We start from the raw sequence: 138,850 nt of genomic DNA on the forward strand, positions 1-138,850 counted from the left end.
CACAGCAAATATCTATGTAACCACTATTTATTAACAAGTTAATCTTGAGCAGGGTGTAATTCCAGCTACTCCAGAAACAGGCAGAAGGACCATGACTTTGAGGACAACCTGAATAACATAGTGAGAGTCCGTCTCAAAGAGGAAAAAAAAAATCTTGTCTTTTCTAGCCAGATTTGTCATAAACCTCATGGATGTATATATGGCTCAGTGTCTTAACTATATTGTTCTTAATTAGTGTGCCTTTATACCAAGCCTTCATATTAGATATGGCAAGTCTTCCCAACTTGATTTTCAAGGGATTTTGGTATTTCTAGGTCCTTTATACATTGATATACATTTCAGGATCAGTTTGTCAAATTCGATGGGAAACTCTTTTTTTTTTTTTTTTTTTTTTTTTGAGATTTTAGTTGGGATTCCACTGAATCTCCAGGACACTATGGGAAAAATTAACATTGTCAGGAGACTGAGGCAGGAAAATAGCAAGTTTTAGGCCAAACTTATGAAGACTCTGTCTCAATTTAGAAAAAAAAATGGCTGGGATGCAGCTCAGTGGTAGAGAACCCTGAGTGTAGTCCCCTGTACTGGAAAAAAAATCGATATTGTGTTGATGTCAATTTTTGTTTCAGTACTAAGGATTGAAACCAGGGGCACTCTAGCACTAGTTGTATCCCTGCCCTTTTTATTTTTTATTAATATTGAATATTTCAATCATTAAACATTGTTTCTTCATTTTTAGGTCCCCTTTAGCATTTGATATTTGATCCTTTTTCCCATAGAGATATTGCACATATACTATGTTTTTTCTATGTACTTCAAATTTCAAATACTATTGGAAAATGATACCATTTTTCTTATTTTAGTTTCTGACTATATGGTATAGGTATCTATTTGGTAAATATTTAATCTGTTGTCTTTTCTGCCGCCAGGTTCCGACCCACAAATGTCCCATTTGCACCCCTTTTTCACCCTCCCATCCAACATTGCTATTGCCCCGCCCAGTGACCTTAATCTCTCCAAAGCTGGGGGAGGAGAGGGGGGCTGTGTGCAGATGGACCTTCAATCTCCAGAGGAGGATGTCGGAATCTGAAGTTGGAAAAGGTGAGAGGAGCTGACTACCCTTGCAGACCCTTGGAGCAAGCCTGAGCTATGCTCTACCCTCACCCCTCTGACCCACCAACTGCCAACCTGAACCCTATCCCTGGAAACCTCTGGGGGGACCAAAACCATGTTTCCCTATTCCCATCCCAGCAGGCCCTAAATACAACCTCTTCACCACCTGAGCCCAGACCCTCAGCCTGACCCAGATGCTGCCCCTTGGCCTCCCAGCCCCATTCCATAGCTTTATTTCCCAAATTAAATCCAGCCTCAATCCTCACCCTGACCCCTGTTCTAGAGCCCACTCAACTCTACCTGCAAATCCAGCCCCAAACTGAATCCTAACACAAACCTTATTAACCAAAATGCAAACCCATTAGAATGCAAACCCCACTCTGGTTGTAGACCCCCTATGAACTCTGAAGCCACCTAACCTCAACTGCAACCCCTAGATGCCAGTACTGTTAGTGAGTATAATCTATGACTTTACAGAAAGTGTGTAGATCTTTAAAAAAAAAAAGACTAAACAAATATAGAGCAAGAATACACATCTGACGGTGGGTGCTAAACTTCAAGAGCTCTGGAGTCAGACTGCCTGGGTTTGACTCCTGATTCTGCAGCTTCATTAAGTCACTTAACCTCTTTCCCTTTATTCCCTCTTCTGCAAAATGGAATGATACTACACCTCAGGCATTCTTCTGAATGCTGAACTCATTTAACCCTCAGGCCACCTGTACAATGCAGGTACCCTTATTATCATCCCATTATACAGATAAGAAAATTGAGGTCAGAGGGATTATCTTATTTGCCCAAGGCAGTACATAGCTACCAAATGGTAGAGTCAGGATTTAAACTCAGACTGCTTATTTCCTCCAAAGCTGGGGATTTTAACCAGGCCTACTTACTACCCCTCAGAGGCTGAAATAGGGCCATGGCAATTGAAAATGACCTTAGCTGAAAACTCAAACCCTGATCAAACCTCATCTTCGACCCTAACCCTGATCCCAATTCTAATTCAAACTCATTCAAATATCCAGTCCTAACCCTAAATGTCCGCCAAACTCCACTCCTGTATTTAAACCTAACCCCAACCTGATCCAAGATCTACAACTCAAATTTAACTTTAAATTTGCCTCCAGCTTTAAACTGAAGCCCACCTCATGACAATTTAAAGTCTCTCCTCAGTTAAACCCTACTTCACTTGGAAGCCTTCCCCTGTAAATTCTCACTCTACCTCCAATCTTAATCCCAACACTAATTCTTACCCACAATACTTAACTTGAGTACCCCCAACTCTCTAATTTTACATGTCCTCTCCTTTCTTCAAACAAAGGGATGGGATCATGTAGGAGGTGTCTATAATTGTCCGAATTATAGACTCTACCCCTCTACACTTCCCTGACTCTCTCTACACAGATACCACCCCAGACCCCAGTCCAGCCAATGGGACAGGCCCTGGTCCCGATTGGGGGATTTGCCCTGGACCTCCAGTCGTAGAAGGTGATACCGGTGGGGCTTCGGGCCTGGGTACCCCTAGGCGAAAGGCCCAGCACAACAAGCACAAGACAGTGGCAGTGGCCAGTGCCCAGCGGTCACCCCGTGCGCTATTCTGCCTCACCCTGGCCAATCCCCTTAGGCGGTCCTGCATCAGCATTGTGGAGTGGAAGTATCCTGGAAGGACAGGCATAAGGCTTAGAGGTAAGGGTCACCAGGGTACCAAGAGTCAAGCATCGAATCAGATGGGGAACTGAGGAGGGTCAAGGTCATCAAGGATCAAGGTCAAGAACTAGATTGGGGGGACTCCTCCATAAAGGTAATAGTGACCACGGGTCAAGAGTCTAGGACTGCTGAGTGTGGTGGTGCATGCCTATAATCCCAGCAGCTCAGGAGGATGAGGCCCTAAGCAACTCAGTGAGACCCTGTCTCTAAATAAAATACAAACTAGAAATGGGGATGTGGCTCAGTGGTCGAGTGCCCCTGAGTTCAATCCCAGGTACCCTCTACCTTTCAAACAGAGTCAAGGACTGAATCAAAGTAAGAGTTGGTATGATACAAGTTTCTGTGGGGCAGGGGGTCAAAGTCAAGATCTTAGTCAGAGCGGAGGAGGTTGAGAATGTCAACCAGACACCTTGAAGTCAAGAGTCAGCACTGGGTGGGAGAGCCCTAAAGGAGTGTGGGGATTCCAGTGCTGCTCTGTCTGTGTCCTTGACTGTGTCCACCTGAGGCCCTTTGACATCCTCATCCTGCTGACGATCTTTGCCAACTGCGTGGCCCTGGGAGTCTACATCCCCTTCCCTGAGGACGACTCCAACACTGCCAACCATAACCTGGTGAGGCCTGCCTTGCCCTGTCCCCAGCCAAATACAGCCCCGGGAGAGCCACACCTCAAGCCTTTGGGTCAGTTCTCTCCCCTCTCTGACTCACCCAGCCCCACCCTACGTGCGGGTTAAACATCCCTTCCCCCAAACCCATGTGGACAGGCCCCGCCCCCAAATAACTCCCCGACTTCCCACCCCGCCCCGGCTCCGCCCCCAGGAGCAGGTGGAATACGTATTTCTGGTGATTTTCACCGTGGAGACAGTGCTCAAGATTGTGGCCTATGGGCTGGTGCTCCACCCCAGCGCCTACATCCGCAATGGCTGGAACCTCCTGGACTTCATCATCGTCGTGGTCGGGTGCGCATCTGCTGCGGTGGGGGAGGCACCCCACCCTAGTTCGCATTCCTGACCCTAAGCCCTTTGAATTCCAGACTCGAGAAAGCGACTGATTCAGACCGCCCCTATTTGGCAGCTACAGTCGGATTTATTAACATATTTAAAACTCATGTGCATTACCATTTTTTAGGACTTGTGCTTTACTGGCGAGAAGGGAGGGGTGGAGGGGGCTTCCAAGATCTGACCCCCACCTCCCTGTCCCGTTCTTCCCATCAGGCTGTTCAGTGTGCTACTGGAGCAGGGATCCGGGCGGCCAGGCGAAGCCCCGCATACAAAGCCAGGAGGCTTTGATGTGAAGGCATTGAGGGCGTTTCGGGTGCTGCGGCCACTGAGACTGGTGTCTGGTGTCCCCAGTAAGTGGCACACCCCTCCGGGTTGAAGTTGGGGAGGTGGGGGTGGGGCTGGGCTAAACCCTCCTCTCCCTCCCCGCAGGCCTGCACATAGTGCTCAATTCAATCATGAAGGCGCTGGTGCCGCTGCTGCACATCGCACTGCTCGTGCTCTTCGTCATTATCATTTATGCCATCATCGGACTGGAGCTGTTTCTTGGACGCATGCACAAAACCTGCTACTTCCTGGGATCTGGTTAGCCTGCCCACCCCTCCTCGGACAGGACACGCTCCCTCCTTGGCTCTTAGGCCTTGTGTCTGGTTCTCACGGAAATCCAGTCAGATTCACCAGACTCCACCCCCCAGACTCAGGCTCCTTCCCCGGATAACCAAGCCACACCCCTATATATTTAAGACTGTGCCCTAAGTCTCTAACTCCAACCTCTCCCTTAGTAATAGCTGTGCCCCATCACAAGACTCCACCCACACACCAAAGCCCTGTCCCACAGTTAATATGTCATCTTCCACCACTGGCTCTAGGAGCTTAAGCCCTTTCATAGGGATCCAAGCCCAAGCCTTTGTTCGACTCTCTTCTCAAGAGGGTCTCCCAGATGTACCAGATGCCACATCCAGGCTCATGCCTCCTGGTTATTTATGAGTCCATATCACGAATTTACAGTCCAACTTTCCCAGTTCCCTGTTAGTGGGACACACAACTCCCCAGTGGTTCAGAATGCAGGAGCCCACAAAGCAAGGAGAGCAAGGGGTTGCTCTTGCCTAAGAAGAATCTAGAGCCCCTGAGTCTCAGGGACTCCAGAGTTTCCTGGTGAGCAGGTGGGCATGCTTCATAGTGACAAATTCCAGTCTTCCCGTAGATGTGGAAGCAGAAGAGGACCCGTCACCCTGTGCATCTTCAGGCTCTGGGCGTGCATGCACTCTGAACCAGACCGAGTGTCGAGGACGCTGGCCAGGGCCCAATGGTGGCATCACCAACTTTGACAACTTCTTCTTCGCCATGCTGACAGTCTTCCAATGCATCACCATGGAAGGCTGGACCGATGTCCTCTACTGGGTGAGGTGGACAGGAGGCACACAGCTCCAAGGCTGAACCTGCCCTTCCTCCCCAAGCTCAGATGGGTATGTCTGCATACCCTGAGGAAAGTATGCTCTCTTCACAGATGCAGGATGCTATGGGGCATGAGCTACCCTGGCTATACTTCGTGAGCCTGGTCATCTTTGGGTCCTTCTTCGTCCTCAACCTTGTGCTTGGTGTCCTGAGTGGGTGAGAGGCCTAAACATATTGCCCTTCTCCAACCCTTGACTCATTTATCATGCTGGCAAACTCTTAAGTGTCCTGCAAAACCCATCTGAAATGTTCCTTCATTCACTCAATCTTAAACATCTACTGTGTGGGAGGCATGTTATAGGAATGGAACAAGGCTTGAAAACCCCTGCCTTTCTGCATATTACATTCTGAAGGGCAGGGGCAGACAACAGCAAAATACATGATAAAGAAGTGTGTATACATTATATGTGCACACACACAACATATGCTATGGAAAGAAAATTATAGGAATAGGAAGATCTTGCAATTAGAAATAGAGACATCAGGACAGGCCTGGTAGAGAAGTTGTTATCTGAGTAAAAATGTGTGACAGATAAGGGAGTGGGCCATATGGCTATCTGAGGGAAGAGCATTCCAAACAACAGGAACAGCTAGTGCAAAAGCTAGAATATACTTGGCATATTGAGAGAACAGCTAGGAAGGAAATGTGGCTAGAATGGTGAACGCAAGGGGTCTGGGGGGCTTCCTCACCCTCTTCCCTCAGGGAGTTCTCCAAGGAGAGAGAGAAGGCAAAAGCACGAGGTGATTTCCAGAAGCTTCGGGAGAAGCAGCAGATGGAAGAGGACTTGCGGGGTTACCTGGATTGGATTACACAGGCTGAGGAGCTGGATCTCGAGGACCCCTCAGCAGATGGCAACTTTGGTTCTGTGGCTGAAGAGGGCCGGGCTGGCAATCGTAGGCAACTTCAATCTAGCTCATTCCCTGCTCCATTCATGCCTCAGATGTGGTCCACCCTCCTGAGATACAGTCCCAACCTGCAACTTTTCTAGGACCAGTCCTCAGTGCTGGTTGAGGATACAGAATCTAGACCCAGCCTCGGATATAGAGACTCCACATAATGCCCCCTCCCCCAGACATGGGCCTCACTCTGCCCCTAGACTGTCCACCCCAACTGTCCTCTCTATTCCCACAGGGCCACATCTGGCAGAGCTGACCAATAGGAGGCGTGGACGTCTGCGCTGGTTCAGTCATTCCACTCGCTCCACACACTCCACCAGCAGCCACGGTAAGGATCCAGCCATGCCGGGCTGGGGGCAGGGCCAGGACACGTGGGCTGGCAGAGGAGAGGTGGAACATAGGGTCTTTGGGTCCTGACTTATTTCTTTACTTTGCCCACAGCCAGCCTCCCAGCCAGTGACACTGGCTCAATGGCAGAAACCCCAGCTGATGAGGAGGAGGAAGAAGGAGCTCTGGCCAGCTGTGCACGCTGCCTGTAAGAGCCCCCAGCACTTGACCCTGACAGCCTGGTGCCCAGACTAGACCCTGACCTTAGTCCTTATGCTAGCCTCAAACCTTGACCTCTAGCCCCATCTGCTGACTCCCTGCCAGTCCTTTATGAATCAACTACCTCCTATCCCCCTCTTTTCCAGAAACAAGATCATGAAAACCAGCATCTGGTGAGTTGGGAAAAATGTGTAACTATCTGACCCCATGACTTGGAGACCTCCCAAGACCTCCCCTACCTCCAAGCCCTCCATGACCTCTGGGCTCCCGCATCAGCCCCCACCCCTGGGATAGGGAGGCTATCACAGCAGTGGGATCTTGACCTTCCCCCACCAGCCGCCGCTTTCGAAGAGCCAACCGGGGTCTCCGGGCACACTGCCGGAAGGCTGTGAAGTCCAATGCCTGCTACTGGGCTGTGCTGCTGCTCGTCTTCCTCAACACGCTGACGATCGCCTCAGAGCACCATGGCCAGCCTGTTTGGCTCACCCAGATCCAGGGTGCGCACCCAGCCTGCCAACTCTCTCCCCCCAGGTCCCTCCATCCCAGAAGTTCAAATCCAGAATTTTTTTTTTTGGTACCAGGAATTGAACCCATGGGTGATTTACCACTGAGCCTCATCCCCAGCCCCCCACCTTTTTTCTTTATCTTTATCTTTTTTTTCTTGAGACAAGGTCACACTAAGTTGCTTAGGACCTTGTTAATTTGCTGAGGCTGGCCTTGAACTCACAATCCTCCTGTACCTCAGCCTCCTGAGCTGCTGGGGTTCCAGGCTTGTGCCGCCATATCCAGCTCAAATTATGGGTCTCTAGGGAGCCTCAGACAGTGCCTTCCTGGCCAGATAAACACAGAAACCTTATCCTGTACCATTCTGCCTGTAGCTTACACTTACGTGATGCTTGCTGTGTGCACCAAGCTCTGTTCTCTTGACATATAGCAACTCTAACTCTCTTCACCACAACCTTGTACAAGTTAAGTTCTGAGGCACAGGGTACTAATCACCAGGGTACTGAAAGTCAAGCATCTAATCCATAAACTCAGCTAGTGAGTAGCAGAGCCGGGATTAGAACACAGGCAACCTGGCCCCAGAATCTTGGGTTGTTTTATTTTTCCAATATGGGGGATTGAATCCAGGCATGCCCTCCCACTGAGCTACACCCCCCAGCCCTTTTTATTTTATTTTGAGACAGTCTCTCACTATGTTGCCTTGGCTGCCCTTAAACTTGCAATCTTCCTGCCTCAGCCTCCTATGTAGCTGAGATTACAGGCATGCATTTCCACACTGGCAGAATCCAGAATCTTAATACCACACTGTGTGGACAAGTAAATCCCACTGTGCCTCTATTTCTCTACCCACAAAATAGAGATAATGATAGTATACACAGCCTAGAATTATAGGGATGATTAAATGAGTTAAAATAGAATGTTCTTAGAACATTGTGTGGCCCACATAAACTGAATGGCTGACTATAGATCCCACTTCTGTTTTTTTTTCCTCTACCAGGAATTAAATCTAAGGGTGCTTAACCACTGAGTAACATCCCCAGCCCTTTTTATTTATTTATTTATTTATTTTCATTTTTGGAGGGGTACCAGAAGATTGAACTCAGGGGCACTTGACCACTGAGCCATATCCCCAGCCCTATGTTGTATTTTATTTAGAGACAGGGTCTCACCAAGTTGCTTAACGACTCACTTTTTGCTGAGGCCGGCTTTGAACTCATAGTCTTCCTACCTCCACCTCCCAAGCCTCTGGGTTTACAGGCATGCACCACTGTGCTCAACTTTATTTCTTTATTTTGAGATCAGTTCTCATTAGGTTGCTTACAGTCTCACTAAGCTGCTGAGGCTGGCTTTGAACCTGCAGTCCTCCTGCCTCAGCCTCCCAAACAGCTGGCATTACAGGCATGTGCCATCACACCCAGTTTACAGATCCCATCCAACCCCAACTAAATGCTAGAGTTTGGGCTGAGGGTGTCGCTTAGTGGTAGAGCTACACATGTGCTTAGCATGCATGAACCCCTGGGGTTCATCCACAGTGCCAAAACAATACAAAAAAAAAAAATACTAAAGCCTGGGGTTGGAGGGTAGCATTTACCCAGCATGTCTGAAGCACTGAGCTCAATCCTCAGAACCACATAAAAATAGATAAAGTAATGGTATTGTGTCTATCTATAACTACTATTTTTAAAAAATTAGACAGGGCTGGGGTTGTGGCTCAGTGGCAGAGCAGTTGCCTCGCACGTGTGAGGCACTGGGTTCGATCCTCAGCACCATACAAAAATATAAATAAATAAAATAAAGATATTGTGTCCATCTATAACTAAAAAAAAATTTAAATTAGACAATTTAAAAAAATAGTTAACCTTAGGTGCTAGCACTACCCTTGAATTGGCATTTTCCTGCTCTTCACCCCAACCTTAGACTCCTCAAAAATCTCATCCCCAGCCTGCACCTGGCCTGATAGCAGCTAACCCAGGATGACTCTCCATATGTCTCTAAGGAATCCAGCCAGCCCAGTCACCATGTCTCTGTCCCCACAGAGTATGCCAACAAAGTTCTGCTCTGCCTGTTCACTGTGGAGATGCTTCTTAAGCTGTATGGTCTGGGCCCCTCTGTCTATGTTGCCTCCTTCTTCAACCGCTTTGACTGCTTTGTAGTCTGTGGGGGCATCCTGGAGACCACCTTGGTGGAAGTGGGTGCCATGCAGCCTCTCGGCATCTCAGTGCTTCGATGTGTGCGCCTCCTCAGGATCTTTAAGGTCACCAGGTATGTATATGGAGGAAGACTGGAGTCCCATACACAGCCCAGACAACTCACATCCCAACTGCAATGATAATCTCATCTGCATCACCATTTATTCAACAAACACCCATTAAGCACCTATCACATGCTGGGCACACTTCTGGTCCCTATGTACACACCAGGAATCAAAGTAGACCCAAGTCCCTGCCTTTATGGAGATTTGACTCCACTGGGAAGAGTATCCCTTTCATTCCTATCCCCTTCCTCAACCTCAATTCCCGTTCTAACATCATCTCCAAGTTCATTTCCAAAGTCAACTCCATATTCGTCCTCAAACTAAATTCCATCCCCACCCCATCCCGGACCATAACTCCATCTCTAACTCCAGCCCCCACCATTCATTGTTCATGGTGTGTTTACAACACTAACATCCACTACCAAAGCCAGCCCCATGTTCCAGCCCCAGCCCCATCATTAACCACCAAGTATAGTGCCATCCTCAATCTTCAAACAAAACCCCCACATCCCTAACCCCTAATCATCACCCTTTTCCCAAGTACAGACCCGTTCCCTGCCCTAGCCACAATCCCCTCCCCATCCCTTCTCCTGTCCCAACCCCCACCACAAGCTTATCCCCTGCTCCATCTCCAGTCCCAAATGTCCCCAGTCCCCTCCCCCATCCCAGTCCCAACCTGAAACCAAACATTAGCTTCACCAATCCCCACCTATATCTCCATCCCTACCTCATCTCCCATAGCAGCCCTAATGCCAACCCTAACCCCAAGCTCAGCTTTCCCCTCATTTCTTACTCTCGCCACACCCCAATTCCAAAATCATTTCCACCAAATGGCCCCAACGCATCCCAAGCTGGAGCCCCACCCTGGCTCCTGACTCTTGAGAAAACGTGGTATCCACCCTACCCCTTTCTATCTCTGCCACAGGCACTGGGCATCTCTGAGCAACCTGGTGGCATCCCTGCTCAATTCCATGAAATCTATTGCATCCTTACTGCTGCTCCTCTTCCTCTTTATCATCATCTTCTCCTTGCTTGGCATGCAGCTGTTTGGGGGCAAGTTCAACTTTGACCAGACCCAAACCAAGCGGAGCACCTTTGACACCTTCCCCCAGGCACTGCTCACTGTTTTTCAGGTGGGGCCAGGACACCTTAGGATAGGTGGGTTGGGGAAATCCTGGAGTTGGAGGGGGTCCCAAGAGCTTCATGGTGACATCCCACCCCCAGATTCTGACAGGTGAGGACTGGAACGTGGTCATGTATGATGGTATCATGGCGTATGGTGGCCCCTTCTTCCCAGGGATGCTGGTGTGTGTCTATTTCATCATCCTCTTCATCTGTGGCAACTGTATCCTGGAAGCTTTGGGGGCCTGGGCATTGGGGCCTGGGGCCTAGGGATAGATAGGGGTACCTGGGTGGTCTGTAGGTAGGCTGCTTCTCTGCCTTTGCAGCCTGAGCTCACACTAGACATCCTGTTGAATGTGTTTCTTGCCATTGCTGTGGATAACCTGGCCAGCGGGGATTCAGGCACTGCCACAGACAAGAGCAGGTGAGGTCTGGCTCCACCCCCAAGACAGCCACTCCCTGAGATGCCTGACTAGGAACCCCGCATACAACCAGTAACACTAGAGATGCCTCCTGTGTCCCTGGTAATCCTTACCTCCAGATGCAAACTGTCAGGGCTCATGCATTCTACATGCATTTATTAAGCACTTACTTTGTGCACAGCTCTGATGCAGATGCCACGGAGACAGCAGGGGTCAAGGTAGACAGAGTTCTTGCCTTTTAGGGAGCTGGCCTCCTAGTTGCAAGCAAAATACATGAATATGTAGTATAACTTGAGTATATATGAATAAGTAATAAAGAAAAAGAGCAGATGAAGGGATAAAGAGAAACCAAGATTGCTATTTTGGTTGGGATAGTCAAGGGAGGGCTCTAAGAGGTGGTGACATTTATACAAGGACCTGAATGAAGTGAGGGAGTAAGCTGTGCAAATATCTGGGGAAGGAGTATTAAGGCAAGGGAACAGCAAGTGCAAATGTTGTTAGCACTTTTAAAACAAAATACCAGGGCTGGGGCCATAGCTCAGTGGTTTAAAGCTTGCTTAGCTTATGTGGGGCCCTGGGTTCCATCCCCAGCACTGCAAACGAACAAACGAACCAACAAATAATCACCCACTGGTGGGCAGGGAGGAGAGTGGTAGGGGGTGAGGTCGAATGGTAAAGAGGAGAGAGGGGCCAGAGTGAGGGCATTCTGGGTCAAGGTAAGACTTTGGCCTTAGCTCTTGGTAATGGAAATATGGGAAGGCTACAAGCAGACAGGCTCCTTCTGGCTGCTGTGAGTACAGAATATGGGAGTTGAGCCTAATCAGGGAGGTTCTGGGGGATCCAAGAAAGGTCTGCTGTATTTGCAGTGACCCTCCCCAAACTTGTCTATTTGCTGCCATCCATGAGAGTCACCCCCTATTTCCTCACACAGGGAGAAGAGCAGTGAGGAGAGTGTCCCAAAAGAGAATGGAATATTGGTGAGTTAGAAGCCTGGGGTGCTGGCCACACCTCCCACTACCACCCATACGTGCCTGTGTGAGTGACTAACTGCCACCCTCTGCCTGTTTATTCCCTCTTTATCACATCTTATCCATGCCTCCTGTATCCATCCTCTGTTGTCCTCCCCACTATCACTGACTCTCAGCTTCCTGTCCCCAGGTGCCTGGTGGAGAAAATGAGGAACAGGAAGGTACAAAGACTGAAGAAGCAGGCAAGTAGGCAGTGGGACCTGGTGTGAGACCTTGGGGAAAGAGCCCAGGCACAGAGCTCCCAACTCCTGATGCTCTCCTCTCCAGGTAGTGGCCTTTTTCAAGATCATCCTGAAAGGAATGGATTTGGAGTGTGGGCAACAATATTTGGGAACATTGAGGTTAAAGAAAAGAAAAAGACCTTTTGTTTTACTGCAGAACTTCTCAGAGCCTTTTTTATAAAATACACACACACACACACACACACACACACACAAATGTTCACTCAATACACACTCACTGAGCCCCTGCCTTGTCCCACTAGACATACAGCAGTGAACAAAATGGACTAAGATCCCTTCCCTGCTGTGCGCAGTGGCACACACCTGTAATCCCAGTGGCTCAGGAGGCCAAGGCAGGAAGATCATGAGTTCAAAGCCAGCCTCAGCAATTTAGCAAGGCTCTAAGCAACTTAATGAGACCCTGTCTCTAAATAAATTACAAAAGAGATGTGGCTCAGTGGTTCAGTGCCCTGGAGTTCAATCCCTGGTACTAAAAAAAGTAAATAAATAATTTCCTGCAGAGTTGACATTCTGGCAGAGAAAATGGAAAAATCTTGCCATGGGACAAACACTGTTCCAGGCACTTTACATCAATTTTCTCAATGAATTTTCTCTTATGCTCTTTTTCCAAATGCCAGGCATGGAGGAGGAAGAGGAAGAGGATGAGGAAGAAGAAGAAGAAGAAGAAGAGGAAGCAGGTGCAGGGCATGAGGAACTCCTACAGGAAGTTGTACCCAAGGAGAAGGTGATGCCCATCCCAGAAGGCAGTGCATTCTTCTGCCTCAGCCAAACCAACCCGTGAGCACTGGGAGTGGCCCTGGGACTGGGGCAGGTGGTGAGCCATGGAGCTGTCAAAGCAGGGGTGGGACAAAGACGTACCTCTCAGGCTTTCCTGCCTGTTTCTGTGATCCTGGGTTCTGACCACAGCCCTTTTCCTGCTCCCCAGGCTGAGGAAGGCCTGTCACACCCTCATCCACCATCATATCTTCACCAATCTGATCCTGGTGTTCATCATCCTCAGCAGTGTGTCCCTGGCCGCCGAAGACCCCATCCGCGCCCACTCCTTCCGCAACCACGTGAGGCTCGGAGGGGCCTCCATATCTCGAGGTGGCAGGCGGAGGGAGGGGACTCTCCCAAGGGATGTCAGGGAGAAAAACTCTAATTGGCTGAGAATGAGGATTCATGGTGGCAGCTACAGCAGTGCCAGAAGTTACTATGTGTGCAACACATCTGAGGAAGGCCAGGCAGGGGATCAGTTTTTGACTGGGGTGAAGGGGAGCTGTGATCAGGGAAAGGAAGCAAGCCAAGGGCACTCATGTAAGCTGGGTTGAGGCAGAGGAGTTCGAATTTGAACCCTAGTCTGTCTGATGGCCAACCCTTTTGACTAGAAGTCTTGGTGATGATAATAATGATGGAGAGAAACAGGGGAGGGAGAACAAACTTGTTTTTTTTTTTTTTTGATACCCACTTAACCACTGAGCCACATCCTCAGCCCTATTTTGTATTTTATTTAGAGACAGAGTCTTGCTAAGTTGCTTAGGGCCTCACTAAGTTGCTGAGACTGGCTTTGAACTCGTGATCCTCCTGCCTCAGCCTCTTGAGCCGCTGGGATGACAGGGGTACACCACTGTGCCCAGCAGGAAGACAAAACTTACACATGATTCAGTGGCTCCCCCTCTTTCTCACTTCCCAGATTCTAGGGTACTTCGATTATGCCTTCACCTCCATTTTTACTGTGGAGATTTTACTAAAGGTGACTAATGGACCCCCAGCCATACCCTAAGTTACCCCAGCATCCTTCTTACCTGCTCTCTCAGCCCAGGTACTATGGTTCTAGCCAGCCTCTAGTCTTTTTTCCTACCCATCCCCACAAATGTACCTCTCTGGTCCCCGTCCCCTCATTCCCCCAACTATCTCCAGGTCTGACATCTAGCCCACTGTCCTCTGGTTCCCAGATGACAGTGTTTGGGGCCTTCTTGCACCGTGGCTCCTTCTGCCGTAGCTGGTTCAATCTGTTGGATCTACTGGTGGTCAGTGTGTCCCTCATCTCTTTTGGCATCCAGTAAGTGACACCTCCCCCTGCCTACCCCATTCCTTTCAGAGCCAGAGCCAGGCCCAGTTCAGGGCCTGAGGACTGCCCCTTTCCCAGCTCCAGTGCCATCTCCGTGGTGAAGATTCTGCGAGTACTCCGGGTACTGAGGCCCCTCCGAGCCATCAATAGGGCCAAGGGACTCAAGGTAAGCCCACCTTACCCAAACCCACAGGGCCCAGGCCCTTTCCCTGTCTCTGGAGCCAGGGACACTGATCAAGCTGACCATTTGCACTGATGCATAACTGTGCAGTCATAATCCTTGACTACTGATCATATGACCTGACCCATGTTCCTTACAAATGACCATGCATTCCTTAGCAGTGGCCGCATTTCTCTAGTTCAGGTCCCTGACATGTAGCCAAATATACCTGCCTGGCAGATATTCTTGATTGGTGCCCACACAGCCCTAGCCCACATCACTGTCTTTTCGCCGCATGTTTCTGGCCACATATCCCTGATTTGCAACCACATGTGCCTGTTCAAAGTCCCCGAGCTGCATCTATCACCAGAGTCCCCACCCCATGGTTACCGTGGCCTGCGGTATCCATCAGCCATATGCATGGGTGCCTGCAGCACGTGGTACAGTGTGTGTTTGTGGCCATCCGGACCATCGGGAACATCATGATTGTCACCACGCTCCTGCAATTCATGTTCGCCTGCATTGGTGTGCAGCTCTTCAAGGTGGGAGAAATGCTGGAGGGAGAATGGGCAGAAGTCAGGGCAGTGGGTGAAACACAAACCTGCTTGACAGATATTCTCTCTACAGGGAAAATTCTACAGTTGTACCGATGAGGCCAAACACACCCCCAAAGAATGCAAGTGAGTGTCTTCAGCCCTCCAGGGACCCCAGAACCTCTCCTGAAAGCCATAGAGGTCCCTAGACTTCACCAAGGTCTCTGAAACCCTAGAGCCTCCTCCTGAGAACTGTAAAGACTCCCAGAATTCCTTAAGACCTCCAAACCCCCCAAAACTCCTTAAGGCCCCAAGATACATTCCAAGAATTTGAGAGGCCCTTAGAGATCACCTAGTCCTCAGAGGCTGCCCCGTTTCCCCCCTCAAACCTCCATGTTCTCCAATGTCAGCTACATTTCATTACATCCCAGATCCTCTAGCAATCCCCATCCCTGCTGCAAGCCTCCAGCTTCCATCTGGAGACTCCTTTAGAAGATAGATTATAGGCCGAGCATGGTGCTGCGCACCTGTCATCCCAGTGACTCTGGAGGCTGAGGCAGGAGGATCGCAAGTTCAAAACAAGCCTCAGTATCTTAGTAAGGTCCTAAGCAACTCAGCAAGACCCTTTCTCAAATTTTTAAATAAAGGAGGAGGGCTGGGGGTGTGGCTCAGTGGTTAAGTACTGCTGGGTTCAATCCCTGATAGAGAGAGAAAGAGAGAGAGAGAGAGAAAGAGAGAGAGAGAGAAAATAGAGGGTGAAAGTGTAGGCTGCAAAGCCAGACATTCCTGGTTCAAACCCATGTCATGAGATCTGGGAATGTTTCTTAACCTTGATGAGTCCCTCTTAGCTCAATTGAAAAATGGAGATTTTTTTTAAATGTGGTTGTAGCTGGGTGTGGTGGCACATGCCTGTAATCCCAGCAGCTTGGAAGGCTAAGGCACGAGGATCACGAGTTCAAACCCAGCCTCAGCAACTTAGCGAGGCCCTAAGCAACTCTGTGAGACCTTGTCTCTAAATAAAATATTAAAAGAGCTGGGATGTGGCTCAGGGGTTGAGTGCCCCTGAGTAGTTCAATCCCTGATGCCGAAAAGAAAAGAAAGGGGAGGGGAGGGGAGGGGAGGGGAAGGGAGGGGAGGGGAGGGAAAAAAGAAAGTGTGCCATGGTATAAAGTTACTACACTAAAAACTCAGCATTGACAACCACGTTAGTGTTACTTTTCCCTGGCTGGTGATAGTGGGGTTGATAGAGCACCAACCATAGCCAGACCTGAGTTTTATTTTATTTTAAAAATATTTTTATTAGTAGTTGATGAACCTTTTTTTAGTCTATTTATATGTGGTGCTGAGAATCAAACCCAGTGTCTCACACATGCTAGGCAGGCGCTCTACCACTGGGCTACAACCCCAGCCCCCTGAATTTTATTTATTGACTTGCTTAATCCTGTGACAAGCCAGGAAATGGGTTCTGTTACTATCTTCATTCCATAAATGGGGAAAACAGAAGCACAGAGAGGTTCAATGTCCAGTCACCTATCCAGGAAATGGAAGAATAGGATTTGAACCCAGCCTGTCAAACTCTGCCAGTATGGCCTGCTGCCTCCATTCTAGAGACCCCACACCCTTTGCCACAGATCTCCAACCCTCCTCACCCACCTAGCCTGTCTGCAACATCCATCCACAGGGGCACCTTCCTGGTCTATCCTGATGGAGATGTGTCACGACCCCTGGTCCGGGAGCGGCTCTGGGTCAACAGCGATTTCAACTTTGACAATGTCCTCTCAGCCATGATGGCCCTGTTCACTGTTTCCACCTTTGAAGGCTGGCCTGCGTGAGAGGCGGGGCCCTAGGAATGGCTTGGGACTGGGCAGGGTTTTCTGGGGGATTTGATAGGGATCTCCTGGAAATGGTTGCAATAACTTGGGGATGTGATGAAAGTCTCTCAAGACTGGATAGGGTTTTAAAAATCATATTATTTATACAGAACAAATAATGGGCTTTATTTGGGGATGTTTGCACATGCATATAACAATCCTTTATCATTTCCACCCCTGTAACCTCCCTGACCCTCTCCTCCCCCAGCCCCCTGATCATCTTCCTCTTCTCTAATGCTCTCCCTGCTATTTTTATGTTGTCTTTTTTTTTCTAGATCTGGGTAAGGTTTTCTAAAGACTGGTGGTTGGTGGTTGTGTCCAAGGACTGGGGGTGGGGGGAGGCCTCCCAGAAGCTGGCTGCCAGTTCTTTGGGTACTTGGGTGAGGAGTCTCCAGGAACTGTGTAGAGATCTCTGATGGACTAAGTAGGAATCTAGAAGGGACTGGGTAGGAACTTACTAGAGGTCTGGGGAGATTGGAAAGAAGGTCACCAAGGAGGTGGAGCAGGAAATTCAGGGATTTCTAGGAAGCTGCACGGGTCTTTGGGTGTACTAACTGGAGATTTCTGGGGGGAATGGGGCAGGGGATTCCTGATAATGGGATTGGGGATTTAAAGATCTTTAGGGGCTTTGGGGGGAAGTTCTGGTGAGCTGCATGGATGTGTTCAGGTGGCTGGATAAGGGGATTTGGAGGTCTATGGGAATGTGGGGGGTGAGGGTCTTTGAAAGGATGAATGGGAATTTTTCCAAGGGCTGTATGGGAGTCTGTGGAATAAGGAATTTCAGAACTTTTGAGGTCCTGGTGGGGGTCTCTGAGAAGGTATAGTGGTCCCAAGGGATTAGGTTGGGGATTCAAGGACTTTTGGGTTGTCAGACAGGAGATTCACTTGTATCTGGGATAGGTGATCTTGGATCAGGTCTGAGGGGTCTAAGATACCTCCTCACCTTCCCCTGCCTCTACTCTCCTCTGGCTCCCACAGGCTGCTATATAAGGCCATCGATGCACATGCAGAAAACCGAGGCCCCATCTATAATTACCGAGTGGAGATCTCTGTGTTCTTCATTGTCTACATCATCATCATTGCGTTCTTCATGATGAACATCTTTGTGGGCTTTGTCATTATCACCTTCCGTGCCCAGGGCGAGCAGGAGTATCAAAACTGTGAACTGGACAAGAATCAGGTGACTTCTGATCCCGGACCCCCTACTGCTGACCACGAACCCCTCCCCCTTTGCCTTGGGACTCCTCCCCCATGCTCACTCGCGCTCTAAATTGGTTTGCAGCGCCAGTGTGTGGAGTACGCCCTCAAGGCCCAGCCACTCCGCAGATACATCCCCAAAAACCCACATCAGTATCGCGTGTGGGCTGCTGTGAATTCTGCTGCCTTTGAATACCTCATGTTCCTGCTCATCCTGCTCAACACAGTTGCCCTAGCCATGCAGGTCTGAATGCCCTATCCTGATCTATGCTAGGCACCTGCTTCTACCCCCTCCACACAATCCCCTGGGAAGCATTAGGAATATTTTAGGCCACAAATAACAAAAATCCTCCAACTGGCAGAGACCCAAGTTATCAAGACACTTGACATATTTCTTTAATCTAAGGCCAAAAATTATAAGTTGTATTCTGATTTCAAAGTTGTATGAATGTGAAAACAATGATTTATGGCCATTGTAAGTTGCCATTGGTTATAAAATACCAGTTTCAGAGATTCTAAAGAGAGTCAATGAAATATAGTAATTACCTCACATTATGAGAAGTATTGAGGTAGTTGTTTGCTTATTGTTGATCACAGTCCTAGACCCCATCTGTCTTTCTGCTTCACCATTCCTGGCAAGTGACTTTCATTCTCATGGTTGTTGCTTCATGGTCACAACACAGCTGCCATAGCTCCAGACATCAAAACCACATTCAAGGCAGGATAAAGGACTCTCCTTATTTGATCATTTTGATGGAGAGCAAGATATTTTTCACAGAAGCTTTCAACCAGCAGCAGATTTATGTTTATGTGTCAGCAGAACTGGCCTTGCCCATCTGCGAGAAAAGCTAGGAATCAAAGATTGGGCTTTCTAGTATCCATAATAGGAAGCAGACAGTGGAAGGGGTTTGGCCAACCCATATTGCTACCATGTCCCCAGACTCACTTTAGCCCAGATCAGGAACAATTTGGTTGGGAATGGGGATTCTTTGCCTTAGGCTCTTTCACCCACTGATTTTCTCCCCCAGCACTATGAGCAGACTGCTCCCTTCAACTATGCGATGGATATCCTCAACATGGTGTTCACTGGACTCTTCACTATCGAGATGGTGCTCAAAATCATCGCCTTCAAACCAAAGGTGCCCCTCAGCCCCAGAACCACCCCCAAGTGGGTGAATTCCTTGGGAAGGGACTGCATTCCAGAGCTCCCAGGGCCGGGGGGCGGGGGGGAGCAAGTAGGGAGTCATAGACTAGGTAGTGAGAGGCATCCAGGTGTTGACTCATCTTGTGGCCCAAGCCAGGCCCTGCTAGCTCAGAGAAGACAGAACATAGCTTTCCTCCTGTCTACAGCATTACTTTACTGACGCCTGGAACACATTTGATGCTCTTATTGTGGTGGGCAGTGTCGTGGACATCGCTGTCACTGAAGTCAATGTGAGGATTGGCCTTTGCATGAACCCACTCTCCCCCCAAAACCTTCCCCCACCTCCACCTCAGGGCCCTCCTTCACATGGGTAGGTGTCTCCCACTTATATTGTCACCACCTCTGGGGATTCAGCACTCCTGAATTTAGCTCTCTCTCTTAATGAGTTCATGTTGGACTCAGCCAAAGTCCCCCTCCACATGCTCCCTTAACCCATTTTGCAACCTCTCCACTGGCTCTATTATCTCCTAAAATGCCTTTCCTGTTATTTCTGTCACCTCTTTATTTGCCTCTACCTTCCTCTCCATTGGCTCCATCATGCCCATTGACTTTGCCTTTGGCTTCATCATCCCTTCTGATGGCTCCATGGGCTCCATTTCCTCAACCTACTTTGTCCTCTCCATCACTGGCTCATTCATGACTCTGTCATCACCAATGACTGCAACATGGGCTCCATCATCTCCTCCACCGGGAATTATATGACTCTATCACCTCAACTGATGATGCGGCTGGTTCCACATCTCCATCACTGGCTTCTTGAATGGGTCATCCATTGGTCCTCATCTCAATCATCTCCATGAAATACTGACTCCATCATGTCCTCTGTTGGCTCCAATGTCTCTCCTCTCCTCCTCATCCATTTGGGGTCAATGATCTCATCATCTCTGTCATCTCTGTTTTGGCCATATCTTCCTCCAGAATGGTGGCCATCTTGGTGAGGTAACCCCCCACCACCACAGGGACACTCTCCTTTTCTACCCTCTCCCTCCCTTTTTTACTAAGAGTCCTTAGAAACCCTAGCCCTAACCCTAACTCTGACCACTCTGGGGCCTAGTTTCTGAGGGTTTGGGGGCTGGGAGGATGAAGACATGAGACAGGGAAGTGGCTAGGGCTGGTATAAACTGGGCATCCCCATTCCCAGAGCTCTGAAGACAGCTCTCGCATCTCGATCACCTTCTTTCGCCTCTTCCGAGTCATGCGGCTGGTCAAGCTCCTCAGTAAGGGTGAAGGGATCCGCACATTGCTCTGGACATTCATCAAATCCTTCCAGGTATTCCCCAGTCCCCACCCCTTTAACCACGCCTCCACCCAACCCCTTTCCTCTCAGCTTGTCCCTTTATTACCCTTAGAACTCCAGCTCTCCAAAATTGCCATACTCACTTCCAACTTAACTGTTCCCAGCTTTCTAGCATTCTCCAGCTGTGCTCTCAATACCCAACATGCCCCTGGCCTCACTGACCTTACCCTACTCTATTTAATCCTATGTCCATATTTGGGAAACTCTGGTAGTCCTGAGCATTTTGAGGATGGACTACATCTCCCAGGAAACATGACTGGGGGCAGGGAGTGCATTCTGGAGTTTATAGCTCTCTGTCTAGACCTAAGCATCTATTCCGCCATCCCCACAGGCCTTGCCCTATGTGGCTCTTCTCATAGCAATGATATTCTTCATCTATGCAGTCATTGGCATGCAGGTATGTGGGGACCCTAGGGAGCATCCCTTTGGCACCTCTCTGCAGAAGGGGGACAATTGGGTAGGAATAGCCCCATAGTGGGGTGGGGGTGGAAAGATGGAAAAACTAGATCACCCTGGGTCAGTCTAGACATCTGTGAAATGAGATCAACAGACCCAAGGTCAGTCTACACATCTGTGAAATGGGGCCAACAGTGCTTGCTTGTCAGGATTATGAGAATCATTTGGGTATTGGAAGGTATGAACTGGGTGGGAACGTGTGAGGACATGGGCTTATCCCCCTAACATGGCCCCTGTGTGCCCACAGATGTTTGGCAAGGTGGCTCTTCAGGATGGCACGCAAATCAACCGAAACAACAACTTCCAGACATTTCCACAGGCTGTGCTGCTTCTGTTTAGGTGACATCTTCCCACTTCCCTGCCACCTTGGTCCCCACATCCTCTGTGGTCCTCAGAAACTTCCTGTGCTATGGAAATACTAGGGCAGCATGAGGCTCCATGTAGCCTGAGATGTTTTCTGGACATGATCTGAAGAGTCTATTAGAATATTCTAGTCGTAGCCATTCTTTTTTCTAGTAATAAGATGCACCTCCTTCTTAGTCTACAGTGCCCTCACCTGTAAGATGTAAAGATGACTGTCATCAATATGGCCTTGCTGGCCACTAAAACAATGAAATGCTCTCTGCCAGATGCAGCCCCTGGCGAGGAGTGGGTCATCTCCCCGCTCCCTAATTCCTCACAATGCTACTTGCCACAATTTCATGGCCTCTTCTCAGGATTCCATCCCTGTGTGACCCCTCAGGTGTGCCACTGGTGAGGCATGGCAGGAAATAATGCTTGCCAGCCTTCCTGGAAGTCGGTGTGACCCTGAGTCTGACTATGGCCCTGGCGAGGAGTTTACCTGTGGTAGCAATTTTGCCATAGCCTATTTTATCAGCTTCTTCATGCTCTGTGCCTTCCTGGTGAGAACCATTTCCCTGAAATCACCAGCACTGCCTTGGGGGCTGGCCCTAAGGGCCCAGAGATGTCCAAATTAGGTGGGCAACCCAGATCTTGAGAGGGCTGGCCTGACAGTAAGTTCAGCCTTGGGGACTTGTGACCTAGTGACAATATAAGATCACCCTAGCCTCCCACAATCCCCCCACAACCCTGACCTGCCCTTCACCTAACCTTCTTTGCTCAATGGCCCACAGATCATAAATCTCTTTGTGGCTGTGATTATGGACAACTTTGATTATCTAACCAGAGATTGGTCCATCCTGGGCCCTCATCATCTTGATGAATTCAAGAGGATCTGGTCTGAATATGACCCTGGGGCCAAGTATGCCTTCTAACCCCTTACCCAAAATCCTAGGGGACAGTGCAGTCCCCTCAATGGTCCCATAGTCCCAGAACCTTTGACTAATGCATCCCATTACCCAGTCAATAGATGCCCTGAGTTATCTACTGCCCCCGTCCTTTGCCCTTTCCAACTGACCCCCAGTTCTTCCCTAGAAAGCCTCGAGGTGTTGGGAGGGGGATGTAGTGATGAGCCAGTGGGGTCTTGACAAAGAGCTAGAGAGGGTATCACCAACCCAGGGGAACCTCCACAACTGTCCTAGGGGCCGCATCAAGCACCTGGATGTGGTTGCCCTGCTGAGACGCATCCAGCCCCCACTAGGATTTGGGAAGCTGTGCCCACATCGCGTGGCCTGCAAGGTCTGTGCACCTACCCACCCTCTCATGGCCTCTGGGAGGGCTGTCCATCACATGTGGGGATAGGGACCTGCCTTGGGTGGGGACATGTGTTGATGACATTCTCAAATGTTTCAGCCCCAGAGATTCATGCCTGAATACTTGGCATTTTCTCAGAGTGGGTTCTGTATCTCTGATGTTTGCAGAGACTTGTGGCAATGAACGTGCCCCTCAATTCAGATGGGACAGTGACATTCAATGCCACACTCTTTGCCCTGGTGCGGACATCCCTGAAGATCAAGACAGAAGGTGTGTGAGAGGTCAGGGGCAGGAGTGAGAGTCCCTGGGGAGGGTGCAGGGACCAAACTCATAGAGTGATGAACCCCACTTCAAACCTCAAAATGGGTGGCTCTAGCATCTCCAGGCCTAGTCCATCCCATCCAAGGGGGCCAGCACATAGCTATAGTCAAAGCTTCTGGAGCTACTCGAGAGGCTGAGACAGGAGGGCTGCAAATTCAAGGCCAGCCAGTACAACTAAGCAAGACCCTGTCTCAAAATAAAATTTTACAAAAGCTCTTGGGATGTAGCTCCAGAGATAGAACACTCCTGGGCTCAAGTCCCAGTATTGCAAAAAAAAAAAAAAAAAAAAAAAGGAGTTTCTGATGCCCCCCGCCTCCAACAGTGCTGAGCAGGTCTTCCCATTTACTCTGCCCCACATCTTCCTCCAATGCAGGGAACTTGGAGCAAGCCAACCAGGAGCTGCGGATGGTCATCAAAAAGATCTGGAAGCGGATAAAGCAGAAGCTATTGGATGAAATCATTCCCCCTCCAGATGGTGAGCTGTCCCCACTCCAGTTCCTTGAACTCAGACAACTGAATCATCAGAGGATTGCTTAAGTGTCCAGTGATTGCTTTCTACCATAAAACCAGCACTGGCCTGGGACAAGTGGGGGTCCTTGCTGGTGGATAAGAATTGGGGAGACAGTGGTGGGAGAGACAACCCTGTGTAACTTTATCCTTTCTTCCTTGTCTCCAGAGGAGGAAGTCACCGTGGGCAAGTTCTATGCCACATTCCTGATCCAAGATTATTTCCGCAAATTCCGGAGGAGGAAAGAAAAGGGGCTATTAGGAACTGAGGCCCCCTCCAGCACCTCCTCTGTCCTTCAGGTCTTCAGGGCAGGGTCTGCTGTGGCTGAGGCTGAGGCTCACCTCCCTCTTGTTCTCATGAAACCCATGTCACAGATGTGGAAACTGAGGCACTGTTCCCCACAGAGGGTCAAGGATGACTGAGAGCTCCTATTCACACACTCACTCCTCCATGGGAAGCAGGCTTGTGGAGGGGAAGTTTAGACCCTGAGCTTCCCACTTCCCTATTTTTCTACCCCACAGGCTGGTCTGAGGAGCCTACAGGACTTGGGTCCTGAGATCCGGCAGGCCCTCACATGTGACACAGATGAGGAAGGGGAGGAGGAGGAAGAGGGGCAGGAAGGAGAGGAAGAAGCTGAAAAGGACCCAGAAACATACAAAGTAAGAACTGCTTTTCATTCCCCCAGGAATTTTTCCCACATTTTTTATTGGTGTATTATACTTTGTACATAATGATGAAATTTGCTGTTACATGTTCGAACATGCATACAATATAACATTATAATTTGACCAATACCCTTCACCAGCATTTCCCCCTCCCTAGCTGTCTCCCTCCCCCTGGTCCCTTTCCTCTATTGATCTCCCTTTAATTTTCATCCCCCAGGAATTCTTGATCATATAATATTCCCCCAATCCCCTGATTGCCTTTGACACTTCTCTAGGAAAAAGCCCTCCAAAGGAGCCCCCTCCATGATGGAAAAATATTTATTCAGTACCTACCATTGGCTGTTGGAGGGCAGGACCCAGATTTGGCCCCTGGGAAGCCTATGAACCAGTGAGGGATACACACTATATGACCAACTGATTAAGCTATAACGTTGATGCAATATTTAGTCCTTTGACTCTCCACAGGCCCCCATGGAGTCCCAGCCCCCATCTCGTAGGAATTCCAGAATTTCCGTGTCTCTGCCTGTTGGAAGCAAAAACCCAGATTCACTTTCCCTTGGGCCCAGTGATGATGATGGGAGGGCTTCCAATTCCAGACAGCCCAGTGTGAACCCAGCTGGATCCCACAACCAAAGGTAAGGTCAAGTGTCTGGGAGAAAATGGTGAAGGAAGGCAGGGGTGCAGCATGAGGACTCAGAGACCTTTGAGTAGAAATCTGGAGAGGGTGGAGATGTTTCAAGAGCTCAGGTGGGAAGAGGGAATAACAAGAGAGTCATATGAGAAAGGCAACCAGCAGCTCTGGGGGCTAAGGCAGGAGGATCATGAGTTCAAATCCAGCCTTAGCAAAAGAGAAGTACTAAGCAAGTGAGACCCTGTGTCTAAATAAAATACAAAATAGGATTGGGGATGTGGCTCAGTGATGGAGTACCCCTGAATTCAATCCCTGGTACCCCCCTCAAAAAGAGAAAGGCAGTGTAAAGGTTTAATGCAAAAAAATCACTTGATGTGGAGCTAAATAGGTTTTAGTTCAAATCCTAACTCTGTCACTTGCTGAGTGACACCTTGGGCTAATCATTTCATTTAAAAAAAAAAACTGTATTGTATTTATTTCTTTTATGTGGTTCTGAGGATCAAATCCAGTGCCTTACATGTGCTAGGCAAGTGCTCTGCCACTGGGCTACCACCCTAGCCCCTAATCATTTCATTTTGGATCCTTAATTCCTCAATTCCAAAATGGTGATGATAACAGCATCTACTTCATAGGGGTAATGAAAGGATGAAATGAAGTCATACATGTCAAGTGCCCAGTTTTTACTTCCCCCAATATAATCCTGGCTCCTGTGTTGAACTTATCTCTTCAAGAGACCAACTTTGATTTTTTTTAAAAAAAAAATTGGGATCCTTCTAATGAGACAAATATGTATTAAAACGTAAGCCTGGGGGCTGGCATTGTGGCTCAGTGGTAGAGCGCTTGCCTAGCATGTATGAGGCACTGAGTTCGATCCTCAGCACCACAGAAAAATACAATAAAGATATTTTGTCCACCTAAAACTAAAAAATAAATATTTTTTAAAAAAGTAAACCTGTGTTCATGTTAAAATGAATAAGAGAGACCAATGCAGTGGTGCATGCCTGTAATCCCAGCAGCCTAGAAGGGTAAGGCAGGAGGATCACAAGTTCCAAGCCAGACTCAGCAACTTAGTCCTTTGACTCTCCACAGGCTCCCATGGAGTCCCAGCCCCCATCTCGTAGGAATTCCAGAATTTCCGTGTCTCTGCCTGTTGGAAGCAAAAACCCAGATTCACTTTCCCTTGGGCCCTAAGCAATTTAGTGAGACCCTGTCTCAAAATAAAAAGTAAAAAGAGCTGTGGATGTGGCTCAGTGGTTAAGCAACCCTGGGTTCAATCCTAGGTATCATAAATAAATAAATAAATAACATAAAATAAAATAAAAAGGGCTGGGGGTAAAGCACTCAGTTCTCAGTTGTAGAGCATTTGTCTAGCATGTACAAGATGCTGGATTCTATCCTTAGAATAATAATAATAATTAATTTTATGTTATATGAATTTTCATTTAAGTGTTAAGCCCAATATTTGTATAGAAGATGGGGCATGGTATAATAGTAGCCAAGGACTCAGACTGGGAGTATCTGGTCTACCAAATATGCCTCACTTTTCCCAGGAGAAGCTCTGGGATTTTCATGTTCACCATCCCAGAAGAAGGAAGTTCTCAGCCCAAGGAAACTAAAGAGCAAAACAAGCAAGTTGAGGAAGAGGAAATCCCTGACCGGTACACTGGCCATGTCACATTGGATGAGCCCATGAGCTGTGGGGGAGAGGGCAGGACTGTTGTTACTCCATCTCCAAGTTCCAGACATGGATTCACCTCCATCTCCCCCTTTTGCACAGGCTCTCTTATCTGGATGAGCAGAGAGAGGCTCCCCCGCACCCAGCCCTTTTGCCACCTCACCAACCCCAGAGATATGTAAATGGGCACAATGCACCACGCAGACGTCTGTTGCCCCCCACTCCTGCAGGTAACAGTGGGAATGGACTCTAGGGCCACCCCCAAGGTCCAGCAGAAGAGCAAGCCAGGGAAATAATGCCATTGTTCTTTACCCCCAGGCCGGAAGCCCTCCTTCACCATCCAGTGTCTGCAGCGCCAGGGCAGTTGTGAAGACTTACCCATCCCAGGCACCTATCATCGGGGGAGAAACTCAGGGCCCAGCAGGGCTCAGGTGAGGCAAGGGAGGGGGGTCCTGGGTCTGCAAGAGTGGGAGCAGCCTGGACTGAACTTATCAAATACCCTGCATGTCAGGACTTTCTGAAGAACAGGGCATACATGGAGGAATACACATAATTCTCACTGAACTTGTGAGGTGTGTAATACCACCCCCAGTTTACAGATAAGGAAACAGGCCCAGAGAAATGTATTCATCCAAGATCATATAGCTAGTAAGTGACAGAGATGATCTTATGCTCTGGCATAAACTCAATTCTGGGGCTGGAGATGTGGCTCAATGGTAGAACACTTGCCTAGCATGCTCAAGGCCCTGTCCCCCTGCCGTGGCACTGCAAATAAACACATAAATAATTTACACCCATTCATTTTGACTCCAGTTGTGTATTGGGGAGGAGGATAGCATTCACAGGAATGAGTCCTAGACCCTCATGGTCACCCATCTGCACCTCTGATATTTATTCTGGTCCAGGGTTCCTGGGCAACCCCTCCTCAGAGGGGTCGGCTCCTATATGCCCCACTGCTGTTGGTGGAGGAGGGTGCAGCAGGGGAGGGATACCTCGGCAAATCCAGCGGTCCACTGCGTACCTTTACCTGTCTGCATGTGCCTGGATCTCGCTCGGACCCCAGCCATGGCAAGAGAGGCAGTGCTGACAGTTTGGTGGAGGCTGTGAGTACAGAGGGGGTATAGGCAAGAGGCCTGGGGAAAGGGAGGTGGCGGAACCTGGAGGAGGGGGGGAAAGGGTCCCCAGGTTGCACTGTGCATGTTCTTCATAATGTACAACCACTGTCCCCCACTGACTTCCCTATATGTCCTCATGGGCACATCATATAATCCACACTGACCCCTCTGTATACACTGTCACACTGATCCCATCTATGTGCCCTCAGGTACTCATCTCTGAAGGCCTGGGCCTCTTTGCCCGAGACCCACGCTTTGTAGCCCTGGCCAAAAAGGAGATCGCAGATGCATGTCGCCTGACACTGGATGAAATGGACAGTGCTGCTAGTGACCTGTTAGCACAGGGGACCAGCTCACTGTATAGTGATGAGGAGTCCATCCTCTCCCGCTTTGATGAGGAGGACCTGGGAGATGAGATGGCCTGTGTCCATGCCCTCTGAATACTTACCCCTCCCCCACTGCTCAATAAACCTCCTGCCCTCCCCTCCCCAGAGGGAGACAGGCATGGACCACACACTGTTATACTTTGGTGTATTTTTTTCTGGGGGCCTGAAGCTGCCCAGAGGTCCCTATGCATCCATCCATCCCTGGTTCCAGCCCTGAGCCACTGCCCACACATGGGTATTTCCAGAAACCAGGACAGCTAGGCCTGATTATTCAGCGTCAGGGAAGGAGGGAGGAGGAGGAAGAAGAGACAGCAGCCAAAAAAAGCTGGAGACAGAGTGGAGGTGGTAGGGGAGGAGGAGGGCACTGGGTAGAAATTGAGGAAGGAGGGGAGAGAGGATGTGAGGGTTGGTGCCTGGCTATGGGGGTAGTGATTCTCAAGAGGTCAGTCAGGTCAAACTGAGGAAGGAAACACAGATAAGAAGGAAAGGATAAGGAAAGCCATAGGAGAGTCTTGCCATTGGTAAGGCCTGGAAGTTGGAGCTGGTCTGGTATGTGAGTGTCTTAGGCAGAGGGATCCTCTGATGGCATCAGAAATTCTAGAGAGGCTAAAATTGGTATCATGCTGTCTTCTGCCTCCCACCTTCTGCCCAAGAAAGAGAAGAAGACCTAAATTCATTGGTAGAAGATATAGATGACAGCAAGGGGTGGGGCTCCCATCTCCAGAGAACTCACTCAGGAGCCCCCTGGCCTTCTTCAAATCACATGAGAGTCACTCATTCTCTTCCCATACAGATCCCCAAGCTCCTTTTTTTCCTGCTTCTTGTTCCACCTGTACTCATTGCCCCAACTTTGGGGTGTCATTCATCCAGGGAAAGCTTATCAGGCATTAGCTATGTGCCAGGCACCATTCTGGGTTTCTCTCAGGGAACTATGAACTATGAACTGGCTCAAACACAAGACAATGCTACAGGTTGGGGCCACCATTGGGGAGGGTCTGACTTAGGGTCTCTTCATTCTCAGAGCAGTGGTTTTTCATTTGCATCATTTGTATCAATCACATCAGGATTGAAATTTGGAGGAAGCCAAAATTGGAGACTGGGATTCCAGAGAGTTATGCTAGGCCTTGAAACAAAGGCTTGAAGTGTTTGGACTGATGGGATAGCAAATCTTGGGCAATCCGTAGAGAGTGAAAGAAGACTGCTAAGGGATAAGTAGGAGAGACCACATCATGTACAGCCTTGAATGCTAGGACCCAAGATGTGGGATTTAGAGCATGTGGAACCATGGGAGGGACTTGAGTAAGGTAGTGACATAGTTAACATTGCATTTTAAATAGATGCTCTGATGGCTGTGCTGAAAACAGAAGGGAGGGGAAAGAGACTGGAGATGCTAAAATTGGCAGAAATGATGGTCGCCTTAGCTAAGGAAGGTGACAGAGGAGACAGCAAGAAGTGAATGGATTCCAGAGAAGTGAAAGAGATAAAATTAACCATTTCTTGTGCCCAGTGCTAAGAGCATTACAGTGAATATTGTGTTTAATCAGTACAACAACCCTATACACATCATTTTAAACCTTCTTCCTTGCCCAAGGTCAAAGAGGAATAAATATTAGAGATGGGATTCAAATTCAAGCGGCTGAATGTCAAATCCCATGCTCTTCACCCCTCCTGTACACTGCTTCCCTTCATAAGGCAACAACTAGGAAGCATCCATTACATATTTGTATGATTTATGTGTTTTAAAAATAAGGGGGGTGGGGTTGTGGCTCAGTGGTAGAGCACGTGCCTTGCATGTGAGGCACTAGGTTCGATCCTCAGCAGCACATCAAAATAAATAAAGTTACTGTGTCCATCTACAACTAAAAAATATTTTTTTAAAAAAGAATACATTTTGATGTTTCAAAATTCAAAAGCTACAAAGAGGATAAACTGAAAAGTTTCCTTTTCCTCTGGTGGCAGCCATTGTTATCAGGTATAATGATGTACTGCTTTATTAGCATTTAGCATTAGTAATTTTTATGTGCGCTCCTCTTAGCATGAGTGAGGTTGAACATCTTAAGCCCCAACTCTATTTCATCCACTCGATTTTGCAACATGGCAATAGTAGCATGGAAGGGTGGTCAAATTAAGAGAGTGCTTAATAAATAATAAATAGGAAGGAATAATAAGGAATAAATAGGAACTAAACTGCAGAGTTGGAGTAGGCAAGGATTTGACCAAGAGGAAGAGAAAAATGAGATGACAGGAGGGAGGAGCAGGTTTGTTTGGATGTACTTAAAATTCAGACTTTCAGAACCCTCAGGACCTTGAACTATGTTTAAACTGCAGAGACTCTGAGCACTGCCAATTACTAGCTGGGTGACCTTGTGCAAGTCACTTAGCCTCTCTGGGGACTCATTTTCCTCCTCTGTAAAAACACGGTTCATAGTCCCTCCTACCCAGGGATTAAATGAGTGAACATTTTAACAAACTCAGGAAAGGGCCTAGCAAAATATAATACTGTAGGAATGAGCGGTCCTCCTCACCCCAGTCCTCTAGCTGTCTTTTCAGAGAGAAAGAAGTTCCCAAAACGCTCTCCTGTCTCCAGCCTCCAGGATGGAATGGCGGCCGGTGAGACTGGGAAACGGCCTGTTGTGCGCAGGCGCGCGCGAAGGGAGATGCGAGGGGCGGGGCTGCCGCTGCCTGGGCTGTTCCAATGATCGCGCACCGCCCCCGCCGCGCCCCGCGCCCGCCCTTGCTAGCAGGCACCTCCCGCCCCCTGCATTGCTGATGCTGCTGCTGGCAGACATGGACGTGGTGAATCAGGTACGCGCTCCAGCACCGCGGACAGAACCCTCTGCTTCCAGGCCTCCGGACTCGGGTCGCTTTGACCCCCTGACTCTGAGAGGTGGTGGCCAGGGTCCTGGCAACAGAGACCCGTTCCCTGGTGCTGGGGCTGGGGGTCTGCGGCAGGCGAGGGGAGGACGAGGGAGGTAGAAAAAAGGAGTGCGCTCTTTGCCGCAGCGAGGGCCATCCTCATTGCCGCAGCGGAGGCCACCAAAATCCCTGATCATTACCGGCTACCTCGAAGGGAGCATGAGGAGGTCTTGGGGTTGGGGAAAAGAAAAGGGGGGAGGGGAGGGAAGAGTGGAAGGGAGACTCGGGGGGGCTGCGGATGAGCTAGGAAATATAGCGACAGAAGGTGTGGGGGTGGGGTGGGGGGAGGGCTGGCACCCACCCCTCCCAAACAGACTGCACCCCAGTAGATGACCACTCCTTTCCCCAGGGCAGACCTAGGCGGACGATCCGATTTTGCCTCTCCAAACCCCCCAATCTCTTCTCCCACAAGACTTATCCAGTGATGCCAGGTCCCAGCTCTCCCCCGCCTTAATCAGTCCAGACCCTCTCCGCCATCTCACTCTGGTTTACCACCTCAGAACCTCGCCCCCTCGCTAACCAATACCAACCCCTCCTCATCCTCATCTCCTCAGACCTCCCCCATCTGACTCACCTTTACTCCTGTGGACTGCTCCCCCACTTTAGACAACCCACCTCCCGCCCTATTATGACTCACCTTCACCACTCAAGAACCCCTCCCCCAACCCTAGTGAACCCCAACTCCTTCTTCACCTTCTTCACCGACCTTCTTCCCCATCTGATTCACCTTTAAGGATTTCACACCTACCTTCCCTAAGTGGTCCAGACTCCATCCCTGCCTTTCTCACCTATGAACTCTTCTGCCATCTGACCCACTATCACCTCAGAGCTCTCTCCACTAGACTTGAACCCTGAGGGTCTTTTCACAGAGACCCTGGTGCTCATACCTTCCCCAAGGTGTCACTTTTTCCTTCTCACTCCCTTTCCAAAAGCCTCCCCCTCCCAGAGGTCACGTGCCCTATCCTCAGGGGTCATCTGATAGCTTTTCCCCTTACCTTCCTGTCCATTTCCCCCAACCCCACCCGTCCCCACTCTCTCTCCTCAGCTGGTGGCTGGGGGTCAGTTCCGGGTGATCAAGGAGCCCCTTGGCTTCGTGAAGGTGCTGCAATGGGTGAGTGTGATCTGGGTCGTGAGGAACACTGAAGAGAGAGCCAGAGGTAGTGGGGGTCCAGAAGAACCAGGGAGGAGGAGGGGTGGGAGCCAACAAATGGATGGACAGTGGAAGGGGATAAGGGAATTGGGCTTGAGGGTGAGGTCCCAGGGGTTTGAAGCCAAGGAAAGGATGGACTGTGACATCACATAAGGCTGAGGGTACCCCCGTCGTGAAGTGGCATATTGTGACGTCCTACATCCTTTCTTGAAGTGAGGGAGGGGTGGGGGAGGTGGAGCCTAAAGCTGATTGCTTGGGGAGAGATGCAAAGACAGAGAAACCCAGACACAGTAAAGGAGACAGAGAGAAATAGAGACAAGAAATGATGGAGATAGAGATGGAACTACTGAGAAAAAAAGAAAAGAAATGAGAGAGAAAGGCAAACAGACAAGAAAAGGGAGTCAGAGAAAGATGCACAGAGAACAGAGATGCAAATGGAAATGGACACAGGGAGAGGAAGGAAAATGGAGTGGGGTACAGAAAGAGAGAGAGAGATTCTCAGAAATAAAGAGAAACTAACACAAAGAAAAAGAGATACGAGGGAGACAGAGAGAGGACCATATGGAGACCTCATGAGAGACAGCAGAGAGACAGAGACAGACCAAGAAACTGAAAGACACTGACATAGACATACACTCATACAGAGAGAGCAAAAAAGAGACACCTAGAGACAGGAGAGGCAGAAAATCAGTCACAGAGAGACAGACACATCTGAGAAAGACAAAGACATATAGAGAAAAAGAGATATAGAAAGATATGGAAACACAGTAAGACACACAGAAAAAGAAAGAGAGGAGGACATCAGAGCATAGAGGGGTAGAGACAGAGAGGCACAGGGAAAGGGAGAAACAGGAAGAGACAGCCACACCCCTGTAATCAGCTTGTGACTATGAGCCCTGATTAGGGGATGGGGGTGGGGACCTCTCCATCTGCTGCTGCCTATGCTGGGCCCCCATCTGTCCAGACGAGGGCACCCCCCCCTCCCACATGCAGACAAGCTCAATATGACCATCCCCATCCCTGCTGCCCAAGGTCTTTGCCATCTTCGCCTTTGCCACATGCGGCAGCTACAACGGGGAGCTCCGGCTGAGCGTGGAATGTGCCAACAAGACGGAGAGTGACCTCAGCATCGAGGTTGAATTTGAGTACCCCTTCAGGTGTGACCCCACCCTGGGAAAGGCAAGGGTGGGGTGGGACTGGCTAATACCTCCTACCCAGTGGCTTCTGCCCAGCCCCCACCTCAAGAGGTCATAACCACTGGGATTACTGCCCATGCACTGAGCACCTGCTGTGTACCTGGCACTCCTTTGGACATCTAGGACCATGTGGTGAGCAAGACAGACACAGGCTGTCACCCTCTGGCTCTGTTCTAGTGAAGGAATAGGGTAAGGGACAGGAAATAAACAAGATTAAAAAGTAACACACCTGTAATCCCAGTTACTCTGGAGGCTGAGATAGGAGGATTGCAAGTTCGAAGCCAGACTGAGCAACTTAGCAAGATTCTGTCTTAAAATAAAATAAAAATGGCTGGAGATGTCACTCAGTGATAGAATACCACTGGGTTTAATTCCTAGTACCACAAAATAAAAAAAGTAAAATGCAGGGCCAGGGATGTAGCTCCGTGGTAGAACACTTGCCTAATCCCTGGGTTTGACCCTCAACACAACCAAAACAAAAAATAGTAAAAGATATAAATCTAAACACAGTAGGTGCTCAATCAATATTATTTATTCTCCATTCATTCATCCATTCCATACACATTTTTTGAGAACCTGTAGTTTGCCAGATACTGCTCAAAGTGCTGGGGATGTAGAAGTGACTAAAACACACCATGCTCTCTACCCACGTGGAGTCTATATGATAACAAATAAATTGATAAAGAGGATAGTTGCAAATGGAGAGAAATTCTAGGAGGCGAATGCAGGGTTTTCTGATAGTGAAAAATGAGTAGGTGCTGCTTAGATATGGGGAATGATGATACCCAGTTAAACAATTCTGGCATTTATTGAGCTTACATTGTGTGCTGGGCTTTGTGCAGGATCCTAGGTGTCCAAGAGTGAGCACAGCTGGCATGGTTACTATCTCCTGAGGGATGGGGAGACCGACCTATAGACACAATTTCCATTGAGGTTCCTCCACTACTTAGCCAAATAGCATAACCACTCTGAGTCTCAACTTCCTTATCTGTAATTGGGGATGATAATAATGCCTATCCCGCAGGGTTTTGGGAAGTCATAAATGAGTTAATACTTGCACCATGGTTAGCTTAGTACCTGGCACACAGAAAATGCTTGCTAAGAGCCAGTCATAGTGGTGTAGGCCTGTAGTCCCAACAACTCAGTAGGCTGAGGAAGGAGGATCATAAGTTCATGGCCAGTCTGGGCAACTTATTGAGACTATGTTTGAAAATAAAGTAAGAAGGGCTGGTAGTGTAGCTAAGTGGTAGAGCACTTGTCTAGCATGCCCAAAGCCCTGGGTTTAATCTCCAGTACTGAAAAAGTGCCCAGAAGTGTTGGCTAAATAAGTACAAGAAACCAGTTTTAGGAATGCAAGGAAGGAGGCCAGGCATTGAGTTGGAAATTGGGGGTTTTGGAGCCCTAAATGTCAATGTCAACCCAAGAAATCACTCAGTGGGAAGTGGGAACAGTTAAAATCGAGGAAATCCCAGCCCAGACCCTGAATAATGATGGAAAGAAGTGGAAGCACCAAGAAAGCATGACCTGAGAGGTAGAGGAGCAAACAGGGATCCACTGGATCATAGAAACCAGGGAGAAGAAGTGGAGTTGGCAGCATAGAAAACTATTTAAAGTTGACCCTCTGCGAATCCACATCACAAAAGCTCCTTATGGACTTCCCAATGCCTAGGACTTCAGGACAGAAGGATCTGCCCTTTACCCAAAAGTCTCCCTCAAAGAAGTCTTTGTCCCAAGTCCTACTGAACAAGCCTTCCTCAGTGCCCTGATATAACCTAAGGATCCCTCATTCCCCTTTGGGTACCTCCTCTCTAAACCCAGCCCACTGGAAACAGAAACTCAAACCCAGATTCAATTCCTTGTACAGCCTTGGACAAGTAATAGCCTTGCTAAGCCTCTGTTCACCTGTAAAATGAGTCTAGTAATGCCCACTTTAGAGAAATTGCTAGAAGGGCATCATTAAATTATATAGATATATAAACTGCTTAGTAGGTGATCAATGAATGTTAAGCCTCCTCCTTCAGGAACTCTGCTATACAAAAACACTGGCACCATTTGCTCAGTCTCAGAATCCTGCCCCGAGTCTGAGTTCAGAGCTCTGGGCCCCCATTCCAGGCCTTTACCCCCTACAGTTTCCTCCATTTCACCAGACTGTCCTTGCCTCACATACAAACATCCCGTTTCAATGTCCCTTCTACCCTCCTTTCTGTCTTTTCCTACTTTGTAGCTATCCTCTGCTATGCATACATTTTTTTTTTCCTCTCTCAGGAACCTGAAGTGGGATGGGGAGAAGAATGAGCAAGATATAGGGGGAAGACAGGATTCAGCTCCAACTCTGCCATTCCCTTGCCAGCTTTGTGACTTTGGTCAAGTTAATGCAGTTCTCTGAGCCTTTTTTACCCCTATACATTTTATTCAGTAAATACTGCTTGAAAACCTACTATGTGCTCCGGGGTCCTCCAGACACTGGGGATACAGCAGTGAACCAAACAAGAAAAAGCCCTGCCCTCTTGTAATTACAGCATAAATCAAGATAAGTAAGCCCAAAACAAAACAAATCCCTGGTATGTTATGTGGTGATCACAGCTTCAGAGAAAAATGGAACAAGGAAGGGGGTTAAGGAGTACAGGGAGCAAATGGTTTAATTAATTTTTAAATAGTGATTTCTGGGAAGGCCCCACTAAGAAGGTGACAACAGAGCAAAGCTTGAAGAAGATGGGGGAGTAAGACATGAAGATATTTAAGAGAAGAGCATTCCTGGCAAAGGGAACAGCCGGTGCAAAGGTCCTGAGTTAAGAGGATGACTGGCAAGTTCTAGGAATAACCAAGAGACAAGAGTGCCTAGGTTGGAGTGGAGCATGGATAACCCTTCTCACTAGAATGCTTTTGAGCAGTCAGTAAAATGTGACTGGGTACATCACAGGTGCTTTGTGAATGGTCATTCCCTCCCTTTCCTGGGATTTTGTCAGAATCTGGTAGACCCATGACTGGGCAGGGGGCTGACAGTATTCTCAGGGGCTGTACCACACCTGCCCACCTCTCTCTGCAGGCTGCACCAAGTGTACTTTGATGCACCCAACTGCCGAGGGGGCACCACAAAGGTCTTCCTAGTGGGGGACTACTCTTCTTCTGCTGAATTCTTTGTCACTGTGGCTGTGTTTGCCTTCCTCTACTCCATGGGGGCTCTGGCCACCTACATCTTCCTGCAGAACAAGTACCGAGAGAACAACAAAGGGCCCATGATGGTGAGTCCCCTGCTGTTTGTATGTAGAGTCTGGGGGACACAAGACCTTGGGGACAAAATTCATTTTGTTCATAGGCCACACCAACTGTACTTGGCTGATGGCTCCCAGCAGTCAGGCCCATATGGAAGCAGCCATCATAATAGCCACACGTTACTGCTGCTGCTGTCTCTTTGAGTCCACACTGGGTATCAGGGAATGAGGGAGCCATAGGGCCCCAGGAACATACTCACAGCCTACAAAAAATCCCAGACAGGCCTACACCAGTGAACCTACCATTTCTCTCACAACCACGCAGTCTAGATCAAAGGAAGGAGCATGCAGAGGTTCACTGTGACAGTCAAGCATGTCATCCTGCCACACAGATTCCTACACAGCTGTACTCACACACCCTCATCCCAGACATCAAATGACACAAATTCCCACGTGCAGATGAAAGTGGAAAGACACACCACTTCCCACAAATTCGGAAACATCCCACAGAGTTCCTCCCCAACACCTGCACCCACACATCACAATCAAACTCCCACATCCTCTGTGTCACATAAACTCACATAAGCTGAAGCTGGGAGGGCCACCTTCAGGTGAAAATGTTGTAGGCTTCCCAGCTGAAAAGGCAGGGGAGAGAGAAGTCTCTTGTGGGGGACCCTCCCTTTCCCAAGAAAGCTTCTGATCCCAGGAGGGTTCAGTGTGAAGTAGCCCACTCACAATGCCACCTTCCTCGCCCCTGTCCACCCTAGGACTTTCTAGCTACAGCGGTGTTTGCCTTCATGTGGCTAGTTAGCTCATCCGCCTGGGCCAAGGGACTCTCGGATGTGAAGATGGCCACAGACCCAGAGAACATTATCAAGGAGATGGCTGTCTGCCGCCAGACAGGCAACACATGCAAGGAGCTGAGGGACCCTGTGACCTCAGGACTCAACACCTCAGTGGTAAGCCCTGGGAAACTGGAACTGTTTGAGAAGGGAGCCTGGGAAATTTCCAGTCTAGCATAGGGAGCATTGGAAAGTGAAAATGAGAGGACAGTCAGGAGAGATCCAAGGAGGATCTCTGGAGGAGGCATACCAACACCAGAGTCTTGAAGGATGAGATAACACAGCGATGCCACATACTGTCCCCTAGTGGGGAACAGGAAGCCTTCTATCCATATTAAATTTGAGAAACTTGGATCCCAGACCCAACCTTGTCATGTAGAATCTCCCACAACTCAGTATCCTCTTGGAACCTTGGTTTTCTTATGTGCAAAAGGAAACAATAACTTGAAATGTTTCCCTACTTGTAAGTTCAAATCCTAGCTCTGCCACTTATGAGCTCTGTTACCTAAAGCTAGTCACACTGCCTCTCGGGGCTGTTTGAGCATGTAAATTGAAGACTAATAATTTTGCTCCAAACTTGAGTATTTCATGAACTAATAACATACAAAGTGCTTAGAAAAGGGTCTGGCACAATGTAAATTGCATACATGTTACAGGTGCCAAGATTCTAACTCTTCTTTCAATTACTTGCTGACTGAGACCTTGGGTAACTTAGCTTCTCTGGGCCTCAATTTCCTCTGTTTAAAGCAATGGAAATATCAGCCATGCATAGTGGGAATATCTGCAATCCCAGCAACCCGGAAGGTTAAAGTAAGAAGGACTGCAAGCTGGAGGCCAGCCTCAGCAACTTAATAAGGCCCTAAGCAACTTAGCAAGACTCTGTCTCAAAATTTTTAAAAAAATTAAAAGGGTCAGAGCTATAGCTTAGTGGTAAAGTGCCCCTGGGTTTAATTTCCAGGTCCAAATAAATTAATTAAATGAATAAATTAGAAATATCAGCCAAGTGTGGTGACATGGGCCTGTAGTCCCAGCTACTCTGGAGGCTGAGGCAGGAGGATCACTTGAGCCCAGGAGTTTGAGGTCAGCTGGGGCAACTTTGCCAGGCCCCGTTTCAATAAATAAATAAGGAAAAATTTAGGTAAAATAAAATGGAGATTTTACTTACTATCTACAAAGGAACTTTTTAAAATAATACCTTTATTTTATTTATTTATTTTTACGTGGTTCCGAGGATTGAACCCAGTGCCTCACATGTGCCAGGCAAGTGCTCTACCAATAAGCCACAACCTCACTTCTAAAAATGAAATTTTGCTGGTGATGGTGGCACATGCCTGTAATCCCAGCAATTTAGGAGTCTGGGGCAAGAAGATGGAAAGTTCAAGGTCAGACTGGGCAATTTAGCAAGGGCCTAAGAAATTCAGTGAGACTTTGTCTCAAAACAAACAAAAAAAAAATGAAAAGGACTAGGAATATAGCTCAGTAGTAAAGCACTCCTGGGTTCAATTCCTAGTACCAAAAAAAAGGAATTTTAAGTTAATTAATAACATGTAAAGCACTTAGAAGTGGGCACAATATATAGCAAAAGATATATGAAAGGTTTTATGTTTTTAAAATATTTTTTATACATTCAATATATTTATATATTTTTGCTTTGTTTTTGTGGTACTGGGGATTGAAGCCAGGGGCACTTTACCACTAAGGTATATCCCCAGCCCTTTTTATTTTTTATTGAGGGTCTTACAAAGTTGTACAGGCTGGCCTTGAACTTGTGGTCCACCTGCCTCAGTCTCCCGAGTCACTGGGACTAGTCATGTGCCACCAGGTCTGGCTCCCATGTATCTATATTTTAATATAACAGTACATAATTACATATTTTTACACATGAATAATTACATATGAATTTATACACATTGTGTATTCATGTGTGTGTGTGCACATTTGTTAATGGCCTATTATTTTGTTTTTTAAAATTAATTAATTAATTATTTTGATACTGGGCATTGAACTCAGGGACACTGAACCACTGAGCCACATCCCCAGTCCTATTTTATATTTTATTTTGAGACAGGGTCTCACTGAATTGCTTGGCACCTCACCATTGCTGAGGCTGACTGAACTCACCATCCTCCTGTCTCAGCCTCCCAAGCTGCTGGGATTACAGATATGCACCACGGCACCCAGCTTCTTTTATTAGTTTTTGACAGTACTTGAGATTGAACCCAGGACCTCGTGCATGCTAGGCAAGTGCTCAACCACTGAACTACATTCCCAGCCCTGTTAGTGGCATATTTAATAAAAAATGTATGTTTATATCTAGGCGTGATCACACAATCCTGAAATCCCAGCTACTAGGGAAACTGAGACAGGAAAATCCCAAATTGAGGCCAGCCTGGACAACTTATCAAGCCCCTGTCTTGAAATTAAAATAAGGCTGCAGTTCAGTGGTAGAGCACACATACTCAAGGCCCTGGGTTCAGAACCTAGTTTAAAAAAAAGTATGCTTACATCTTATGATAAACATATTACAAATTTAAATTTACTATAATTTATACATGTGTAAACATGTATATGTAACGTGTGCAAATAGATAAATACTTGTATACGGAATACTGATACAGTTCCACATCTTAATTCTAACATGCATCCTATGCCCAAGATGATGTTTCTACACATTGACATTCAACCCTGGGACTCAGTCAGGACTTTAGAAACCACCACCGTCCAGGAGTCCACAAATTCAAGCACTATAAGCCCATTCCTGTGCGCATGGCCTTGAAGTCCCCTCAGGCTCCCAAGGTAGTGGGCAGGGGACTACAGCCAGGCCTTATCTCCCTGCAGGTGTTCGGCTTCCTGAACCTGGTGCTTTGGGTCGGCAACCTGTGGTTTGTGTTTAAGGAGACAGGCTGGGCCGCCCCGTTCCTGCGTGCACCACCTGGCGCCCCTGAGAAGCAACCAGCACCCGGGGACGCCTACGGCGATGCAGGATACGGGCAGGGCCCCGGCGGGTATGGGCCCCAGGACTCCTACGGGCCCCAGGGTGGTTACCAGCCCGACTACGGGCAGCCAGCTGGCGGCGGTGGCGGTGGCTACGGGCCTCAGGGCGACTATGGGCAGCAAGGCTACGGCCCGCAGGGTGCGCCCACCTCCTTCTCCAATCAGATGTAATCTGGTGAGTGACTGGCGGGTGATATGGCCAAAGAGGGTACATGGAAGGAGATGGGCGGGTCAGTGAACCAATAAGAGTCAGGAATGGATAGTACATAGAACATTTGCCCACAAGTAAGGGTTAAAGTGTGAAGGAACCAATAAAGATACCTGAGTAGAAAAGCTAGCCAATGAATGGAGAACAAGAGAGTGGTACTTGAAGATGGGCAGAAGAACAAGCCAATGAGAGGGAGGGAGAAGTGCAGCTCTGCGGGAAGGAAGGGGTGAAACAAGTAGACCAATGAAAAGAGGGAATCACAGGAGGACTTGCGCAGTAGAGCATAGTCAGAGGGGCGGCTCTGCGGAAGAGGTGGGTCTTAGGAGTGACAGGTTAGCCAATAGGTGGTAAAGCCAATAGATGCTGAGTGTAAAAGGCTTGAGTCTTGAAGGTCAGAGAGCTCACCAATGCCAGAGGAGGTGGTAGATATGCCACCTCTCCCAAGTCTTCGAGGTTAAAGATGTGGTGTGGAATTTCAAAGGAGGAAAAGGGGTAGCGCGGGGTGGGGGTGGGGGGTGCGCTTGGGAAGGCTGGCCGACATTTTTTTTTTACTTACTATTTTTGCAGTATTGGGGATTAAACCCAGGGCTGGCCTACCACTAAACTACACTTTTTAATTAATTAATTTAAAAAATTTTAGTTGTAGATGAACACAATATTTTATTTACTTATTTTTATATGGTGCTGAGGATTGAACCCAAAGCCTCACACCTGCGAGGCGAGCACTCTACCTCTGAGCCCCAGCGCCCTAATTTATTTTTATTATTATTTATTTTGAGGCAGGGTCTCGCTAAATTATCCAGGTTAGCCTCAAACTTGCAGTCCTGGAAGCCTTTCCAGGTCGCTGGAATTACAGGCTTGCACAACCGTGCCCGGCATGGCTTACGGATCTTTTTGCTGTGCCTTAAGAGAGAATTGAGTCATCTGGTGGTGGTGCAATCCCTGCTACTCTGGAGGCTGAAGGAGGATGATTGAAAGTTTGAGCAAGGCCTCTGCAATTTAGGGAGACCCTGCCTCAAAATAAAAAGGGCTGGAATGTAATTCAGTGTTAGAGTGTCCCTGAATCTGATCCTCAGTACTGCCAAAAAAAAAAAAAAAAAGTGAGATTTCCCTGAGTTTGGGGGGCGGGCAGGAAGGCAAGGAAGTTGTAACATGTGGGTAGAGGTAGTTTCTGGTACTGGGTTAGCTAGGAAGCAAAAGGCAGGGGGTTTATTAAAGCATCTCTCATCTAATTCAACAAAGAACCCTGTGGGCCCTACCATCAAAATAATCCCATAGTCTTTCCACTTCTTACTGTAATCTCCCCTGGACCTCTTCACAGGTGTGCACCCCCATTTTTATTCTGTTCTATGCAGTATCCGAGTGATTCTGTTATATCCTAAATCAGTTCATGGCCCTCCTGTGCTTAGAAGTCAGCTGTAGTTCCCATCTCACCCATCTCATTGGAATTAAAACTAGAAGTCTTCACTATGTACATTAAATCCCTACACATTTAGCCCCCCACCCCCATCTCACTTTCCTGACCTCACCTACCATTCCCCTACTCTGTTTCAGTCAAACTGGCCACTGCAATGTGTCAAGCACAATCTGACTTCAGGGCCTTTGAACCTGTTTTCCTCCTGGAGTTTCACACCCACACAAATTAATATCTACCTAGCCAGCTTCATTTCATCCTTTTGGTCACTTGATTGGTGAGGTCTTGCCTGTCTAAAACAAATCCCCCTTGTTATCTCTTTCATAGTACCCTGTGCTTTTCCTCATCATGATCTATAATTATTAGCGTATATGTTTATTCACTGTCTCTTCCCCTAGACTGAGGAATATAACAATAACTTATTCATACAGGACACACATCACTTAGAGCACTCCTTATGCTACGAAACATTTTATTGAGTAAATGATGGAAACACCATGAGACATTTACTCATTTTACTCTTCCCTGCTCAAAATCATTCCATGGCTTATATCACATCTGGAGGCAAAGATGGAGTCTTCACAGCTTGATCCCCAAGGCACCATGTGACCCCATTGCTGACACCATGCCCCTTGTTCACTCCACTTTCATTTTATTTCAATGTTATGAATTTATGTTCTACTACATAATTCATTTATGCATCATTAAGGAAAGTGTGTCTCCCCCTGCCACAAGGTATGCCCCATAAAGACAGGGATCTTTGTTTTGCTTAATACTGTGTATACCCAGTGGCTAGAACAATAGCTGTTAATGGATTGTTTTTAGTTGGGAGTGGGGGACCTTAATGGTTTTGGAACCTAACCCAGTGGGCTCAAGATCAGGAACACCATGAGGGCAGCTGGAAAGAAACTGATTTCAGGGCTGTGAGTGGAGAAAGAAAGGAAAAAAGCAGCAGCACCCAGGGAAAGGGGGCAGCTCCTCCCTAAGGGTGCCATCTGTGTTTGTACCCTTTCTCCTTTCTGTGTTTTTTGTCTCTACAGGTCAGTGCAGCCCGGGAGGACCCCATGGGTGGGCAAGAGCTCAGGAGAAGGCCTGCCCCCCTTCCTTCCCCTACACCCTAGGTCTCCACCCCTCAAGCCAGGAGACCCTAACTGTCTTTGCTGTTTATATATATATATATTATATATAAATATCTATTTATCTGTCTGAGCCCTGACCTCATCCCTCTCCCTTCATGCACTAGGGGCCCAGTCTTGAGAGGGCTTCTTCCCTACTCCTGCCCCTTCCCTGAATTCCTCAGCCCCTCTCTGATTCCTGTCCCTGTCCCCTGAATTTAGGGGGCTCTGGAAGGGGGACAGGGAGGGGACAGACCTCAGCTGTGTGGGGAGGGTGGGTGTGAATTCAGACTCTCTCCCCTCTCTCTAGCCCCTCCTCCTAACTCTGGCCTTGGTTCCACCAGCCTTGCCTGAACAAAGCTGTGAAGGAAAATTCAACCCTGAGGGTAGAAGAGAGGCAGAGATCTGGAATCTTGGGGTAGAGAGGACAGCTTGGATCCAAGGTGGTCTTTAAAGGGAGCTCTAGAGTGGAGGGGAGTAGTCATCAGGGAGTAACTGAAGTAAAGGGGTGCCTAAAGCATTCTGGGGTGAGGCTTGAAAGGAGGCCCAGGGCATGTCTCTAGAAGGGGTGGGGGTTTATGTGAGCCAGCAAGTGGACTCCAGACTGGTTGGGTCTTGGATTGGGACCAGCCTATAGAAGGTGTGTGTGTGTGTGTGTGCGCGTGCGTGCGTGGCTTGGCACATTCAAGAATCTGAACTTGATCTAATGGGAACACATCTCGAGTAGAGCAAGAGGTGGGGTTCAGGAATGAGCTAAGCTTGGGGTGAACTGTCCTAGTCAGGGTTCCAGAAGGGGTGTGGTTAGAGTGGGGTGAGCCTGGTGGTTTCAGAAAGGGCAGCCCCTCCCCTAGTAGGACAGTGAAGAAAAGGTGTTTTAAATTGAACAGGTTTGGGTAGTAGGTGGGGGATGCTTAGGAGCTGCAGGATGAGTTTTGTTAAGGGTGGGGAAAATGGCCCTAGCTAAGGCTGGGAACCAAGGAAGCTGGTCTGGGAAAAAAACGAATGATTTGGCTTGGAGAGTGAGGGGTGGGATCCAGAGAGGAACAACCCCCACACCCTTGTCCCTTCCCTTGACCAGATAGCTAGGTAATCAGAAGGCAGAGCCAGGCAGGTCTGTGGGGCTGGCCCACCCATCTTCCCCCTTCCCCTGCCCCTCCCTCCCTCCACATCTCCACCCGATCTGGGGTGGTTGGAGGCCTGGTCTGGAGCCCCTGTCCTGCACCCTCTGCTGTGTCTGTGATGTCGGTAGTGCCTGTGATTGTGTGTTGCCATTTCGTCTGGCTGTGACCCCCTCCTTTCCCCTCCAGACCCCCCTTTCCCACACCCTGCCCTTCGGTATTGTTTGAAGACCCCCTCCCCAGGAAGAACAAATATGAATAATTCTCCTCCCCCAAATAAACTCCTCAACCACCTAGTCCAACCGGCTGCAGTTTCTCAATGTGTCTTTTTGGAGGGCAGATGGGGTGCGGGTAAAGACTGGGAGAGGAGGCTAAGACCCAAATCTGATAAATGCAGTTCAGGCTGCTGCCACATCCTCTGTGAAGGCTCCTCGCCTGTCAGTCATTCTAAGTCATGCTCTGAGTAGACCTGCTAGCTATGACAGGTCTTTCTAGGGTTTGGTTCACACTCTGATCCCTCAGCCACTATCCTTCCTGGTTCCTGTGGAGCCCTATCCTCAAATCCCCATGGGAAGGGCTTGAGATGTAGCTCAGTGGTAGACCACTTGCTTAGCATGTAAGAGTTTCTAGGTTTGCTCCCTAGTACTATAGACAGACAGACAGACAGACGGATCCCCAAGGTCTCTGACTAGGGAGACATCACAGGGAGACCTCACCCTACCCAATCCTGTGCTCTCTCCTTTTCCTTGACTCTGCCCCAGCTGGAAAACCTCGACATCAGGGAGGTGGGGCGCTGGTGTGACTCTTTAATTAATTTATTCATTCTCTTTACACCCTCCCCGGGGACTAAAAGGGGAGGGAAGTGACTGAGGTGTGTGTAATGGGGTTGAGAGAGGTTCCTGGCGCCCACGATGAAAGGCCCGGCTGACCGCGCCGGCTCCCCTCCACGTCTAATTAGAGACCCGGGTTAGGCGCCCGAGGTCTGAGTTCTGACTGCAGACGCAGGACCCCCTCCTCCCAGCCCCGAGGCACAGTGAAGCCTGAGAGTGCCAAGGAAGAGACTCCCAGTTCTGGAACCAACTCTGGGAAGGGGATATCTACCCCAAGAGAGAAAAAAATGGAGGTGGGGGAGGCAAAGCTTTAAAATCTCCTTCTCTGGACTTGGTGGGTATGGTGGCAGGGCCTGTAAGGATGGGGAGGGAGCTGGAAGAGGGCCTTTAAACCTAGCCGCTGACTTTAGCCTCCTCCCCACAAATCTCATACAATCCTTGCTCACAGAAGGAAATAGGAAGGGTCTAGCTGTCTGGTTAGAGTCACAGAGCCGCAGCTGAGGCTGTAGATGCGATTGGGAACCACTCTCACATTATTATTATTATTATTATTATTATTATTATTATTATTATTATTATTTAGTTGCGGATGGACACACAGTATATTTATTTATTTTTATGTGGTGCTGAGGATCAAACCCAGTGCCTCACACGTGTTAAGCAAGTGCTCTACCACTGAGCCACACCCCCAGCCCATCTTGCAGTATTCTTTTAAGGAAAAGAGAACTTTGGATCCACACCAGTGGTAAGGGGCCAAGAGATGGCTTTAACCCCCTGCCCAAATAAACATCCAAGATAAGTCGACACAAAGCGTCCATAAAAGCAGCCTAGTGCAGCACTCCTTCCAGTCAGGTAACCACCTCCAAGAACCTCCCTCCTCCACTACTTAAAGACTTAAGTCCTAGAGGCCACGTGGCACGTTGGAGTTCTAGAGGCTGTGCCTCCTGCTTCGGCTGGGGTCGAGAGGGCAGGGGGCTTTTTTGCAGGACACCACCGGGCTGCGGACAGCTCACCTTCAGACAGGGGGCGCTTTGGCCTCGGAGAGACAACGCGGCCGGGGGCGGACCCTACGGGGCGCACTCCTCCCACGCCGGTGTCAGGTTTACGGAACAGAGCTCCCAGGCCTGACGCGCCGTGTCCTGGAGGCCGGGAGGATTCCATTCGCCCTACCAGGCCCGGCTTGACCCTGTCCGGACGCGCCATGTTCGCGCGTGGGTCCCGGAGGCGCCGCTCCGGGCGTTTGGTGAGCGACAATCAGGGCAGCGGTGGGGGTCAGGAGTAAACTGAGGCCCAGGTGAGGGCGCAAGGCACAGGGATACCCTGGAGAAGCCCCACAGAGAGTCCGGGAATCCCTATCCCCAGCTCTCCCAGACTTGGGCTCTGGGGCCGCTGGAGGTGTTGGATAAAAGAATATATAGATCTGGTGGCCCATGCTCCTAAATCACCTCTCTGCACACCTTTATCAGCAACCCTGTGTCGTGGTGTGTCCCTTTTCCTGGGAACTATGAGAGGGGATTCTTAGAGTCAAAAGGCTGAGTCTTGGGGTCTTGGGATGAGCAGGGACCTCCACACCCTGGGGAGGGAAATAGACTGAGGGATGGGGTCCCACCCTTGTGGGGTGCCCCAATGCTTAGGGTGGAGGAACAGGGACTTGAGGTAAAAGGGCTTCCAGGCTCCCACCTGAGCCTGGGGAGCTTTTGACTTCCCATATGGGAGGGTCTTTCTTTTCCTTTGGAGGAAGTCTCTTGACTAGGAAAGGTGGGGTCTAGGTTTGGTGATCCAAAGGAGTGAATAGTCCTAGTAAACATGAGGCCAAGGCTTCATGGGGTGGGGGTTTCTGGATGGAGCAGGGGCTTCCTGAGATCCTAGGGGACAGTCCCTAATTTCTTAGATATGAGGAAATGAAGGCAGGATTTGGGGGCAGGCTTTTGAGCTTCTGAAGGGAGTAGCATGGTTTATGTGGGGATCCCAAGGAAGAATGGGGGTCTCAGATTTCTACCCTATGGAATCCGACTGCTGTTGTCTTCTTGGTGGAGAAGCTGCTGGGATGAAGCCTAGGAGGGGATGCCCAGATTTGGGACTGTGTTCTGGTGGGATGAATACCCTGATTCTGGGGGAGGTCTGAAGGGATCTGAGGCTGGTGGGATGTGTCCAAGGCTGGGGGAGAGTCAAAGACTGCACAGAGAGAGTAATTCCTTGAAAAATGAACATATGGAGAGGTGGCCCCAGTTGCCCCGCCTCTGGCTCGGTTGTCTTCCTCCCCCCGCGCTCCAGGCGCTGTCCCAGCCTGCCCAGCGCTGCCCTAGTAGGACAGGCCCCAGCGTGCAGTCGTGGGCCTAGGAGTGGAGAGGCAGGCGTTGACTTCTCCCTCTCTGCTTTGGCGCCTCGCCTGGCCCTGCGTCTGCCTCCGCCTACTACAGCCTCCAGAGGCAGAGGACCCAGACCGGGGCCAGCCCTGCAACTCCTGTAGAGAGCAGTGCCCCGGTTTCCTGCTGCATGGCTGGAGGTAAGTTAACCCTCTCCAGGACCTCAACTCTGTCAGAGCCTTGCCCTCAGGGAAAACTACTGGAAGCTTAGACCATGTCCCTAGGCTTGAACTCTGCCCACAGAAAGATCTCTGTAGGGAAAAGAGCCACAATCTCAGGCTCAGAGCCCCACCCGCTAATGCCTGCCTCTCCACAAAGAATCCTGTTCCCAGGAGAGCTCCACAGTCCCCTGCCCAAGAGGCTTCCCCAAGCCTGACCCTGGTTCTGAGCATCGCCCACGCACTCCCCAACCCCTTTCTCCAGGACTCCATTCTTCTCCCAGGGCCAGTGTCCTATCCTCCTACTGGAGCTCACAGCCCACCTCCCCAACACACACAAGTTCAGTGCCTCATCACAGGGCTGGAGCCCTGCCTCAAGGGAAAGGGAGTTCCCCCACAAAGCACAGAGCCTTTCCTGAAGGGAAGCTCCTAGATTCAGAATTCCACTCTCAGTTCTGGAGTCCCACCACTCAGAGACCAGCTGCTTGCTCACTGTTCGGAGAGTCTGACCCAAGTCCCAGAATAGGAAGGTTAGGTGATATTCTCAAGACCCGATACAGCCCCTTCGCATTCTGTGTGCAACAGGTTCACAGCCCCAGCTCCAGTTCCCTCTGCCCGCATCTTATGGCCCTGCCATCAGTCAGAAGCTGGGCCCCTCTTAACCAGCACCCCACTCCCTATGACCTTGGCCACAGGCTCATAACCAGACCCTGACTCTTAGTAGCCCCACGTCCTATCAGCCCCAAGGCCCATAGCTCTATACTCACAGCCCTTTGGTGGTAATCTACATGTCCTGCTCTTTCATTGAATTTGGCCTGTGAAGGGATTCAGGGGGCTCTGGATAGGCTACTCCTAGGTAACTGACCACCCATCTTGGCCCCCTCAGAAAGATCTGCCAGCACTGCAAATGCCCACGGGAGGAGCACGCAGTGCATGCAGTACCTGTGGACCTGGAACGCATCATGTGTCGACTAATCTCAGACTTCCAGCGCCACTCCATCTCGGATGATGACTCAGGCTGTGCATCAGAGGAGTATGCCTGGGTGCCCCCGGGCCTAAAACCTGAGCAGGTGACCATAGGCCAGCCACCCACTCTCATTCTGCAGTGGGTGCACACATATGCAGGCATGCACATACACTCACACAAACACACAAACACATAACACTCAAATAGGAATCTATTTCTGGAGCAATGCTAGAGTGTGTGGTCAAACTTGCAGTGTCCTTTGACCCCTCTTGATGGAGACCCTTGAGTGATCACTGGATCAGTTCCCCAGGACTTGTTCACCCACTCCTATTGCACCCCCCCCACCCCAGGTCTTATCCAAGCATCTCATTCACCACATCATCATTGACTGATTCATTCTACAAATAATTACTGAGCATCTACTGCAGACACAGTTCTAAGCACTATGGACACCACAGTGAAGAATACACACAAAATAGGGGCTAAGGGTATATGTAGCTCAGTGGTAGAGTACTTGCCAACATGCCCAAGGCTCCAGATGGCCAGAAACAAACTTAAGCTCTTGCATCTGCAACTCCCTCATTTATTTATGTATTTATTTATTTATTTATTTATTTAGGGTACTGGGGATTGAACCCAGGGGCACTTAACCACTGAGCCACATCCCCAGCCCTTTTTTTCTATTTTATTTAGAGACAGGGTCTTGCTGAGTTGCTTAGGACCTCACCAAGTTGCTGAGGCTGGTTTTGAACTCATGATCCTCCTGCCTCAGCCTCCCAAGCCACTGGGATTACAAACATGCACCACCACACACAGTTGACAGTTTTCACACAAGTGAACACATCCACATATTCTTAGGTCATCTTTCACTCCTTTATCTTGACCCCCACAAGCAAATCCTCTTGTCCTGCCAACTCTACTTTCAAAATATATTCAGAATTGGGGCTTAGTAGTAGAGTGCTTGCCTAGCATGTGCAAGGCTCTGGGTTCCATCCCCAGTACTGGAGGAAACAAACAAAAAAAAAAATATATATATATATATATACACTTTCATTCTCCAGAATTAGACTCACTACTTCCATCATCAGCACAGTCATCAGTCATTGCAGTAGTCACTTGTTTCCTCCTCATTCTTCCCCCTGCTTCCTCCCTCATTCCTACAGGCTGTCACAGCAGCCATAGATCCTGTTAACTCCTAAGACAAATCATGTCCCTCCTTGCTCACAACCCTCTAGTGACTGACCCTTCATTGAGAGTTACAGTCAAAGTCCTCTCCATGGCCCTGCTACCTCTCTGGCCTCACCTCCAACTGCTGTCCCCTTTGCTCACTTTCTCACACATATCTGCCAAGTACACACCTGCCTCTGGGTCTTAACACTGCTATTCTCTCTACCTGGATTGTTCTAATTCACATATCTGCTTAACTCACTTCTTCACATCCTTTGGAGCAGCTCAAATATTCAATTCTTCTCCTCCTTTCTCTGCCCCCCCCTCCTCCTCCTCCTTCTTCTTCTTTTTTTTTTTTTTTTTTTTTGGTACTGGGGATTGAACCCAGGAGCATTTTACTACTGAGCCTCATCCCCAGCCCTTTTTATTTTTTATTTTGAGACAAGTTCCCACTAAGTTACTTAGGGCCTTGCTAAGTTGCTGAACCTGTCCTCAAACTTGCAGTCTTCCCGTCTCAGCTTCCAGAGCTGATGGGATTGCTGGGATTATAGGTATGTGCCAGCAAGCCTGATTCTCCCCTTTTTAAAAATATTAAGACAGGGTCCTGCTAAGTTGCTGAGGCTGGCCTCTAACTTGCAACCCTTTTGCCTCGGCCTTCCTAGGTGCTGGAATGTCAGGCATGCACCACTATGCCCGGCTAGACATTAAATTCTCACAGAGGCCTACCTGAGTTCCTTATTACAGTTCCACTGCCCACTCCCCTTCCTTGCTATTTTTTTCTGGCACTGGAGATTGAATCCCAGAGCTCTCTACCACTAAGTTATATCCCTAGCCTTTCTTATTCTTTATTTTGAGACATGGCCTCAATAACTCTTGAGGATGGCCTTGAACTTGATATCCTCCTTTCTTGGCCTCCAAAGTCATTGGGATTACAGGCCTGAACCTGCATCTGGCTCCTTCCCTGGTTTTTTGTTCCATATTCCTTATACCATCTGACATAGTTTTTCCCTTCTATATCTGCAGGTTCCACATCTTCAGGTTCAACCAGTTGTGGATCAAGATTTGAAAAAAAAAATTGCACTTGTACTAAACACATACGGACTTTTTTCCTTGTCATTATTTTCCTAAACAATACTTCTTTTTTTTGTGGTGCTGGAGATTAAACCTATGGTCTTGGACTTGTTAGGCAAATGTTCTACTATTGATTTATACCCCTAGCCTGTAAACAGTACAACTGTTTAAATAGCATTTATATTATATCAGGCATTACAAGTAATACAGAAGGATTTAAAGTGTGTGGGTGGATGTATATAGGTTATATGCAAACACTGCACCATCTTATACAAGGAACTTGAGTGTCTGCTGATTTTGATATCCATGAGGGGTCCTGGAACCAATCCCCCAAAGATCCCAAAGATGACTATATGTTTACATGTTTGTTTATTGGCTATTTCTCTTTTCAGGAATCTAAACTTCATATGGGAAGATATATTTGGTTTTTTTGGTACTAGGGATTGAACCCTATGGTTCTTTACCCCTGAGCTACATCTCCAGTCCTTTTAATATTTTTTTTCTTTTTTACAATTTTGAGAAAGGGTCTCACTAAGTTGCTTAGGGCCTCACTAAATTGCTGAGGCCAGTCTCAAACTTGGAATCCTCCTGCCCTAACCTCCTGAGTTACTGGGCCTACAGATGTGTGCTACTGCACCGAGCAGGATATGTTGTGTGTCTGTGTGTGTGTGTGTGTGTGTATGTGTATTGCAGTGCTGGAGACTCAACCAGGGTTAAGGGAAAAATGGGAGGAGAGGAAGTGGAGTGCACATAAGCATTCACAACTCTTTTCAGGAATTTTGCTGTACAGAAAAAGGAGAAAAGTGGAGCATAACTGGAGGGGAAAGTAGGGTCAAGACATATGAGAACTCTCAGCATGTTTGTGAGCTTTAGGGAGAAGGAGGAACCAAGAGACGTTCCCTTCTGATGAGTTTAATTTTTTAGAGAGGCAGGGACCCACCATCTCATTGCATCCCTACCACCCTTAATCTCAATTATTTTCTCCTACCCACCCCCACCATGTCCTCCCAGGTATACCAGTTTTTCAGCTGCCTCCCAGAAGACAAGGTCCCCTATGTCAACAGTCCTGGGGAGAAATACAGGATCAAGCAGTTGCTGCATCAGCTGCCCCCACACGATAGTGAGGTGAGAGAGAAGACGGAAAGAGCATGCTGGGTAGAGAGCACAGCCTGGGCAAATGCAGGACAGTTGGAAATGGGTAGGGTTGAAGGAGAAAAGGTAAACTGAGCTGAGCTTAGGGCTGAACAGGCAGGGGCCATCAGGGAACATTCCTTGGCAAAACCACAGCTTGGCTTTGGAAAAAGGGGGAAGGGGTGGGTATTTCAGGCAGGAGGCACCAGCTATAGAAAGTCCTAGAAGTCAACTTGTGAGTGTGGATGAAGTCTGGAAGACCCCTGCTCCCCCCAGGCACAGTACTGCACAGCACTGGAAGAGGAGGAGAAGAAAGAACTGAGAGCCTTCAGTCAGCAGCGGAAGCGAGAGAATCTGGGGCGTGGAACTGTACGCATCTTCCCAGTGACCATCACTGGGGCCATCTGTGAAGAGGTAAATCATGAAGGGCCTTGGATTGAAGGTCCTGGGGTGCAGGGCCCACCTATTAGGCCCTGCAAAGCTGAGGCCTGCCACTCAAGCCCCAGTAGACTATCTCTAGGGCCCCCTCTACTGGACCAGATGTGTCTCTAGAGCCCACTAGATAGGACCTGTCCCTGGGATCCCACTGTTGGGTATAGATTTTCTCTAAGGAGGCCTTGATGTATTCTCTCCATGGTTTCTTTCCTCCATGCAATAATGGACATGGGCCATGGTCTATCTCTCTTGTCCTCTAGTGGTCAGGACTTGTGCTTAAGAACTGACCCAGAAGCTGGAGGTATGACTCAGTAGCATAGCACTGTTTAGCCTGCTCAAGATTCAATCCCCAGCACAAAGAAACTGACCCACAGTGGCAGGACCTGTGTCCAAAGCCAAGTGTTGGGTGGAATTATCTCTAAGGCTTTTTCTGGCGGGTGGAGCTTGTCCTTAGAACTTACTGTTGGTTGAAGTCTGTCAATAAGGTCCTGGTGGTTAGATCTATTCTGTCTCTATGTCTGTTCCAGCCACCTATGCAGGAGGATTGCCTGTAAGGCCACCTCAATATGTAGTGCCTGTCTCTATGGTTTCTCCCATGAACAGGGTCAGTCACTAAGGGACCCCCGTAAGTGAAAACTGTCTCCAAGTTACCCTGTAACTGATTTAAAAATATTACTGCTAAGCAGAATGGCATACATCCATAATCCTAGCAGCTCAGGAGGCTGTAGCAGGAGGATTGCAAGTTCAAAGCCAGCCTCAGCAGTTTATCGAGGCTCTGAGCAACTTAGCAAGACCCTGTCTCAAAATAAAAAGGGTAGAGATGTGGCTCAGTAGTTAAGCACCCCTGGGTTTAATTCCCAGTACCAAAAAATAAAAAAGTTACCCTGTACGTGGGGCCAGTCATAAAACTTGACCATGGGAAAGGCCCAAGTGTGACATACCTGGCTGACCCAATCCATCTGACTATTTTAGTGATGGTGACCATGTCTGTCTGTCATTTGGCAGTGTGGGAAGCAGATTGGAGGTGGGGATATTGCGGTGTTTGCCAGCCGTGCAGGCCTGGGTGCCTGCTGGCACCCACAGTGCTTTGTGTGCACCACATGCCGGGAGCTGCTTGTTGACCTCATCTACTTCTATCATGCTGGCAAGGTCTACTGTGGGCGTCACCATGCTGAACGCCTGCGCCCACGCTGCCAAGCCTGTGACGAGGTTTGTGCCTCTCTGCCCAGGGGTGGGAGTGGAGGGTGGAAAGGGTCAGGGCAGAACCTTCTGACAGCCACAGATGGCCTGCACCTTCCAGATCATCTTTTCCCCTGAGTGCACAGAAGCTGAGGGCCGGCACTGGCATATGGGTCACTTCTGCTGCTTCGAGTGTGAAGCTTCACTAGGAGGGCAGCGCTATGTCATGCGGCAAAGCCGCCCCCACTGCTGTGCCTGCTATGAGGCCCGACATGCGGAGTACTGTGATGGCTGTGGGGAGCACATCGGTGGGTGAATAATGGGACTGGATGGAGGGATGCATGTATAGCTGGGCCACAGCCCCACGCCACCAGGCCCTAGCCCCCACTACACCCTGTCCTTTAACTCAGTCCCAGCATCACAGTCCAGTGCTTTTTACTGCAAGCTCCATCCCCAATATCCCAAGCTTTGCCATACTTTCTAAGGCCTGCTTACACATTAGGCCACTGTGACATGTCTCCACCCACCAGCAGCACAAAGCCCTGTAAGCCTAGCCTCTGCTTGCCCTGAGCTATGCCCCATTTTCTTCCCCTTTCCTCCACCAGCCTAGATTTGCTCCCACCTTCTAGTGACACTATCCCCTCTAGGCTCTACCACAGCCACCCAGGCCTCTTCTTGAGGCCCACCCACCTGAAGTCACCTCCCTTTAATGTCTATCTGGTTTCACATCATAAGAGTCCTCCAGTGATCAACCCCACTCCCAGAGGGGGCACCCTGGGCAATAAAGGGAGGTAGGTAGGTAAGACATTTGCTAATCTCCAGAAGAGACTCAGGAGGATGAGGAGCCATGTGGTGCGGACCAAACCTCACTCCAGAGTGATCCCATTTAGGAAGGGGGGCGGCAAATCAGGGTGCACTGCCTCCAATCCACCACTTTTTTCCAATTAAGGTCCCATTCATGAGGACTGGGAGTATGCCTGGGGTTCTGCCTCAGTCCCCACCCCTGACTTTGGTCCCCACAGGCCTGGACCAGGGCCAGATGGCTTATGAGGGTCAGCATTGGCACGCTTCAGATCGCTGCTTCTGCTGCAGTCGCTGTGGCAGAGCCCTATTGGGCCGCCCCTTCCTGCCTCGACGTGGCCTAATCTTCTGCTCCCGAGCCTGTAGCCTTGGGTCTGAGCCCACCGCTCCAGGGCCCGGCCGCCGCAGCTGGAGCGGAGGCGGAGGCACAGTCGCCGCCCGGCTGGCAACTTCCACGTCCTCTTTCCCTGCTGCGGAGGTGAATTCTGAGATGGCCACCAAAGGCACCTGCACGGAGGCGGCGCCTGGTGAGAGCCACGCCCAGTCACAGCCCCGCCCCCCACCTCAACCTGAGCCCTTGCCCAGGCCCCGCCCAGTGTTTGACCCAGCCTCCTTTGCTGCACCATTCCAGCCCCAGCTACACCTGCCTCGAGAACCCTGGGTTCTTCTCTTGCTTCCTGGTGGAGCCCAAGTTCCTCCTTTCCTTCAACCCGTCACCCTCCACCCACTGCACTCAGGCCCCACCCCTATTCTGTGGTAAATCCAATCTACTCCATCCCAAGCCTCCGGTCTCCCATCCCAGCAGCTTCCCCAACCCTTGGCCACGCCCCATACACCAATCATATCTGGTTCCTCCTGCATTTTTTCTTCCTTTACCCAGTCTGCACCAGGCTTCAGATCCCTGTCCCCACTTCCCTAGTCTTAGTGGGTGGAAAAGGAGAAGGCCTTTCCACAAGCCTCCTCACAGGTGGGGGCGGGTGGGGGCTGCAGATACAGGGAGCCCCCATCTCTTCTTTTCCAGCTACAGGCGCCGAGGAGCCCTCCCCGTTTACGAGAGGGGCCCCCCATCGCCACTCCATGCCCGAGCTGGGGCTCCGCAACGCTCCTGAGCAACCCCTGGAGTCTCCAGAGCAACCAGACCTGCGTCCTGACGACAGTGCCTTTGGCCGCCAAAGCACCCCTCGTGTTAGTTTCCGTGAGCCTCTGGTCTCAGAGGGAGGTCCGCGGAGGACCCTGAGTGCACCTCCGGCCCAGCGCCGCAGGCCACGTAGTCCCCCACCTAGGGCCCCCAGCCGTCGCCGCCGCCACCACCACCATCACCACCACCACCGTCACCGCCAAACGGGCCGACGTGGCTACCATCGCTGTGACTTGGGATCAGGGTCCGACTCAGGATCTTGCTCCAGCTCACCCTCCAGCCCCAGTTCTGAATCCTCTGAGGATGATGGATTCTTCCTAGGGGAACGTATTCCACTGCCCCCTCACCTGCGCAGGCCCACAACCTCTCCCGACAGTGCAGCTGAGACTTTAGGCTCTGTGACCCCACAGCTCCATGGGGATTCTCGCACAGGGATGCCTCGCCAGGCCCGAGACAAGAACTGCATCGTGGCTTAAAGACCTAGGCAGCTCTGGAGGGGGGCTCTATTCTCTGATAAGCGTAAATGATTCCGCCCACCCTGAACTAAGTCAAATACCCTTTCTTCCTCCCTCTTTCTTCTGTTTGTATTATTGAAATAATTTAATGTTTGTCGTAAAACAGGCCTGGCTTCTTTGCTTCCTTTACTCCAGGTCAACCCACTTGAATGTTTGAGATTTGTTCACATTTGATCAGAGGATTAATTTATTCATTATCATAGATTTTAACAATGTTTATTATTTATTTCTCTCTCCACAGAACCATCCCCCAAAATGAGGAGGTTATTTGGAGTGGGGTCACCAGGTGGAGTGTACACTCTGAAATCCTAGGCACCCACTTCCCTCACTTTGTGGTTTAGGTGGGAGTGTGGTCCAGGCAGAACTGAATACTGCAGAAGGGAGGGGGACCTAGACATACCCATAAAGGTGACCATACCCAGGATGATTGAGTAGCAGTCTGGAAGACAAAATTCTCCCAGAAAAGGCACTGTTACCTCAACAGGGGGCTAGAAGTTGGTTGGCTGGGAGGATTGTTGTGGGAGTGGGAAGAAGTGTTTTCCAAAAGAAGTTATTTTCAAATTGCAGAGAGAAATGAGGGGAGTTCTCCTACACCGGGCCATCTGTGGGGTCTGCAGGAGGAAAAGAGAAAACATTGGCTAGATCCATGTGCCTATTTTTAAAAAATATTTATTCTTTAGTTGTAGGTGGACACAATACCTTTATTTAATTTTTGTGTGGCGCTGAGGATCAAACTCAGTGCCTCACGCATGCTACACGAGCAGTTTTCCTCTGAGCCACAACCCCAGCCCCATCCATATGCCCATTTTACAAACAGGAATGTTGAAGCTTATGGCACTTACTGATACAAGACATAAGGGCATTATTACCCTCCCTTGGGAGATATCTTTCCTTTTTCTCCTTTGCTCTCTCAGCAACACACACACACACACACACACACACACACATACACTTACCAGTGGGGGCTGCTGTATGTCTTTGTTGCCGAAGAGGGAAGGTAAAGTAGGCATCATAGCCAAAGAGGCACACAGCTATCAGTCCCAGTACCTGGGGATGGAGATGAGAGTGAGGGAATTGGATTAGGTGGTTGGCCCATTCAGACTCTTAATTCCCGGTATCCACCATCTCCAGGGACTGCCCCATGCAGGATGGTAACTCCTATCTAGGTTGGAAGCCCCAGAGCCAAAGAGAAAGTCCAGGAGGCTGGATTCTACCCCACTCCGCCCCTAGGACCTCTCAACACAGGGCAGCCAGCCAAATATAGAGGGCATATTTCATCCTACATTTGAGACAAAGTTTTAACAAATGGCAATCTAGCATGTTTATACTTCCAACAAAGGCCCTGTGTCTGACAACGGGCAGCCCTTTATAGCAAATGATCTTTGGAGATAAACCATGGCTGGGGCCAGACTTTCCTGTTGGCCCTGAGAATAAGTTTTTGCCAAAAGCAGAAGCAGATGGTCCCTGGATCTTGAAACCCTTTTCCCTATGCTCTAGAGGTGCCTCCACAGGCTTACCCCTGCAGCGATTCTGGATTGGCTTCTGTTGTCAACAAGGACTAAAATGGAGGTGATCAGGTAGAGGATCGATGCTATGAGAGTTCGGAAGAAATCCTGTGAGGTGTAAGGAGAAGAGGGAAGTCAGCATCCAGAGTTCCCCAGACAATCCCAACTGCCCAGGCCCCTGCCCAGCTTGCCATTTTGACCCCTTCTCACACTCCAGGGCCAGTTGATGAATGGTATCTTGGCGTGCAGGCCACACATGTAGATGACAAAGAAGACAGCGGCAAGGATCATCTCAATCACAGACAGAGAGGAGTACGCTGATGTGGAGGCACTGAAGCAAATCAGAATCACCAGGCACAATACCTGGAAGGGTGACATGGGAAAGGGGGTCCCAGTTAGTTCTGAAGGCTGAGGGAACTAGTTTAAATTGGGAGAGTAGGGGTCTCAAATTCAAATGCCTACCAGAAAAAATAAATTAATTCCACTTCTCAGAGCTGGAAATATACCTCAATGGTAGGTAGTACCTTGCATGCACAAGGCCCTGGGTTACATCCCCAACACCCCCTCCAAAAAAAGATCCACTTCTCAAATACCTACCAGGTCTGGGAAAAAATGACACACAATAATTGCTAAACACTTTCTGTGTGTTCCCTGTGCCTGGAGCAATGTGGGTTTTTGTTTGTTTGGTTGGTTGGTTGGTTGATTGGTTGGTTTCTAGAGACTGAACCTACAGGTACTTTACCACTGAACTACATCTCCAGCCCTTTTTATTTTGAGACAGGGTCTTGCTAAATTGCTCAGGGACTTGCTAAATTGCTGAAGCTGGCCTCTAACTTGTGATCCTCCCGCCACAGCCTCCCAAATCGCTGGGATTACAGGCTTGAGCCACCATGCTGGGCTTTAAGCATTGTTCTAAGTTAAAAATATTAATTCATTTAGTCATCACAACCACCTAATGAGCTAGATACTATTAGTATATCTGTTTTACAGATGAGAAAAGTGAGTCAGAGAAGTTAAGTGGCTTCCCAGGGTCACTCATAAAGTAAGGAGCACAGTTGGGTGCCTCAGTTCCCCCGATTTCCCTTCTAGGATGTTGGCTGCCTGAGGGGAGTGGCTCTGCCAGGTGTTTTGCGAGCAAGGCTGGCGCCAGCTTCCAGCCCATAAGAAGGCGGAACGTGCGGTTCCCCCAGCAACCCCTTTGGGAAGCGGTGACAGTGACACTGGTGGGGCAGGGCTCCGTTAAAGGTACCGCACCCCTCTCATAAGTGACTCAAAGGCGGTGCCCACTTTGAGGGGCGGGAAACCAAGGTTCCCCAGACGCCTGAAAATCTAAGGACCTTCCGCCCAGTCCCAAAAGGGCAAGAAAGAACTGGCGGAGGGTGGGGCACACCACCGGCCACACTAGTGCACGGGGCCCCACCCCAACAGGCCCCGCCTCTAGGCACACTGCCAGCCCGCCCGCCAGTGTCCAGGCCGCGCCACGCCCTGCCACGGAAGGCACCCCACTTCTCAGCCCCCCACGACCCCTTTGCTCAGTCCACTGAGTCCTGGAGGGCTTCTCCCACCAAAACCCCCATGTGCGTCCCAGGCTCCCCGCTTCGTCCTAGCTCCACCAACTCTCCAACACTCTCCCAAATCCCACCAACTCCCGCTGCACCCCCAGTTCCCAGCCTCGGCCACGAACCCAGCCACCTGCGCCCCAAGGCCCAGCACCCCGACCACGTGCCTGCCTCACCCCGGACTGTCCAGTACCGCGTGGTCGCGCCACCCCACCCCGCCTTTGCCCACCCGCCTGCCCGGGGACTCTCACAATCTCGGCGAACAGGAGGATTCCCTTGCGGGTGCGCGAGTAGCTGGTGCAGGCGGCCCAGCAGCCGGGGGCCGAGAGACGCTCGGAATCCGCCATGGCGTGGGTTGGAGTTCCTGCGGGTACAGAGGATCTGCTGGCTCGCTGGCTCGCTGGTTCGCGGGTTCGAGGACGCTGCACACCCAGCCGTCTTGCCCGCCGTCTGGCCGGGAAGGGGGCCCCCGGGGCGAAGGAGGGAGTGAATCACCGCGCGGAGCCCAAGCGGGCGGGGCCGGAGGGGGCCGGGCCAGGTGGCTGCCGCCCCGGAAGCCCCCTCGCCCCGCCCGCCAAGGACTGTCCCAGCCCGGCGCAAAGCCTTGGGGACGCCCCATCCCCAAGGTGCTTTGCAGCTCCAGGTACCCGGCGGGCGCGGGAATATCAAGACCCTTCGCCTTTTTAAAATTCAAAACAGAGTTGCCTCAACTTAGAACTGCGGGAATCTGGCTTTGGGAGGGAGTGACTCAGTTTCCTTAGCTGAAAACCAGCCGAGGCCATGGTTAAACCCGAAAGTCTAAGGGCCAGGTATGTTTCCAGAATTCGGAAAATGTTGGATTTTAGAAAGTTTTCCCGATGCCTGTATGATATATTACTTAACACCCTCAGCGAGGTCTGGGATGGTTAGGGTTAATTATTTCCTAAAAAAAAAAAAAAAAAAAAACCTGTGAATGTTCACAACAAGTGGGGTAAATAAGGACTGAATATTGTTTTTCATCAGATCACGTCAGCTTGTACTGACGATTGGTACCAAACCTGTGGTGGGCATGGGGCAGTCAGTTTCCAGAGCTTTTTGGTTTTTGGAACTTCGGATAAAGGATAGCGGAGTGAAATAAATCTCAGCAGTGATGAGAATGAGACCATGGTGATACAAAGGTGGAGTTAAAGCAGGGCCTGATGAGCATGGAGCTGCTCAGTAAATGGGGGTGGACTTTGTTAATAGGTTTAGAGCCAGGACAGCCCAGGGTCTGATTCTGTGAAGTTCGATTCCAGAGAAGTCTTGGCCCTAAGTGCTGGGCCTCAGTTTCCAGTTTTGAGGAGAAAGACATATTTATTGCTGGGTGCTTGGCAAGGTAGGGGATGGTTCCTGAAATGCAAGGCTGAAGACATAGTTGTTGTCATTTGCAGAGTTATTATACTGAACAAGTAACTTCTGGCTCAGCCTGGGTGCCTGTGTCTGAAACATGCACCTGGTTACCTGGAATCAACACCCCAATGTGTTATGATGACACACTCTCTAGACTGGACATCAGTTTCATTCTTGACTCATTTGAGGTGGAGAGTCATAGTTGTATTCATAGAAGGATTCACCTTGTGGACCTGCCTGCTGTCCCCCTCCCAAACACAGGGTCCCTCAAATTTAAGGCTGCTGAAAGAGTGACTGAATAGTGGAAGGGGTAGAAACATTTTTCCCCAGTGCTGAGTGTGTGCTTTCTATTTGTTAGGAATGCCCAAATTTCTTGAACAAGACAAACTCAGCTGCCTCAGGACCTTTGCACTTGTTGTTCCAGCTGCTGTCAATGCCATTCCCCCATAACTAGTCATCTGACTTGTGATCATTCAGGTTCCAGCTCATATGTCATGTCCTCAAAGAGGCTAGCATCCCACCATGATCTCCCCCAACATAACCTCCTTTTGCTATCTTTGTAATTCTCACTTTTTTCTGAAATTGTCTTTTAAAAATTCATTGTCTTATCTTTCTTATCTGACATATGCCTACCCTCATGACATCTGCTACACAAGGATGGAAATATATATTTTTGGAAATGTAACAATAACCTTTATTCATCCTATTAGGTGGAATCTTTATGTCTTATTCCACAAGTATCTCCATAATACTTCCATGCAAGGTATACAGACAGCCAAGATTCTATTAATACTTGTCAAATATAGGTGAGATTAAGAGGACAGGTTCAGAAATCAAGCTTTGGTTAATTCTTACTTCAACCTCTTCACACATACACCTCAAGCTATTTTCATTTGGGGCCTTGCTTTCCCCCGCTGTGAAATGGACCTACAGGCTACTTGAGTAGGTGTGTAACTAGTTGAAAATAAATACTACACTAAAACCACTAGCAGAGATGAAGTGATATGAGATAAATGTGACTGGGATTATTATTATTAGTCCCCTGGGTGTGACTGTGTTTATAGGAATGGGGCTCTAGAACCCTTCCTGACAACTGTGGAGTCATGCCTCCTCCAGGCTCTGAGTCAAGGGTAGCTGGAAGACAGACACTCACTGCTATGTGTACAGTGCTAACCATTAAAATGTTCTTCATAATCTAACTCAGTTTTGCAATCCCTGTCTCCACTCCAGCACAAGTCCAGACTCTTACACTCTGACCCTTTAATTTCTCTCTCCATTTCCACACCTCTTCACCATAGGGACTGAAAGTTGCCAGTTCCAGTCAGACCACAGCTTCCCTCCTTGGGGGGTTGGGGCCCAGTGTTCAGGATGTGGTGACCGCAAAGGTGTCCTAATATTTCTGGTCTCAGACTGCAGTTGCCTTGGGGCTACCCTGTTTAGAATCCCGCTGGTCTTATAAGCCCCAGCTGTGGGGCTCTGCTGGAAGGGTGGAGGAAATTCTGTGTTTCTCTAGGGACCCGGAACGCCCAGCATATGGCGTGTAAGCACAAGGCCCGCTGCAGTTCGTCACCATCTATGGAAAAGGGGGGCGTGGCCCAAAAGTTCTAACTGCCCTTTTTAGCCTGGCCCAGCCCCGGGCGCTGACTCACACCTTCCCGGCTCCTGTCCCAAAGGGGGCTCCAGGGCCCCAGCCTGCACCCTGAGGATGGCAGTCTCCGTGCCAGCAAAAGCTGGCTTCTAGGCCGGAAATGGGAGACCGCAGACTCCTAGGGAGGAAAGCCGCCCTGCTTCTAGACTTGCTATCTTTATGTAAGCTGAGAGTCTGAACGATTCTGAGCGGCGACAGCAGGTATATGTTGAGGACACTACCACAATAGGTCCACGTCTGTATTCCCCATGCCCCAATCATATATGTGGAGCGTTTCACGTCTCCAAACGAGTGAAATGAATGAATGGGGAGGAGCAGGAGTTAACACAGGGAAAACGAAAGGGGAGCAAGCCCGCGAGCCCAGCGACGATGGGCAAAAGCGAAGATTTGAAAGCAACTGCGTGCAGCTCATCGCTGGTTACTAGAGGTCCTCCTCGAAACCGGATGGACCCACCCCCTCCTTTCCAGGGTGACCTGGAAGCCCCACCCCTCCTGGAGCACCTGGCAAGTCAAGACTAGATCAAACCATTTTATTACATCCCCGCCCAGAACCAGAAGCGTGGGTTTGAGGGGGTCTGGGAAGGCTGGACTGCAGATGCCTGGAGGGGAGCGCGGGCCAGTCAACTACGTGGTGGGAGGGAAGACCAGACAAGTCGGAGCTCTCAGCCCGACGCTAGTGCACTGCGGTCGGGGCCCATCGTATCTAGACTGGCCCCTACCAAGTGAGCACCGAGCCCTGTGTCGTCTGCTCAGTGCCTTCTCCTTCCAGCTGCTGTCTCCTGAGCGAGCTGCGCAGCCCTTGGGAGACCTAGGGCCCGCGAGAGCCGCTCCTCACTCGGCACCAGCCAGGGTCCTGGGGAGCCAAGGATACGGTCATCAGGGTCCTCCATGTGGCGCTCTGCTGGAGGAACTGCGGGAGCGTCGACCGCTGCCTCTGGACTAGGCTCAGGGCTGCCCCGCGTCTTTGGCGTCCTATTGAATTGAGGGTGGTGAACTGGGGAAAGGCTGGCACTGTGAGACTTCATCATCGCCGGACCTACAAGATCTGGACGGCAGTCTGGGAATGACAGGGCTACAGTTTAGATTGATGGAGTGGAAAACGGAAATTGGGGTCCAGGGCTTAGGATGGCCCAGAAAGCCCAAGGGTTGCAGGAAACAGAGACACCCCCCCTCCCTTAGAGAAATCTTCCTCCACCTTCCTGGAGGTGTCCAGTGACTAGTACCCCCACACACAAGCCCCAACACCTCCTTTCTCTAGACTCTTCCCTGCCTTAATCCAGGACAACCACACAGAAATCATTTCCCATAATCCCTAAAGGAAATCAAACCATGACCTTGGCCTTGGCACTAATAATCTCTCCAGTCTAAGACCTTTGACTATTCCCTCTCTCATCCCACCTTGACTCCCAACTTTTCCCTTATCAACCCTTTGTCTCTCAGAACTAAACCTTCTACTCTCTAGATCTCCATCCCATATCCTCCCAGCTGAGACTCCATTCTGCCTATCCCTCCAAGGACTAAGACCCTGCTGAACACTGGTTTTTATTATTGTTAGTAGTAGTAGGAGTAGTAGTACCAGCAACTGAACCCAGGAGGGATTAACCACCGAGCCACATCCCCACTAAGTTGCTGAGACTGGCCTCAAATTTTCATCCTCCTGACTCAGCCTCCCAAGATGCTGGGATTGTAGGTGTGTGCCACCACACCCAGCAGAAGATCTGCTTTTACCCCAGATCTCTTCCCTCCTCTCCTTTCCCCTATAGAAAGTTTCCCCTCTGAAATTCCTTTCCTGGGAAGGGCTCCCCTCCCACCCCCACTTTCAAAAATATACTAACCCCACTTAGACACCAAACCCTGATCCTCCCCACTGAGACCACTAAACCCCTTCTAACCTCTCCTTCCCCTCACAGACCTCTAATTTCCTTCCCTGGAAAACCCACTGCTTCCCTTTTGGGACCCACCCATCCCCTTGTGCTTGCCAGTTTGAGTCTCATTAGGCCTCTGCAACACAAGCCGAAGCTGGGAACCTCCAGTGCGGATCCGATCCACCGCCTGGGCATGGGTAAGTCCCTGCGTTGACTCTCCGTTGATATGGAGAATGAGATCACCAGCCTGCAAGAATGCAAGGCAGTGGTGGTATAGGAAGGAAATATAGAGAGCTTCTGGACAAAGGTGGGGATCACACCTATGAAAGGAGGGTGCTTAGGGCTAACCTGCAAACGACCACAACGCTGTGCTGGCCCATCCTTCAGCAACCCACGCACAGCCAGTGGAGCATCACCCGCTACATCTCGGCCCCCACTTAAAGTGAGGCCAAAGCCTGTGCGATTGCGGACTAGCTCCACAGAGAACCGACCAGAGGCCTGGAGTGGCTTTGAAGCACATCTTGCCTTATCCTGGGTCACTCGAGTTGGCACAGTAGGAATACCCAGAGTCTCTGACCTACAATGCTGGAGTAAGGACACAAATGTACATTGATTGCCTGCCCTAAAGCAGATGGCTTTGAATACATGGGTGAGGTGGTACCTGAGGTTGGTGTTCCACAACAGTGGTATGAGGTAGGCGACTGTCTGTGACTTCTATGTCCGCAGAGTCCAGCATGTTAATGGCTGAAGGATGAAAGAGGTGGAATGCTATCAGGGTACATACCTAGGACCAGCCCCCTGAGTTAATACTCTGGCCTCACCTTGTTGCCTACCTCTAAACTCTCACAGACTCTCACCATTTAACTACTTAGGAACCAGTCCCCACCCCCACAGTAATCGTAAAAACTCAGCTCAAGAATAAACGACCCCCCAGCGACCCCCCAGCGGAGCCCACCAGTGATCCCAGTAGCTCAGGAGCCTGAGGCAGGAAGATCATGAATTCAAAGCCAGCCTCAGCAACTTAGCAAGGGCCTAAACAACTCAGTGAGACCCTGTCTCTGAATAAAATACAAAATAGGACTGCAGATGTGGCTCAGTAGCCAAGTGCCCCTGAGAAAAAAAGAATAAACGTCCTGGGGCTGGGGCTGTAGTTCAGTGGTAAAGCACTTGCTTAGCACGTGTAAGGCCCTAGGATCCATCCTCAGAACCATATAAAAATAAATAGAATAAAGGTATTGTGAAAAAAATAAAAATTAAAAAAAATAAACATCCTGACTCAGCCTTCTTAACAAATAGTACTAGGCTGACTATTTGAGTAATCCTCCAGACCTTCCTATCTGATGATAATAACATGCAGCCCTAACACCCGGAACACCCCCTGGAAGCTGCTACTCTAAGATTGGGCCCTTGAGCATCCAGGCCCCGCCCTCTAATTAGCCTCCAAACTCTGTCCCATTCCTCACACTTCAGGCAGCACCTCCAAGCACTCAGAGCCTCCACCCCGGGACTAGCATTCCAGTCCAGCCCTCCAACGAGTTGCCCGCCCCCAGCATGCTCCAGGATCCACTCCCCAGAAATAACCTTCCATGATCCGCTGACCAGAATAACCATTCAGACAATCACCCTCAAAGAATGGTCTAGCGATCGCCTATCTCAATTACCCTAAAGGAATATGCTACAATAACCCCAGGGCCCTGCTCCTTCCAAGGGCTCCCCAAGCCCCGCCCGATCGAATCACACCCCTTGGTCCCACCCAGGCCCATAACTAACAATTCCCTGGCCTGTCACCTCGGAACACAGCCCCAATACAGTCCCCGTTCCCGGAGGCCCCGCCCCTCCCCGCCCCTCCCCGCCCTTCCCCGACCCTCCCCGACCCTCCCCGCCCTTCCCCGACCCTCCCCGACCCTCCCCGACCCTCCCCGACCCTCCCCGACCCTCTTCACGCACCCTCCTTGGGGCGCAGGCGCAAAGTGTCGCCCGCCCTGCGTACCAGCGCCCACACGTCTGCAGCAGCTCGGGCCGCCAGGGGGCGCGCGTCTAGCCGCGCCAGCAGCCGCCGGGCGCCAGGGCCCGCCTGCAGAGGAAGGCCGCGGCCTGCGCAGAAGAGAGACAGGTCAGCGCACACCCGAGCCTCCGAGAATACCCATGATTCCAGACATCCGGAGACCTAAAAATGCTCGGCAACCTCTCCGGAGACTCCTGGCCACTCCCTGCATTGTTCCGAAAGTCGTCGACTGTCCCCCTCCTCTTTCGCGACCCCCGACCATCGCGGGCGTGCCACTGGATCCCCGCCTTGCCCCGACCATGTCCCTGCAGGTAGCCATTTGGCTGCCGTGGTCCTGGACCCCTCGGAACACCACATTAATTTCTCAGGAGCTCCTTGACTCTCCCCTAAATAACCTAGATGCCAAACTTCTCCACCAAGTCTCTAGAGATCCTGCTTCTCTCAGGGATCCCAAAAGAAAATACCCCCACACAGCCCTGGGACACCCGATTTCCCCTCCACATCTCCCAAGCAGACCCTGCTACTCCCCAGAGATCCCTCGGAGCCCCATTTACCCCACATGACCCACGTGCCTCTAGGTGACCCCTCCTCATGGACCCCCAGTTCTGGCCACCAATTCACAACAGACACTGCGTGCCCAGGCGTCCCCAGCAACCACTGGCAGACCTCTCCAGGCGAGCCTCCCAGAGACTCCTGACAGCCTCTTTCCTACCAGCTCGGTCTTGTGCACCGCCTCTCTGCTCAGGTGTGTGTGGAGGGGGTGTGTGTGAGTGTGAGTATAGAGCCTGGAGCTATAGATCCTGAGTGCCCAGATGTCCCCAGATCCCTCAGTGCACCTTCCCCCAAGACTCCTGGGAAGCTACCCCTCCCGCGCCTAGTGTGCCGCCCCTCTGCTGTGTTGTGAAGAGTGCTGACTTGGAGCACAGCCCTTGACCATCAGACCCTGCCCGCTACCAATACCGCTTGGCCTCCTAGGCTGCTGTTTACCACCTGTAGAATGGAAAAGGTGAGGAACAGACAGACAGGGCGAGGGTGACATGGGACACTCTCCCTCCCTTTCCCACCCTACTCCACCTCTCCCATACCTCCTCTGCTCCCCCTACGGTCCGCAGTGCCCCCTGAGCGCGACTCCATAGCCAGTAGTCTGCTGGGTGAACTCTCGGCCGCCCAGCAACTAGTTTTGAGCACAGGGGCACACTCACCTGGCGGCCTGCCCGAGCCTGGACGCGGCTGAGGCCGGCCAGTTCCGTGCCCCGTCCCGTGCCATGACCTACCTGGCTGCTGGCACCAAGGCCTGGCTGTACGAGCCAGTCGGAGCACTTGGCCTCGGTTTTACTCAGGCGCCACTGCTTCTATTATCTGAGAACCCTGGTTAAAATTAAAAAGCCTGAACATACCAACAGTTGCAAAAGATATAGAAGAAATGGAACTCAAATATACTGCTGATAGATATGTAAATGGCTTAGCAACTTTGGAAAACAGTTTGGCAGTGTCTTAAGTTAAATATATAGGTATGATTTCAGCCATTCCACTTCTGGGTATTTATTTACCTTTTTTTTTTTAAAGCAGACTTCTACACTAAGATTTGCACATGAATGTCACCTTTATTTCTTGTCATATTCATCTTGGGCTGCCATAACAAAATACTACAGAGATTGGGTGGCTGAAACAACAGAAATTTAATTTCTAACACTTCTAGAGACTGGAAAGTCCAAGATCAAGGTGCTGGTCATTCGGTTGCTGGAAAAAAATCTTGGCTTGTAGATGGCTTCCTTCTGGCTGTGTCCTCACATTGAGTTGAGAGTGGAAAAGAGATATCAGAGGGAGACAGAACCCTCTCTCTCTTCCTTTTTTTTTTTAATTTGGGGGGAGTGCTGGTGATCAAACCCAGAGATTTATGCATAGTAGGCAAGCATTCTACCACTGAGACACATCCCCAGCCCTCTCTTCCTTTTTTTTGTAAGGCTACATACAGTTCATCTGATTAGGACTGTATATAGCCCCACCTTATAATCTCATTTAACCTAATTACCTCTTAAAGACCCTGTCTCTAGATACTGTCGCATTGGTGATTAGAGTTTTTATTATTATAAAAAGGGAATTTGTTAGATTGTCTTACATGATCATTGTGGATAGTCCCACAATGGTGTTCAACAGGCTGGAGACCTGGAGGAACCAGTAACTACACAGTTCAAGAATTCAGAGCTTCAGAACAAAAGGAACCAATGATGCATTTCCACTCAGGTACTTAAGGCCTGGAAACTCTCTGGAGAGTCACCATTAAGAATACAGTTTGGGGGCTAGGGTTGTGGCTCAGAGGTAGAGCACTCACCTAGCAAGTGTGAGGCCCTGTGTTCGATCCTTAGCACCACATAAAAATGAATAAATAAAATAAAGGTATTGTGTCCAACTACAAAGAAAAAATAAATATTAAAAAAAGAGTACAGTTTGGGAGTTGGGGGCTGTAGCTCAGTGGTAAAGCGGCTGCCTCACATGTGTGAGGCCCTGGGTTCGATCCTCAGCACCACATTAAAAAAAAAAAAAAAAAAAGATACTGTGGGTTTATCTACAACTAGAAAAAATATTTTTTTAAAAAGAGTACAATTTGGCAGAGTAAGTCTGATGTCTTTAGGCAATCAAGCAGCAATCAAAGCACCCACTCTAGAAGAACTGAGCATGCATCTGCTTCTGCTTCTACATAACATTTGTTAGTGGTCCAAAACTGGAAACAACTCAAACGCCTATCAGTAGGTAAATGATCAACACACTGGTATATTTGTACAATGGACTACAACTCAGCAATAAAAAGAAATGAACAATTTGGATGGATCTCAAAATAATTATGCTATAGGCTGTGAGTGTAACTCAGTGGCGGAGCACTTACTAAGTGAGGCCTTGAGATCAATCCCCAGCACTACAAATTTTTCCTCAAAATAATCATGAGCCAAGTGCAGTGGCCCACAACTGTAGTCCCAGCTACATCAGAGGCTGAGAGGAGGATCACAATTAGGAGATCACTCTGGGAAAGTTATAGAGACACTGTCTCAAAATTAAAAATAAAAAGGGCTATTGATGTACTTAAGTGGGAGAGCCCCCTGGGTTCAATCCCCATTACCTCCAAAATAAATAAACAGCTGGCACGTTGGTGCACATCTGTAATCCCAGTGGCTTGGGAGAAAGAGGCAGGAGGATCAGAAGTTCAAAGCCAGCATCAGCAAACTAATGGACCCACTGTCTCAAAATAAAATATATGTATGATGTAGGATTCTTTATTCTTTTTTCCCCCTCTACTTGAAATTAAACCTAGGGATATTTTACCACAGCTATATCTCCAGCTATATCTCTTTTTCATTTTGAGAGAAGGTCTTGCTAAATTGCTGAAAACCTTGCTAATTTGCTGTGGCTAGCCACAAACTTGTAATCCTCCTGCCTCCATGTCCCAAGTTGCTGGGACTGCATGCATCACCAGTCCCAACTTGTAAGTTTCCATTTATATAAATATCTAGTAACATGTCAACTGATGTATAGTGACAAAGTGAATCAGCGGTTACCTGAAGAGGGAGTCAGGGGCAGGAAGGAGTAATTAGAAAGAGGCAAGGAAAAATGCTTGGTAGGGATGGTTACGTTCTCAATCCTGGTGATACTGGTAGTTTCACAGATGTAAAAAACATTACATTCAAAACCTATCAAATTTTATGTCAGTGGGGCTGGGGTTGTGGTTCAGCAGTTGAGCGCTCGCCTAGCATGTGCAAGGCCCTGGGTTTGATCCTCAGCACCACATAAAAATAAAATAAAGGTATTGTGTCCAACTACAACTAAGAAAATAAGTAAATATTTTTTAAAATTTTATGTCAGTTACCCCTCAGTCCACTACTAGAAAGGTTTGATTAATAAATTGGGGACTGGGGTTGTAGCACAGTGGTAGAGCATTTGCCTAGCATGTGTGAAGCACTGGGTTCAATCCTCAGTACCACATATAAAATAAAGTTTAAAATCTTTAAAACAATAAATTAATAAATTGTGTGGGACTATGAAAGATGTTGATTTAGATTCATAAATAAAGTGAGACTTAAAGGGGGTAATTGCTTTATTATATTCATGAATGGATGAAGCTGAGCGGGGCATTGGTTCAAACTCACAAGAATTAAGGGAGCTTGGCCTTTCCTAGTGTGATTGTAATCAATATTAATTAAAGATAACCATCAACACTGCTACCACACAGCTTAGCTGGGCACAATGCAGGTCACTTGGAAGCTTATTACTAATTCCATTGGCAATCATACCACACACAACTCATCACCCCCACTTTCCAATGGGGTACATTAGGGTTCCAGATGTATTTCAGCTGAACCCCTTACCCTCTCAGCAGCCTCAGTGACTGACACAAGCACCATTCCTCAGCCCCAGGCCTTATCCGTGCCCCCAGAATTGTGGTCCTGTTGTCACTGGCTTCTCAGTTCATCCCTACCCAGTGTCCTGAAACTCCAGCCCTTGTAATTCATCCCTGGAAACATTCTTATACCCTCCATTGCTCCACAAACCCCCAAGTCTGAGTATCTTCCAGTCTGGAAGAAGTTTTCCAATCCAGTTGGCAAGCTCCCTCACCTGGGTGCTTGAAGTTTCCCTTCAGAATCCACATGTCCCCAGCCCTTGGGCAATACCCCCACATCCAAGACTCTCCCATCCATAGAGCTACAAGACCTCAAGCTCCTTTTCTCCAGTCTGTAAGCACCCTGCTACCCACCCGCAAGTTCCTGAAAGCCCAAACCCCAAGAGGGAAGCTGCCCTGTTCACCTCCTGGAGCTGAAAATCTCAACAAAAAGTGGGCAAAGGGGCTGGGGTTGTGGCTCAATGGTAGAGTTCTTTCCTAGCATGTGTGAGGCGCTGGGATCAATTCTTAGCACCACATATAAATAAATAAATGTTTTATATATTATATGATATATATGTATGTATATATATATATATATATATATATATATATATATATATATCTCAGAAAAGAATAGGGGATCCAACATGGTCTCAGTCAGCCAAAATTAGGTCAGATATGGGTGGCAGGGTATTGCAGGAGGAATGAAAGAAGAGACTGTTTATCCCGTTTCACCTGACAACACTTGGAACTTACATGTCAGGATACAAGAATCCACGACAGTCACTGACCAAGTCAGGGTAAGCTCCCAGAGAACAGCATTATTGGCTAGCTGTGGTGTAATGCACAGGTCTCTGAGCCTCTCAGACTCTTAGTTTCTTCTTCAAAAGGATGGTCACAAGCCCTATCTCACTGCAACTCCATTCCTCCTCCTGCTACTGTCAAACTGTGCCCAATGGCTCACACATTGGGGCCTATAACCCTAGACACAACTTTTCAAACTTGGGAGGGGCCTCATTCTTCCACTGACAATGACTGGTCTCCCATCCCACCCCAGTGCCATTCAGAGGCTCCTCAGTTCTAGGCTACCATCTCTTCTTTACTCTCCAGGGTACCTGTTCATCTCAGTTTTTTAATCTTCCAAACCCATGATGCTCCAGGTCCCAAAACCTTGTGTGGCCCCCAAAGCTCAAAGGGCAACCCTTATCCCTATCATATACTTCCATTTCCCCAGTAGAAACCACCTTATGCAAACTTTAAATATAAATTTAATGAAAACTTACTATGTGCAAATTTATGTGTGTGGTTGCAGAATTTAGTGATAAACTTGAGCTGTTCTGTGTCCTGGTTTTAGTTGTCTTAGTTCACTGTACCCTAACTTTTTGTGGACCTCAACTTCTACTTCCTGTGCCTAGAATAACAGCAACTCCTGTGTGGAAAAGGGAGCCTAGTCTAGGGTCCTTAGTTAACAGGGAAAGTACCTGAAGTGAAAAAGGCCAGGGGCTCCTAATCACTCCCACAGCCAGGCCTCTTGCCTGCAGCCAGGTAGGTCACTGCACAGGTTGGGGCAACAAGCATGGGACTGGCTGACGTGTGTCAAGGACTGGATAGATCACCAGGTGAGCTCTCCCAGTGCTCCAAAGGCATCACAGGCAACTGTGCATCCATCGAATTAATACTGGTCATGGAGCCATGTGCAGGGGGAGCAGAGGAGGTACTTAGGTGAGGTGAGGGAGGAGACTTATACCCTGCCACCCAAGCCCCACCTATCTGCTCCTCACCTTTTCCATCCTGGGGTGGTAAACAAAGTATTTCTGGCTCCCAACAACAGAGGCAGGGGCCTGGATCCAGAGACAGTGGCTGGGCTCCAGGGCCTTGTATTCACCCTGGCCCTGCCCCTTCCACACACCCAGGCAAGGAGGCGGTGCCTAAGACCCAGCTGGTAGGAAGGAGGCTGTCAGGAGTCTCTGGAAGATACAGCCCAAAGAGATCTGCTTGTGGTTGCTGGGAGCTTGGGTACTGCAATGTCTGTAGTGAATTGGTGGGTAGAAATGGGAGTCCCTGGGGACATCATGGTGGGTAGAAATGGGAGTCCCTGGGGACATGATGTTATGGTCTGAGCTTAATCAATATAGATTGTAAATTATAGATTATATGTTATGAAATATTAATAAATAGGATAAAATATTATGTGTTAATTGTTATAGAATAAATAATGTTATGCTGCTCTGGTTATAAGTTAGAAGAAGTAATCATATAACTGTAAGACATAAGATTTAGGTTGTTAGAAATAAGATATAGAACAGTGTAAGGTGATAACTATAAGTCCATAGGTTAATAGTTACAGATAAGTATAGGTTAATGGAACAATAGTTAGATACAAGTTATAGCTATAAGCAAATATAGCCATAGTGACTCCATTTTTATAACTCCCGTGTGAAACTGCTTTATAAGCTGTTTCTAAGATGTTAAAATATTGTTTTTCTGTACTCCATATGCCCAAAAATGCGCTCGAACCCAGGATGTGGTTGTCTGTTTTTGCTCTGCTAATTGCTTTCTCAGCCTTGTATCAGGCTTGCTTGCCTGCACCTACATTTTCGAGGATGTGGGTTTTCCCCTTATAAACCCTATAGAACTTGAACTCAGGACTGTTCCTGGCAGAGACAATTGGGATCCTGAAGGGAGAAGTTGCCAGATGGCTAAAAAACTCTCCAATTTGGACAAAATTGGATTGGGATGGACTAACACTGTTTTCTGAGCGATCGGTCCATAACTATATGGAGGGGTCACCTAGAGGTACAGGGGTCATGTGGGGTAAATGGGGCTCCGAGGGATCTCTGGGGAGTAGCAGGGTCTGCTTGGGAGATGTGGAGGGGAAATCGGGTGTCCCAGGGCTGTGTGGGGGTATTTTCTTTTGGGATCCCTGAGAGAAGCAGGATCTCTAGAGACTTGGTGGAGAAGTTTGGCATCTAGGTTATTTAGGGGAGAGTCAAGGAGCTCCTGAGAAATTAATGTGGTGTTCCGAGGGGTCCAGGACCACGGCAGCCAAATGGCTACCTGCAGGGACATGGTCGGGGCAAGGCGGGGATCCAGTGGCACGCCCGCGATGGTCGGGGGTCGCGAAAGAGGAGGGGGACAGTCGACGACTTTCGGAACAATGCAGGGAGTGGCCAGGAGTCTCCGGAGAGGTTGCCGAGCATTTTTAGGTCTCCGGATGTCTGGAATCATGGGTATTCTCGGAGGCTCGGGTGTGCGCTGACCTGTCTCTCTTCTGCGCAGGCCGCGGCCTTCCTCTGCAGGCGGGCCCTGGCGCCCGGCGGCTGCTGGCGCGGCTGGACGCGCGCCCCCTGGCGGCCCGAGCTGCTGCAGACGTGTGGGCGCTGGTACGCAGGGCGGGCGACACTTCGCGCCTGCGCCCCAAGGAGGGTACGTGACAGGGATCGGGGAGGGGCGGGGGCCTCGGTGGGGGGATTGTACTGGATTGGGATGGACTGTGTTCCGAGGTGACAGGCCAGGGAATTGTTAACTATGGGCCCAGGTGGGACCAAGGTGTGTGATTCGGTGGGGCGGGGCTCGGAGAGCTCTAGGAGGGAGCAGGGCCCTGGGGTTATTGTAGCATATTCCTTTAGGGTAATTGAGAGAGGCGATCGCTAAACGATTCTTTGAGGGTGATGGTCTGAGTGGTTATTCTGATTGAGATTGGGTTGTGGACAATTTGGGGGGCTCCATACTCTGCCCATCAAGTCATGTTTATGACTTTATTATTACATTGCAGATGTGAATAAATTAAGGATTTTGAAATGAGGAGATATTGGGAGGTTATTTCTGGGGAGTGGATCCTGAAGGATGCTGGGGGCGGGCAACTCGTTGGAGGGCTGGACTGGAATGCTAGTCCCGGGGTGGAGGCTCTGAGTGCTTGGAGGTGCTGCCTGAAGTGTGAGGAATGGGACAGAGTTTGGAGGCTAATTAGAGGGCGGGGCCTGGGATGCTCAAGAGCCCAATCTTAGAGTAGCAGCTTCCAGGGGGTGTTCCGGGTGTTAGGGCTCCATGTTATTATCATCAGATAGGAAGGTCTGGAGGATTACTCAAATAGTTGGCCTAGGATTATTTGCCAAGAAGGCAGAACCTTGCTGTGTGGGATGTCACACTCCTGTAATCCCAGCGACTCGGCAGAATCCCAAATTCGAAGCCAGACCCTCAAGCAATTTAATGAGACCCCTTCTCACAATTAAAAATAAAATAATGACTCAGGATGAGTCTCAGTGGTAATGCGCCTCCAAGTTCAACAATCAGTACTGAAAAAGCGGAGGGGGTGCTCAGTGGTAGCGCTTCACAGGGTTTAATCACAGGTACCTAAAAATAAGTAAATAAACAAATAAATAAAATAAAACACAAGGCGGAGCCTTGAGCATTATCTAGGGCGCGTGGTGCTGAAATAGTTAAATTGAGGACAATGCCCAGGGTGTGAGTTCAAAAGAGTAGAATGTTAATTTAGGGGGCGGGGCTTCGGTAGTTTCTATGGCAAATCCTCTCCCCATCATTTTCTCTGTCTCTTTCATTTCGCAGCCATTATAATATATGACTCTAAAGCCAATATTATGGATAGTGGCTTGCTCTAAGATACCTTTGCCTCCCCAGCAGATGTTCTAACTTGGTAAATACTAATACTAATAAGGTGTGAATACCTGTGCCAGTTTGGGGGTACTCTGAAAAATCCATGGCTGGAGAGTACCTTAAAGAACCTTGGATTCAGGAGGATTATTATGATAGAGGAGGAATGGTGTTGAAGAAGGTCAGTGGCAAGGTCAGGCTGGGAATCCAGCACAAGGCCTGAGTCATTGTCTAGAACCGCGGTAGACTCCTAACTTTCAGGCAATCTGGTTCAAATGTGACTCTGGTGGTACCTGTTTCCTAACTTTTTGTGTATCATTTTCTCTTTCTGTGAAAATCCTTAGCTACCCGGACATAAAAATACTACATGCATATTTTAAGAGCCAGAACTGTGTAGTCAGATGTATGCCTCTAATCCCAGAGGCTTGGGAGGCTGAGACAGGAGAATCTCAAATTCAAAGCCAGCCTCAGCAATATAGTGAGGCTCTAAACAATTTAATGAGACCCTGTCTCTAAATTAAAAAAAAAAGAAGAAGAAGAAGAAGAAGAAGAAGAAGAAGAAGAAGAAGAAGAAGAAGAAGAAGAAGAAGAAGAAGAAGAAAAAGAAGAAGAGCTGAGGTGCTCAGTAGTTAAGGGCCCCAAGGTTCAATCCCTCATACCCAAAAATAAATAAATAAGAACCATGCAGACTATATTTTCCTGTACCTACTTTTTCTTTCTTTGTTTTGAGGCAATGGGGATCCAGCGTAGGGGATTGTGCACACTATGCAAGCATTCTGCCACTGAGCTAAACCCACAACCGAAAATGTCATTGGCAACAATTCACTCTATCACTGAGCTTCAGACCTAGCCCCTGTGACTGTGGATTTTCTTTCTTTCAAGTCCTTTTTACCACTGTGCTACACCCCCAGCCCTTTTTATTTTCTTCTTCTTCTTTTTTTTTTTTAAATTTCAAGCAGAGTGTCACTAAATTGCTTATGGCTTTGCTACACCACTAGCAATTTATTTATTTATTTTGATACCAGGAATCAAATCCCAGGAGCTCTTAACCACTTTTAAGATATCCTGAGCCCTTTTTGTTTATTTGTTTTGTTTTTGGTGCTGGAGATCAAACCCAGGGCCTTGTGCATGCAAGGCAAGCACTCTACCAACTGAACTATATCCACAGCCCCCATCCTGAGCCCTTTTTAAAAATATTTTATTTAGAGACAGGGCCTCACAGGGTTATGTAATCATCATTGCAATATAAATTTAGCATATTTTGGCCCCCTTAAAAAACTCTAACCTTTAACATTCACTCTCCCTATTTTTCCTACAATATCACTAACATACTCTCTATGGATTTGTTACTTCATATTTCCTAAAAATTAAGTTAAACAAGGACAATGTTTTTGAGGTTCTACGTTGTTATATGTGCCAGTACCTCATTCTTTGCCAAAATGTATTCCATTGTATGGAAATACCACATTTTTACTGTATTCATTGGTAGATATTTTTGATTGTTTCAAGTTATTGGCTATTATGAATAACAGGGCTCTGATGGTGTTCTGAATATCTGTGTACAATTTTTAGTGCATTTTTTTAAGATACTGGAGATTAATCCCAGGGATGTTCTACCTCTGAGCTATGCCCCTGGGCCTGCTTTTTGTTTTTGTTTTTTAAGAAAGGTCTCACTAAGTTTCTGAGGCTGCAGGGATGACTGCCATGTGCCACTGTGCCTGGCTCTTCTACCTTTTTTAAAGTGGACATCCTATTGGGTTTGTGAATTTATATGTCATTGTAATAGATTTTCATTTTCTGAATAGATAATTAGGTTTTTATGTGCTTTAGATAAACATGATTTGATGGGCAGAGTATGGAGCGCCCCAAATTGTCCACGATCCAATCTCAAGAACCTGTGAACGTTACCTTGTATAGCAAAATATACATTGCAGATGTGACTAAATTAAGGATTTTGAAATGGGGAGATTATTCTGGGAGGCACTATTATCAAAGAGGTCCTTAAATATGAAAGAGGGCTGAGAGTATAGCACAGTGGTGCAATGCCCTAAGTTCAATCCTCAGCACCACAAAAAGGAGAAAAGAAAGTGGGTTCAGGAGGATCAGAGAAGGGAATTTGACAACAGAATCAGGAGTGAGAGAAAAATTTTGAAGATGCTAATGAACTGATTTTTAAATTTTTTTAATTTTTAATTTTTTTTAAGTTTTAGATGACACAATACCGTTAGTTTACTTGTTTATTTTTATGTGGTGTCTGTGATCAAACCCCATGCTTCATGCCTGCTAGGCAAGTGCTCTACTACTGAGCCACAACTCCAGCCCCTAATGCACTGGTTTTTAAGTCAGAGGAAGGGGCCAGAAGTCAAGGAATTTAGGCAGCAGGTAGAATTGGAAAAGGCAAGAAAATTGATTGACCCCTAGAACCTGCAGAAGGAATGCAGCCATGCTGACATCTTGATTTTAGCCTGATGAAATTTCTGCCCTACAGAACTGTAAGATAATACATTTGTTTAAATCAGTAAGTATGGGGGTCATTTGATGAATCATTATTAGAAAACTAATACAGATGTTAAGCATTTTTCATTGTGCTTAAAGGGCATCCATATATTTTCTCTGGAGAAATGCATGTTCAGATTCTTAATCAAATTTTCAGAAGGTTCAGCCTTGAGCATAAGTGTAAGAGATGACTTAGCTTTTAACCAGATTCTCTTCATTTCCCCCCCCTGACCTTGATGTTGAGTTTCTATCTGGTCTGTGTGTATTGATATCACATCCTTCTGTTAACCTCCACTAATTTTTAAAACATTTAAGAAATTTAACTGATATAATAATTGTACATTTATGGAGCACAGGGTGTTATTTCGATACACGTACACAAAGTGCAACGGTGCCAACTTTACAGATCAAGATAAGAAGCATACCCAACACCTGAATATTTGTTGTTTCTTTGTGTTGAGGACATTCAAAATCCTCTGTCCTCCACTGATTTTTTTTCTACAAAAAAAAGAAAAAAACACTGAGCCATTTCCCCAACCCTTTTTATTTTTTAAAAAAATTTGAGACAGGGACTCACTAGGTTGCTTACAGTCTCTCTAAGTTGTTGAAGCTGGCTTCAAATCTATGATGGTTGTCTCATTCTCTCTAGCTGCCGGGATTACAGGTGTGTGCCACCACACCCAGATAAATGATTGTTCTTTTTAAAAGAATATTCACTGGTTATAGTTAGTTTGCTGGGAAAAATGTCTAAGTTCTTCATGCAACTATTCTAGGAGTGCTTCTCTTTTTAAATTTCTTCTTCTTCCTCTTTTTTTTTTAAATTTTTTTGGACATCAGGAATGCTTAACCACTGAGCCACATCCCCAGCTGTTTTTTAAAAAATATTTATTTCATTCATTTATTTATATGCAGTGCTGAGACTTGAACCCAGTGCCTACACATGTGAGGCCAGCACTCTACCACTGAGCCACAACCCCAGCGCCCCCAGCTGTTTTTATTTTTTATTTTGAGACAAGATCTTGCTATATTGCTGAAGCCCTGGCTTTGAACTTGCAATCATCCTACCTCAACTTCCCTAGCTGCTGGGATTAAAGGTGTGCCCTGCCACAGCTGGGATTAAAGGTGTGCCCTGCCACACCTGGCTCCCTGCCCTCTCTTTCTCCATATATACATATATACATATATATGTATATACATATATATGTACACACACACACACACACACACACACATATATATATATATATATATATATATATATATATATATATATATAACTTATTATTCTATACAAATGCTGCTCACTGAGGTTTGGGTTTCTTGTGTGTTTTGAGTTTTTGTCTTTGTTTTGCTGGGCTGGATTTGCCTAGGGCCTTGCCCATGATAGGAAAGTGCTCTACCACTAAGCTACATCTCCAGCCCAATCCTGATTTTTTTCTTCTTTTTTTATTCAGTACTGGGAATTGAACCCAAGGTGCTTTACTACTGAGCTACATTCTCAGACTTTATTTTTTCATTTTTGAGACAGGGTCTTACCAATTTACCCAGATTGGCCTCGAGTTTGTGATCCTCCTGTTTTGGTCTCCTGCCTCCAGATTGATTACCTGGAATTCCAGACCTGGGCTATCGTGCCCATCTTTTTTGTTTTGTTTTGCTGGGCTAGAGAACCCAACAACCCAGGGCCTTGGGCATTTGTTTCTTTTAGTATGGGGGATTGAACCCAGGGGTGCTTAACCAATGAGTCACATATCCGGATCTTTTTTTTTTTTTTTTTGAGAGAGTGAGAGAGAGAGAATTTTAATATTTATTTTTTAGTTGTTGGCGGACACAACATCTTTGTTTGTATGTGGTACTGAGGTCCGAACCTGGGCCGCACGCATGCCAGGCGAGCGCGCTACCGCTTGAGCCACATCCAGCCCAGATTATTTATTTATTTATTTATTTTTTGAGACAAGGTCTCACTAAATTGCTGAGGCGGGTCTGGAACTTGCAGTCCTCCTGCCTCAGCCTTCCGAGCAGCTGGGATTACAGACTCGTGCCACTGCGCCCCATCTGAGATTGTTTATTAATGATTTATTTCCTCTCTACTTCCTACATCAAAAGGGCACAGTAATGCGCACCCAATAGTAAATACTTGTCAAACACATGAAAAGAATCAATACCTGGGAAGGATAAATCGATATTCCATCAGGACTACTTTCATAAAGACAATTTCCTTATAGGTTAGACTCGGCTTGCTCCTGAGAAGCTTAAGATAGCGACGATTGCTTCCCACGCCCCTAGTCAGCCTTCGCCTGACGAAGCCGCAATGTTTTATGGGAAAGGTAGTTCTAATACTCATCGGCCAGCCGCTAGCGAATTTAATCGAAACTAAACTTCCCAGCAAGCATTGCGCCAACCTGGGAACCCGGGCAAGATGGCGGACGCAGAAGATGATGCTTTGCCGTCAGCTGCAGGTTCAAGTGCTCCAATTTCATTCGGCTTCACTCGCACGTCCACCCGGAGGCGTCTTGTGGACCCGAAAGACGGCGAGAGGTCGGCCCCAGAGAAGGATTTCTTGAAGACGGTGGAAGACAGGGAACTGCAGAGGTGAATCGCGTCTTTGAACCCGTGGGAATCGGTGCAGTGGGCGCAAGCGGGAGGGTGGAATCTAAGTTGATTGTCCTGTTACGTGACCTTGAAATCCTGAGTAAATTGATGGAGGCGAGAAGGGGGTGTTTGTAGGAGAGGTAGGAAAATTGGGCTTGATGGCTGTGGGAATTGAGATGATACATTATCAGGAGGGAGAATTTTAGAACTTGGGGACACTGCGGTGTGGGCGTTCTGAGAAAGGGAAAGGAGCGGAACATAACAGGGTACTTAGTGACTCAACTGAAATATTGGGGCCTCTCTCCAATTTGGAGAATGGGATGGAGCCGCAGATGCAAGTTAAGGGAGGCCATCTTCAGCTTAGTTAGTAAAGGAGACTCCAAAGTGCCTGAGACCTCCAGAAAAGAATCAGTGAGAATCTAGGAATAATTCCTGGAAGACACTGATATTTAAGAGTTGGGAGAACTGTGGGAGAGAATCCAACCAATGAATTGTCAGAGACATAACCGGAGAAACAGAAAGCAGAAAGAAGTGCGTGGTCCATAGGGCTGGGAGTGAGTTTGACTCTTGTATTTCCATGAATGAGGAGTGTGACTCAGAACTCATCAATAATACTACTCTCCCAATCTCACTCCTCTGTGTCCACACCAGTGTGAAGCCCACAGAAGCCCCCAAAGAGCTGGTCATCCCATTGATCCAGAATGGCTATCGCAGGCAGCCACTGGCCCAGATGACTGGGCCATCCACAGATACTGAGGCCTTGGTGGATGGAGTGCTGTCCCAGGCAGTGAAGGAACTCATTGAGGGTGAGTGACCTTCCCCCTTTGCCCTGCACCAGTGAAGGAAGAGGTGAGGAAGGTGGAAGGATAGGGTGGGATCTCATTGCTCCCTCCCATTCTTCCTTAGAATCCAAGAAGTCTCTGGAGGAGAGAGAGAATGCGGGTGTCGACCCCACGCTTGCTATCCCCATGATCCAGAAAGAATGCACCCCCAACAGGAAAGGGGAAGACAGCGAACCCGAGGCTGAGACAGTGAGCTGCCCCTTGCCCCTCTTCCTGACAGCCTCTCTGCTGAGTCTGCCAGGCTTGCCACCCCATACATAGCATAGGAAATCTGTGTGTGTTCCAGAAGACTTCTGCCCATCCTTTCCTCCTTCCATTCTTTTTGGAAGCATAAATGAATAGATAACTGGGGGGTGAAAAAAGTACTTGAATTCTGGGATTATCTGAATAAGATGGAGATGAAAGGGCATAAGAAATGTAAAGGCCATAAGGGCACACACTGCCTGGAGTGATTTTTGTGTTTGATTTTTCTCTCTCTCTATTTTCTTTTCTTTTCTTTTTCTTTTCTTTTCTTTTCTTTTTTTTTTTTTTTTTTGGCCTGGAGTGTTTGAGAAAAAACAAGCAGATCAATGTGGCTAGAGTGGGATGTGTGACAGTAGATGAAGGCAGAGGGGTTTAGACCAAGCAGGGCCTTAGCCAGGGTGAGGACTTTGGGTTTTACTCTAAGTGAGATGAAAGCCATGGGCAGGCCCTGAGCAGGAAAGGGTTGTGACTCGTAATTTGACAGGATCCCTCTGGCTGCTGTGAATAGAACAGACTAGTAAGTGAAGGTGGAAGCAAGGGAAACAATAGTCCATGATAGAGATTATGAGGATGCCATCAGAATGGAGAGAGGGAGCCCTAGAAAGATAGACAGGGTTTAGTGAGAGACAGAAGAACCCAGGGAGTACTTTGTATTGAACCCTGAGGTGCTCTACCACTGAACCACATCTCCAGCCCTTTTTTTATGTTTTATTTAGAGACAGGGTCTCACTGATTTGCCTAGGGCCTTGCTAAGTTGCTGAAGCTGATCTTGAGTTTGTGACCCTCCTGCTTCAGCCTCCTGAGCTGCTGGGATTACAGGAATGGGCCACCGTGTCCAGCCCAGGGAGTAACTCTTAATGGAATCAACAGCACAAGCAATGGCACAGTGAGAGGAAATAAGTGTGGTGTGTGTTCACCAGTGAGGCAACTTGTGGTGCCTCTGGAGCAATTGTAATGGATTAAAAGAGTGACAGTGGGAGGTGACAACAGGAGACATGAGAGGTGTGTCCATGGAAATAACCAAAGTCTGTCTTTCATACCCATGGACCCCACTTTTTTTTTTTTTTTTTTTTTGGTGCGGGGGATTGAACACAGGGGAGGTTTACCATTGAGCTATGTCCCCACTCCTTTTATTTTATTTTATTTTTTGAGACAGGGTCTAACTAAGTTGCTGAAGCTGGCCTTGAGGTTGTGATCCTCCTGCTTCAGCCTCCCAAGTCACTGGGATTATAGGCATGCGCCACTGTATGTGGCATGGACCCAACTTTCCATCTTTTCATTCATAAGTTTTTTGCAATGATTCTTGGTGCCTATTCCTACAGCTTCAAACCACCCTTTCTTTCAGTTGAACTATTCTCATTAGCCTTTAGATGTGCCTTGATTTATTTAATGTTTTTTTAAAAAAAGAATCTCACTATTTCATTTCACTTCTTTTCTTTTTTTCATGCAGAGGATAGAATCCAGGGTGTTGCGCATGCTAAGCAAGTGCTCTACTACTGATCTATGTCCCCAACCCTCACTTCACTCTTTTTCCTGTTCCAGCTTTGGCTTCATTTCTCTAAAGCCTCCTCCCAAAACTGTCTATGTCTCAATTGATCACAGTTCCATACATCTTTCATCTCAGCTTAAAAATCTTGATGTAGCCTGACGTGGCACATGTCTGTAACAGGATTATAACTTGGGAGGCTGAGGCAGGAGGGGTGCAAGTTCAAGGCCAGTCCCAGCAATTAAGTGAGGCTGTCAATAATTTCATGAGGCTCTGTCTCAAAATAAAAATAAAAAAGGGCTGCGGATGTAGCTCAGTAATAAAGTGCCCCTGCAGTCAATTCCTAACAAAAAAGCAAACATAAAAAAATTCTTGACCTTGCTAGGAGTTGTGGTACCTACCTGTAATCCTAGTAACTCTGGAGGCTGTGGCAGGAGGATCACATATTTGAGGAAAGCCTCAGCAACTTAGGGAGACCCTGTCTCAAAATTAAAAGATAAAACAGGCAAGGGATGTAGCTCCATGGTAAAGTGCCCCTGGCTTTAATCCCCAGAACAAAACACATAATTAATAAAATGAATAAAAAGTAAAAAAGGCTGGGGATGTAGGTCATTGGTAAAGCACCTCTGAGTTCAATCCCTAGTACCAAAATAAATAATCTTGGGAGTCATCCTTAATTCCCCTCTTAATTTCATACTCCATATACAGTCTTTCAGTTCAACCCCACCATTTCCCTTTTCAAAGTATATCTAGAATTGACCATTTCTCACCATCACCACTACCAACATGCTGGACTGAGTCACCAGAATCTCTCATCTGGACTATTGTGGTTTCCCTCTTGTGGTTTCCACCTGACTGGAGACTCTCTGACTCCTGCTCTGTTCTCTTCATTAATCTCTTAACCATCTCTTTTCTGGCTCTATATTTGTTTCAATCACATTGTGTTTCATGATATTGATCACACATACCAAATCTTGCCCTGCCTCAGGGCCTACACTCTTAACTGTTCTCTCTGCTTGGAAAACTTCCTTCTCATATCCTCATGGCTCTTCCCATCTCTGCTTAAATGCCACCATAGTGGGACTCCCTCTCTGTTTCTCTGCATCCCCTTAACCTGCCTTTGTTTGTTTGTTGTTGGAGACTGCATCTTGCTATGTTGCCCAGACTGGCCACAAAACTTCTGAACTCAAGTGATCTTTGAGTTCACTGAGCAGCTGAAACAGAAGGCACATATCACTGTGCCCAGCACTACTTTAATTTTTCTTTGTAAAACTCGCCATCTAATAATAAGCCAGGATAATTGACACAGGTCTATAATCCTAGTGACTCAGGAAGCTGAGGCCGGAAGATTGCAAGTTCAAGGCCAGCTTTAGCAAGTTAGTGAGACTCTGCCTCAAAAAATAGAGCTGGAGATGTGGCTTAGTGGTAAAATACTCCTAGGTTCAATCCCCAGTACCCCTCCCCAAATTATTATTACCTAATGTATCATGCTTTCTGGATTTAATTTATTGTATGTCTTGACAACTAGAACATAAGTCCCACAAAAGCAGAGATTTTTTTTCTGTTTTTTTTTTTCACTGCTTCCTCTCAGCACTTGCCAAGAAGATTAGTACTTGCCACAGAATAGGTGTTTTGCAAATATTTGTTGAAGGACTGAAACAGAGGAGGAGTAAAGTGAGAGGAAATAAAAATTCTGCCCTGATGCCAGGTGTGGTGGCACATGCCTGTAATCCCAGCGGCCCAGGAGGCTGAGGCAGGAGGACTGCAGGTTCAAAGCCAGCCTTAGCAATTTAGTGAGGCATGAAGTAACTCAGCAAGACCCTGTCTCTCAATAAAATATAAAAAAGAGCTAAGGGGCTGGGGCTGGGACTCAGCGGTAGAGCACTCGCCTGGCATGCATGAGGCACTGGGTTCAATCCGCAGTACCACATAAAAATAAAATAAAGGTATTGTGTCCACCTACAACTAAAAAATATGTGTTAAAAAATACAGAAAAGGGCTGGGGATGTGACTCAGTGGTTGAGTGGCCCTGGGTTCAATTCCCAGTACAAAAAAAAAAAAAAAAGAGCTGGGGATGTGGCTCAGTGGTTAAGTGCACCTGGCTTCAATCCCTGGTACAAAACAAAACAAAAAAAACTCTGCCCTGAGATAACTGGTCAAGAGCTAGAAGCATAGAGGGTCACCCAGTGGATGACAGCAAGTACATTTCCAGCAGATGGCCCTCCATAAGCAAAGCCTGATATCCTTCCTTTGTCTGAACATACAGGTGCCAGAGGAAGCTGATTATGAGGCAGTCCCTGTCGAGGCCTATGGGCTGGCCATGCTGCGGGGCATGGGCTGGAAACCTGGTGAGGGCATCGGCCGCACTTTCAATCAGTGAGTTATGGAGTAGGGGGGAGGGGATTGATGGATGGACTGTGAACAAGATCCCCAAAGTTTCTGCCAATCCAGAACTATCCAGACAGTGAAAGAGGATAGGTTATCACTCTGACTAGTTCTAAGTAACCCCTTCTACTCTTTCAGTTTCCTATTTCCCTTTAAAACTCCACAAGTAGATCCTAATTATGTAAAATTCACTTCTGAGGATCAGTTTCCTTATCTGAAAAGTGGGGTAATATAGTACTAACTTTACAAGTCTGCTTTTTGTTTGTTTGTTTGCTTGTTTGTGGTACTGGGGATTGAACCCAGGGCCTTGTGCATGCAAGGCAAGCACTCTACCAACTGAACTATATCCATAGCCCCACAAGTCCATTTTGAGAGTTAGATGAAATTATATTCATAAAGCATGTACAGTAGGCCCTGGCCCACAGTAAGCATAGACTAAACATTTGATACTATCACACATATTTATAATCCCTTCTTTGTAATTGCAAATTCCAAAGAATCCTGAAAACCAAACTTTTTTTTTCCATAAACCCCCATTTGGCAGCCAAATGACTGGAATTAGTGTTGAACATTTGATAAGCCTGTTTCCCCTGCTTGGTATTCATATTCTTATGATTCTTCTGTAGAACTATTAGTGTATTTGGTTACAAGGACCTGGCTTAGACCTCACTATAAATACTAGGTAATAGATAGTGTATGCACTATGTTATTAGGTTGAACCAAATAAAAATGCCTTTTGAGTGCTAGGGGTGTATTTCAGTGATACAGCATGTGCTTAACATGTGTGAGGCACTGAATTCAATCCCTATCACCACAAAAAAGAAAAAAAAAGAATTGCTATTTTTATATGTCAAAAAATTCCTAGGTCCTGTAATACACATATTAACTTTTAAAAAATAAAAGTTATTTTAAAAACCTGAAAAGAATTCCTAAAGCTGGGGGTGTAGCTCAGTAGTAGAGCACTTTCCTGGCACGCATGAGGCACTGGGATCAATCTCTAATATCAATAAATAAAAACAAATAAAGATAAGACCAGGCAGCGCTGGCATACACCTGTAATCCCAGCAGCTTGGGAGGCTGAGACAGGAGGATCATGAGTTCAAAAGCAGCCTCAGCAAAAGCGAGGCACTAAGCAACTCGAAGAGACCCTGTCTCTAAATGAAATAGAGAATGGGACTGGGGATGTGGCTCAGTGGTTAACTGCCCCTGAGTTCAATCCCTGGTACCCAATAAATAAATAAATAAAGATAAGGGCTGAGGATATAGCTTAGGATTAGAGCACTTGCCTAGCATGTGCAAGACCGTGGTACCACAAAAACTCCAGTCCTAATGTCAGGTTGGAAATGATATTGTTGATAATATTGATGGGTGGGTTTGGATGATGGGGGGTAGAATGAGGCACTAAAGACTACTGCATTTCTCCACAACCCTGTATTCCTTTCTACAGAGTAGTGAAGCCCCGTGTCAATTCACTGAGGCCCAAGGGGTTAGGGCTGGGTGCAAACTTGACTGAGGCCCAGGCCTTGGCCTCTACTGGCTCTGACACCCTACTGAGGCCAGATGGGGAGCAAGAAAAAGATAAGGAAGACCAGCCTCAAGGGCTCGTGCCTGGAGGAGCAGTGATGGTTCTTTCTGGCCCTCACCGAGGCCTCTATGGAAAGGTAAGTAACCAAGATATCCCTGGAGCTCAAGCAGGGAAGATGGATTTGAAGGCCAAAGGGAGGAAGAATTAGGTTTGGCGCTGGAAGCAGTGGTGCCCGCCTGTAATCACATCAGCTCGGGAGGCAGAAGGTAGGAGGATCACGAGTTCAAAGCCAATCTCAGCAATTTAGCAAGGCCCTAAGCAACTTAGTGAGACCCTGTCTCTAAATAAAAAATATTAAAAAGGGCCTTGGGATATGGCCCTGTGGTTATGTGCCTGACCAAAAAATAAATAAGTAATTGGGTTTGGAGTAGAAAGGCTCAGAGTCGTAGTCTTTCAGGCCTGCTTCACCCACTGCCTCACTAGGTAACTCAGGACCATTTGATGGGGTTTTTTTGAGAATTTTAATATTTATTTTTTAGTATTTGGCAGACACATCTTTGTCTGTATGTGGTGCTGAGGATCGAACCCGGGCTGCACGCATGCCAGGCGAGCGCGCTACCGCTTGAGCCACATCCCCAGCCCCATTTGATGGGTTTTTATGAGTCTCAGTTCCTAGCCAAAGAAGAGAGAAATGTCAAATGCCACAGGGTACTTGAGGATTAAATGCTTAAAGAATATTTGAGCTGAATAGTCTGCTGAGACAGACAGAGGAACGCAGCCTGGTCCCAGTTCTTATGGATCACAGATTAGTAGAAGAGACAGAGGAACCAGACCTATTCTCAGCCCTCATAGGTCATAGCCTAGTGGGAGAGACACACAGGACTCAAGCCTATTGGAAGTAAGGGGTGGACAACTTGGTCCTAGGTGGATGGGGTCCATTCAACCCCTCTCTGACTTCTCCCTCCCCTGACTCTAGGTGGAAGGCCTAGATCCTGACAATGTGCGGGCCATGGTCCGTCTAGCTGTGGGCAGCCGCATGGTGACTGTTAGTGAGTACTGTCTACGACCTATTTCCCAGCAGGAGTTTGACAGAAACTCCCTGCATATTGGTGAGTGAGCCACTTTCATAGATGGGGGATTTGGAGGAACACTGGAGGTCAGCAAGGCCTGTCTTGTGGGGTGGGTTTTTGATCTGCAGAGGCCATGGGCAGTGGTCTGCCTGGCTGGTTTTACTTTTGGTCAGAGGTCAAAACATGAAGAGTTTATTCATATTTTGTTTGTTGGTGCTAGTATCCAGGGCCTCCTGCATACTAAGCAGGCATTCTACCACTGAGTGACACCCCAGCCCAGTTTATTCAGTGAGATTGAAGAAAGATTGATCTAGTACCCCTAGGTCTTTGGCCTCTCTCTAAGGGGAAAGAAATGGGTGTGGAAAATAATTCCTGCTCTCTAGAGGTCCTTGTCTATCGGGGATGATGTCACTGTCTTTTGCTAGGAAGGAAGACCTACAGTTAGGGTGTAACCAAAAGGAGGCTGGCAGAGTAGTCCAGGTAAACGCATGACAGTAAGAGGGATTTGGCAGATGGATGATGATAGCTCTCCAGGTTCTGTAGTGCACACTAGGTGGCTACTTCTGGTGAATACTTGGCATGGGCTGAGTGATTAAGAAAAGCTTCCTGAAGGAGGCCAAAACCGTGCAGCATAAGGGGAAAAGCATTCTTATAGCCCCGGCAAAGGCACAATGGGGAGAGGGGTGCTTTGGCAGGTGGGAGATGGCCTTAGGGTAAAATGTGGCCTTGGAAAGGGCAGTAAGAGCTGGGTGCAGTGGTTTACATTTATAATCCCAGCTTCTCAAGAGGCTGAGGCAGGAGGATCACAAGTTCAAGACCAGCCTTAGCAACTTAGCAAGACGCTGTCTCAAAAAAAAAAAAAATGTTTTTTAAAGGATGGGAGATGTAGCTTAGTGGTTAAACACCCACTACCAGCCAAAAAAAAAAAAAGTGAGACTGTGAGGTTCTTTCTGGCTTTCCCTTCACCCCCTTGAACAGGCCAGGTGAGCAGAACTTCACTGGGACAACAGAATGGAACAGGCTCATCACGGAAGGCCCTCCAGAATCAAGACCTCCATGTCCGCTGGGAAGACTCAGAGAGGAAACGGAAACACCCTCCAGACCGGTGAGACTCTGGGCATCTGAGGAGGAGGAAGAAGACAGGGTTGTGGGGAGGCTTGAGCACAAAGAGAGGGCTTCTGGTGCAAGGAGGGTGCAGAGATGTAACTAGCAATAGCAGTATGAGTGGGTTTCACAGCATAGACAAAGGTAGGGTGTCTGGAACATGTGTGTGATAAAGATCTAATGCTGGTGCTGGCCCTCTCTCCACAGGAATGATGGGCCTGCAGCCAAGAATAAGAAAGCAACCCCCATGACCCAGCACTGGTTACACAGGGACCTGCGTGTGCGGTTTGTGGACAAGCTACACAAGGGTGGCCAGTATTACAACACCAAGGTGCAAAGACCACAGATTTAGGAACCCTTCCTTACCCAGGGACTGGGCCCCTTACCTCTCTAAACATCTTTCATTTTCTTCACCCATCTCCTAGATGACAATTGAAGATGTCTTGAGCCCAGACACTTGTGTGTGTCGGACAGATGAAGGCCGAATCCTAGAAGGTGAGTCTGAGCCATGGCAGCTGGGGCATTCACATCCTGGAGGTTGAATGTCTGAGGCCAAGAATCTTGCCCAGGCATGGGATGTGCAAGGTTCTGGGTTCCACCCCTCGCAACACACACACACAGCATAGACAAAGGTAGGTTCCAGGGTCTGGGCTGTGGCTAGCAACTTAGTACCAACTTAGTACCAACTGAGCTATATTCCCAACCCCAAAATGAAATTTTTAAATAAGGATTGGTGATGTAGACCTGGGTTTCACCCCCAGTACTAAACAAACATACTGTATATTAATGCTCCTTTTTTACGGTTATTTCTTTTTTCTTTTTTGGTACTAGAGATCGAAAACAGAGATTTTTAAAAAAATTTTTTTTAATTTGTTCCTTTTAGATATATATGATAGTAGAATGTATTTTGATATATTATACATACATGGAGTACAACCATTCTTGTGGTTGATCATGATGTGGAGTTACACTGGTCGTGTATACATACATGAACATAGGAGAAACCAGAGATACTTTGCCACTGAACTACATCCTCAGCTCTTTCTATATGTTTGTTTGGTTTTTTTTGTTTTTTTTTTTTGAGGCTAGCCTTGGACTTGTGATCCCCTGCCTCAGCCTCCAGAGTCACTAGGATTGCAGGCATGCATACTGCACCCAGCCTTTTTACAATTATTTCTATGAATTGCTCCCTAGGCTTCCTCACTTGTTCAGTGGGTTTGGTGGCACCTTATCTGTCAACAGGATGTAAAGTGGCTCTAGGGAATATGTAAAAGGCCCTTCTGGGAGACCTGACTAGGCTGGCCCTTGCTGCAGGCCTCACTCCCCTCTCCCCCCATTTGCAGGCCTGAGGGAAGACATGCTGGAGACCCTGGTTCCCAAGGTAGAGGGCAACCGTGTGATGGTGGTACTGGGGCCACAGGCTGGAAGAGTAAGTCCCAAAACTGGAAGTGGGATCATTCAAAGGGTGTTCCAGGGTCTGGGCTGGCCTTGCTAACTTCATCTCACACCTGCTCCAGGTGGGACACCTGCTGAGCCGAGACAGAGCAAAGAGCCGGGCTTTGGTGCAACTGCGGAGAGATAAACAGTTGGTAGAGCTTCACTATGATGCTGTCTGCCAGTACATGGGCCCAAGTGACTCAGATGAAGACTGACCCATGGGACCACTACCATCCCATAGGCTGTTGCCAGTTTTGTACTGTCTGACAAAGTTGCCTTCAGGAATACAAGAAGATAATTGCTCCATTCTCCCTTGCAGTGCAGTCCTGCAGGGCAGGGACAGGGGAATGGATGAATGGACCAGAAAAGAAACTGGAAACAAACCCAATATTTACCAGAATTGAGTAAATAATAAAAACCATTTTAAATATTTAGTAGATGAAATTATAATTTGGAAGTAAGGTGGGAACCTTGCTGAGGTAGAAACCATTTCATTTCCCAGCCTAACCTCCCTGCTCAGGCTATAGTAGACAAGTTAAATGACCCAGATAATCATGAATTCATTCTTAGCATATAGAAATTATGAAGTCCATCCCCTGACAGACACTGTGGAATCTATAATGCTACATCTCTGAAGAACTTCCTGAGTGCTACAGTTTAGAAGTCAAATGTCCCCCAACAGTCCATGTGTCAAAGGCCTTGTCCTTGGGGTGGCACTATTGGGAGGTGCTCTGGACCTCGTGGGAAGTCCTTGAATTATTGGGGGCATGCCCTTGTAGGGGATTGTGGGACTCTGGGCTCCCGTTTTCTCACTTTTGTTTCTGGTTCATGAGGTAAGTACTTTTGCTCCACTATATAACTCCCCACCCCATGATATGCTGCTTTGCCACAGGTCCAATGCAATGAGGCCAGTCAGTTATGGATTGGAACCTTCAAAACTTATAGCCAAAATAAACCTTTCCTTGTAAAAAGTTACTTATCTCAGGTATTTCATCATAGTGGGTATAAACCAACTAATAACACTGAGAACTATAGCAGTGGGTTTTGTTTGACTCACGGTCAAGACAGATTCCCAGAAACTATCCTCAGCAAATTGTGTGTGTGTGTGTGTTTTCATATTATTTTTTAAAATATTTTTTAGTTGTAGTTGGACACAATATCTTTATTTTTTTTATTTATTTATTTTTATGTGGTGCTGAGGATCAAACCCAGTGCCTCACACATGCTAGGCAGGTGCTCTACCTATGAGCTCCAGCCCCAGCCCCTGTGTATTCATATAATATGTGAACAAATTGTTGATGCAAGTCAAGAAGAAGGGATGCTTCTATCTACAGATGGAATTGTGAGTTCTAGTTTATAAAGGAGCCAGTTCACTAATGGGCCCCTATTTTAGTCCCAAACCTTTTGCCTGGTGGTAAAAAGTGTTGCTTGACTCAAGTAAAATTTCTTTGCTTCTTCCAGGTAATTATGTTCTCAAAAGGCTATTGTTAGTGGGGCCAGGTGGCACATGCCTGTAACTCCAGCTACTACAGAGGCTGAAGCAGGAGGATTGCAAGTTAGAGACCAGCCTGGCAACTTAGCAAGAACTTGTTTCAGAAATAAAAACAGCTCGGGGGGGTCTGACTCATTTGGGGAGCACTTGCATAGATAGCATGTGTGAGGCCCTTAATTTGTTCCCCAGCACCACAATGAAGAAAAGTTATTGTCAGAGAATCCTAGACCTGTTTGATCACCTGAGATACTCAAATCAGCCAAAGACATCACAGTTTTAGAAACAATTGTTTCTAAATCATCCCTAATTGTTAAGTAATTATTGTGATCACTTGTATTTGACTTAGATCTAGGCCACTGGTGAAAAGAAATGATAGGCAAAAGGTGGTTGTCTAAGTATCATACGGAACACTCAGCCTAGAATGGATAATAAAGATAAATTGAGGCTGGGGTGTAGCTCAGTGGTAGCTTCTGGACTGGGATTCATAAGATCCTGGGTTCCATCCCCAGCACTGCAAATGACAGTATAAATCATAATGTAAATTACTATCCTGGTGCAGGGGCACACACCTTATATTCCCAGCTACTCCAGAGATTGAGACAGGAGGTTTTCAAGTTGGAAGTCAGCGATAAATTTCAGTCCCTGCTGAGCAAAGACAAACTGGAGTTCATAGCCAAAATGAACAGGTATAGAAAAAATGGTCATGTGCCTAGTAGGGATGATTTTTTAAAATCTTCCAATATAGTAGCCATGGCATGAAATAGTTGTTACAGACCAATTTAATATGTCATCCGTAATTAATTCAAGAATTCATCTGTTTTTAGGATTGACCAAACAGGCAGACAGTGGGAAGCAACCCTCACCTCTTATTCTCCATTCCTAATTGGGATTGTACACAATATCCACAGAATTCCAAGTTGACTTAATTTTTTATTTTGTTTTTGGAGACAGTCTAGCCATGTTGCCCAGGTTGTCCCAAGGTCCTGGTCTTAAACAGTTCCCCTACCCCAGTCTTAGTAGCTTGGACTCTAGGCATATGTACATTTAATCTTAGGGGAGGAGGGTTCCCACCATGACATGTCTGATAATTACTTTCCTATATGATGTGCTTCACCCAAACAAAATGTCTTCTTCCTCCCCTCTTGAAATCATAATAAACCAATCTTGGTAACCATTCATCTCAGGAGGAGCAGAAGCTCCCTGGGGAATAAATGGCACTGGTCCTCTGTGTCTGCCCTATAAAGTGGTCTGACGAGCCATTTCAGACATTCTCTCCATCTCCTTCATGGGCCAGAATACTAAAATAAAACAGATTTTTATCAGCTTCAGATTTCATGGAATTAGTGTTTCTACTGAACCCACAATTGAAAATGAGCTCTAAAGTTTGTGAGTATAGCCCTTTTGAACACCTAGCCCTAGGCAGAATACCTGGTTTCCCTGAAAGATCATTGAGCTTTCAATGTTTCCCCTTAAGAGGAGGCCTGATTCCTCATTTTGAGGACAGGACTTGTTACCTTCAGAGATATTTGCACAAAGTAAAGAGGCTTGTCAAATCTGCCTTTTGTTTATGGTGCAGAAAAACTGGTTGCTAAAGGTCCTTTGAGTCGCTTGTGCTTATTTTGTTTTACAGTCCCCCTTCCATATCCATGGATTTAAGCAACCAAGAATCAAAAGATATTTTGGAAATAAACAGCGTTTGTACTGAACATACACAGACTATTTTTCTTGCCCCTATTTCTTAAACAATATAATGTAACAACTATTTACATAGCATTTACGTTGTGTTAGGCATTATAAGTAACCTAAAGGGGATTTATAGTATATGGAGGATATGTATAGATTATATGCAAACACTATACCATTTTACAAAATATACTTGAGCATCCCAGGATATTGGTATCCAAGGGAGAGGGTGCCTGTGACTAATCCCCCACAGGTACCAAGAGACCACAATACACACACACACACACACACACACACACTTTTGTGTTATTGGTAGCTGAACTCAGAGGGCTCTACCACTGAGCTACATGCCCAGATATTTTTTGCTTTTTGAGACAGATTCTCGCTAAGTTGCCCATCTTAATGGGCAATCCTTCTGCAATCCTTCTGTCTCACCCTCCCAAATAGTTAGGATTACAGGTATGTGCCACCATGACCAGCTAGTAACCACTGTATTTTGGAAAGATATTCCTTACAAGATATTAATCCCCACACCTCAAGCTCTGAATAGGTAATAAGATATGGGGGTCTTCCACACTTTGATCCCCATTACATGATGGAGACCTTGGCATGGGGAGAGTTCAGCTGCTGTTCTTTAAGACCAAACTGAGGCTAAGATGGCAAAATTTACATTACCACACCATCCTCCTCCCCTTACCTTCCTGCTACTCCTGGCCCTTGGTATCAACAACTGTGGGGTACCTCCTGTGGACAGGAACAACCTAAGGGAGCATCATTTCCAACCCCTCAGACCCAGTGCTTACATTTTTTAAAAAATTCTTTTTAGTTGTAGATGGACACAATATCTTTATTTTTCTTATGGAGAGCCGGGGATCAAACCCAGTGCCTCAGGCATCCTAGGCAAGCTCTCAACCACTGAGCCACAACCCCAGCCTGAAGTGCTTACTTTTAATAAGAAACATTTTTGGAGGCCTCTTGTTATCATCCTGAAGTGATATTCACGTATGTTACCATTCTTGTGTGAGGCTGCTGCCAAAATCAGGCCCAAGCCCATTGAATGCCCAAGCATCATCATGGTGAAAACCAGAATCTGCCTATCAGGAATCCCAAAACACACCTCCAGGGCAGGCAGGAACAGAACCCTGTCTGTCTTGTTCACTGCAGTATCCCCACCACCTAGAACAAGACCCTGCATGCAATGAGGAGAAAACTGTACAGTCTAGGTATCTATGCTATGGTTTATTGTCGTCTTCCAACAAGGCTTCCCTGTCCTTTCTTCACTTCCCCCTGCCAGAGGAAAAGGAGAAGAAACAACTCATGAGTGCCAGAGGTCCAGCCTCCTCCCATAGAGTTGTCCATACTGTTCACTGAAGCTATGGACAAATGGATCTCTCAGTCCTGGTGGGGGTAGGTGAGGACTGGGTCTGCACAGAAAAGCAGACACATCTATAAAGGTAAGAATGTGGGGCTGGGGTTGTGACTCAGCAGTAGAGCCCCCACCTCGCACTTGCGAGACCCTGGGTCTGATCCTCAGCACCACATAAAAAAACAAGTGAAATAAAGGTGTTGTGTCCAACTACAACTAAAAAATAAATATGAAAATTAAAAAAGGTAAGAATGGGCACGTGGGGCTGAGGTTGTGGCTCAGCGGTAGAGTGCTGGCTTAGCATGTGCAAGTCGCTGGGTTCGATCCTCAGCACCTTATAAAAATAAATAAATAAAGGTTAGAAAAAAAAAAAAAAAGAATGGGCACATGCCTGACTCTCAGCAACTCAGGAGGCTGAGGCAGGATCCCAATTGAAATCAGCCTCAGCAACTTGGTAAGACCCTGTCTCAAAATAAAAACAACCAAAAAAAAAAAAAAAGGAAAAAAGGATTGCTTTAGAGTATTGGGAGTATAGCACAGTGACACAGTATGTATTAGAACACTTGCCTGGTATGTGTGTGGCCCTGGGTTTGAGCCTCAAAACTTGTGGAGAAAAAAAGCGCTGGCCAAGTGGTTAAAACTAGAATCTGAAGCCCTCCAGCCTAACTCATCTCAGTTGTGTACCTTCTGGTAATTTTGAATGCCTCAGTCTTTTCACCCACAAAGTGAAGATAATAATAGTAGTTATGGTTGTTATGACTGAGATCATTCGTGTAAAGCAATTAGGACCAAGTTTGATAAGGTATAATAATGCTTTTGTTGTTGTTAACAAAAGAGCTGAGTAAAATGAATAAAAGAAATATCCGTTTTGCCCAGCACTCTCCCACCCACTCAATCCCCTCCGCGTATTCCTCCATCCGACTTTCAGGTTCAACCAACTCTCCGTGTACCAATTTTTGTAGCGTCAGGAAAATATTCACATCTCAATCCGTATGCCCTCAGAAATGTCCACCCCCAAGTATGTGACGGTGGCAGTATCCAAATCCCCGTGTGAATACATTCCCCAGTCTGTGTGACCTCAGGAGTGGCAACCTGGAATGAACCACGCCGGGCGTGGGGAAGAACGCACGACGGAGCATACCACTACCAAGGGACGGCCATCTTGCAATGTACCATTTTGTTTGTGGGGAAGGAGTATGGAATACAGTGAAGGAATGTCTCGTTCATATATAGGGACGGGCCTGCTTGTCGCAAGGTCGGGTCCTGTCCTGCCTACTAACACTCACTTTGGACGGATCTCACTCTTTGGTCAGCCCTCAGCCTCTCTCACAATGGCTGTTTTATTAGCTCACCCCTCCTCTATTTTTTAAATTTTGAACCAGCTCTCAACGCACCCTAGCAGGCAATTGGCTCAGGAGCTGGACCTCTGCGGGCTCTGATTGGTGGATGAACGAATTGCTGCGCATAAAGCCCCACCTGCATTCTTGCCCCCGGCAACTCCGGTTAGTCATTGACTCGGGCAAGGTGGTGGTTCCGTGAACCTTCACTCCTTATGCTGGTACGTCAGGAGTTTCTGGAGCGTGACTTCCAACGGTGCCTCATTGTATCGCACTATTCACCTGTAAAGTAGCAGAGGAGGGTGCTTAGGGTTGGAACTTAGTGACACTACACATCAGGATGTGACACCTGGTGAGCTGGGCGTTTCCATCTTAACCTCTTAACAAGCCCAGTATGTTTCTGTTGCCTGAATGAATCCAAACCTTCTTAAGTTCATTTATTTTTCAGTCTCTCAAAACAATACTACTTGGGGCTGGGGATGTGGCTCAAGTGGTAACGTGCTCCCCTGGCATGCGCGGAGCGCTGGGTTCGATCCTCAGCACCACATAAAATAAAGGTGTCCACCGAAAACTGAAAAATAAATATTAAAAAATTCTTTAAAAAAACAATACTATTTGGATCTGCTGGTGGGACACGCACAGTGGGTAATTGGTTATCTCACACCATAAATCTCACAGAACACTTGTGCATGCTTGTAATCCCAGAAACTGGAGGCTTTGCTGGGAGGATCACCAAGAGACCAGACTGGGTAACTTCACAGGACCCTGTGGCGGTGGTGAGAGAGCATCTACTGCCCCCCACACACACACACACACGAAATACCCACAAAACAAATTGCCAAATGAACACCACATGGTCTTTTTTTTAAAAAATAGGTATATATGACAGCAAAATTCATTTTGGTTCATTGTACACAATTGCAGCACAACTTTTCATTTCTCTGGTTGTACACGATGTGGTATCAACCCTATGTTCAATCTAGGGTAATGATGTACCTAGGGTAATGATGGCCATCTCATTCCACCATCTTTCCTTTCCTGCCCCCTCAACCTCTCTACCCTTCCTCCCCTTTGCCCCAAGCTCCCCCCTCCCCGTTTTGGATCAGCATCCATTTATCAGAGATAACAATCAGCCTTTGTTTTTTTGGGGATTGACTTACTTCACTTAGCATGATATCATCCTACTCCATCCATTTACCTGCAAATGCCATGATTTTATTCTCTTTTAATGCTGAGTAATATTCCATTGTATATATATATCACAGTTTTTTTATCCATTCATCTATTGAAGGGCATCTAGGTTGTTTCCACAGTTTAGCTATTGTGAATTGTGCTGCTATGAATATTGATATAGCTGTGTTACTATAGTATGCTGATTTTAAGTCCTTTGGATATAGACCAAGGAGTGGAATAGTGGGTCAAATGGTAAATGAGCCAGGCATGGTTGTGCACTCCTATAATCCCAGCTATGCAAGAGGCTGAGGTAGGAGGGTCCCCAAGTTGTAGGTCAGCCTGGGCAATTTTATAAGACCCTGTTGCAAAATAAAATGGGCTGGGATATAATTTAGTGGTAAAGTGCCCCCACGGTTTAATCCCAGTACTGGAAATAAATAAATAAATAAATGTATGTTATAAATGGCTGGGCTTTTGATAATTTTTTGAAAAATAAATACTTTGTTTCTCTCATGTTTAAACTCATGGTTTTGGAGTATTAGGCCTGGCCAGCTGGAACAAGGTTGGCAAAGTTGACATGAGTTATTTAATACATATCTAGGTGATGTAGCCAGTCACCTGTTTGAAGTTTGCATTTTTTATATTAAACATATGTGTAAATTAGACATACTATGGTGCATGAATCATAAAAGAAAACATATTAATAAACACATGATCCATATGGATACAGACAGAGATGATAATAGATGGAATAGTGGAGCCTCAGGTTACAGCCCTAGGTCATTCACACACTGGAGGGGAAGGAATGTTGATAATTTAACTTGGGGCCCAAAATTCTAGGAATATTCAGCCCTGTGGCCCTCACCTCCAACAAACAGAACAAATTTTCCTAAAATTAGACTGGAAGCTCCAAATCTGTTCCCAGTGCTGCCTTCACCACTGAAAACTCAAGCCAAACTTTAATCTTGAGGAAGATCATTTTATTTTATTTATTATTATTTGTGGTACTAGGGATTGAACACGAGCTTCATGCACAGTAAGCAACTGTTTTACCACTGAGCTACATTCCCATTCCCTCCCCCTATCTTTTTTTTTTTTTTTTTTTTTATACCAGGGATTGAATGCAGAGGCACTCAACTACTGAACCTCATCCCCAGCCCTTTTTTTTTTATTCTGAGACAGGGTTTTGCTAAGTTGCATGGGACCCTATGAAATTGCTAAGGCTGGCTTTGAACTTGTCCTCCTGCCTCAGCCTCCTGAACCACTGGAATTTCAGGTGTGCACCACCTCCCTCCCCTTTTTTCTAATGTTGAGAAAGGGTCTCATTAAGTTGCCCAGACTGGCCTTGAACTTATGATCCTACTATGTCAGCTTCCCTACTAGCTGGAATTCATAAGCATGTGTCACCACATGGAGCTAAGATTATTATTTTATATATTCTTTGGTGATGGGGATCAAACCCAGGACCTCAATCATGGTAGGAAAGTGCTCTACCACTGAGCTAAATTCCAGCCCCAAGATTATTATTTTAAATATGTATATATAAGAGATTGGGATGGTGGGTAGATAAACCAATGGTGGACATTTGCCAGTTGCAATGGTACAAGTGTCTGTTTTCCTAGCTACTCACGAGTCTGAGACCAGAAGACCACTTAAGCCTTAAAATTCAAGAAAAGTAGGGCTGGGGTTGTTGCTCAGTGGTAGAGTGCTTGCATAGGACGTGTGAGGCACTGGGCTCCATCTCCAGTACCACATAAAAATAAATATAACAAAGATATTGTGTTCATCTAAAACAATATATATAAAGTATGTGTGTGTGTGTGTGTGTGTGTGTGTGTGTGTGTGTGTAGTTTAAGAAAACTCTGGGGTAAGACAGAGATAACCTATCTTAAATGTGGGCATTTTGCCATCACTGAATGTTTATGTGCATAACTGGATTTGTAACATATATATCTCACTTTAGGTGACATAGCAGGTGAGTGGTCCATTGTTACTCTTTGGGGTCTCACCCTACTGGTAATAGAAATGGTATAACCAAAAATGAACTATATGATCTTTTTCAGAAAAAGACACCAAAAGTCATAGTTTACAAAGATAGGAATGAACCAGGCTTGGTGGCGCATGCCTGTAATCCCAGAGGCCCTGGAGGCCGAGGGAGGGGGATCTTGAGTACAAAGCCAGCCTCAGCAAAAGCGAGGCCCTAAGCAACTCAGAGAGACCTTGTCTCTAAATAAAATACAAAATAGGGCTGGGGATGTGGCTCAGTGGTCAGTACGCCTGAGTTCAATCCCAAGTAACACCCTCCCCCACCAAAAAAAAGATAGGAATGAACAGAAGAAAATCTTTAGCTTCTTAATAAAAGAATAAGTCTTGGGGCTGCAGTTGTGGTGCAGTGGTAGAGAGCTTACCTAGCATGTATGAGGCACTGGGTTCAATCTTCAGCACCACATAAAAATAAATAAATAAATAAATAAATAAAAAGGTATTGTGTCCATCTACAACTAAATAAATTTTTAAAAAAAGAGTAAGTGATAAGTCTATGTGAAAAGAATAAAATAATTAAAAATTCTCACTTTCCCAAGTAGGGGTTGTAGCTCAGTAATAGAGTGTTTGTCTAGCATACCCCAGACCCTGGGTTCAGTATTATTATACTAATATAAGTATTTGGCATGAGTGAGGCAGAGTGAAACAGAATCTCTTCTCCTTAGCCAAGTGTGGCAGTTCATGCCTTTAATCTCAGTGACTCAGGACCTTAGGAAGGAGAAACACAAGTTCAGGGCCAGCTTCAGCAATTTAGCATGGACCTAAGCAACTTAGTAGACCCTATATTAAAATAAAAAAATAAAAAGGGCTGGGGATGTGTCTCAGTGCTTAAATACCTCTGAGTTCAGCCCTTAATACAAAAAAAAAAAAAAAGTGCTGGGGATCTATCTTCCTTCCATAACACTCTGAATATCAGCTTGTGATGTCCCTGAACAACCTAGTGATTTGGTTACCACAAAATTAAAAACAGATGCCTGACTACAGGGGAGTCTGTGGCCAGAGAGGTCCAGTCAGCTTCTGAGCCACTTTCCTCATTCCAAAGATTTATTTCCCCAGAAGAAATAAATCATGTATTAAAATGAGAATAAATAAATGGAATAAAACATCTTGTAATTGTTTATAAAAAAATGCATTTGGGGGTGGGGGCTGGGGTGTGGCTCAGTGGTAAAGCACTTGCCTAGCACATGCGAGGTGCTGGGTTCCATCATCAGTATCACATAAAAACGAATAAGTAAAATAAAGATAATGTGTTGAACTACAACTAAAAAATGCATTTTGGGGTGGATCATTTGCAAAGATTTGAATAAAATTCTGTTCCCACCCAATTATCATGTTGAAGCCCTAACCCCAAATGTGACTGTATCTGAGATAGGGCCATTAGGCTGAGGTTATAACTCTGTGGTAACAGCTCTTGCTTAGCACTCATGAGGCCCTGGATTCAATCTCCAGCACCACAAACAACCCACAGCCCAAAATATGTATGTGCGTATATGTGTGTTTGTGTGTGATAGGACCTTTAAGGAAATAATTATGGATAATGAGGTCATAAGTCCTATCTCTACTCTGATAGGACTGATGTTCTCATAAAAAGAGGAAGAGACACCAGGGATGTGTATGCACAGAGAATAGGAACAATAAGAAGAGGCCATCTGTAGGCTAAGAAGAGGACTGACCAGAAACTAACCCTGGTGGCACCCAGATTCAGAGTCAAGCACCTTGGCTGTCCTTAAAATTATGTATGGGTGATAACTTTGGGAAATGAAAAAAAAAAAGTTTTTTAAGCAATTACAATCCTTTGCCAAAGAAGTGCTTTTGCAAGGCATACTATAGGCAATGTTGGTATATAATTTCAGTACTTAGGGCTGGGATTGTAGCTGAATGGCAGAGCGCTTGCTTAGCATGTGTGAGGCACTGGGTTCGATTCTTAGCACCACATAAAAATAAACAAATAAAAAATAATTTCAGTATTAATTATTAGTCTGAACCACCAAAATGAAGATACTGTCTAATTTCAAATGTGGAAAGAGCATCCTTCAAGTTCCAGAGAGAAAAGACAATCAAAATTGCCTATTTTAATATGTTTGCTCCCTGGGTTCAATACCCCAAATTATAATAATGATAATAACAATAATGATAATGAAAACAATAATACTGTTTAACCATTCTATTACAAAATTTGTTACATTGTGAAAAAGTAGTTAGAATTTTCAGTTGGTTGCAAAACAAAACTCATAATGTTGAAATACATTACAATCTCCAGCAGCAATTATTGGACATTGAGCAAGGGGGAAGTAAGCCTTCCTCTACCAAGTATGACTTCTTCTAATGATTTTCTAAAACATTCTTTTTTTTTTTTTTTGTACCAGGGATTGAACTCAGGGGCACTCAATCACTAAGCCTCATCCCCCACTCCTTTTAATATTTTATTAGACAGGCTCTCAATGAGTTGCTTATTGCCTCACCATTGCTGAGGCTGGCTTTGAACTCGAGATCCTCCTGTCTCAGCCTCCTGAGCCACTGGGATTACAGGTATGTGCCACCGTGCCTGGCTTCTAAAACATTCTAATGCAATACTATTGAGAGGGTCTTTTATTCCTTGCCCAAATGAGCATTGAGTTTCAGGATATGAATTTGTTTCATATTTTTTTAGTTGTTGATAGACCTTTTTTTATTTATACATGGTGCTGAGAATCAAACCTATTGCCTTACACATGGCAGGCAAGTGCACTACTGCTGAACCAGAGCCCCAGCCCCTACAGTTTTAAGTATTTTTTAAGTATTTTTTAAGTATTTTTTTGTCATCAGTGGGCCTTTATTATTTTTTTTTTTTTTACTTACTTATATATGGTGCTGAGGATCAAACCCAGTCCCTCACATGTGCAAGGTAAGAGCTCTGCCACTAAGCTATAGCCCCAGATCCATCATTTTATATTTTTATGAAGTAATGAGTGTTTGTGTGTTACTGTCAATAGAACCCAGGGTGCTTTATTATTAAGCTATATCCCCAGTCCTTTTATTATTCATTCATTTATTCATTTGTTTATTTATATGTTGGCATCAGAGATTGAACCCAGGATGCTTAACCACTGAGCCATATAGCCAGCCCCTTTTATTTTGAGACAGGGTCTTACTAAGTTGCTGAGGCTGGCATTGAACTTGCAATCCTCCTGCCATGGCCTCCTGAGTCACTAGGATTACAGGTGTACACCACCATGACTGGCATTAATTATTTTTTAATTATTTTTAAATGTATTATTATTATTATTATTTTTGTACTTGGAATTGAACACAGGGATGCTTTACCACTGAGCTACATCACCAGCCCTCTTTAATTTTTTTTTTTGAGATATGGTCCTACTAATTTGCTTGGGCCATGCTAAATTGCTGAGACTGACTTTGAACTTGCAATGCTCCCGCCTTAGCCTCCCAAGTAGCTGAGATTATAGGTGGGATGCCTGGCCCTTTTTATTTTAATTTTGATACAGAGTCTTGCCAAAGTGCTGAGGCTGTCCTGGAACTTGTCATTCTCCTGCTTTAGCCTCCTTCATCACTGGAATTAGAGATGTGCAACACCACTCCAGGCATCAACAAATATCTTGAGTGACAATTATTCCCAGGCACGGAGTTCAGCCCTGTGCTAAATAACATAGGAAGAACAGCAGCCTTACAGAGCTTCTATCTAGTAAGGAAGATGGACTGGTCACCAGCCAATTTTTTTTCTTTTACAATATTGGGGGTTGCACCCAGGGGCACTCTACCAATAAGATTCACCCCTAAGGCCTTATTATTTTCTATTTTGAGACAAGGTCTCACTAAATTGCCAAAATTGACCATGAATATATAGTCTTCCTGCCTCAGCCTCCTGAATTGCTGAAATTACAGGTGTATGTCACCATGTCCAGCTACCAGACATTTGTTATTACTTGGCTCCAAAATGAATCTAAACTCAATTCAGTTAATAACCCTTCTCATTCTAAAGATACTGCTATGGAATTGTGTTTTTTTTTCTTGTTGTTGTTGTTGTTCTGGGGATTGAACCCAGGGGCACTCAACCACTGAGGCACATCCCAGCCCTGCTTTATATTTTCTTTAGTTGCTGAGTGCCTCACTATTTCTGAGGCTGGCTTTGAACTCGCGATCCTCCTGCCTCAGCCTCCTGTGCCACTGGAATTACAGACATGAGGCACCACAACCGGCTGGAATTGTGTCTTTTAAAATACAGTCAAGGGCTGGGGATGTGGCTCAAGCGGTAATGCACTTGCCTGGCATGCACGGGGCACTGGGTTCGATTCTCAGCACCACATAAAAATAAAGATGTTGGGTCCACCGAAAACTAGAAAATAAATATTAAAAAAATCTCTCTCTCTCTCTCTAAAAAAAAATAATATAGTCAAACCAGCTGCGCATGGTGGTGCACACCTGTATTATCAATGGCTCAGGTCCCTGAGGCAGGAGGATCAAGAGTTCAAAGCCAGCCTCAGCAACAGCAAGGGACTAAGTAACTCAAATAGGGCTGGGGATTTGGCTCAGTGGTTGAGTTCCCCTGAATTCAATCTTGGGTTGCTACCCTCCCCCCAAAAAAGTTAAACTAGGCCAGGCATGGTGGCTCATGCCTATAATCCCAGCAATTTGCAAGACTGAGGCAGAAAGACCATCAAGTTCAAGGCCAGCCTCACCAATTTTTTGAGCCTATCAGCCACTTAGCAAAACATTGCCTCAAAATTAAAAGAACTGGGCCTGAGCACAGTGGTGTATGCCTGTAATCCCAGTAATTTGCGAGGCTGGGGTGAGAGGATTGCCAAATTCAAGGCCAGCCTCATGAATTTAGTGAGAGTGTGTTTCAAAATTAAAAAAAAAAAAGAACTGGGGATGTGGCACAGTGGCACAGAGGTTAAGCAGGAGAGAGAGAGAGAGAGAGAGAGAGAGAGAGAGAGAGAGAATGAACTGGGAATATAGCTGTGGACAAGCACCCCTGGGTTCAATTCCAGTACCAAATAAGTAATAAAAAAATATAGGTAGATAGATTTAATTTAATATATTTAAACAAGATACAGAGGTGCACACTGGTTATCCCAGTGATTCAGGAACCTGATACAGGAGGATCACAGGTTCAAGAACAGCCTCAACAACTTAGCAAGACCCCATCTCAAAATTTAAAAATTAAAATAAAAAGGGTTGGGGATGTATCTCAGTGGTAAAACACCCCTGAGTTCAATCCCCAATACAAAACAGAAAGAAGCAGAATAGGAGGAGAAAGGAAAGGAAGAAGAGGAAGAAGAAGGTGTTAAATGAGTAAATAAATGAATGTGTGAATGGGACTGGGTATGTGGACTTGGTGTATTGCTCATGATGGTACAGCACTTGTCCAGCATAAGCAAGGCACTGGATTTCATATCCAGCACTGCAAAAAAAAATGCTCATAATACATTCCAAAGGTTCCTACAAACACCCATAGTCTCTTTTAGCACAGATTTTCATTTTGTTTTTGTACTGAGGATTGAACCCAGGGCACTTAACCACTGAGCCACATCCCAGCCCTTTTTATTTTTATTTTTTAATTTTGAGGTAGGGTCTCACTAAGTTCCTTAGGGCCTCATTAAATTGCTGAGGCTGGCTTTGAACTTGAAATCCTCCTGCCTCATCTTCCTGAGCCTCTGGGATTATAGGTGTGAGCTACCATGGCCAACTCATTAGCACACATTTTGCCTCTTTCCGTAAGTCCAGGTCTATGCTGTTCTTCCTGGAGAGGGGACATAACAAAAAGTGACAAAAATGAATGAGCATGGGCCTTGTGGGAGCAATGCTAAACCGACCATCTAGAAAAAATTTGAACATCAGGCAGTATGCTCTGGTGAGGAGGTGGGCAGTGCTCTAGGAATCAGGAGAGCACTGTGCTATGTGGTCTGAATGTGTACCCCCAAAGTCAAATGTTGAAATGTAATCATCAACAGATGGTATTTGCAGGTGGTACATTTGAGAGGCAAAACCCTCATTCATTGGATTAATGCCCTTATAAAAGACCTTTCTTGCCAATCTATCTTGTGATAATACAGAAAGAAGGAACATGTATGAATCAGGAAGTGGCCCTCATAAGAAATCTGCCAGACCCTGCCAACGCCTGGATCTTGGATTTCTCAGCCTCCAGAACTGTGAGAAACATATTTCTGCTTTTCTTTGTCCTCTGATACTGGGGATTGAATCCAGGGGCACTAGACCACACTAATCCACATCCCCAAACCCTTTTCTTTCTCTCCTTTTTGCAATACCGGGGAATTGAACTCAGGGCCACTTTACCACTTTTTTTCCCCCCATTTTTAAATTTTGAGACAGGTTCTTGCAAAGTTACCCAAACTGGCCTCAAACTTGCAATCCTCCTGCCTTGGACTCCCTGGTAGCTGAGATTATAGGCATGCCCCACCATGCCTGACCACTATTATTAGTTATAGGCCACCTGGTCTGTGTTATTCTGATATGGCAGCCCCAATAGACTAGCACAGGCAGTAAGGAGAGGGAGCTGAAGGAAGAAAATCAAATGATGTCATTGAGGAGGAAGTAAAGTTTGATTATTGCAATTTAGTTTCTCAATTTCAATATAATAACAATCACATTAATACAGATTATACATGGAAGAGTCTGACCTGTTACCTTAGAGGTCAAATGCTGATAAGTAGGATACATACAAACACTTCCACCTCAAGAAATTCGTTATTTACATGTGCTTATTATTACAGTGATTAGTCATTTGTTGGGAATTACAGGACCCTTGGACACTACTTGTCCCCCTTTCCCTGCTCTCACCTCCTGGATCCTGGTCCTCCATTGAGCTTCCCTCAATCATGCATTCTTTATCCTCAAGACTTTGAGCCCCTGTCCTTGCCTCTGCTTCTGCTAATCTCCTTCATGTACAGTAAAAGTGCTGTGTTCTCCAAGGAGGTGTAGAGTAGTTGTAGGACAGAATAATGACTCATACTTCTCTATTTCCTCCACAGTGCCTGGGTGAGATGGAGAAAATTGTACAATATGTATGTGATTGTCTTGTCCATTATGAACTTCTATAACAAAATACCTGAGACTAGGTCAATTACTGAAAGTATTCTACACTTTATTGCAGTGCTGGGAATTAACCCCAAGGGTATGCTACTACTTAGCTACATCCCTAGTGCTTCTTAATTTTTTTTTCCTCCAGAGGGTGTCGCTAGGTTGCCCAGGCTGAACTTGAACATGTGATCCACCTTCCTCAGCCACCTGAGCTGGTGTGTGCCAGGGCTCCTGAATCTGAGACTGGGTAATTTATAATGAGCAAAAATTTATTGACTCACAGTTTTGGAGCTGGAAAGTCCAGTATTAAGGTGCTGATAGCTGGTGAGGGCCTTGCTGCATCATACCATAATGGAAGAGCAAAAAAGAAAGTAAGGGAGTGAGAAAGAAGAGTTGAATACATCCTTTTCTAGGATACCCACTCCAATGGTAAAGAACCCATTCCTTCCATAACACATCAATCCATTCACTTCACCCTCATGGCTTAATGTGAGGTCCCATCTTCCAACACTGTTTCGTTGGGGATTAATTTTCAAACACACACTTTGGGGGGAAACCCATTCCAACCTCAGCAGTACAACTTAGTGAGATCCTATCTCAAAAAAATAAAAAGGCTGGGTATGTAGCTAAGTGATAGAGTGCTTCTGGGTGCCAGCAGGTCTGTCTACCAATACCAAGAAAATATACATTTAGAAAATAACCTATGACTAATAGTTTTTAATTAAGACTAATCGTTTTTAATTGTTCTTTTTTTATTTTAAAACAAACTTAATATAAACTATTTCAGTCCCTCTTAACATGTATGACACTGACTCAAAATACTTTTATACCATTTTTTTCAAGTATTGCACAATATACGTACAAAATTAATATTTACGATTATATTTTCTTCCATAATATATAGCAAAAATCTTTAGACCTTTAACAGAAAATACATTTTTTTGAAAAAACAAATATTTGTACACTTTAATTCTGCCATTAAAGGAATATCTTGTACATAATTTTTAGAATAGTTGATATCTTTAAGATGGATATTTTACAATTTCAGTAAAAAAAAATAATACAACATGAAGCTGCTGTTGTCCCAGATCACTGAAGTAAAAAGATACAAATGCAATACCATGTCATAGAAACTATATATATATATATATATATATATATATATATATATATATACACACACACACACACATATATATATATCCTCTGATATTTTACAAATTTTGTACTAAATTAAATTGTACAATTAGAAAAGACCAATAAACCGACTTATTAGTGGTAATTTTTTATAAAAAAAAATCAGCCATATCCTTGCTATATCTTACATATTGTAAGAGGCCATATCTGAGAGTATACTTTAAAATATACAGTCAGTATAAAATAACTTTGTGCTTGGTTGGCAAATGAAAAACGATTCATGTTTTATTTTTCTAACCAAGCCTGAATGTATCCTTACTATAAGCTTAAAAAAAAATCTCAAGGAGGTGCAAAAAAAGTCCTCTTGCGCCTGTGCATTTTAACTGGTACGACACACTTTTTTTGTTTTCTTAGTTAGCCATAACAGGCTGGAATTGCTGGTTAGAATACTGTACGTTATTTAAGCTAAAATTCAAGCCACCTACAAAAGACTTCTCGTTGAGGTCACCATAGGCCTCAAGTACATCAAAGGCATTACTGTACTGAAGTTAAGGGGGCTGTCACCTGGGAACATTCCATTAGTACTGCCACCTTGACCCTGAATATTAGGAAAAATAAATTCCTTGGCATTAGGAGAAAGAGCAGAGGTTTTCTGCTGTTGCTGCTGCTGTGGTGGCGGCAGCGGCTGGGATGGCTGCTGCTGCTGCTGCTGCTGTGGCTGCTGCTGGCTACCCAGGCCCAGCCCATACAGAGAGTGCATTGAGGAAGAGATGGCTTTCTGCTTCAAGAGGTCATTCACATTCAGGCCGAGGTTGATAGCAGAAGTACGCGCAACCTTGTTGCTCCGGCCACTATTCTTCATTTTGGTAGAGCCGAACTTTGTGGCAGCAAAAGTGGCAGTGGTAAAGGTTAAAGGCTGAGTGGACCAGGGCATGAAGGTAGGGCTTACAGCAGCAGAGTGTCCAAAGGGAGGCGATGGAGAGCTGGACACTGAAGAGGCTGGGTCACTTACGGGCATAAAAACCTGGGCCTCTGGGTTAAAGCTGTTTTTGATTTCCTTATCCAACTCACATCCATTTTCATTATTATCATCCACGTAAAGCACCTTCACTGGTCCCTTTTCACCAATTTGGTAGGAAACCTCAAATGGGTCGATCCAAACACTAAGATCCTCTGGCAGATTGCTACGGACATCGTCAATGTCCAAACCACTCTCTTTGGATGCTTGTTCAATCACTGGATCCACTTTCTCCCCTACATGTATACATCTAAACCCTGATCCTTTGTAAGGCTTTTCAGGATACCAGTGCCCTTCATATTTCTTCTTAAGAAGTCTTTCAAGCTCTTCACCAAAAATGTTGACACGTCTCCTGGGAAGCTTATTGTACAAATATGAAATAATAAAATTCAGTGCTACTTGGATTTCAAGCTGCATAGCTGCTATGCCACAAAGTTAGGTTTGTTTCAACTCCTTCACCAAAAAAAAAAAAAAAAAAAGAAAGAAAGAAAGAAAGAAAGAAAAGAAAAGAAAGAAAGAAAAAGAAAAAAGAAAAGTTCAGTTTGTGGCAGAGAAACAAATTCTCATTCAAAGTGCTTGTATTATAGATTATCCTTCACCTTGAGTGGTCTTGTTCAGGCTGCATCCGCCACAGACCCACGGCTGAGCTGCAGGAGAAGGGGAGGCAGGGCGGGGGCACGAGAGGGTCGGGAGCGCCGAGCTGGCAGGGTGCAAGACGTCGTCGCTGCCGCTGGACGGGGAACGGAGGCCTCGGGCGGGCCTTAGGAGATCGCCGTTCCTGGCTCGGGGTGGCAAGGATCACGGTCAGGTGAGCGCGCTGACTTCACACAGCCCGATGCCCTGGACCCGCGTCCCGTACCCCCGTCCCGGACCCGTGTCCCGGTACTCGCCCACTCCTCGCTGGGCCAGAGCTTCGCTTCTTCTGCCGCGGTGCGTGCCCCGCCTCTTGTTTTATATTCTCCTCCCTGCCCCCCATCCCCTCCGTGGGGGTGTGCGCGCCCGTTTTCTGTTCATTTTTGATGATCATTGGCAGGCATTTGTTTTCTATTTCCTAGGTTTGTCTGTGAGTCTGTGCATAAAGATTCTCAGCGTGAATGCAAGTTTCATGAGCAAACACAAAAATTTTAGGGAGATTTAGTACAGGAAAAAGCCAGACTTGAGCCATGTATCCATGAGGATCTAGTAAGGAAGATGTTCCCACATTCTCTTGCCCTATCAGGTGTGGGCAACTGCTCTTCGGAGAGGGTTTCGTCTGTATAACGAGATATATGAGATTATCAATTTATAAAAAGAACAGGTTTATTTTAGCTTAGTTTCAGAGATTCCAATCTAGATCAGGCAGACCCATTGCTATTAGGCCTCCAGTGGGGGTGCAGGGTGTAAATGGTGAAGAGCACATGGCAGACCACACCAGCTCACCTCATGCTCAGGAAGAGAAAAAGAGGAAGGGGTGTTCACTAATCCCTGTTGGGGTCACACCACCGATGGCCAAAAGACCAAGACTCCACCTCTCATAAATTCCATCACCTCCCAATAGCACCACCCTGGGGACCAAGCCTTTAACACATGGGCTTTGAGAGATATTCAAGATCCAAACTATTAGCAGGCTTGGTAACACACACCTGTAATCCAGAGGCTGGAACAGGAGGATTGACAATTCTAGGCCAGCCTCAACAATTTAGTGAGGCTCTAAATAACTTAGTGAGATCCAGTCTCAAAATAAAAAATAAAAAGAGCTGGACATAAAGCTCAATGATAAAGTGTCCCTGGGTTCAGTTCCCCAGTACCAAAAAAAAAAAAAAAAATCCAAAATACAGAGGTCCATTTACATAGCAACTACAATGATCCTTTGTTTTCTTTTTTGTTTTTTTTTTTCTATTTTTCATTTATTTTTTTATTATTTATATGTATTTTTATTTTTTAACCACTGAACCCAGGATGTCCCTTCAACCACTTAGCCACATCCCCAACCCTTTTTAAAATATTTTATTTAGAGACAGGTTCTCTCTAAATTGCTTATGGCCTTGCTAAGTTGCTGAGGCTGGCTTTAAAATCACTGAACTCCTGCCTCAGCCTCCTGAGCCACTGGGATTACAGGTGTGTGCTACTATGCCTGGCTTTTTATTTTTTATTTTTGTTTTGACTGTCTTTTTTCTCTGAGGAAACAAGATTTTATTGGGGTTGGGGATGTAGCTCAGTGATAGAGCACTTGGCTGGAATGTGGGAGAATCTGAGTTTGATCCCCAGCACCTCAAAAAAGAAAAAGAAAACTTTTTATGGCATGATCTAATGTTGAATGGGAAACATTGGTTACAGTATCCAGGCCTAATTCATGATCTCCTGTAACATAGTTAATTGTGGCCCACACAAAATTTGAGTGTGTGTGTTGCACTGAATTTGAAAAATGAAGGTTGTTGTTTTTGTTTTCTTCATACTGGGGATATAACCCAGGGGCAATTTGTCACTGAACTATATCCCAAACCATTTTGTTTTGAGACAGAGTCTCACTAAATTGCTTAGGGCTTTGCTAAGTTGCTGGAGCTAACCTTAAATTTTCAATCTTCCTACCTCAGCCTCCTGAGTTACTGGGATTACTTGTGTGCACCACTGTGCCTGACTTCAAAATGGAGATGTTAATTTGAAAGGTAATACATTTTGAGGTACATTATAAATAATTATCCCTCAGCATTCAAGGAGGATTGGTTGCAGGAACCCCCACTGATATCAAAATCTGCAGAGCTCAAGTTGCTTTTAAAAAAGGCATAGTATTTGGAGTTTCTTGATTTTTTTTCAGTACTGGGGATCAAACCCAGGCATGCTTTACCACTTTATCACTGAAGTACAATCTCAGCCCTCTTTATTTCTTATTTTGAGACAGGGTCTCAGTAGGGTTCCCAGGCTGGCCTTTAACTTGCAATCTTCCTGCCTCAGACTCCCAAATTGCTGGAATTACAGGTATTAATCACCTTTTCCAACAAAACAGTATAATATTGTCATATAACCTATCCATAGCCTCCTGTAAAGTTTAAATAACAATATTATGTAAATAGTTACTATACTACATTATTTAGGAAATAAATTATAAGAAAAAATCTGTTCATGTTCAGCACAAATGCAGGGTTTTATTCATTCATTCATTCATTCATTTCAGGGATAGAACCCAGGGTAGCTCAACCACTAAGCCATATCCCCAGCTCTTTTTAATTTTTTTTTCTTTTAAGACAGGGTCTCACCAAGTTGCTCAGGGCTTGTTAAATTGCTAAAGCTGGTTTTAAAATGTGTGATCCTCCTGGATTGCTGGTATAAGTGTGTACCAACACACCAACACAAATGCATTAAAAAAAAAAAAACATGTTCAGGGACTAGGGATGTGGCTTAATGGAAGTATGCCTGCCTGGCATGTGTGAGATCCTGGTTTCAATCCCCAACACCACAAAATACAAACACATTTTCAGCCTATAATTGGTTGAATCCATTTATGTGGAACCAATGGATGTAGAAGGCTGCCTGTTCTATTACACAACAAATTGAGTGAAATTTTCATGATAAAGCAGTTTCAGTGGTGAAGAAATCTGTATTCTATAATTGGTTGCACTGCAATTGGAACAAGTGTCAGATTTATAAGAATGGAAGTCATAAAGATGAATACCTACTGTGTGTTGTGCCTTTATAGATCTTACTAACAGTCCTAAAAGTTCATATGCAATGTAGATATTGTTAGCTTGGTTTTACAAATGAGAAAACTGAACCTTGCAGATGAAATAACATGCCCAGTGTGAAAGTGATAGAGTATTCACAGAAGTCTTTCCATTAGTTCTCTTTACTATATAATAAATTACTCCAGAACTAAGCAGCTTTAAACAACTCACATTTATTGTCTACAGTTCCTGATAGCTGGGTGCAGTGATGCTTGCCTGTAATCCCATCAGCTAAAAAGGCTGAAGCAGGAGGGTCATGAGTTCAAAGCCAGGCTCAGCAAATTAGTGAGGCCCTAAGCAACTCAGCAAGACCCTATCTCTAGATAAAATATTAAAAAGGGCTGGGGATGTGGCTCAGTGGCTAAGCACCCCTTGGGTTCAATCCCCAGTACAAAAACTAAAACAAACAAAAACTATAGTTTCTATGCCTAAGGAGTCTGGCCAGAGATTAACTGGGTCCTCTGGCTCTGGATCTCACACAAGGTGGTCAGGAAGGTGCCAGCTGGGGCTTTGATCTCATCTGAAGACTTTACTGGTAAAAGATACAGATCCAGGGGGATAGTAGAGGATAGGAAGGGCAGCAAAATACAACATACACTAGTATTGCAGTATGTAAAAAAGTGGATGTGTAACTGATGTGATTCTGCAATCTGTATACGAGGTAAAAATGGGAGTTCATAATCCACTTGAATCAAATGTATGAAATATGATATGTCAAGAGCTTTGTAATGTTTTGAACAACTAATAATAATAATAAAAGGATACAGATCCAAACTGACTCACAGGATTGCTGGACCAAGGGACTCTGTTTTTTGACATATGGACCTCACCATGGGTCAGTCATAGCATGGCAGTTAGTGTCATCAGAAAAAGCCAACAAGAGGGCCAGAGAGGCTGGGAGTGGTGGTGCATGCCTATAATCCCAGTGGCTTGGGCAGCTGAGGCAAGGGGATCATGAGTTCAAAGCCAGACCTGGCAATTTAGTGAGGCCCTCAGCAATTTAGTAAGACCCTGTCTCAAAATAAAATTTTTGTTTTAAAAATGCTGGGGAGGGGCTGGGGATGTGGCTCAAGTGGTAGAGTGCTCACCTAGCATGCATTAGGCACTGGGTTCGATTCTCAGCACCACATAAAAATAAAATTAGATATTGTGTCCACCTAAAAAATAAATAAATAAATAAATAAATATATTTTTTAAAAATGCTAGGGATATGCATCAGTGGTTAAATGCCCCTGGGTTAAATCCCTGGTTCAAAAAAGGGGGGTGGGCAGAGAATGGTAGCAACAGGGAGAGAACACTAACATATCACAAGCCAGTATTTTGAAATCTAATCATGGAAGTGACATCCTGTAACTTTTACCACATTCCATTGATTAAAAGTTCGTCACTAGGTTCAGCCTACACTGAAGGAGAGGAAATTCCACAGGGTTGTGATTGTCAGAAGGTGGACTCATTGTGAGCGATTATAGCGGCTGCTGATTACAGTCCTCTTCCTGGCTCTACTGTTAAAGAATTTCTTCTTGTTCTTAGGAAAGAATAGATAATGATTAGGTGGGCGCTATTGGTGCACACCAGTAATCACAGGGATTTGGGAGGCTAAGGCAGGAGCATTGCAACTCTGTAACCAGCCTCAGCAAATTAGCTAGACCTTGTCTCAAAATAAAAAACAAAAAGGACTGAGGATGTGGCTCAATGTTAAAGAAGAGATTGTGATTAGTAGGTATACTGAAGAACTTTAGAGGTTAATAAATTTTAAAATTTATAAAATAGACCATAGCTTTTTTGTTTTCTACTGGAAATTTAACCCAGGGGTGCTCTACTATGAAGCTACATACCCAGCCCCTGTTTAAAAAATATTTTTAGTTGTAAATGGATATTTTATTTTATTTATTTATTTATTTTATTTATTTTTATGTGGTACTGAGGATCAAGCCCAGTGACTCACAAAAGCTAGGCAAGCACTCTACCACTGAGCTACAACCCCAGCCCACTTTTTATTTTTTTTTAAATGTTTTTAGTTGTAGATGGACACAATACCTTTATTTTGTTTATTTAGTTGTTTTTTTTTTATGTGATTCTGGGGATTGAACCCAATACTTCATGCATGCTAGGCAAGCGTCTTACCACTGAGCTACAACCCCAGCCCTTATTTTTGTTATTTTGAGACAGGATCTCACTAAGTTGCTAGGGCCTCAATAAGTTGCTGAGGCTGGCCTCAAACTTGCAATCCTCCTGCATCAGCCTCCCTAGTCTCTGGAATTACAGCCATATACCACTGCACTTGGCTAGAACATATATTTTTTAATTAATGAAAATCACTAATGAAGACAAATTATATATGTATACACATACATATATATAGTTATCATAGAAAAAGTAAAATATGTGATGGGTAATTTCATCAAAAGTCATGCATGCCCTGTCTTGAGAGGTAGTACAGGCTGGAGGATCACAAGTTTGAGGCCAGTCTGGGCAACTTAGTGAGACCCTGTATCAAAATTTTTAAAAATCGGGCTGGGGATGTGGCTCAAGTGGTAGCGCGCTCGCCTGGCATGCGTGAGGCCCAGGTTCGATCCTCAGCACCACATACAAACAAAGATGTTGTGTCTGCCAAAAACTAAAAAAATAAATATTAAAAAAATTCTCTCTCTCTTTAAAAAAGATTAAAAAAAAATAAATGGGCTGATGATGAGCTCAGTTGTAGAGCACCTGTTGGTTGAATCCCTAGTACAACAACAACAAAAAATGAAAATAAAAATATTACGTGCCCAAAAGTACACAGCAAGCATCATACTGCATAGAAGAATTTTAGATCCATATCCTTTAAAACTAAGAAGAAGGATACCCAGTCACTACTGCTAACTGATAAGCCTTAGCAAGATGGCCAATAATTGAAGTTAGCAAAATAGCCAGTAATTGTAGTAACTTTCTACACTAACAATAGCAAACAATAAGTTTCTTCATATATAACACCTACAGGTTCTGCTCCCCTGGTTGAAACCTGATGATACACAGGGTAAGGAGAGATGTGTAGTCCATAGTCCCAGTTACTAGGGAAGCTGATGCAGGAAGATTGCTTTAGCTCAAGTGTTCAAGAGCAGCATGGGCAATAGAAAGACAATGTCTTTAAAATTATAAATAAATAAGAGGGGCTGGGATTATGGCTTGCTTAGCACAGGCGGGATCGGGGTTTGATCCTTAGCACCACATAAAAATAAAGTCATTGTGTTATGTCCATCTACACCTTAAAAAAATATTAAAATAAATAAATAAATAAGAAAGATACAAGATGTGGGGAAAAACCAGTTTTTTTTTTCTGCTCTCAAGCAGCCAACACAACACTCTTACACCAATTTATGTGGGGATTGTTAAGCAATCATTTCTGCCATTGACACCAGCTGGGTGTCCTCGATTAATTTCATTGTGACTCTAACTGTAGATACCTTTAGATTCCACAGGTTGAGGATCCAGTCTCACAAGACTGATGGCTACTTAAGATCCTAAAGAACAGGTTATGATTTGTGCTGTTTAAAAACCACCTTTTATTTGAATCATGACCCATTCCTTTGGTTCAGTTAACTTGCTTGAGCAGCACAGGAGCTCAGAAAAATACTTATGTTTAATCATTTATTACCAAGGATTTTACAAAGGATTCAGATGAACCAGCCAGATAATAGAGATGCATATAAGATATGAGAGAAGGGGTGTGTCACCCTCCTGAAGCCCCACATGTCCACTTGCCATCTGTGGAGAAGCATCCAGGACCAAGTACTTTTGAGTTATTTTAAAAAAATTTTTTGTCGTTGTAGATGGACAGCGTGCCTTTATTATATATGTTTGTTCTTATATGGTGCTAAGGATTGAACCCAGTGCCTCACACATGCTAGGCAAGTGCTCTGCCACAGAGCTACAGCCCCAGCCCCTTTGAGTTTGAATGGAAGCTTCATTACATAGTCAGGATTTATTAAATTACTAGCCATTGGTGTTCAATTTAACCTTAGGCTCCTCTCCCTAAACTGGAGGGAGGTCAAGGGCAGGATTAAAGTTCTAACCCTCTAATAAGTTTGGATCCCCTGGCAACAAGCCCCCACCCTAAGGCTGTCTGGGATTCCCTAAGTACCCATCATCTCATTATCATATAAAGGCACTTATCACTTAAGAAATTCCAATGAGGGTTAAAGGCATACCTCAGTGGTAGAGCCTTCTAGAATTCTGGAAGTCCCTGTGTTTGATTCCTAGTAAACCACCACCAAAAGAAAGAAATTCCAAGGAGTGTGTGCCTAAAAATGGCTAAATATTTATAATATTTGTTTCACAATGTCACACAAGATAATAAAAGCAGCATGGTATTGCTACAGAAAAGGGCCAGTGAAAGAGTAGGGAGGTCAGTGAAAGACCCCTGCATGGACTGAAGCCAAACTTGCATAGATGACAGCACAGATCAATGAGTAAAGCATATACTTTTCAGTAGATGGTGTGGGAAGGTGGCATGAACTGAAATAAAATACTAGGTTCATACGTTACACCACCAAACACAGTAGATTCTGAATGGATTGAAGACCTAAATGACAAAGATGAAATTGATTGAAAGAAATGTAGGAAAATATAATGTAGGAGAGGAAGCAAGTCTTCAAGAAAATGTTAAAAGTGCCGAGGTGTACTGGTACAATCCCAACTACTCAGGGGGCAGAGGCAGGAGGATTGCAAGTTCAGGGCCAGTCTCAGCAACACAGCAAAATTTAAAAAATGAAAAGTCTTGAGGATATAGTTCAGTGACAGAGCACCCTGGGTTCAATTCCCAGTAGTCCAAATAAAAATAATAATTTCTAGTGTTCTTACTGTATGTAGCTCACTGATAGAGTGCTTACCAAGCATGCAGGAAGTCCTGGGTTCCATCCCCAGCAACGCAAAAACACAAACACCACAAAAAATCTACTTAACAAAGCAAATTTGTAGGCAAATTTTTAAACCAGATTTCAAAATGGAAGATATTAAAAGTATATAAAGCTATGGAGATATTCATATTTCAAAATTTCAAGGAATTCTTGAAAATCAATTTTTTCCTTTTTGTTTTTTCTGTCTTTCTTGGTACTAGGAATTAAACCTATGGGTGCTTAACCATGAGTCACAGCCCTTTTTTATTTTTTTTATTTTAAGACAGGGTCTTGGGCTGGGGTTGTGGTTCACGGATAGAGAGCTCAACTAGCACGTGTGAGGCCCTGGGTTCGATCCTCAGTACCATATAAAAACAAAACAGGTATTGTGTCCAACTACAACCAAAAATAAATATTAAAAAAAGACAGTGTCTCACTAAATTCATTAGGGTCTTGCTAAGTTGCTGAGGCTGGTTTCAAACTTGCAATCCTCCTGCCTCAGCCTCCCAAGTCACTGGGATTACAGATGTATACCACTGTGCCCAGCATAAAAGACAGTAATCTCAAAAGAAAAATGATCATGGGATATGACAGAAGATAAACCAAAAAAAGATGGCCTGGGGGTATAGCTCAGTGGTAGAGCACTTACCCAACATGTAGGAGGCCCTGAGATCCATCCCTAATTAAAAAAAAAAAAAAGAAAGAAAGGAAATAAGAGAAACTTCAAAAGCCAAGCAAGTGCATGAAAAGATAACTGAATTCAATAATCAGAGAAATATCAGTTAAACTGAGGGACCAATTAACACCTATTTGACTGTTAAACCTATGGGGCCTGGGTTGTGGCTCAGTGAGAGTGCTTGCATAGCATGCGTGAGGCACTGGGTTCGATCCCTGGCACCACATAAAAATAAAAAACAAATAAAATAAAGGTATTGTGTCCATCTACAACTAAAAAGAATATTTTAAAAAACTATGAAAGCTAGAAAATTCTGGGCAAGGTGTTGCACATCTGTAATCCTAGCAGCTCTGGAGGCTGAGGAAGAAGGATTGAGAGTTCAAAGCCAGCCTCAGCAACTTAGCAGGGCCTTAAGCATCTGTCTCTAAATAAAATATTAAAAAGGGCTGGGGATGTTGCTCAGTGTTTAAGCACTCCTGGGTTCAATCCCCCAAATCCCTGGTACAAAAAAAAAGGCACAGAAAAATGCTCAGGGAGGGTCAGTAGAGACCAAGGCCTGGGAATAGGAATGTAAACTGAAAGGGTCCCTCTAGAACAATAACATGATGTCCTTCACAAGTGGAGGATTCAATACCCTCTGACTCCACTGGTTTGCTTCTGGGTGTACATCCCAAAGTACAATTCCTTGGGGTCCATCAAAGAGCAGTCTCTAGTGGTACAAAGAATTAGAGGCAGCCAGGGCAATCATCTATAAAGATAGGATAGTGTCAAAGGGCAAAACTGCAAAATATTTTTTTTTTTGGTACTGGGGATTGAATTCAGGGTGCTTTACCACTGAGCCACATACCAAGCCCTTTTTACTTGTATTTATTTACTTACTTTTTGGTACTAGGGATTGAACCAAGGGGTGCTGAACCAACTGGTCATGTCCCAGCTCTTTTTATTTTTTCTTTCTAGACAGGGTCTTACTAAATTGCTTAGGGCCTAATTTGCTGAGGCTGACCTTGATCTTGTGATCATCCTGTCTTAGCCTCCCCAGTTACTGGGATTACAGGCACGTGCCATGGCATCCATTGAAAATCTGTGTGTTGGTGGTACTAGGGATTGAACCCAGAGATGCTCTACCACTGAGTGACAATGCCAGCCTTTTTAATTTTGTTTTATTTATTTTGGTACTGAGGTTTGAACCCAGGGACATTTAACCACTAAGCCACATCCCTAGCCCCTTGCTAAGTTGCTGGGCCTTGCTAATTTGATGAGACTGGCTTTAAACTTGAAATCCTCCTGCCTCAGCCTCCTGAGTTGCTTAGATTACAGGCATGCACCACCACTCCTGGTCTAATTTCTTTTTGAAACATTTATTTTTTTAGTTGTAGGTGGACACATACCTTTATTTTATGTGGTGCTGAGGATGGAACCCACTGCCTCACGCATTCTATGCAAGTGCTCCAACTCTGAGCCACCCCCAGTTCTTCCTACGCCTGGTCTAATTTATTGTTTATTCTGAGATAAAGTCACACTAAATTGCCCAGGCTAGCTTTGAACTTAAAATCCTCCTGCCTCAGCCTCCCAAGTTTTGTGATTATAGGAGTGTATCACCTTGCCCAAATCCATTTAAAATTTGTAATTGGCTTTAATTGTGACTCTAGAATTGGGTAATACTTTTTTTTCATAAAAGCATAATTGTTCCAATGAGCTAAAGAAAGAAGGCTGGTTTATAGGTACAGAAAGGCTGAAGAAAGCTGAAACAAAAAAAAAAAAATCAGATTATTCATTTCAAAGTTACTTTTCTTGTACAGCAGGGACAGGGAGAAAGAACAGTGGAAAAATAACTGATTGGATTTGGGCCCAGTGGTGTACGCCTAAAATTCCAGCACTAGGGAGGATAAGGCAGGAAGACTGCAAAATCAAGGTCAGCCTCAGTAACTTTGTGAGGCCCTAAGTATCTTAGTGAGATCCTGTCTCAAAATTAAAAGCTAAAAAGGGCTGGGTATGTGCTTCAGTGGTAAATCGCCTCTGGGTTGAATCCCAAGTACCAAAAAAAAAAAAAAAATGGATATCAGGTTACTATAGATTATTTTTTTGTGGAAGGATTAAGGCAAGTTGAAACTAAACTTTAAATCCGATCTACAAGAAATCAGGATCACAGAGATAAAAGCCAAATTTCTCAAAAAGGCTACTTTCAATTGGCATGATAATGTAATTCCCTCTGCCTTAATCTTTACACACAGAAAAAAGTAACCTAAGGCCTAGGGATATAGATCAATGGTAGAGCACTTGCCTAAGTCACCTGGGGCCCTGGGTTCCTTCCCCAGCACCACAAGACAAAACAAAATGAAAAAAAAAAAAAAACAAACCTTTCACTAGTTAATGGCATAAATGGGGCTGGGAATGTAGTTAGGTAGTGGAGCACTTGCCTAGTGTACACAGGGCCCCGGGTTCCATCTGCAACTGTAAAGACAACAATAAAGCCACTCCCAAGGCAAGGGCCTGAGGGCAAAGACCTCTTGAACCCAATCACCATCCAATGATCCACCCTCAACCCCAAGATTTTAATATTTGGAAATCAATCGTATACAAATGGAGGGATAGCCAGAGATGGAGAACATGAGGAGAGTAAGAGTGGGGAAAAACTGTGGACTGCACTGGAATGTCCCAGGAGAGGGCAGAGAAGTGAATGCTGCTTTGGCAAGATTGTTACTCATCAGTGATTTGGTTAACAGCAGTCTCAGTGACAGAGGCCAAACTGAATTAAGTTAAATATGGTCTGGGATATGAGGAAGTAGACATTGAAGGAAGCCAGAAGATTGGCTTTGCTGAGGAGTCAAATGCCTAGGAGGGTATATGGGGTCAAAGTGCACAGGTAAACATTTCCAACCTAGATGTCCATCAATGAGGGAACAGCTGAACAAAACTATATTTATAACATGGAATATCATGAGCCAGTTAAAAAGATGAATTAAACAGATGTTCTTATAATTAATAAGGCATCAAAACAATACTTCAGGGGCTGGGAATGAAACTCGGTGATAGAATGATTGCTTAGCACATGCATTGACCTATGTTCCATCTCCAGTCCCACCAAAGAACAACAAATAAAATACTTTTAGAGAAAGAGTAGGGTGAGCATGGTGGTGAATGCCTGTAACTCCGGCTCCTAGGGAGGCTGAGGCAGGAGGATCACAATTCAAGGCCAACCTGGGAAATTTACCAAGACCATCTCCAAATTTTATACACACACACACACACACACACACACACATCTGGGAATGTAGATCAGTGATGGAGCAACCCTGGGTTCAATCCCTGGTACCAGGGGGAAAAAAAGGTATATTGCATTAGTGTTACTATTCTGATTGTAACAATTTATATTTCTTAAAATTGTATGAAACCATTCTTGTCTCAATTTTTTTTAAGTTTAAGAAATACTTCCATGGGCTGAGATATAGCTCAGGTGGTAGAGTGCTTGCCTCGCATGCACTAGGCCCTGGGTTCAATTCCCAGCACCAAACACACACACAAGAAAAAAAAAAAAAAAAGAAAAAGAACAGAAATACTTCCAGCATGCACATAATTTGGAAGCCTTTTGGTTTCTACAGTAAGCATTCATACCTTTTATCGTCAAAAAACTATTTCTCATTTTGTAAATAAAACAGGACCAGAGGTGCAGTGAGGAGAGTATAATTCCATCCCTGAGTTTCCTTGACCAAAGAGATAAAGGCTTAACTTTCAAGGTCTCTAAGTCCGCCTATGCCCCAAGCCTTTCAAGCCACCTCCCTAAGTCTGAGACCACTCCTAAGACAAACAGCCGGAAGCTACTCTAGCCCAACTCGGAGGACCACGTCTTGTTCGCCTGTAAGGTTAAAAGCCTCTGGCTATTTATGGGTTAAAGAGTTGCCTGCTGGGCCCATTTCCGCTTAGCAAAGGGAAGGCCCTCTCTTCCCAACCCCTTCCTGGTTCCCACGCCCTCGGGCAACCTTGCCCTTGGGTATCCTCTGTCCCCATAGCCGACCTTCCTCTGCTCCCTGAGCCCTCCATGGAGGACCCTGGTATCACTCGGGATGCTCGAAAGACCCGCAAACCGGACGAGAAGGGTTGTGCGATCGAGTTGTCAGGCGAGGAAGTCACTTCCGGTCGCAGACTCCCTCCCCCGGAAGCGGGGCCTGATGTAAACACCTGAGCTGGGCACCAAGGCCCGGGGGGTCAGAAAGCCGGGCCGCGGGCGGCACCGACAGCGAGGCTTGGGGTCAGGAACGCACTGAAGTCAGGTCGGTGAAGGCGGTGGGAAACTGGAGCACATCCCAGAGCTAATCGGGGCCACGGGGGGTGGGGTCTTGAGGAGGGGTCTTAGTAGGTTAGGGATCTGGGCCAGGGGTCTTAAAGTGAGTGCTGGTGTTGCAAGGGGTATGAGAGGAGTCTTAGAAGAGGCCCGAGGCATCCCGTGTAGGATTCTTGGGTGGTGCTGGTATTTGGAATGGATGGAAGTCCAAAAAAGGGGTCTTGGAAGGAGGAGCTATCAAAAGTATAGGTCTTGGGGGAGTGAGGCTGTCAGATGGAGGGGGGAAAGGTAGGAGACTTTAGAAGATGGGCAGGGGAGTGTATCTAGGTAGAGGTCTTGAGGGAGATTGGATTTGAAGGGAGGATGGGGGCTCTTTAGGGCAGGAATCTTGGCGGGGGGAACCAGAACAGGCTTTTTTTCAAGGTTAAGATTTTCTTAGGAAGGGGTTTTGGGTGATGTGTCCTGGGAAAAGGTTTTTAGGGTTAGCTGTTCCCTGGAGCAGGGTCTTGGTGAGAGGATAGAGGGTTTAGAGAACACTATTAGGGGATAGGGTGTCTGACGGTGGATCTAAGCCAGTTCAAGTAGGAGCCAGGGACAGCAGAGCACAAGAAATCAGATGTTCCAGGAGTGGAAGATTGAAAGTGATACAGGAATACTGAAGTAGGGTCTTCAGGTCATAATGGGATCCAGGGGAAAGTCTAAGCTGGCCTTGGTAGGCAGAGTTTGCAAGGTGTGAGAAGGAGTTGGGGAAGGTCTGTGAGGGAGAAAATTGTGAGAAGATTCAGATATATTAATGAGTTGCAGTAGAGTAGGAAGGGCATGAGGGAAGTTCCTGTGGGTGGTGGACCACACACTGCAGTCAGTCTCAGGAGGTGCAAGAATCAGTAAATGTATTTGACCCCTTTTCCCCTATATACTGACAGTCAGAGTTGGGTGCTGTATGCATGTGTGAAGATCAGAAGTGGGTAAGCAGTGGTTTGAGGCCACCTTAAGATTGGCTGGAGGTAGGGAGGAGGTATCACTGGGGCATCCCCTACCACATTACTTCCTGTCAAGTCAGTAAGGGTCAGTGTCTAAGGAGGAGGTACAAGGACTAAGTCAGTATAGGCCTGGGTCTGGGATTATGAGAATATGTGTGAGACAAAATAGGGTTCCTGGCCATTCTGTTTGGGGACTTTGGAGCTTAGAGCAGAGACTTTAGGGCTCTCCTCCCATTTTCTCTGTAGTCTGGTCGAGAAGTTAGCAGAGTGGGGAGGAGAAGAAATCACTTAGGGACAGAAGTTCCAGGGTATGGAGGGTAGATCCCAGGACCCTTGTCAACTCTATACTATTGTATCTAGGGCTACAATCCTGAACCATGACTCAGCAGCCTCTTCGAGGGGTGACCAGCCTACGTTTCAACCAAGACCAAAGTGAGTAATGCTTGTACCTGTACCCTTGAGGGAGGGGAGGAGAGAAGGGTCAGAGGTGGGGCATAGGCCTAAGCTCCCCTCTCCAGGCATTCTGGATTCCTTTCATCCCCAGGCTGTTTTTGCTGTGCCATGGAGACAGGTGTGCGCATCTACAATGTGGAACCACTGATGGAAAAAGGGCATTTGGGTGAGCCACTTAGTGGGGGAGGGGTGGTGGGCAGAAGACTGGGCATTGGCACCTACCTCCACTGACATCCTGGTCCCTGTTCAGACCATGAGCAGGTGGGCAGCATGGGCCTGGTAGAGATGCTGCACCGTTCCAACCTGCTGGCCCTGGTGGGCGGTGGTGGCAGCCCCAAGTTCTCAGAGATCTCAGGTAAGTGCCCTCGTCCTGCCCTTGACCCAGATTCCTGGGATTCCGGCCTCCCACAGGAACCTGGGAAGCACTAGCAGGTGAATGTCAGAGCACCTTAGATTCCCATAGTGAGGCCCACAGCTTGGAAGTTTGAGAAGCTTGATGTTTTGTTTTCATTTTTAAAACACTTATTGGGGCTTAGGGTATAGCTCAGTGGTACAGTACATGCCTGAGATGCACAAGGCCCTGGGTTCAATCCCGAGCACAACAAACACACTTAACCCAGTGCCCTCTGTGTGCCATGTTCTTACCTATGGAACACTTACTGTGAGCCTGACACTGTCCTAAGCACTTCATCTGTATTGACTCATTTAATCCTCACAGTTACTCTGGTAGGAAGTATCATGATTCTTCCCCCTCCTATTTTTACAGTGCTAGGGAGAGAACCTATGACTGTCACATCTTAAGCCACACATTTTTTATCAATGAGGAAACAGGCCCAATGAGGTTGACTTGCCTAAGATCACACAAACAATAGTTTTTTTCACACCTTGGTGCTGTCTTTCAAACACCTCCTTGGCTTGACCCTTAAGTGCCATCTTGTTTTAAGGTATTTTCTTGTCAATCCCACCACAGCATGGGAAGAATTGCCCTAGGTGAGTCATAGAGCCCTAGGATTCCTCACAGAAATCTCTGAGGGGTATGGACTGAGACCCTGGAGGTAGATATGGTTGCTGAAGGAAAGTTATAAGCCTGGGTATGAGCCCCTTCTTGGTTGTTTATGGGCTGTAAGGTCCCTGGTCAGACAAAACCCCTTCAAGCCCTAGTTTCTTCATCACCAAAAAAAAGCATAATAGTTCTAAAACTAGTCCCTCAGGGACCTTGCCCACAGTGATCATGCTGTGCAAAGCTCACATTGGGGGTTTAGTGAAAGGCCAAGGGAGTGGGGTAAGGTCCAATGGAGAGAAGGGGTGGGTCCTGTGTCACCAGGGCTTCCCCTTACCCTAAACCTTGGCCCCACCAACCCACCAACCTGCCCAGCAGTGCTGATCTGGGATGATGCCCGGGAGGGCAAGGACTCCAAGGACAAGCTGGTGCTGGAGTTCACCTTCACCAAGCCAGTGCTGGCTGTGCGCATGCGCCATGACAAGTGAGCCTGAGGAGGACTGGGGTGGAGGGCAGGAGGTCCCCAGAGCAAGTGAAAGAGTGAGTTCTATCTGGGAAGCCTGCCCTCCCTCCCCTCATGGCCATCCTGTGTTGTGTGATGCCCACAGGATTGTGATCGTGCTGAGGAACCGTATCTACGTGTACTCCTTTCCTGACAATCCCCGAAAGCTGTTTGAATTTGACACCAGAGACAACCCCAAGGGTGAGAGGACCCAGATATGCAGGTGTAAGGGTGTGAGCCCAGGAGCGGGACAGAGATAGGAGAAAAAGGAAGGGAGCACACACAAAGAATAGGAAGAGGGGCTGTGGCTCAGCAGTAGCACACTTGCCTGGCATGTGTGAGGCACTGGGTTCGATTCTCAGCACCACATATAAATAAATAAAATGAAGGTCTATCAACAATTTAAAAAATTCTTTTAGAAAGTATCACTATGGATTTATGAATTGTTATAATTAAAGTGTAATAATCTGTGATGTATTTTTAAAAATTAGGAAGAGAGGTCAGGCATGGTGGCTCATGTCTCTAATCCTAGCTACTCAGGATGCTAAGTTCACAGCCAATCTGGTCAACTTAATGAGACCCTGAAAAGATTGGGGATGTAGCTTAGTGGTAGAGCATCCCTGAGTTCAATCCCCAGTACCATGGGGAAAAGAACAGGGAGAAAGGCTTCATGCACAGAGATGCTCAAATGGGCTGAAGGGTGCAGTCTATTCATCCTTCTATTCCACTGTTCTCTCTCCCCACCTTCAGCACTGTCCCATCTCTGGATGCCTCAGATGAGAGCAGAAACACCTAGTGAAGATGTGGGTGGGTGTGTTAGGGAGCCCTGGGCTTCTAGGCTGTCATAGAAGCATATTAGAATCCACAGCTGCTTGGGGGAGGATAGGAATCTGGTGGGGAGTGCAGCTGAACAAAATTCTGCCACCACCCTCACTCTACCCCCAGTTTCTATAGATAACATGTCCCCATTATGGCGATTTAAAGTTTGCCCCTTACCCAAATCTGCCCATTTCGAGAGACTGTACCCTCACCTTTCTCCTCTTCACCTGCCCATCCTTCCTGCATCCTGACACCCTAGGGCTTTGTGACCTCTGTCCCAGCCTGGAGAAGCAACTGCTTGTATTCCCAGGACACAAGTGTGGAAGTCTGCAACTTGTGGTGAGTTGTCCAGTGGGCAAGAATACAGGTGGGCTGGCTCTCCCTGTAGACTCTTGGCTTCTCCCCTCCATGCCACTCCAAGGCCAAGCAGCTCCCTCCTACCTCAGGATCTGGCAAGCACAAAGCCTGGCACCTCATCTGCTCCTTTCACCATCAATGCACATCAGAGTGATGTAGCCTGTGTGTCCCTGAACCAGCCAGGCACTGTAGTGGCCTCTGCCTCCCAGAAGGGCACCCTTATTCGCCTTTTTGACACCCAGTCCAAGGAAAAACTGGTGGAGCTGCGACGAGGCACTGACCCTGCAACCCTATACTGGTGAGCACAAGATATGTATGGTGGGGTGGTGACCCCATGACACACATTACATGTGCACTTGGCTGGTCTGTCTTCCAGCATTAACTTCAGCCACGACTCCTCCTTCCTCTGCGCTTCCAGTGATAAGGGCACTGTCCATATCTTTGCTCTCAAGGATACCCGCCTCAACCGACGCTCTGCGTGAGTACCCTCTGTCTCACCCTGTATCATCCCCACCCCCCTGCCCATGTACCCCACCTGGGCTTACCCAGTGCTGCCTGCAGGCTGGCTCGTGTGGGCAAGGTGGGGCCTATGATTGGGCAATACGTGGACTCTCAGTGGAGCCTGGCGAGCTTTACTGTGCCTGCTGAGTCAGCATGCATCTGCGCCTTTGGTCGCAATACGTCCAAGAACGTCAATTCTGTAATTGGTGAGTGGAAAAAGCCCCTTGGTTCGGGGTACTGCATGGGCAAAGGTCTGCAGGTTGGATCTAGAAGAATTTGAAGGCCATCAGAAGCCTGAGGGAGCTGGAGTGTGTGGCTCAACACATCATCAGTAAGGGGTATGGCACTTGGGCAAAGGACATGGAGGTAGACCCTAGACCATGGGACACCTGAGACGGCTGCAGTGTGTGGCTGTGGCAGCCCCTAACCTTTTACCACCCCTCCCACCCCCCCAGCCATCTGCGTAGATGGAACCTTCCACAAATATGTCTTCACTCCTGATGGAAACTGCAACAGAGAGGCTTTCGACGTGTACCTTGACATCTGTGATGATGATGATTTTTAAGGACCCTGGGGGACATGCTAGGAACCTGCAGTGACAGATGATAGAAATGAACCTTGAGGGTGGGGAAGTGCTGTGGAATTCACCAATCATCAAGCATTAATGGGGCCTGTGCCACTCTCCACCCAGCAGAGAGATGTCTAAATAAACAGCTCACTTCCTCCAAGCACTTTTTGATGATTGCCCCAAGGGCCATGCCTGGACTGGGAAGCAGATTCCCTGGGGCTCCTCGCCTGGAAAAATTTGCCAAAGACTCAAGAGGGCGTGTCTTAATCCAACTTGGGGATTTAAAAAAAGCTTTCCAGGAAAAGATGATCTTTGATGTAATGGATGTGAATAAAAGGCCCTTAAAGGCATTTACGGCTTGACCTCAGGGGTGGGGCTCTGAGTTGGCCAGAGAGGTGTGACCCTCTCTGGATCCTGACAGGAAGTGGAATCTTGCTCGGGTTCTTCTGAAAGTCCCTGCGGCCTTACATCTCCGGTCTTGCTACCGAGTGCTTGAGCCGCCAGCCCTGCCCAGTACTGCTCCCAATCTCGATGCCCCGCCTAGGGGCGGTTCAAAATTTGAAGAGTTCCCGGAACCTCGTTGCGCAGCTGAGGCATCATTTCCCGGCAGCCTTTGCTGCCTTACTTGCCGCAAATATTTGCATTTCCGGTCACATGCGCATCTGCGCAGTATATCTATGTGGTTTGTTTTAGACTCCATTTCCCGGGGTGCCCCGCGCTGCCGTGGGGTATAACGGGTGTTGTAGTCCGGCCGCCCTCCGGGCTGGTCCAGCAACCCGCAGGATGTCGGAGGTGCGGCTGCCACCGCTACGCGCCCTAGACGACTTTGTTCTGGGATCAGCACGGCTGGCTGCTCCGGATCTATGCGACCCGCAGCGATGGTGCCACCGCGTCATCAACAACCTCCTCTACTATCAAACCAACTACCTTCTCTGCTTTGGCTTTGGTCTCGCTCTGGCTGGGTGAGGGAGGGAGGCAACGGTTGGCTGGGGATGCCAGCAGGGCATAGAGGGTGGACCTCTTGGTCTTTGAGGACTGGGAGGGGGAACCTAAGGAAATGCTGAGGCAAGAAGGGTGAATATGGCAGAAGTGGAAGGCCTAAAGTACACGGAAGGAAGTGAATCCTGGTTATAAGGAAGGCCTGCGGGGGATGGATGGGGGGTCTGGAGGAAAGATCTAGGGAGGATGAAGAAGTGTGGAACTGAAGGGGAAAGTGGGCTTGGAGATGGACATGAAGATAAAGAGGTACCTGTTGGGGAACTTGTTCCCAGAGGGAGGACCCAGGATTGAAAAGCCTGAGATCAGAGGGATGGAGAATCTAAATAGAAGAGGGACTTAGGCAATTAAGAGTGGGGTTCTTAACTTGGAAGTTAAGCGTGGGACTGAAGACCTGGAGTTCTAGCAATGATGATGGAGGAATCTACTGGGAAATGGGAGCCTGGAGGGGACATTTGATGTGGAGGACGCCTGGAAGGTGGTCCTGTAAAGACCCTGGGCCTAGGGAGAAAGAAATGTGTGACAGGATTTGAGGCCTGGATGCTGGATCTGCAAGGGCTCAGCTCAAATGGAGGATGTGGGGTGAGGTGAAGGTGGGGTTGCTGGAGAAGGATCCCTGCTCAGGAGTTGGGGGTAGAGTCAGAAGAAAGACCCAGGAAAGTGTTAGGAGCCCAGGGCATCTAGCGAGATGGGAAGACCAAAATCAGGGAACAGGAAATTCAGACTGTAGGATTGACACACAGGGAATGTGGGTCCATAGGAATCTGGTGGATGGACCTGTCGGGGACAGAGCTTGCATGAGTGTTTGCTGGGCTGGAGAGTTCAGAAACGGGGATCTACGCTCTTGGGGCCCAGGACCTAGTGGATGGTGAGACTAGCTTAGTGCCCTTGTTCCCGCAGGTACGTGCGTCCGCTGCACACGCTCCTGAGTGCGCTTGCAGTTGTGGTAGCCCTCGGCGTGCTGGTGTGGGCGGCTGAGACCCGCGCAGCAGTACGCCGCTGCCGCCGCAGCCACCCAGCAGCCTGCTTGGCAGCAGTACTTGCCGTCGGTCTCCTCGTTCTCTGGGTCGCGGGTGGCGCTTGCACCTTCCTGATCAGCATCGCCGGGCCGGTCCTTTGTGAGTCTTCACTACCCTGAAATGGCCGGGGAAATGGCCAGTGCGCTTAAGTCGCGCTTAAGTCGGCAGGCCCGCCCTGTGCTGGTCGGTGGGCTGAGAGGGGGCTGGGAAGCAGACTAGAGAAGCAACACAAGGGCAGCAAGGCCTCTGTTAAATGCACCTTCTTTGGCGCTGCTCCCCACTTAAGAGTACGCCTCTCTTATTACCACCTTCTTGGGTCTCCTGGTGTTAAGTGCCTTAAACTGGCCACGTCCCTGTTATTGGACTCCCTTCCTGGCCACGCCCCCATGTAAAGATAACTACTCCAAAGGCGTCCTTGCCACTCCACTTGATGATTGGCCTGCCAGTGAGCCAATTCCCTCCAGTGGGCCCCGACTGGCTGAAAAATAAGGGCCCTTCCCACTGACCCGACTCCTCTGGATACCGCCCACAGTGATCCTGGTGCATGCCTCGCTGCGCCTGCGCAACCTTAAAAACAAGATCGAGAACAAGATCGAGAGCATTGGTCTCAAGCGAACGCCAATGGGGCTGCTACTAGAGGCCCTGGGACAAGAGCAGGAGGCTGGATCCTAAGGGCCTGGAATCTGCACCCAAGGGCCTGGAGAACACCATCCCACCCCAGCCCATACCTGGGACCCAGAGCCCTTTCCCAGACTTTAAGATAGGAGCCTAGAGCCCCCTAGTCCAAACAAGACCTCTGTGAATGTGCCCCACATGCAAAATCAGGATTTCCTTGGATCCAAACCCCTATTATTTAGATACCAGAGACTTCTCCAGCCCTGAACTTGGGACCCAGAGCCACCTACATTCACCTCCAAAACTGGGGCTCGAGACCAGAGCTTCCCTGACCAATCTCAAACTATGGACTCAAGAGATACCCCCCAACCCAAATTTGGGATTCATTGGTATTCCATTCTGGGATCCCATGCCCAGGGCAAGGAATTCTCAACACAAGATACCCGGACCAAGGCTTTTCTAGCCCCACCCTTGCTTTGAACCAGATTAAGGCATTGCCAAATCTTGACCCCCAAACCAAGTGTTCTCAGGCCTCACATGGGTGGAGTCAGAATACCTGACTGTTGGATCCTTGGTCCCAGGTGATCCCCAACCCTCACAAGTCCCAGTAGCTTCCCTCCAGCTCTCCAGATTTGGCTCCTTTCCCCAACATTCCAATGTCAAGGACCAAGGGGTGGAGAAGCCCCAGCAGGGAAGAGGATATCTGTATCAGTATTACTGCAACAATAAAGCCGTTGCATCTCCCAAGCCAGTTTGGCCTCCTGAGTGAAGTTCTTGTACCTTTCAATGGACAGGGTGGTCTGCTCTTCAATTCTGCTAGCCTCTACCTGATTAGGTCTCCCTGTCAAGTATGAAGGATGAAGGGCTTAGGCCCTTTCTCAAAACTTTTACCTCTGGATGATCAATAAAGCATGGGGAGGTTAAGGGAACAGAGTATACACTATCACCATTTTGAGTTACTAAGAATTCTTATTTGAGCTGGGTGTGCTGGCCCCCACCTGTAATCTCAGAGACTCAGGAGTCTGAGGCAGGAGGACAGCAAGTTTGAGGCTAGCTTGGTAACTTGGCAAGACCTTGTCTCAAAGTAAAAAAAAAAAAATTAAAAAGTCCTGGGGATGTAGCTCATTGGTAGAACATTCTGGGTTCAATCCCCAGTACCTAAAAAAAAATTTCCTGTTTGAGGTCTAGGAATCTTAGAGCAGACAGGCAAAGTTGTCCCACATCACAAAGCAAGCCAAAACAGATGACACTGTTGCAGGCTCTCCGGTATTTTTCTTCTTGTAAAAATGTATTAATAAGAGGTGTGGGCCCCAAGGCAAAGCAGACTAGAGAAGCAACACAAGGTTCAGTTTACACATTTATTATAGAAATCCCCTTCCAGTGCGGGTAGTGTCTTGGGCCCAGATCCACTGGTACAAAAAGAAAAATTTTAACACTAGGTAAAGGGGGTAGGGGAACCCCCAGCTCCAGAAAGTCACAGACAGGTATCATAGAAAACACAGATTGCATGGATTTGTTTAAAAAGTGTTGAATTGAAGGAAAGCCAAGGAGGATGTGACGTGGCCTGTGGCCTGTGGCCAGACGTCACCTGAGGATTGTACTGGCATCTACCAGATGCCAGGTTCAACCACCACAGCATCCCAGGATGCAATATACTGAATGGCTCTGCCCCTTGTTAGCCTCCTACAGGGCCTCCTGATTGGGAATGATCAGCACAGAGAGGGATAGGGGCACCCCACCCAGAATTTAATCCTTCCAAATGTGGGCAGAAATCCAAACTGCCCTGGTTTGGGGAGTAGCAGGGAGTTCTGTTCACCACAGAGTGTCCTGACTACCCCCAAAAAGGGTCCTAAGACCCTACATGGTCCATTATGGAGGGGGCGGCGGACCTAAACAGAACAGGTTGGGCAGGGGAACAGGAATGAACCCAACCAGGACGAGCTCACAGTTTCCCTTTTATAAAATGCCTAGTATTGGGCAAAGACAGTGAATACTAAATCACAACTGTAAACAGAAATGGAGGAAGGGGATTGGAATCCCCATTACATCATTCACTCTCCTTGAAGCTGGCTGAGGTCCCCCAGTCCCCAGCACAGTGTGAGAGAAACAGGGTATTAGACACCTTCCTGGGCCCATGGGGAGCCAGGGGCCTTGGAAGATCAGGTTGGCGCCCCGCCCAGGAGTGAGAGCAACCACATCCCAGGGCTCAGCGAGGTCGGCTCTGTGCTCCCAGGACTAGAGCCATGCCCAGACCAACAAGGGGCATATCAGAAGGGGTCAGACCAGTGTCCCTGGGGTCTGGGGGTCAGAACTGGAAGACTGGTCCCCCTCTAGCGTCAGGTCACTTAAACGAGCGTTCAGCTCCGGGGGGTACAGGAAGTCCGCGTAGTATCTTTAGAAGGGGACAGCAGGAATCCGGAGGACAGGGTGGGGAAGACAGAGAAGAGAGAGGAAAAGACAGACAAGACACAGAAAGAAAGAGGAAAAGAGTCTCGTTAAAGAGGTGGAGGCAGGCACAGAAAAGCACCTTTATGCTCCCGAGCATGGGGCATGGAGAAAAGAGGAAGAGAAAGGTGAGGGCACATGACGTCCCTTCCTCCCAGCACCCTGGCTTCAAGGCTCATTTCCAGCCAACATGCACTGGTTAAAATATTAAACTCCTTCTAGGACTTGGTAAGGAACTGCTACCAGTGCCCAGGATCCCCCTCTACCAGGACCCCAAGGCCTAGTGCAGGTCACACCTGGAAATGACCTGTGTCAACACTGCAGCTAGTTTCCTTGTGGTCCCAGTCATTAGCTACCATGACTAGCTGATCCCTGGCCTGGATATCTTCACCAATTGCCTCAAAAGACCCCTACCCATCAGTAAAAGCACCCCCCATACCTGCTGGAAACAGGGGGTGCCGTGAAACTCCTCGAGTGCGGGAGCGGAGCCTGGCTGGGGCCCCCATACAGCGCCTGGCCCACCTCATAGCAGCGGGCATGAAGGAAGGGTGGGTGTGGTGGGCCCACGTGAGGGAGCATAGGCCGGCGCTGGGGCCCCATGGCCAGTCCCGAGTTCCGGATGTACCAGTCCCGCAGCCCTTCCAGGGCAAGGTTCTTGTGGCCACTGCGCTCACCCGTCGGGGGGATCCGGGTGGGTGGGGGCATCCATAGCAGAGGGTTTGAATGCACCTCTGGACCCTCAGCAGCTTCCAGGGGCAGGCCACAGGGCTTGGTACGGGTGGCACGGGTGTGGGGGTCCTTGCTGCGGAGGAGGGGGCTGCTGCCATCAGCTGCATACATGGGTGGTGGGCCAGGGAGCATGGCGAGGAGCCCATCCCGGCGGGAGAGTGGTCCTGAGACCTCAGCTGCAGGCAGCAGCTCCCCCCAGCCTGCCCCGCCGCCACTGCGGGGCAGGCCTCGGTCCAAGGAATAGTCCAAGAGGAAGTCCCCACACACAGGTGGGAGCCGGGGGGCTCCACGGGAAGCAGGGGCAGCTGAACTAGGCCTGGCGGCCCGGGGAGGGTCTGGGGGCCCTGCTGTGCGAGAGGAGAAGGCAGGGGTTGGTTGGGGCCGCTCATACAGCACCTCACTGCTCTTGCAGACTGGTGGGCCAGTGGCAGGGGGAGCCAGAGGGGCAGGCGGAGAGCCAGCTCCCCCAGCAGCAGCCCGGTCCACCAGCAGGGCCTCAGAGCTGTTGCTGCGGCGAGTGCGAGCTGCGAAGAGGGAGGCGCGATCTGAGGCAGGGTCCGCCCGGGGGAAGCCCATCTGGGAGTCTTGGCTGCCGGACCACTGTCGAGAATGGAGGCCTTCGGGCCTGGGGTACAGAGGTGAGGGTAACGGGAGTACGGTCAAAAAATATCAGACAAGTGGTTTGAATGCCCTCCCCACACCATCTCTTTCTGAGCCTCCACTTTCACATCTCTAAAATGGACCCAGGATCAGAAATTGGATGCATGAAGGTGTTAGGTAGAACAACTGAAATTTGGTCCCAGACTGGGGGCCCCTGGGGTTAGAAATGTATAGACAGAAAGGGCAGTTAACACTAAGGGAGATGCAAATATGTATAGGGCTGGGGAGAAAATATTAGCAGAGGAGCAGTCAAATAGAGCGTTCTTCTTTATCCCCTAACCCTAACCCTCACTACTTTCAGGACCAAGTCCTAGTCCTTAGGCCTGGAATTTAAGACCTGCCTAAACTCTGTGCCACCATGTTTATGAACTGCCCAAAACAATCATCCCAACAGCCACCATGCACAGAACACAGGCCTCAAAAACAGAGGGATTTGGTTTTGTTTGCAACCTGGGAAAGTAGGTACGTAATAAGTACCTACTGTTTAAGAAACAATAGAATAAACCAGGCGTGGCGGCACATGCTTGTAATCCCAGTGGCTTGGGAGGCTGAGGCAGGAGGATCACAAGTTCAAAGCCAGCCTCAGCAACTTAGCAAGACCCTGTCTCAAAATGAAAAGTAAGGTCTGGGGATGTAGTTCAGTGGTAGTATCCTTGGATTCTATCCCCAGTACCAAACCAAACCAAACCAGACAAAACAAAGAGTATATAGTATAGTGATTAAAAGCACAGACTCCAGAGTCAAGATTGCCTGGGTTCAAACACCAGGATTTCAGTTTACTAACCAGCTCATTAACTAACCCTCTGTGCCTCATCTGTAAAACAGGAATGACAAGACCACAGCTCTCAGAGATGATTAAATGAGTTGATATCACACAAAACACTGATTACTAGCAGACAGTATAGGCACCCAGGACATGTTGACCAGAAATTATTATGCCTGTGTCTCTCAAAGGCAGATGTCATTGTGCCTGTTTCACAAATAAGGACACAAGGATTCAGAGATGTGAAGACACAGGAAAAAGAAAAATACTCAAAACATTTGTGCTTCTGCCCCCAATTCCCACCCTGTTCTCCAAGACAACTCCTATTCACCTTTTAAACCCAGTTGCCCATGCCCCCACATTTTGATAATTTCTTAACACTTCCAGTTAAAACTAACAGTTCCCTTCTCTGATCCTCAGACCCTCCCTCAGAGTCCCCTTACTTGCAGAGCTGGGGGCCAGTGCCCCGGGTGAGGACAGGGGTGGCAGGCACACTTCGCCCCTCAAAACTGGAGGCACTCCTGGGCAGCGAGCGTGTGGGGCTAGACAGAGACGGGCAGGCCCAGGTCGGGGCCCAGGTTAGAGACTGTACCCACCAGCAGGCCCTCTTGCCAGCCCAGGCTCAGGATTCCATTCCTGGCTCCTGGGGAAGGCAGGGGAAGAGGTTCATCCTCACCTGGTGGGGCTGGCCACAGAGTTCCTCCGGCTCTTCAGATCCCCATAAAGATCTGAAGGAGGTGGTTTCCATGGAGTTCGTCGCTCAGGGCTCCCCCCAGATACTGCTCGCAGCTGGTCCCAAGCCTTTGGTGGCGAAGGGCGCTCTGCCAGAGAGAAGCAGCCACGGGGTTCCTCTGGATGGAAGGAGAGAATGGGGTAGAATTCAATTAGAGAAGGTCAGAAGAGGCAGTATGGATTGGGACGAAGCAACAGGGAGGGACTAGAGAAGTAAGGAAAGGGCAAGAGCTAGGACACGATTAAGCAAGCTAAAGAAATAAGGGGAGAGGTGGGGTAAAATGGGTAAGGAAGAGGCTGACAAGTAGATCCTTGGGCTGAGGGGGTGAGGGATATAATGAAGCTAAAATGGGGGGTGGTACAACCAGATGGGGCATGGCTAAGGAGGAGCTAAACAAGTAAGGGTCTGAGTAACAGGATGGGCTGAGGAGACAGGAAAGAGAACTGTGGGCAGGTTTGGGAGATAGGAGTCCTCACCATTATCATGGCTGGCCCCAGACTCTGAGAGGGAGCTGCTCTCCGAGTGCAGAACTACATCTTCTACAGGTGAGAAGGGGGAGAACCAGGCCTATCACTCCAAGACCTGGGTACCAAGCCCCTTACACCACTGAATGAGCTCTTCTGCTTAGCTCACCTTCTGGAGTATACCATCTCACCCTGTTCCCTCTCCCAAGAATCCACCTTTATCGGAATGCATGACCACCACAGGCTGGGTCTTCACTTTCCTGGTGTCTAGTGCTCAGTCCCCTAGGGTCTGCCCTTACCTGTGAGTCAGTTTCTATAATTCTTCTCATTCAGTGGCTCCCTTAAATTCTGGGCTTCACTGGCTGCTCATCCATGCCACCCTACCGCTTCCACTATTTAAAAGAGTCCCTCCCTGGCCCATTTTCCCATTCTCACTGGTAGGGTGCTGAGGCCTGGCTCACCTTGGCTGAGCTGAGCTAGGCGTGTGCCCAGGCAGACTCCCTGGGTGGTGATAAGTGCCCCTGCAGACAGCGGCAGTGGCTGGGGAGGGAGAACTGGGAGGCCAAGGCGGGCCCGGACATCCCCCAGCTGCTCCTCCAACTCATGCAGCCTCCTCAGTGCATCCGCCTGTACCTGGCGCCTGCGTCGCCGCTGTTCACCACTCAGCTCAGGGGCTAGGGCCAAGCGTCGAGCAGCGGCTGCAATCTGCTGCTGCACCGACACTTCCCGTTCCAGCTCCTACGGGACCCAAGATGGGTAGGAGAGAACCAAATGTTAGAAATTGCCAGGCACAGGGGCCAGAGAGTGGAGGAGCCCATCTATACTGGAAGTGCAGTTTGCTCTTCCTGAGGGCAGACCAATTTGCCTAGGGGTGAAGCTTAAGCATTCTCTGGCAGAGGGGTCCATATTGATGAGGGGTAGGGCCTGTTGTCTTTTGAAAGTGGCTAATCTGTCCTGAAAGACGTAGGGACTAGCATTGTTCCAAGAATCCAACTCCTGAAGATTTTTCCCTTCTTATCTTAGCCTCTCCCTCCCCTGGCCACAACCTCCTCCCCATCCCAAGCCTGGCACTGTTACTTCCCCTCACCATCTTACCTTCCACACCCATCTGCTCACCTCAACAGGGCACAAGGAGTGATGTGCTGGATTGGGATGCAGTGGAGGGTAGGCACGGGCTGCAGGGGGCCGACGGCGCACCAACTGGGGCCGTTCACCAGGTTCCAGTGGGCACTCAGGGGGCAGTTGGCCAGTCAGCTCCTGGAGGGGCCGGGGAGGGAGAGAGACTACCAAAGGTTAGTTAAGGAGATGGAGTAAAGCAGTGATGATCCCAGAAGGTACAAAAGTCCTCCAAGGAGCCTGGCCCTTCTCAGCATCCCACACATTGTTTTTCTTCCTTCTCCCAAGATCTCCACCAAGGTGGTGGGCAGTGTAGACTCTCATCCCTTCAATAGCCCAAATCCCTGAGGTATGTGCGTGGGAGGCTGGGTAGCCTGCTTTATAGTCTAGAAGCTTTTAGTTTTTACAAAGGCAACACATTCTATATATTGCATATTAAAAACACTCCCTTCAAGGTTTCTAGCAAGCTATGAGGGCATTCACAATAAAAAGGATAAATCAAACCTAGAAATCACCCCATGACAGTTCAGAGTAGGCCTTGCTACCAAATTTTGGACACAGCCTTTTTAAAATTTTTTCTTTCTTTCTTTCTTCTTTCTTTCTCTCTCTCTCTCTTTCTTTCATTATAGATGAGCATAATACCTTTATTTTATTTATTTATTTTTATGTGGTGCTGAGGATCAAACCCAGCACCTGGCACATGCTAGTAGGCAAGCACTCTACTGCTGAGCCACAACTCCAGCTCCTGTTTGTTTATTTTTATTTGTTTGTTGAGGATCTGGAGGTTTTAAAGGGTAGACAAGAGACTGTAGGCCTGTATCACCATATTTCACTGATTCTAAGAAATCTCAGTTGAGCTTTGAGAAGACAGAGGGTGACCTACAGTCCAGATAAGTGGTTTAGCAATTTCCACCACAGTCTGTCTATCTAGGGGTCCCAGCCCCTCACCCCCTTCCACTTGACACCCCTCAGGCCAAGCTCTTACCGCCTCCTGGAGACACACTTTTCGGAGTTCTTGAAGTTTCAGGCTCAGGGCCTCTTGCAGGGCCCGCTGCCGGTCAAGCAGTCCCCTCAGACGCTCTGACTTCACCTGGGGGGCAGCCTCTCCAAAAAGGGCAGCTGGACAGAAAAAACAAAGATCAATGGGACAACTGGGCAATCCTAAAGCAGTTGTGGGGCCAGGTACCAATCTTTCCCAAACAGACAGGTGGTGATGGAGAGCAGGGGAAGAGGCCGCAAGAGGGGGAAACCAGCCACCAACCTGAGGCATTGAAGGTAGGAGAGTTGATCAGCTGACCTTTGACTTCCATCCTGGTGTTGTCAGGAGGCCGTGGCTGATGGTGGACAAGGCCTAGCAGTGACACACAGGAGCCATTAAGAAAGCACATCCCATGATACTCCGGTACCCAGCCCAACTCAGCTTCCCACACTCCAGCTGGGAATACAAAGTGCCCTGGGCCCCACCCACCTGCCTGGCCTGGCCTCTGATTCTGTGTCAATGACTAGACCCACACTGCCCTGGTACCTTGGTTCCCTTCCCATTGAGTGAGAACACAGCAAGTGGGAAGCTGGGCAGACTTACGCCTCCTCAGAGGCCCATGGGCCACAGCCGGGAGTCTTGCCTAGAGAGAGAGAAATGATGGTAAAGATTCAATCAAGTATCACACTAGTTGGCACTTATAAAGCACCGGCTGCCTAGAAGAGTTGCCTACTATGTCACATTGAATCTTCACAACTAGCTGGGGATGGGAGTTCTCTGATTATTATTACCCCATGTTAGAGGTGAGGAGAGGAAGGTAGAGAGGTGAATAACTTGCCCACAGTCAAGGACATACCCCAGGCCCATCTCCCTGGCCCTACACTCTCCACCACTAAGGCTGTTCTAACCCCACCGACTTCATCATAAACTGCCTGGTCCAGCAAGCCACATAGGGGCCTTTGCCCAGGCTATGGCCATCTGGAGTGCTGTTTTAAACTTCCTACCAACCCGGCCCCATTTCTCATTTATAATTCTGGGGCTTAAATATCACTTCACAATTGCTGTCCAACAAGAGACTGTGCCTCCCCTGTACCTCTATGAGGCGTGTTGAATCAGGAGATACTATTAAATCAGTATCTCTAGCACCCTAACCACTGCGGTTTGTACAGCAAGTGCCTCATGAATGTCTGTTGGCTGACTGAGTAAATGAGTGAATGAAAGCTGAGGGAGCCAAGCTAGGGTTCAAGTCCAGATTTTGTGGGTCCATATCTGTCCTAATTCCATCTTGTAGCCCTCGTGTAAC

General features: G+C 47.2%; 10 protein-coding genes across 16 annotated transcripts in view; 6 read left to right on the plus strand and 4 right to left on the minus strand.

Moving 5' to 3' along the window:
- Positions 1–1,073: 1,073 nt before the first annotated feature.
- Cacna1f (calcium voltage-gated channel subunit alpha1 F) lies at positions 1,074–28,055 on the plus strand. 2 transcript variants are annotated; one of them, XM_077107220.1, is made up of 48 exons: positions 1,074–1,098; positions 2,512–2,761; positions 3,320–3,425; positions 3,631–3,770; positions 4,026–4,162; positions 4,242–4,394; positions 5,014–5,210; positions 5,317–5,420; positions 5,968–6,158; positions 6,397–6,489; positions 6,603–6,696; positions 6,854–6,880; positions 7,044–7,204; positions 9,248–9,473; positions 10,391–10,598; positions 10,690–10,810; positions 10,930–11,011; positions 11,941–11,986; positions 12,168–12,219; positions 12,897–13,056; positions 13,205–13,334; positions 13,952–14,011; positions 14,214–14,320; positions 14,408–14,495; positions 14,924–15,031; positions 15,117–15,169; positions 16,704–16,850; positions 17,872–18,073; positions 18,176–18,334; positions 19,119–19,229; positions 19,441–19,524; positions 20,213–20,233; positions 20,436–20,564; positions 20,923–20,988; positions 21,295–21,386; positions 21,790–21,949; positions 22,181–22,308; positions 22,589–22,685; positions 22,868–22,970; positions 23,395–23,496; positions 23,698–23,828; positions 24,051–24,188; positions 24,660–24,829; positions 26,376–26,483; positions 26,603–26,730; positions 26,819–26,931; positions 27,406–27,603; positions 27,825–28,055. In XM_077107220.1, exons 1-48 carry the CDS (start codon positions 1,074–1,076, stop codon positions 28,053–28,055), a joined length of 5,937 nt encoding a protein of 1,978 aa, XP_076963335.1. The 2 variants fall into 2 exon arrangements, with proteins under 2 accessions (XP_076963335.1, XP_076963336.1); XM_077107221.1 differs by having other exon boundaries at positions 5,968–6,125.
- Positions 28,056–30,728: 2,673 nt separating this feature from the next.
- Positions 30,729–44,453, plus strand: Syp (synaptophysin). The gene is made up of 7 exons (XM_077106380.1): positions 30,729–30,806; positions 31,963–32,028; positions 33,100–33,224; positions 36,310–36,505; positions 37,243–37,434; positions 40,156–40,486; positions 42,974–44,453. Exons 1-6 carry the CDS (start codon positions 30,771–30,773, stop codon positions 40,480–40,482), a joined length of 942 nt encoding a protein of 313 aa, XP_076962495.1. The 5' UTR covers positions 30,729–30,770; the 3' UTR covers positions 40,483–40,486; positions 42,974–44,453.
- Positions 44,454–46,114: 1,661 nt separating this feature from the next.
- Positions 46,115–56,029, plus strand: Prickle3 (prickle planar cell polarity protein 3). Its single transcript, XM_077106911.1, has 9 exons — positions 46,115–46,239; positions 47,417–47,502; positions 48,407–48,590; positions 51,737–51,850; positions 52,133–52,270; positions 53,297–53,500; positions 53,592–53,778; positions 54,493–54,798; positions 55,293–56,029. Exons 1-9 carry the CDS (start codon positions 46,198–46,200, stop codon positions 55,883–55,885), a joined length of 1,854 nt encoding a protein of 617 aa, XP_076963026.1. The 5' UTR covers positions 46,115–46,197; the 3' UTR covers positions 55,886–56,029.
- Positions 56,030–56,124: 95 nt separating this feature from the next.
- Plp2 (proteolipid protein 2) lies at positions 56,125–59,499 on the minus strand. The gene is made up of 5 exons (XM_077107196.1): positions 59,240–59,499; positions 57,640–57,792; positions 57,442–57,537; positions 56,881–56,971; positions 56,125–56,535 (listed from the first exon to the last, which is right to left on the minus strand). The coding sequence occupies exons 1-5, from the start codon at positions 59,333–59,335 to the stop codon at positions 56,513–56,515; spliced, it is 459 nt and encodes a 152-aa protein (XP_076963311.1). The 5' UTR covers positions 59,336–59,499; the 3' UTR covers positions 56,125–56,512.
- A 3,019-nt stretch (positions 59,500–62,518) lies between these two features.
- On the minus strand, positions 62,519–67,067 carry Magix (MAGI family member, X-linked). Of its 5 annotated transcripts, none has more exons than XM_077106794.1 (6): positions 66,960–67,067; positions 65,817–65,963; positions 64,531–64,613; positions 64,218–64,454; positions 63,984–64,116; positions 62,519–63,061 (listed from the first exon to the last, which is right to left on the minus strand). In XM_077106794.1, exons 1-6 carry the CDS (start codon positions 67,006–67,008, stop codon positions 62,754–62,756), a joined length of 957 nt encoding a protein of 318 aa, XP_076962909.1. In that variant the 5' UTR covers positions 67,009–67,067; the 3' UTR covers positions 62,519–62,753. The 5 variants fall into 5 exon arrangements, with proteins under 5 accessions (XP_076962909.1, XP_076962908.1, XP_076962910.1 ...); XM_077106793.1 differs by having other exon boundaries at positions 63,966–64,116; XM_077106795.1 differs by lacking the exon at positions 65,817–65,963 and having other exon boundaries at positions 63,966–64,116.
- Positions 67,068–72,237: 5,170 nt separating this feature from the next.
- On the plus strand, positions 72,238–90,468 carry Gpkow (G-patch domain and KOW motifs). Its single transcript, XM_077106707.1, has 13 exons — positions 72,238–72,287; positions 73,526–73,672; positions 79,576–79,942; positions 80,594–80,748; positions 80,849–80,973; positions 84,780–84,889; positions 86,346–86,559; positions 87,400–87,532; positions 88,472–88,598; positions 88,805–88,928; positions 89,023–89,092; positions 89,941–90,026; positions 90,115–90,468. The coding sequence occupies exons 3-13, from the start codon at positions 79,770–79,772 to the stop codon at positions 90,247–90,249; spliced, it is 1,452 nt and encodes a 483-aa protein (XP_076962822.1). The 5' UTR covers positions 72,238–72,287; positions 73,526–73,672; positions 79,576–79,769; the 3' UTR covers positions 90,250–90,468.
- Positions 90,469–107,376: 16,908 nt separating this feature from the next.
- On the minus strand, positions 107,377–108,772 carry LOC143639032 (protein Tob1-like). The gene is given in 2 exon segments (XM_077107151.1): positions 107,377–107,850; positions 107,853–108,772. Coding segments are annotated over 2 exon segments (1,023 nt in total). The 5' UTR covers positions 108,739–108,772; the 3' UTR covers positions 107,377–107,713.
- Positions 108,773–121,530: 12,758 nt separating this feature from the next.
- Wdr45 (WD repeat domain 45) lies at positions 121,531–127,390 on the plus strand. The gene is made up of 11 exons (XM_077107150.1): positions 121,531–121,837; positions 123,189–123,260; positions 123,373–123,447; positions 123,532–123,636; positions 124,660–124,765; positions 124,890–124,984; positions 125,862–125,941; positions 126,049–126,257; positions 126,336–126,437; positions 126,521–126,666; positions 126,916–127,390. The coding sequence occupies exons 2-11, from the start codon at positions 123,206–123,208 to the stop codon at positions 127,023–127,025; spliced, it is 1,083 nt and encodes a 360-aa protein (XP_076963265.1). The 5' UTR covers positions 121,531–121,837; positions 123,189–123,205; the 3' UTR covers positions 127,026–127,390.
- A 336-nt stretch (positions 127,391–127,726) lies between these two features.
- On the plus strand, positions 127,727–130,403 carry Praf2 (PRA1 domain family member 2). The gene is made up of 3 exons (XM_077107083.1): positions 127,727–127,990; positions 128,925–129,142; positions 129,576–130,403. The coding sequence occupies exons 1-3, from the start codon at positions 127,812–127,814 to the stop codon at positions 129,713–129,715; spliced, it is 537 nt and encodes a 178-aa protein (XP_076963198.1). The 5' UTR covers positions 127,727–127,811; the 3' UTR covers positions 129,716–130,403.
- Positions 130,404–131,048: 645 nt separating this feature from the next.
- LOC143386104 (coiled-coil domain-containing protein 120) overlaps positions 131,049–138,850 on the minus strand; it is a 17,035-nt gene continuing 9,233 nt past the window's right edge. The window contains exons 1-10 of one of the 2 annotated variants that reach the window (XM_077106878.1): positions 138,094–138,163; positions 137,830–137,919; positions 137,554–137,687; positions 136,569–136,709; positions 135,914–136,190; positions 135,465–135,527; positions 134,932–135,106; positions 134,699–134,797; positions 132,543–133,457; positions 131,049–132,050 (exon numbers count right to left, since the gene is read on the minus strand). In XM_077106878.1, the coding sequence (XP_076962993.1) occupies positions 131,936–132,050; positions 132,543–133,457; positions 134,699–134,797; positions 134,932–135,106; positions 135,465–135,527; positions 135,914–136,190; positions 136,569–136,709; positions 137,554–137,687; positions 137,830–137,878 (1,968 nt within the window). In that variant the 5' untranslated portion in view covers positions 137,879–137,919; positions 138,094–138,163 and the 3' untranslated portion in view covers positions 131,049–131,935. Of the gene's footprint in view, positions 133,458–134,698; positions 134,798–134,931; positions 135,107–135,464; positions 135,528–135,913; positions 136,191–136,568; positions 136,710–137,553; positions 137,688–137,829; positions 137,920–138,093; positions 138,191–138,850 lie in introns of those variants that run through there. The other variant, XM_077106877.1, reaches the window with a different exon arrangement.

The sequence above is a fragment of the Callospermophilus lateralis genome, chromosome X (assembly GCF_048772815.1).
Source record: "Callospermophilus lateralis isolate mCalLat2 chromosome X, mCalLat2.hap1, whole genome shotgun sequence".
NCBI classification, from domain to species: domain Eukaryota; kingdom Metazoa; phylum Chordata; class Mammalia; order Rodentia; family Sciuridae; genus Callospermophilus; species Callospermophilus lateralis.

Bases quoted from the DNA above. Each gene is read 5' to 3' on its own strand.
- Praf2 (XM_077107083.1), top strand. From the start codon at position 127,812: ATGTCGGAGGTGCGGCTGCCACCGCTACGCGCCCTAGACGACTTTGTT. The intron at 127,991-128,924 runs GTGAGGGAGGGA...TTGTTCCCGCAG, and splicing joins TTTGGTCTCGCTCTGGCTGG to GTACGTGCGTCCGCTGCACA. The intron at 129,143-129,575 runs GTGAGTCTTCAC...TACCGCCCACAG, and splicing joins CATCGCCGGGCCGGTCCTTT to TGATCCTGGTGCATGCCTCG.
- Cacna1f (XM_077107220.1), top strand. From the start codon at position 1,074: ATGTCGGAATCTGAAGTTGGAAAAG. The intron at 22,309-22,588 runs GTATGCCTTCTA...CAACTGTCCTAG, and splicing joins GAATATGACCCTGGGGCCAA to GGGCCGCATCAAGCACCTGG. The intron at 22,686-22,867 runs GTCTGTGCACCT...TGATGTTTGCAG, and splicing joins CACATCGCGTGGCCTGCAAG to AGACTTGTGGCAATGAACGT.
- Prickle3 (XM_077106911.1), top strand. From the start codon at position 46,198: ATGTTCGCGCGTGGGTCCCGGAGGCGCCGCTCCGGGCGTTTG. The intron at 46,240-47,416 runs GTGAGCGACAAT...CGCCTACTACAG, and splicing joins GGCGCCGCTCCGGGCGTTTG to CCTCCAGAGGCAGAGGACCC. The intron at 48,591-51,736 runs GTGACCATAGGC...ATGTCCTCCCAG, and splicing joins CGGGCCTAAAACCTGAGCAG to GTATACCAGTTTTTCAGCTG.
- Plp2 (XM_077107196.1), bottom strand. From the start codon at position 59,335: ATGGCGGATTCCGAGCGTCTCTCGGCCCCCGGCTGCTGGGCCGCCTGC. The intron at 57,793-59,239 runs GTGAGAGTCCCC...TCACCCTTCCAG, and splicing joins TCCTCCTGTTCGCCGAGATT to GTATTGTGCCTGGTGATTCT. The intron at 56,972-57,441 runs GTAAGCCTGTGG...CTCCATCCCCAG, and splicing joins AATCCAGAATCGCTGCAGGG to GTACTGGGACTGATAGCTGT.
- Gpkow (XM_077106707.1), top strand. From the start codon at position 79,770: ATGGCGGACGCAGAAGATGATGCTTTGCCGTCAGCTGCAGGTTCAAGT. The intron at 79,943-80,593 runs GTGAATCGCGTC...TGTCCACACCAG, and splicing joins GAAGACAGGGAACTGCAGAG to TGTGAAGCCCACAGAAGCCC. The intron at 87,533-88,471 runs GTGAGTGAGCCA...CCCCTTGAACAG, and splicing joins CAGAAACTCCCTGCATATTG to GCCAGGTGAGCAGAACTTCA.
- Wdr45 (XM_077107150.1), top strand. From the start codon at position 123,206: ATGACTCAGCAGCCTCTTCGAGGGGTGACCAGCCTACGTTTCAACCAA. The intron at 123,637-124,659 runs GTAAGTGCCCTC...CCTGCCCAGCAG, and splicing joins CAAGTTCTCAGAGATCTCAG to TGCTGATCTGGGATGATGCC. The intron at 124,766-124,889 runs GTGAGCCTGAGG...TGATGCCCACAG, and splicing joins GTGCGCATGCGCCATGACAA to GATTGTGATCGTGCTGAGGA.
- Magix (XM_077106793.1), bottom strand. From the start codon at position 67,008: ATGGAGTCGCGCTCAGGGGGCACTGCGGACCGTAGGGGGAGCAGAGGA. The intron at 64,614-65,816 runs GTGCGTGAAGAG...TTCATCCTTCAG, and splicing joins GCGCCTGCGCCCCAAGGAGG to CCATTAACATGCTGGACTCT. The intron at 64,455-64,530 runs GTACCACCTCAC...TCCTTACTCCAG, and splicing joins TTGTGGAACACCAACCTCAG to CATTGTAGGTCAGAGACTCT.
- Syp (XM_077106380.1), top strand. From the start codon at position 30,771: ATGCTGCTGCTGGCAGACATGGACGTGGTGAATCAG. The intron at 30,807-31,962 runs GTACGCGCTCCA...CTCTCTCCTCAG, and splicing joins ACATGGACGTGGTGAATCAG to CTGGTGGCTGGGGGTCAGTT. The intron at 36,506-37,242 runs GTGAGTCCCCTG...TGTCCACCCTAG, and splicing joins ACAACAAAGGGCCCATGATG to GACTTTCTAGCTACAGCGGT.